This window comes from Furipterus horrens, unplaced genomic scaffold (genome assembly GCF_987537825.1).
Source record: "Furipterus horrens unplaced genomic scaffold, mFurHor1.1.pri manual_scaffold_12, whole genome shotgun sequence".
NCBI lineage: Eukaryota > Metazoa > Chordata > Mammalia > Chiroptera > Furipteridae > Furipterus > Furipterus horrens.
The window spans coordinates 14,284,308-14,428,486 of NW_028327182.1; positions in this window are offsets into that span (position 1 = coordinate 14,284,308).

Below are 144,179 nucleotides of genomic sequence, written 5' to 3' on the forward strand. Positions count from 1 at the left end.
CCAGAAGAAAAACAAAATGAAGATAGTATAAGGAGCCTCTGGGACAACCTTAATCATACCAACATTTGCACCACAGGGCTGCCAGATGAAGAAAAGAGAGAACAAGATATTAGAAACCTATTTGAAAAAATGACAAAAATCTCCCATAACTTGGTGAAGGAAATAGACACACAAGTCCAGAAAACACAGAGAGTCCCAAACAAGAAGAAAACAAAGAGAACCACACAAGAGACATCATAATTAAAATGCCAAAGCTTAACAACAAAGAGAGAATTTTAAAAGCAACAAGGAAGAAAAAGTTACCTACAAGGGAGCCCCCATAAGACTTTCAGCTGATTTCTCAAAATAAATGTTGCAACCAAGAAAGGATTGGTAAGAAATATTTAAAATGATGAAAAGTAAAGACCTACACAATCAAGATTACTCTATCCAGCAAAGCTATCATTTATAATTGAAGGATAGATAAAAAACTTCCTAGAAAAGAAAAAGCTAACTGAGTTCATCACTGCTAAACCAGTTTTGTATTAAATGTTAAAGGGTCTTCTTAAAGAAGATCACAGGTATAAAAAATAAAATGGCAATAAATACATATCTATCAACAACTTAATCTAAAAAACAAAGAACTAACCGAGCAGAACAGACACAGAATCAAGGATACAGAGAACATTCTGATGGCTGCCAGGTGGGAGGGATATTGGGGGGCAATTAAGAAATACAAATTGGTAGCTACAGAATAGTCATAGGGATGTAAAATACAGCAAAGGGGATAAGGTAGCCAAAGGACATACATGCATGATCCATGGACATGGTCAGCAATGGTGGGATTACCTGAGAGAGTAGGGGGGGGACTGGATGGAGGGGCACCAAGGGGGAAAAATTGGGACAACTGTAATAATGTAATCAATAAAATATAATTTAAAAACTTCAACAAACAATCAAAGCTGCCTGGTATCGAGTTTGTTGTGATGACTTATTTAAAGAATCTGATGTCGAAAAGCTTGAAAAGCAGAATCAGATCTTCTTAGTAAACCCCCACTTCTGGACTGGCTCATACCTACACCTCGTCTAAGTGGGTGCTGTTCCCAGGGAAGCTGCCCAGGTGGCTGACTTTTGTAAAAGTGTTATTTCCTGACCTCATTGCAGCTAGGCAAAAATTTTTTTTGCAGGTAAGAAATATATTTTCGAAGTCCTCTTTACTTATTTAAATGCCCAGGAGAGAACCAATATACTGTTACTATTTCTGGATATGTAACAGCAGACTTTTCTGTGTCCTTCTTATTGCTCTCACCACTGTCTTACTTTTTTGTGTTTCAGAATATTGCTAAGAGACACAGCCTTGCCACTGCAATTTCAAACTTTTTTTTTTTTTTCATGTTTCTTATCTATTGAATAGTTGCCTAGATTCCAAGGTTATCTCTTAGTTCTCTCTGTGGGCTCTGAAAAAAAGGTAAATTAAAAAAAATACATGTAAGATTCTAAATTCCTTTGGTGACAAGGCCAACAAATAGCTTACATAATATTTTAAACTGTTAATGTAAAGTAGGGAGGTACTTTGACCTGAATACAATGAGACATAAGAACGTAGCTGACCAAACAAAATAATAAAAGATCTAAAATACAGAAAGCAATATACAGATAATGTGTTATAAAATTATACAATTTAAACCTATATAATCTTATTAACCAATGTCACCCCAATAAATTCGATTAAAAGACAGAACTTATGAAATATTGGAATAACAGGTACTCTTATTAACTGAAGTAGTGCAATTGCAATTTTAGAGAATGCTAAATCCTTCAGATGATTGTACCTATGTAGCCATATTGGCCCTTGTATGCATTATAGGTATAGCATGCTCATGACCTGAAAAAAGGAAACAAATCTCATATTGTGTCATTCCTAGTGTTATTTTTGTCTTGAATAGGCTCTTGTTCATTGGATTTGTAAATTACGGTAACAGTAATAATAGTAATAGCACTGTTTTGTCTAACACAGAAGGTCATTTTTTGAAAATAATAATAAAAGATAATTAAAATAGAGATTTTGTTTGTAGTTCCAGTGTAGAAAACAAATAGCATGTTAGTGTTTTAAAGCCAAATCAGGCCAGTAAAATCAAGGTTCATCAGTTTAATATGAGTTAATTTTTATAGTATGAATCTGAAATATCTGCAAGTAATATAATATGATAGTTATCTAAAGATAGTAAGGTTTGAAACTCCAATGAAAAACAATTTATTACATACAGTATGTAATAAAAGAAAAAAATTATAATTTGGAACTATGTATAAGAAATAAGTCAATTGCTGGATATTGAATCATTTAAACATTATATGCTTTGTATTTATCAAAGTCATTACTTTTTAGATGTCGGTTTTATAAAGAAGTTTAATCATATTTATTGGGGAAACATTGGTTAATAAAAGGTATAGGTTTCTATAATGCATCATCTGTATATTTGCGTTGTGTGTTTACCATTTTAGAGTAGTAATAAGACATATTTAGATATGCTGAGTGATAAAGCAATTCAGATACCTTAGTAATTACAAAGCTTATACTTGAAAATGTTACATTTTAATGGTGCTTTTAAGCTGATTCCATGTATTTATAAGACTGGTCTGGTGGCTCAGTTGATTGGAGCGTGGTCCTGTACAGTAACAATAACAACAAAAGGGTTGCAGGTGGCGGGTTTGATTCCCAGTTAGGTCACGACCTAGGTTGTGGCTCAATCCCCAGTGAAGGCCTACGGGAGGCAAATGACTGATGTTTTGATGTTCCCCTCTCACATTAATCTTTCTCACTCTCTCTCTCTCTAAAAAATCAATGGGCATAACGTCATGTGAGGATTAAAAAAAAATTATACAACAGTAATGCCATGAAATAAATTTAAATACCTTAAAACACTTCCTAAAAGTCATAAGCAATAGAACATAGCACATTTGCCTATTAATATGATATATGCTGTTGAGCCTCCTACATATATAACATATATAACCTCTGATAGTGTTGCGATCTCTGAAACAGTCTAGGCAATAGTGCCCAGCTATTACATCAAAGACTAATCCAGGTACTACTATGCAGGTAGATGTGGTTCACAGCTGCACAATCAGTTAAAACTAAGTACAGGGGATTACTCTCAATAACATGGGTGGGCCTCAGTCAGTCACCTGAAAGACCTTAATAGCAACACCTAGGCGTTCCTGGGAAGAAGCAAAAATTCTGCCTCAGGACTGCAGTATCAGCTCCTGCTGGAGTTTCCAGCCTGGTGCACTGCCCTAGAAATTTCAGACTTGCTGGCCCCAGGGATCCTGTGAGCCAATTTCTAAAAATAAACCTCTTTACATATGAAAAGACAGATAATAGAAGGTATTTTTTTTGGTTTTGTTTCCCTAGAGAAATTTGATTGACACAACATCACATAAAATAAAATGTAAAACTTGGAGGCATTCAATAATACTGCAACAAAAGTTATTTTTGACATCTAAACATGGAGTTTACAAAAACTCTTCTTAAATTCAGATCTACATTTATTCTCTTGCTTTGAAACCACCAGACTCTGATATAGCACATATATCCCTAATCGAGGGCTTCCTCATAATCACTAGTTCCCATAAAAAGAAATTAAATAGGAAGAGCAATAGAAATAGAATTCAAGTTTTAATTCCTTTTCTGCCCAGTGCCTACATGTCCTGGGGCATTCTAACTACTTTTATCTGTGTGCTTCCTTATTTTCTGTATCTCTACTGGATTCTTGTTTGTGATTAATGCTAGTCTATGCAAGTATTTGAATCTATGTTTATTCTGTGGTTATTTTGATAAATTTATTTTACCATAAATAGTAGTAACCCTAAATAGTAATGAGTAATAGTAATAACCTGTGTTTCATACGAACAGAAAAAGAAATTCATGGTATGTAATATCCAATGATTAAATATTGTCACTTTATTATTATTTGAAATAATGAAATGCAAAGATTTTTTTAACTTTTTTTATATTTTAGTTTTAAATAGCCAAGCTCTTTATTTCTCTTTCACTCTTCCATCCCTCTTCTAAAATCAGGTGACAATGGAAAATGAGACCACGGTGTCAGTGTAAGATATCTGAAATAAATTAATTAGTTAATAGCAAAGAATTAAGTCAGTTGATACATACGGCTGTACTAATAAAGTATTTCTTTTGATGTTTTGTGGCTTTTGCCACATAATTAGGAACACACACGAACAGAGCTAAGTTTGTCAGTTTCAAGAACACTCCAGGGGTTATAGAAATGTTTTGAAAACAAGGAAGGATTGAGTCAAAATGTGTGTGACATGTATGAATCAATATTGAAATGTATGCAGTATACTTTACTCCTTACTATACATACAGAAACCGATTTTCAAGTCATATTATAGAATTAAGCTCCAGGAATTATTTTAGTGAAGGGTAATTTAGTTAGCTTAGAAACCCAAGTGAACAGCCAGTATGTCAGGCATAAGCCCATGAAATTAGCCAGTAGTTGAGATGAATTCTGGTATTAGATATATATAACAGATTATAGAAGTGCAAATTGCCAAAGTGTGAATACAGTGATGTTTTGAATAATTAAAGCAAACATAAAGAATCTAGCAATTAAGAGGTTTTTTTTTCTCTTTCTAGAAGTAAAAATTAATTACAGATAAAACTTGTATGTATTCAAATGTTTAAATATATACTTAAATTGTTTTCTTGAGAATAACTCCCACATACTGGCAGACACTTTGTCCATATTTACCTTATATTGTTCTGCTCAATAAGGAATGGCTCTCACAAGTATTGTATATTAGCAAATAGGCATTAAATAGTTATTTATATGCCAGTAAGAAGTGAATTACTTTAGAAAATTTAAAAGCATAAAGACAAAAACAACTAAAACTAATTTTTTCTGAAAAACCTCGAGTTAAAAAGGAAATTAAATTATTAATTACAATGTTATCCCCTAAGATTGTCTGATATTAATACATGTTTGTTCATTATGTCCTTAATATACATGTAGAAATGCAATAGTATTTACTATTTATTTAAATGTTGAGTGACCATAAACTATTGAGTGAAAAGTAGAAAGTGAAACATTTTATTGTTGCATAATTGTATGATGTTACTCTATTATTCACCCAGCCACTCCATTATATGTACTTGAAAAATAATTCAGATTAATGACTTTGAGGAATGTAAAAGTGCAACCCATTCCTCTGTGGGAATATTTGTTTATGGAAGATGTAAAAAAAAGTGTACTAAAATACACTTTTGTAACTGAACATTGAGATCGCACTAGAAGTACTTAGATTTAGCATTTATGGAAAAACTATAATGTATTTTATTTACTGTTTGTTTGAGAGCAATGTTCATAACGGTGATTGAAATAACTTCATGTTTCTAATTTCAGAATTGTGAAATGCTACATATACTTCTTTCTCATTTTTATGAGTGCCTGAAACATTTAGATGAAAACCCATAAGAATAATCACCTACATCAGGTTATGGTCAGATTAATTTGTCTTTGATGTGCATTCAATTCAAACAGTAACTGTTCATTACACAGCAGGCACTGTTTCAGTAGTATGGGTATTGGGAAGAACTGAGGCTGTAGCAAAGATAAGAGAAGCCATTGATTGGTACAGTGCATTTTGGACCCTATTACAGACTTCACTGTCCCTTGAGCTCACAATAAGGAGGTAAAAATGTTAGGTTGGCAGGACAGTTTTCTATCTGAAGTGGATTATCAAAAAAGGCAAAATGCTTCCACCATCAACTGCCTGACTGGGACACAGTCACAGCCACAGTTATAACAACACTATGAACACTGGCTGTGTCAGAGGACCCAAGACCATGAGATAGAAGAGCAGACATGCACGAGATACAGAGGTCTGAATGTTAAAAGTTGTGACCAAGTAGTATAAATCCCCAAATGATTATTTGGGAAGAGTTTCATAGAATGTTGAGCTCCACTGGTGTTGGTCCAAATATCTGACATCCACCTGAGAGTAAAGTTCCTTTTAAATTAAACTTGTAGATTATTATTTTCATTTTCTCTTTCCCTCCACTGTCTGATTCTTTCTGCGGTCCTCTCCACCTCTTATCTGTATTGACTACCTGACAACAGCCCTGTCTCCCCATAGAATAGCTTGCAAAGCAAAGAAATCCATGGTCCTATTATCGCTAAATTCTGCTAAGAGGTTGCTTAAATCTTATGCAAAGCAGGTATGATATAAAGATAACTCCAGTGCCTTCCTATGTTAACCATTCCAAATAGTATTTGCATAATAGTAGAAGCCTTGCATGCTTACTTTCATGAAACTATAAATGGTGAAACATTGTAAGACTGAATTTCAGAGATGAGGAAAAGTTTGGTTCGCTTTATGTTATCCATGGCTGTGTTTCTGTGATTGTATTAAGGTCTCTAAGTGATTCTAGCTTTGAGAATCATACAGCTCAGAATTGGCAAGTAAACAGCAGGAATGCTGCCTAATTGATAACCACATTTTTCTAGCTGGGTGGAGAATTAACTAAAGATTTCTTCTTGACATACTGTCTCAAGCAGTCACTTTCAATCCATCAGAATTTATACTTCAGAGGCAAGCTATTTGACACTTTGCTAGCATTTTCTTAGAAAACCCATACGGATTCCACATAATTGTCTTTGGCTCTAGTACCACAGGCAAATGTTCAAGGACAAGTCACATCTAAAAGGACAAGGATGATTTCATTTGATGACATTCCCAAGCACAGTGAGCCTTCTGAATGTCAGTCACTCCAAGGCAGAGCTCCACAGAGACTTCCAAAATCAGAGGTGAACCCACACTTTCTTGTTTTCCACAAAGGCTTCTGTTGTGCCTTTGTGAGTCTGCATTTCACATTGGAAAGGGTTCATTGATTCTGTTTTCCATCATGACCATATCTCACTTCCCCATATTTCATGTAAAACAAGCATACGTTTTATGTACCTTGCTAGACTATTTGTCTTAAGAAATAAGAACGCATTCTACAAGTATATATAAAATTTCCATTTCACTTATGTCCTGTTGTAGTATTCTCAAAATAAGTACCGTACATCTAGTCAGTGTTACCTTTATGTATTTATTCCACCATATAAAATTGAGAAATTTCTAATGCACAAAGGAGAAAATCAGCTTCATATATGAACTCTTGAAAATTCCCAATTTCTTCAAGACATTTTAAATTGAATTCAGATTATGCTGAATTTCGTAATATTAGAAGTATATTTTCAGATAAACATGGGTTTTATTTTATGGTAGTCATATTTCATCACCATCCATATAAATACGGTGATACATATTGTATATGGGTCTGTATGGGCTTTTTTACTTAGTGTATTAAAATATTTGGTTGTATTTCCATCAATACAACATTGCTTTACTTATCCTGTTTTCATTAAAGATGATATTATTTATATTAAAATTTCAATTCTTTATAAATCATTTGATTTTTAGAGAGGATATGTCTTTCTCTTTGTTTTATATTTTAAAAATTATATTTCCATTGTGTCACAGAGAATATTTTTATATTTATTGGGGTTAGTTTGTCAAGGGAGATATTATTAAACATTTCTTAACAATCCAAAGGTAGATGACTTAAAATATTTCCTCTTTTGTGGACTACATACACCCTTCTCTGTTTGCTTCATTAGAATTAAAAAACAAAAACAAAAACAAAAACAAACTTTGTGACTTTATGATTGAAGATACCACACAGAATGTGACATATTGGTTTGACATGTGCCCTATTTATGTGTCATATAACCAGTTAGGTATGACTGCAGTGCCTGCTTTATAATCTCTTTAATTATTGCCTTAAAACCGAGAGGCAAAAAATAACACATCCATTTTAGAGAACACTATATATGTTCTCTTCCTGATTCTCATGTGCATCTTAGGGGGTCACACTGATTAAGTTATGAACTTCCAAGTGTATGAAAATCACCTAACATATTGAAACAGTGATACCATTTTATTAAGCAAATTTTATATTGAAAAATAAGGCATACAAAATTAAATGATTCTTTTTATTTCACAGGAAAACCCCCATTTAAAAAAAAATAAACATTTCTGATATGATTTAGTTGGTCAGAAACATCTGCTTTGTCAGAAACATTGCTTCTATTAAAATAAGGTTTGACCACTAGCTTGATGTTATGATACTTGACATCATACATTCTTTGATCTTGAGAAGATTATTTAAATTCCTGGAGCCTCTCCTTTTTATTTATTTATTTATTTTAATGTGAAAATTAACAAAATTGTACTTCAGATTTGTAGTTTGGGTTATGGGACATAAACTGGGACCACTACATTGTAATCTGCTGTTATGGAAACTATGAGAAGTTATTACAACATACTTATGCCACATTACAGCTCCCAGTTTATTGCAAGACTGTCAGATTTTATATTTTATTTTCTCGTTTGTTTTCACTGCCATGTCATATAAACCATTGCATGGGTGGCAGAAGTTAGCAACAGATTTCAACAGTTTATTTCCAGTGAGTTTTTTCCCCAAGACCTATTAAAGAGGCAAAGTAACAAGCTCTTGAATCTGTTATTTTTAATCAAATGTGTTATAAAAGCTGAAACATTTAATGTAACATTTTTCTCTTTAGTGTTCTATCATGTAGTGAATTAGAACCTAGGGAGTATATTGCTATGTACACATGAAAATAGCATAAAAGAAGAAACTAGGCACTTAAGAACCCATATTACATTCTTATATTTAAAAGAAATTATATTTAATTATTTTTCTTTCTTTGTACATTTTGATTGAAATAAAACAAAAATTCTCTTCCATTGCCACTCTTATCAATCAATTCAAGTGTCTAAGAGAAAATAAACAATGTGATGTTTCCCTTTCCCCCTCTGCGTATTTGTCAGTTGAAGAATTATCTTTGTATTCCACTATTATTCTCACCATCTACCCTCTACCTACACCCTGAGAGTTTTGCCTAAAAACAGAGTAGGTGATCTTTAGCGCAACAAAACCTGGGCAGACATGCAGTAGGTTTTCCCTTTGCCCACCTGCAAACCAAGAATTTATCTCTGATCAAGCTGGGGTCTTTATTATAATGTTTTGATAGGATTTAACTTCTTCCACAATAATTGAGTATTGTCTATATTGGCTTGAAAACTCAATCATTTTCTTCTATTTCTGATGACCTATCATCATATGACATAAAGTATAACAACTTATTTAGTAAAGAATGCACTATTTCATTATGTTTATCTAAAAGCTTTTCCCAATGTAGCCTCATATCATTTTCTCAAAATAATAAAAAAAAAAAAATACAGAAAGTTTCACTTTAATCCATTTTGTATTTTCTCAACTGAAACATCATGTTATTAAGGACGCATGCTATTAGGCTTATTAAAAATTGCAATCATTTGCCTACCCCATTCCATGCAAAAGTTGACTACAGCAAGTGTATTATTTGTTTTATATTTCTATTTATTTCCATTTTATTCACAAAAACCTACCCTATTATTTGCTGGTTTTTCAATTTTTTGACATTATCATTGATATTTTTTGTCTGAGTTCATCTAGAAAAAAACACAAAAGAATTAAAATCTCAAAACAGAGACTGAGATCAGGTTAATTTCAATCTGGAAACGGAGGTGTTTCTTCCGAAATCCTTTTTTTCTGGTGCGTTCTGAATTCATTCAGGTCTTGTTGCTTAGCTCTCATTTTTAGAACTTTTTTTTTCTCATAATCTTGGAAATTTCCTTTACCTTTCTTCTCTAGTGAATTGTTTCTGCAACTCTGGTAATATGTCTTCTTGTTATATTCCTGCCTTGTTTTGTAAGATGACATTCACCAGTAGTGCCTGAAAATAATTTGTAAGAAAAATTTTTTTTAATTGCATCTTTGAAGAAAGTTTTATTCTATGTTTACAGTTAATTAAAATACATTTATATTGAAATTTTGAAGACAGCACTACTGTCTATTATTCTTCAGTGTTGCTTTTTTAAGTTTACTGCCAGATCTTTTATATCTGAACTATAACCTTTTAATTCATTTGTATATGCATAAAAGTAAGGCATTTAGGAACTTAAAATACATAGCATAAGTGGATTACTGGAATCAAAGAAAACTTTAAAACTAGTTTTAATTTAACCAAACAATGTGATGAATTTGTTTGGTTTCCTCTAATGCAGAAAATGTTGCAAATCAGCATTTGAAAATCAGCGATTTTTAAAATCAATTCTGCATATGTTCTTGTAAGGTTTTGTATCAAAGACTAGGGGAATAAAATGAAACTTGCAAATGTAGGTTTTCTGTTTAACTAGTTTAACTAGTCTAATCATTGTTTCAAAAGACATTATATCACAGATTTCTGAGTTAGAACCTAAATCCAGGCTTCTCTGATAGATTTTAAGCAGAATAAAATTATAGGCTATGACTGTCTTCCATTTGCATCTCTGGAAGTTAGCATAGCACATGCCATATAGGAAATATTCTGTTAAGTGTTAAATGAATTTTGTATATGTACATATATACTACTGTCTGTCCAGAAGGTAGCCAGCTATGTAGTATGAAAAACAGAGATATTTATGGAAGGAGATACAAGGTACAAGAAACATTGTACATAGGACAATGATGTCTCAGTCCTCTTCAAAATAGGCACTTTGGGACTTCACACAGTTCTCCAGTCACCATCAACTGCCCCATCATATTTCCCTGAATCTCATCAATGGTCTGAAATATCTTCCCTTTCAAAGGTGATTTTAGTTTTGGGAAAAGCCAGAAGTCACAGGGCACCAACTCTGGGCTGTAGGGGGGCTGAGTCACTTGGGTGATTTGACGTTTCACCAAAAAACTCTGAACAAAATGCGATGCACAAGCAGGCACATTGCGGTGATGAAGTTGCCAATCACCAGTTGTTCATAGCTGTGGTCTTCTGAGTCATCTGAATAGCTTCCATGGAGGAATGGTCAAGCTTAACGCAAAGTTGGATGTATATTTGTTTCTATACTCACTCAATCATTTTGAATGTGATGGCCACACAGTACACATGCTCACTCAACAGCGTCTACCACCCCTGGTGACTAGTAAAGGGAAGTCGTCATTGTCCATGTATGTGCATTCCAGTCCACTCTCCTTGACTTCCAGGTTACATCAATGTCACACAAACCATTCTCATTATATTAATAATCACTGGATGTTTTCCAGACAGAGCTTGTGTATAATGAATATATAAATTATATAATATATAATAAAAATGTGAATTGTGTAATACAATTGAATAACATGAATACAATATATATACATATATATGCACATCTTAGTAACATAATTAACTAAAAATCCCAGCATGCTTTTTATGTCAAGTGCCAAATATCTTTCAAATATCACAGTACTTTTTCTGACCGTGTTAGTAATTTGAAGGATGAAAATTCAGTTTGTTTGTTTGTTTGTTTATTTATCTCTTACTTTCCTTCCATTAAAATTGTAACTACACTATTGTGGAACTGCTCAAGCTTAAAAACAATATTATCTCTTTCTCTAGTCTGCCAAACTAAGCTTTTTGTTGCTGTTGTTAAATGTGAAGCCTGTCCTAGGGTGGTGTGGGGATATCAAAAATCTGTGTGCTAAATAAAAATTTAGTTTGTTCTGCAAATTAAAATAATACATAGTCTAATGAGAGACTTTCAGGGAGTTATTTTGGTACTGTCTTTAAATAATAATTACCAGGCCTTAGTATAAATATGAAACACCATGATTGATCTCTTTAGAATTCAGAGATTAAACCAGTCTAAAGCTGAAATAAGACCCTATGAATTTTGAATTTGTCTGTTTTTAATACTATTAAAGCAAACGTTCTCAAATTTAAAGAAATATAATTATCAGATTTAATTATAATATATAATTATTACACATAAGTAATTAGATATAATTAGATTATAAATATCAAAGACATTAGTTGATTGGCTACAGCTTAAGCTTATTTGGGAAAACACTTTGTAGGCTGTTTGTAAATGTTTGTAATTAAATTTCATTTTTTCGGACTTCAGTGCATTGACTCTGGCTGAGGCATTGTTTTGCTTACATAAAACTACCTCCTTGTTTAATTATTTTAACAGGTAATTTTTTGTTGTTGTTGAAGGAAAGAGGGAAAACAAATTAAACTACTACTATTTTTCAATAAGATAATATTTTGTCTTTAAAGAACCGTACAACTAACGTTATTGTCTACCAAACCTTTTAAAATATTTGCAAAAATTGATCACTTAGAAAATTAGTAAGACTGATTACTAAATGTAAAGAAAAAGCCATCCACTATTATGTGTAATCTGCTTTCCTTACCTTGATATTTTGAGAAGTACTAAGGCATGAAAATAATTAACTGAAAGAATAAGTTATAAATATTTCTTAGATGGCTAATTTTAATATTATTATTTGCAATGCCTAAAAGCTAAAGACAGGAAGAACATGACAACATCTTTGTGTTTTTATTTTTGAAGGTTAATTCATGGGGAACCTGTTTTAGTGTAATTAAACCACTTTTTCAAATAGCTCTGTTTTCCCATGTTTTAATGGGACCATTATTCTTACTTACTTTAGTTCATTAAGCGTGGTAGGCAACAAAAGTGATGACTAAAACTGATAGATCCCTGCATTGAAAGAATGTGTAGTCCATTGGAGAAGAAAGATGACTTAAGAATGGTCATTAACAACAACTTTAAATGAGTCATAAGGCCTGAGGGTTTTTGTCAGACAAGTGTGAAATGTGTTGAGAGCAGAGAGTTACATCAGACTAGCCACTCTTCAGATATATAACACGATTTAGTATACAGAGGGTAAGTGATTGAAATGTTTGCAATTAAAAAAACAAACAAACGTATTTTATAGTTTTGTGCCTGAGATTACTTAGATCAAAATTATGAAAGCTCAAAGAACTATACATTTGTTACTTTTATCCACATGTGTATATCAATGTCACCAGATGTTGTTTTAGCTAAAAGTTACAACACTGAGTAATAATTTATTCATTAATAAAAAAAATATATTCAAATCATATAAAATCATTTTACTACATTAGTTTAAATTACACTTGATTAGAAACAAAACATTTTTGTTATGGACTAAATTCTTGATATTTAATGTAATGCATGTGACATGGAAATAAATTAGATAAATTGACACCTGTGTGCAATTATTCATAAACATTAATGACACTATACATTATGTCAAACAAATAGTAAATCAAAGGCTTATTAGAGTAACTAAGTTTATAGTCAATAAATTTGCAGGTTGTTCTGTGCTTATCTGTTACCCATTGCTTTTGTATTTTGTGTAAAATTCTATCATCCATTTTTAGATAAATTATTTATGTAGCATATAAACAGTCAAGTCAACCTTAGTAAATTATAAGAAAATCACTTAACATTTTTTAAGTTGCTAATCCTACTTATTTATATTTGAGGTCAGTCCCCAATTGATACTTGGGTTAACTACATTTGATGTTTATTGAAAAGGATGTTTCCAAATCCCACTGCACTGTTCATTTTGACTCACTTTTATGCCCTGATTGTGTTTACCACAGGATCACATTAAAATAAGCAATGCTTACCTGACTCTTGTATTCTAGCCTTCTTCCAAAAACCAATATCACTTCAGGTGATTTTTTAAACATTGCTAACTTTTTCTGTGCTTATGAACCAGATTATTTGTCTGAATAAAGAAAAAAAAAACATGGATCCAAGATTATGCTAATTTAGGTACATATTTGTTAGCAGGTCCAGTCTCCATTGCTTGAAAAAAATATTAACATCTGTACAAAAGTTTAATGGAGGGTCTTAAGAGAATTTGTGTGTAGACAAGAAAGTGGACTGTTTGTTTGAGGCAGAAATAATGGAGCTTGAAAGCTGGTTGAGGGGAAATAAGGTGTTGAGTTTAATACATCTGTTACAGGGATAAAGGAAGGAGGAAAATTTATATCATTGCCACATCTGTTTCCAGGTTCTGCCAAAACATAATGAAAGCTTGATTATTGCTCAGAGTAAGGAGAGAATATAAGATAATAAAAGCAGGAAAAGGAAATCAAATAGATACTTGGAGGTTACAATGTTCAATTAATAATTTGAATATGAAAGTTGTTTTAAAGTTGATCTATTCAAGAAATAGTAATATTTTATACTTGAAATGAAGACAGCGATAACTAATGAATTAAGATTTTGTTTTTAAAGTCCATGTAGTTTGTTAATAAATTAGCTAAGTTTGTTATAATTTTCTTATAAAAATTCACTAAATTTTAGTCCTTAACTTTATCAAATATATGTTCTGAGGAAATGGAAAGTTCATGTTCTACAATGCTTAAAACCATACACATGTTCTCTCATAGTAATCTCATACAGATAATATAGTTTAAATAATTTCATAACTTACAGCAGATACTTGAATCACTAATTAAAAATAATTTAATTAGCAATACCATGTTCAAAATTTGTGTATGTAAATATATATATTTGAGATGTATTTATTTAAGATATATATATATATTTGAGATATGTGTGTGTATATGTATATATATATATATATATATATATATTACTTATTGTGAACCTTGATTTGCTTAACATTGTTTATTCAAGATACATTGAAGATTTGGTTTTGGCATTTTTGAGGCAGTTTAGCAAAATTAAAGCTAGGCTGGCAACAGAGAATTCTTGGAGGTGTGCGTAGGTTGTGGAGGTATGTGGGTGACGAGTATAGGGTTTAGTGGGTGGTTTGTGAATGCCATGTAGACATAGGAGATAATTATATTTAAAATATCCCATAGTGGCAGACGCGTTAGTCATTTTTGCTTTTTAAAGTGAGATGTAGGTTTAAACATCAGCAAAAAATAAAAAGTCCTAGTTCCTTGTTTCCACAGATTATTGTATGTGCATATTCCTAACTTTTTAAATTTTGAGTATTAAATTCAGATTAAGCATTACATCTAGCATAATTTGGATGATTTTCTATCATTGTATAATATAGTTCATTTGCCATGGGAAACCAAGTTCAAGATAAAACCATACTAAGTTTTGCAAAACTACTGTCATTTGTCATCATAGATATAGCTACGGGGCACTTTTGTAAACCATTTATAATGCGATGCTTAAGAAGTCAGAGTAAGAGATTTTGATTTCCAGCATATATAGAAGACAATATTCAATGATGGTAATATGTGAATAAAAATTTAAAAGAGCATAGAGTTAAAGCCCACATTGTAACTCAGTGATTTAAAGAATATAATTTCTATATATTTCTGCATGTTCTCAACAGCTTTAGAGAATACAAATTCTTACTATAGATTATAGATAAAAAAATTTCATCAGAAATCTTTGAGTTCCTCTCTTTACATCACAAAACTAATAGGAATAGATTTAAGCCACAGTAGATTTCTCTCATTCACTGATCATGTCATTACTATTATAATCACAAAATACCTTAACACCAGTTACATTGATATGATCTGCTACTAAATTAATTTCTTATCAGGCATAGCCTTTGGGGCCTAAATAAACATAAAAGCCTCCCTTCCTACATCAAAAACCAAGGTGAGCTTCAACCGTTATAGAATTTCATAGATATAATGTTATTACTACATGAATTTCAGTAAACAGAATTGAGTTTTAAAACCAGGTACTAGGAAAATGAATATTTTATGCCACCACTGATTAGATATTTCTAACCCAAAAATAAATGATCTCAGTCTTATTAAAACACAGTTATCCTGTGGGAATATACTGATTCTACATCATGTCCTAAAATTAGAACTTTTAGTTAAAACATGTTACCATTCTTCAAAGCTTTATAATAACATGGGGACGCAGCATGTAAAAGAGGAAGGAATGTAAGTATTTGAATAAGATAGACTGAGTTTTACAAATGAAATCAACAATAAATTACTACCATACTGTGTATATCATATATATCATTTATAATGTATTACAATTTATGTGTTATATATAATACACATATTTTACATATCACACATACCATGCTATAGGAATCGCCACAGTAACTGCTGCATAGTGCATATTCAATATATATTAAAAGGTGAATAATAGAATAGCTGAAGATTTATATAGTGATTTAAACAAGGTTGAGACAATAACTAAGAACATGTTTTAGGTACAAACAGTAACTTGAGACATATTGAATTAGAAATGTCTTTACTAGAGGATATTCAGTAATTATAGTCAACAGATAGATAGAAAATGGATTATACATGTAGCACAAATGTTAGAACATCATTAGCTTGTAAGGAATCAGCAATAAATGATGCATTTGAAACCATCAACATGGATGGCATGTACTGCTGAGTCTAGATAAGGAGGTCAAAAAAGAGTATTGAAAGATAACCATGAGATGACTAATATATGGAGAGTCAGAAGAAAAAGAAAAAAAAGAAATGTGAAAAGGAAACTGAGAAAGACAGTTCTGATATAAAGAAGAAATACTTATCCAGACAGGTAGGAGGGGCGAAGCTAGGGCAGAGAGGATGTGGTGTTGTGGTGGTGGTAGTGGCAGCAGTGGCGGCAGCAGCAGACCAGCAGAAAGAGCAGTCAGACATTAAAAAAGTCAAGGAACATCAGGGGAGCACTCCCAGAATGCACAGCTCAAGGTCCCAGAGCCAGGGAAAATAAAGCCCCATTGCTTCTGACTGTGCAATCCAGTGGGGCATGGGGCAGAGGAAGTAACTGCTGGTCTCTCAGCAGAGTCTGCTTGTTTAAAGGGCCCCCATGGTCCTAGAATTTCCGCAGACCCACCCACTCTGGGAATGACGGCCAGGGCAACAGCTAGATATGGAAGTGGGAGAATTCCCTGGAAAAGGGGCACGTGCTGAGCAAGTGGCATTGTTTCCTCTCAGACTCTTCCTCCACATACAGCGTCACAATGTGATGGAACATTTCACCCTGTACTGATGAATCCCTAAGGCTCCGCCCCTGACAACATAACAGGAGCAACAGCTCTGCCTGGGACATGGAGGCAAACAAACACAGGAGCCTGTCAAGAAGAGGAGACAGAGAAATATCGCCCAAAAGAGGGAACAGATCAAGGTTCTAGTGGAAGAACTAAGCGATGAGGAGATAGCCAACCTAACATGAAGTGATAGCCAACCTAACAGAGTTTAAAACACTGGTGATAAAGATGCTCACAGGCTTCACAGATATGCTTAAGTATGGAAAATGCATAAGGGAAGAAGTGAAGGCTATGCTAAGTGAACCTAAGGAAAATCCACACAAAACCAATGGTGAAGGAAGGAATCCGGGGTTCAGGTCAATGACTTAGAACATAAGGAAGAAAAATAAAAAAAGCAGTCAACCAGTACAGAATGAGGAAATAAGAATTGAAGGAAATGAGGAGAGGCTTAGGAACCTCTGGGACAACTTTAAATGTGCCAACATCTGAACCATAGGGGTGCCAGAAGGATAAGAGGAAGAGCAAGAAATCAAAAGCTTATGTGAAAAAATAATGAAGGAAAACTTTCCAAACTTGGTGAAGGAAATAGACATACAAGTCCAGGAAGCACAGAGTCCCAAAGAAGCTAGACCCAAAGAGGACCACAACAAGACACATCATCATTAAAATGCCAAAGGTTCAAGATAAAGAGAGAATCTTAAAATCAACAAAAGAAAAACAGAGAGTCACCTACAACGGGTTGCCTATAAGACTCTCTGCTGATTTCTCAAAATAAACTTTGCAGGCAAGAAGGGACTGGCAAGAAGTATTCAATGTGATGAAAAGCAAGGACCTACAACCAAGACTACTTTATCCAGCAAAGCTATCATTTAGAATGGAAGGGAAGAAAGTGCTTCCCAGACAAGGTAAAGCTAAAGGAGTTCATTATCACCAAGCCATTATTATATGAAATGTTAAAGGAACTTATTTAAGAAAAAGAAGATCAAAACTATAAACACTAAATGACAACAAACTCACAACTATCAACAACTGAATCTAAAAAATAAAAACAAAATCCAACCAAGCAAACCAGAATAGGAACAGAATCATAGGCATGGGGATCATCTGGAGGGTTATCAGCTGGGAGAGGGAAGGCAGAGAAATGGGGAAATGGTGCAGGGACTAAGAAGCATAATTGGTTGGTACAAAATAGACAGGGGGAAGTTAAGAATAATAAAGGAAAGGGCGAGGTGAAAGAACTTATATGCACAACCCATGGACATAAACTAAGGGGGCTGGGATTGCTGGAGGGAAGTGGGGAACTGGGCAGAGGGGAGCAAAGGGGAAAAATTGGAACTACTGTAACAGCATAATAAAATATACTTTAAAAAAAAAGATTAGGTGGAGAAGAGAAAAACCTACTATCTTATAATCAAATAGGTTGTCAGGTTCGCTACACTTTGCCTCTGTTGATGAATGCCTTACACAATTTCAAAGTCTTACAAATTTCAAAGTCTTCCATGTGGGATGCCATATTAACAGTACAGAATCAACAGGTCAGGCCATTCCCATGTTAACATATGAAAATGAGGCTCATAGGGACCAGATAACTTCCTTGTGCTCATTGTACTTTTAAGTGACAGTCTGATCTGACATTTGTGGACCCTGGAAAGAATGTAACTATAGACAAGAGCTCCTGGTGGCTTAACTAGGTACAATAAAAACAAACAAACAAACAAGCACATACACCAGCCCAGCAGCCATTGTACACAGGGCCCTTTCATGCAAACTGCACTCTGGGAAAAGCTGGCCCTGTCTGTGTGTTTCTGCCATCCGAGTCAGCCTTCAAAGGAGGGCCTGGGGTCCTATGTCAACCAGCAGGACTGAGGCTTTCCCCATCTATTCAGACCTACGCAGCTATTTCCCCATCACCTTCTTTATTGATCAATCATAGTGGCTCCATTATGATCAACCAAGACAGTGCCTTTAGGACCAATCCAACAACAAGGATTTGGAGTCCTCATTTGCATGAGGCTGGACCAGTCAGGGACCAGGGATGGGGATGTCTGTTTACATCAGTCAGTTCTGTTCTGCCTCTGAGAGCGCATTTTCCCTTTCCCCCAAGGCTGGAGATTGCATTTCCCCGGCTGAAGCAAAACACTGAAGATGTCTCACTGTAGCAAAACGGGGAACCCCAGTGCAGGGCAGGACAGAGTGGGCCAGACCATTAGGGATCACTGTGTGACTGGAGAAGTAATCTGGCCCCAGGGCACCTCATCCCAGGGCCTCCTGGCCCTAGGGCTGCCTAACAGCAGTGCAGTCTTCACAACCTGCTGTCACAGTTGAGGTGTGTCATAGCCGTGCTATGTCATGACTGAGCTAGTTTCACATAAAAAGTATCCTTATTGCACCCAAAATTGGAGATATATTTTGGTGTTCAGTTGACTCCAATGACCTTCTGTTTATAATTAAATGCATATCTAAAAAGAGGGAATCTGTTTTTAGAAAAGGGGGAACTAAACCGAATAGAACCTATCTGATATTTGGAAAGTAGATTTCAATCCAATTGCCCCCTAAAGGATAAAAATATATTAATGATAATCCATATGTTATTCATTGAATAGGGCTACAACCATAGCAGTTACTAAAATACTTCTAGAAAGTCTGAATTTTGCTACTTGGAAAATCCCCGCAGAGTCCCATAGGGGTTGGGGAACTCATTTTACTAGACAAATTCTACCCCAGTTGTGCAAAACTTGGTTGATATTGCAGCATTTTCTTTGTACTTATCATCCTCAGTCCTCTTTTTTTTATAGAAGAAACTGACCGGATAGGCAAAATTCAGTGGGTAAAATCTGTTGACTCTTTTAATCTACCTTGGCCTAAAGTCTTTCCCCTGCTATTGCTTAATTTAAGATCAATTCTTTTTTGGTGTATATCAATTGTCCCCTTCTAAAATTGTGACCGGAAGGCCTATCCTGTGAGGTTAGTTTGGGGAATGTGGGAACTTGCCTTAATAAGGAGACCTTCTAACTTCCTGGTAAGAACTTATAAAGGCCCTTGAAATTAGTGCAAGCTCACAGGGCAGTCTTTCCGCAGCCCACTTCTGGGAGATGGCACCGAGCATCGTGGCCCACAACCTGGGTACATGGTCCATCAGCAAAACATGTCCACAGGGACTCCCTCCAGCCTCTCTGGAGTGGGCTATACCACAAGGTTAAATGGTACTGATCCATGAATTTTTTTTTTTAATTTTAAAAATCCCCCTAACTTGTACCTCATTCATCACCCTCATTGAACACCCTAGTCTACAGGAGACCTCAAATTGGAGTTGTCCAGAGCTTGGCTTTTGTCTTGACAGTTTTACATGAAAAGTCTTATCTTTGGGTCTGTATTGACCTTGCTGAAAGAGATCAGAAAATGGTCTATTTTGCCCTGGCTGGTGTGGCTCAGTGGACGCAGCACCAGCCCTGGAACCAAATAATCACTGGTTCGATTCCAAGTCAGGGCACATGCCTGGATTGCAGGCCAGGTCCCCAGTTAGGGGCATGCAAGAGGAAAGTGGTGGATGGATCTCCTGCACATCTATGTTTCTCACCCTCTCTTTCTACCTCCATTTCTCTCTCTAAAAATAAATCAATAACATGTTTGTTTGTTTGTTTTTCTTAAGAAAATGTTCTTTTTTGTTGGTATTATTTCTCAAGTAACCATTAGTACCATTTTTATAGATGGATGTAATTAACTCAGAGACTGGCAGCTTTCTTTGAACTCTTTTTCTCCTTTCTAATCTCTGACTGTAACTTGTAAACATCTGTCTGTAATTGATAAATGACTGTCCTTTGGGTCCCAGTCAGCTCGGCAACAGAGATTGTCATGCTTAGGAGCCAAGTATCAGTGATATAAGGTAAAAAATAACAAACTGAAGTGCTGGGGAAGGAAAAGCTCACAGGCAAATTCCTCTAAAGAGTCCCTTTACCACAAAGCTGAGACTTTCACAGAGAAGTATTAAAGGAAACTGACTCCTAGACTAACTTATACATGTGATTAAAACACTCCTTGTACTGAAAGCAGGGAGATTTCTTTGAGGATTAGTCTGAATATAATGTAATATATAATATAACTTAGCTCCTGCGAAGTGTCCTCAAGCTTCCCTGCTCCCTCTGTGCCGCCATCAAAGGGTAGAATAGGACCCAACATGTCACCTCACCCTCGGTACCTCTGCAGAAGTCCTTCCAGCCAGAGGCTTCCAAGTGTTTTTACAAATGTAAATGTACCAGCCTCATCATCACCTCTTTCCAGAAGATGGTTCATTTAAGTAATGCAAAAATTTACCCCAAGGGCCTACTCAGGGTCACCTGAGAGTCCTTTGTGTGAGCTGAAAATGGCCGTTCAAAGTGTAAAGTTGCATCGCAGCCTCACTGCAGATCCAAACGCATTGCATCCTTAGCAGGTAGCACTGGAGGGAGGGATGGATCATCTTCCTGAATCTTTACCGCAGGGCTTCTTCCAGCTGGCCTTTCCTCAGGCTCCCCAAGCGCCCACATGCCCAGAAACGCAGGCTTCAGCTGTCCTCTTTCCTATCTTGTATGTTCCAAAAGCTGAGTGAAGACAGAACATGAATTTTTCAAGATTTTTTAAATGAATCACTTTGATTAAATAGGTAGTTAGCCATATAGTCTTTTGTTACCCCAAACTCTTCTACTTATTAAACACTTACCTTGTTGCCACTCACCGTGCTAGACACAGGGAAGAGTATAGTCATGCTCCTTCCTTCGCGGGAAGGTCAGACAGTGAACACGAACCAGGTGCCTGTGGTCAGTGCTGTGAAGATGACAAACGTCGTGGGCTGGGAGAGGCAGGTAGGAATGGGCGGGTCAGGGAAGTTTTTCTCTAAACAGGTGATATTTAAACTGTGACCTAGATCATGAGAATAAGTAAGACATTTCGTTTTATTTTATCGTATCGTTGCAACTTATAGAGTTTTACTTCCAATAAAGTAAATACCAATCTTTAATATCCCACATAAACACAAAGTTCATTGGGTAGCAGGAGGTCCTTTTTTTTCTTCCAGAGCAAAAGGGTAGTGAGACCGAAAAGAAAACCACTGTAGTTCACCCCCAGCCACGCTTGGTCCATGCCCTGCTCTGACGTCATAGGCACCACCATTGTGACACCTCTGCAAGCGCATCCTATATATACGGCCCCGGCGGGGCTGAGATTTTGTCCGTTAGAGGCCAGAGAGCCGATGGAGGTGACCTGTAGCGCTTGGATTTGCGACTTTGTCGTTGCCGTTACTTTGCAAGTTTGTTTTCTTTTTCTTGTTGCCTTTTTGCAAGCCACCATGGCCATAGCCAATGAGCTTGCAGCCACCCTTGGCGTCCAGGAGCGCTTCATGGCGGGTACGTGCTCCTGCGTACCCTCGGCAAGGACCGTTTGCCAAAGTGTGCTTGGCCCGGCACGAGCCAACGGAGACTGGCGTGGCTGTCAAAGTCATCAGGCGGTTCGCTTTCTCGACGTTTGAAGAAGTCCATTGGCATAAGGGCTTAAATCATCCAAATATCACACAGCTGTTTGAGGTGATTGCCACCGAGAAGAAATGTTATCTCTTTATGGAGCATGTCAGTGGAGGGGACTTGTGTGACCTGTTGGGAAACGGCGGCCCCAGGACCGAGGAGACAGCCCGGCCCACGTTCGGACAGCTCCTGTCGGCGCTGCAATGCTGCCACCAGAAGAAGATCGTCCACTGGGACCTGAAGCCGACGAACATACTGGTCAGTGGTGAGAGGAACCTCAAATTAGCAGCCTTTGACGTTGGTAGGCAAATTACCGGCTACAAACGGACCACGGTCTGTGGTACCGCCCCCTATATGGCCCCAGAGATCGCGCGGGTCACACCGACGACGGCCCGAAGGTCGATGTGTGGAGCGTGGGGATAGTTTTGTATCCATGGGCCAGCGAGAGAAACTGAGGCTGTACATCGAACCAGCCTGGGGTGACCTTGACCCCCAGGTGACAGGTATAATGAAAAGCATGGGCTTTACGAAGCAGGAGATTCACGAGTCATTGACACAGAAGTATGACAGGGTCATGGGGAAGTACTTGATCCTCAACCACTACTACGAAGATCAAGGGCCACACTGGGGAGCGCACAGAAGAGCCTGCCCTTCCCTCAAGTGGCCTGGGGGTGGGGACGACCGGCGTCCAGGACCAGCGCTTCCCTGCTTGGCCCCCAGGCCGGGTGGGCCACCCCCAGACCATCCCTCCGGTGTGATCCCAGCGGCTCCCCCACCACCCCAGCCACGGCAGCACCAGCAACACTGGAGGACCCCCAGAAGGAACCCCTGCTGACAACCGCGTCCAGACTGCACAGCCTGCTGGTGGGACCCCGGGCTCCCCCTCTGGCCCCAGCCAGGGTTGGCGGGGTGTGGCTCACAGAACCTTCAGGTTCCTCCTAAAATGTCTGTGCTGTGGGCTGTCCACTCACAAGCAGTGTCGCAAAAGGACAAGAGTGGCGCCCACATGACTTGTAAAGTTGTGACCGGCCTGCAGCACCAGAGGTGGACGCAGACAGCTGCCGGCGAGACGGGGCCAGAAGTTCACCCGTGTGCGCTGATGACAGGACGTGGTCCGGTGGGCGACAGAGGTGTGCGAGCTGCAACAGCGCTCTCCGCGTGGGAGTGACACTGGAGTGGATCCCGCATCTCTGTGCACGGTCTTTTCCTGGGGCCCGTCTCCCCTCCCCTGCTCTCCTTTGCTCCCACATTTGTGGGGTTCTTAATAAAGTAGTTGTTTCTCCAAATTTTGCAATAAACTTGATGATCTGATCCACAAGAATGTTTTGGACACTTTGTTTTTCGCCTCTGCACAGAATTGGGCCTGAGCATACAGTATTTTGAGAAGCGTGTATGGATGGAGTACATACTTGGGCTTTGCTACGGGAACCCCCAATAGTTATGAATGTGGTCTTACACGGATAAGGCCAGCACCCTGCATACTGGGCAGGTTCCAGTCACCAGAGCCCAGCAGGGGGTGAAGCAGGCAGCAGTCTGCTGTCAGGCAGCTGACAGCCGGTGCTCTATGACATCAGTAGGGACCACCTCTCCTGGCCTGTTAGCTTTGCTTGCTTCCCTCTGGGCTGTGTCATCTCAGGAGGGCTTTCCCTTTATACAGTCCAGGCTGAGGACACAGCCAAGCTCAAGGCAGCCCAGTCTCAGTGAGCTGCAGTGAGCAGAAGGAGATGTGGCTGCAGATGAGGAGCAGTGCTCCTGGGCCAGGGGAAGGAGCGCGGGTTTTACTCTGAGAACAGTGATCAGCCATGCAGGGTATTAAGCCTTGGGCACTGAGGAACCTACCGTGGTCCTCTGATTCCTCTGTCCCCCTTCCCTGAGATCCCAGCAGCATATGGCGTAGACCTGCATGTGACTCTCATCACTTTGTATTGTCACCCAGTGGTTCCCTTGCCCCCTTGCCCTCCTCTTCCATTTCTGAGTTCTTGGGGGCTGGGAAGTACATTGCTCACCCCTGTATTTCCCATCATTATCGGAAAGCCAGGTCCAGCGTAGGTGCTCAGAAAATGATGGACAGGTGAACTATCAACCCTGTGACCATACAGGGGATTGTCCCCAATCAGAACCCATTGAAGGGTAAAAGGGACTGCGATGAATGATTGTGCTGCAACCACAATGTAAAGCTGACCTGGGCTTCAACTGGGATGTACACACACCTAGGTGAACCTTGTGAAGCATTATGAACAAAATGGTGATGTTTCTAATGCTGGGATCTTTCAGGAGGCCCTCCATCTGCTTGAGCTACTTTAGCCCAATGATCCTCACCACATGGGAGACGTCATAATAGACACGATGTTTCTATTGTAGCAAGGGCATCAAGGTTAAGTAATATAGACTCACATTTTTACAATGTAATGTCTTTTTCAATTTGACTTTAGTATTTTTAATTACTGTATTTTAAAAAATCCCGCGATACAGCGAGGCTGCAATAAGTGAACCACGATATAGAGAGGGACTACTATAATAAATAAATACACATTCATAACTTACAGAATACAATTCCAAAATAAATACATCCTATTCCTAATTTTTATGTATAAGGCAAAAGTGGGTTATTCTGCTGCTTAGGAACAAATGGTAGAAATCTGGAAAAAATGTTGTGGTCATAGATGAAGAAAGGAATCATAGAAATATATTTCATAAAGATAAATGGTCTAGGAGTAAATGTCTTTTCATTTATATGGGAATACTTAATATTTGTTATAGAAAATAACTGCACTTTCAGAACAATTAAATAGGAACAGCAGAATTTAAAAGAGTTGTGTAATAGATGGGACATGGTGACAATTAATTCAGTTGAATTCAAGGAGTTTGTGCTGGGAGAAGATAGATGGGGTTATATAGCTGCAGGAGGACATGAGATCCCAGATGGTATGTTAATAAGAAAAATCAAGTATTTCCGAGCAGTTAATCAAATGATTCAAGAAAAAGACAAAGGAAGGTTAATTAGCAGAGAAAGAGGAGAAAAGAGTACAATTATTATTGCTATAAGGGGTAACCCCTTTTAATAAGTAGGAAAGAAGACAACTTGGAATACTGGTGGCAGAAAGTTGAGCCTTTCTGTTTGCTATGTGAATGTGAAGGAAAGATTTTCCATTGAGAATGTGGACAGTGGAAAATCATGTTTGAACTAATTTCTCTGGAGAATGGGAATTGTCAATAACTTGAAAGGACTGCTCAGCAATGAAGGATTACACAGATAATATTAGAAATGAAGGATACGTGCTGGCACAGATCTGTAAAGTTCAGTTATTTTTCTCTGGTAGTGAATGTGAAGTCAGTCTTTTTTTCTAATTCAGGTTTGGAGTTTGCTGGGGGTGGAGAGTGTGATATGACTAAAGAACAAGGCACAGAGGGACTATAGCTTAATGACAAGTCAGGGGTTGAAATAATGGAAATGGGTCCTAAACTGAATATGAAAGAGAGCTGATGATAGGAAAAATATATACACTCATCAAAGGAATAGATCTGTGATGATTTCTTTTAATTGGTGAAATTGAAACTCAAGTAAACGTTGTAGTCAAAAAGTAGGAAAAGTGTTCAAGGATTATTTTTTACAATAAAAATTTAAAAAGCATAAATTACAATAATATAGATCAGCCTGAAAGAACCAAAGTTTGCATGAAAACATAAAAGTGATAGTGTGGAAGTGACAAGGGGCAAGGAACAGCTGGGGAGCGTGAGTAAGAGGTCCCTTTACTTCACAGGGATACACAGGAGACAGGACTCTCAGGGGAGAGTCCATTTTCGGTGAAGGTAGAAGATTCAAGATCCCTCAGTGAAGAGATTTTGGACATAGATAAAGAAGTCTATACACAGAAGCATGGCTTTATAGTAAGTTGAGGAAAGATTTGGGTAAGGGCGGGTCAGCGGAAGTTGTGCTAGGAAAAGGTAGGTAATGAGTCACACAGGGTAGAGCATAGTAACAGATGACTCGTAGCCAAAAAGAAATGAGGCAGAGTGTGATAATTTTGGTGATGCCACTGATGTAATTATACTCATATGATTTTAAAATATGATTACTACATTTTTTTCTTGTAACTAAACTTAAGATGTAGTGTGATTGCCTAATCTTTTGTTATTGAGGTATACTTTGAATGCTATAAAGGTCACAAAGTGTAAGTACACTGTTCAATTATATTTAGTAAATATACAGAGTTTTGCAACCAACACTATGTGATTTTAGATAGTTTTTGTCACCCCAAAACTTCATGAACATTTGTAGTCAATTACTATTCTTACACCTAGCCCCAGTCAACCACTGATTTACTTAAAATCTTTATAGATCTGCCTTTTTCAAATTACCCTAGAGGCAGAATCTAGAGTCTTTTACACTTTGTTAACAGAGCATAATATTTATTTTCTCATTTATCATTTAATTTGTATAACTTTACATTTCCTTCAACAATCTATGAGGGTACCAATTTATTCATGTCCATGCAAATATGACTTGATATGTAACTCATTGATAATATTCTAATGGTGTTATTTTAATGTTATTTGTATTTCCTCAAAGATGTGCTTATTAACCACACATATACGTTTTCTGGTGAAATATCTACTAAGATCTTTTTTATTTTTTTTAATTTGTTTCCTTACTATTTATTGAGTTATAGGATTTTTTATGTATTCTGAATATAATTATTATAATCAGATATATAATTTGCAAATGTATTCTCTCAATATGTAACTTGGTTCTTTTTTAAATGCATAAGGCCTTTTGAATAGCAAAAGTTTTAATTTTTATGAAGTTCAGTTTATGTTTTATGTTTTTTTTTCTTGTATTAATTATGATTTTTGTTTTTATATCTAAGAACTCTCTTTGCTCAACCCAAAGTCAGATGGATTTCCTCCTATTTTCTTCTAAAAAAATTATAGATTTAAGACTTAATCTGCAATATCTAATCCATTTTGAGTTTTTATTGTTGTTATTATGACGTGAACTACTGATTTATTATATTTCCCTGCAAATGGTTACTCAGTTTTCCCAATACAATGAGTTCTGTTTGGAAAAAGTCCAGCCATTGTTAATATAATGAGAACAATTTGCAGGACATCATGTAACCCAGCAGCTAAGGAGGGTGGACTGAAATGTGCGTATACTTGTCAGTGGGGGCGGTAGACACCGCTGAGTTAGAATGTGTACTGTGTAGCCATCACATTCAAAAGACTAAGTGAGTAGAGCAATGACCCTGCACCAGATTTTGCGTTAAGCTTGAACATTCCTCCATGGCAACTATTCAGAAGGCTGCAGCTATGGGCAACTGGTCATTGGCAGCTTCATCATCACAGTGTGCCCGCTCATGCATCACATCGCCTCCAGAGTTTCTTAGCAAAACATCAAATTATCCAGGTGACTCAGCCCCACTACAGCCCAGAGTTGGTGGCCTGGGACTTCTGGCTTTTCCCAAAACTAAAAGCACCTTTGAAAGGAAAGATATTTCAGACCACTGATGAGATTCAGGAAAATACAACAGGGCAGCTCATGGTGATTGGGAGAACTGAGTGAGGTCCCAAGGTACCTACTTTGAAAAGAACTGAGGCGTCATTGCCCTATGTACAGTGTTTCTTATATCTTCTTCAATAAATATTACTATTTTTTATTACATGGATAGGTATCTTCTAGATAGACCTTGTATATATTGGTCTATTTTTAAACTTATAATTCATTTTCATTGATCTCAACATCTATCCTTCTGCCAATACCACCCTATCTTATTTAATGTAGATTTATGGTAAATCTGTTTTTATACTTCAAAAAGTTTATTAGTATATGAGGTTATTGTACTTTCATGTATATTTTAGGCTTTTCTTTTGAATTTTGCAATAGAAATAATATTGGGGTTTCTTTAGGGGTTTTGTTGAAACAATAGTTTTATTTAGGGAGAAGACAATTTTAGTCATTCAAACTAAGATAATGAAGTATTTCTCAATTTATTTTGATATTCTGTTTCTCTCAACAATGTTTTTCAGTTTTTAGTATACAATTTTTTTATTCTTAAATTTGTTTCATAGTATTTGTCTTTTTTATGTTAATGTAACTTTTTTCTTAATTTTATTTTTGAAATGTTTGTTACTAACATATACATTAATTTATTTCATTGACCCAGAATTCTGCTACTTCTCTAAATATAGTTATTAATTCTAATATCTCTTTGTAGGGTCCTTAAATTTTTCCAGAGTCAGAATTATGTTTCTGCAAATAAAGGAAGTTTTATTTTTCTTTAAACCTGGGTGTCTTTTATTTATTTTTAATTCTCCGGCTAACCACCCCCATTACAATTTGTGAATAGGTGTAACAAGAGCAAATATTCTTGCTTAGTTCTTGATTTGGGGAAAATGTCACCTTCCACTATTAAGTACAATATTAGATATAGGTTTTTCATAAATGATTTTATTAGATGAGTATGTTCTCCTTTGTCTTGTACTTGTGAGTTTTTATCATTAATGTCCTGGGCCTTTTTCAAACACGTTTTCTGTAACTATGATGCAATTATGTGTTTTTTACCCTTTACTCTTTTATTATGGTGTATTTCTTTAACTAATTTTCAGATGATGAACACACCTTTCATTCTCAAAAGAAATCAAATTGGTCTCGATGTGTAATACTTCTAATATTTTGTGGGGTTTAGTTTGCTCTTGCGTTGTCAGTAATCTTTGTATCTTGTTCATGTGGTTTCTACAGTTTTCTTGTGCTCATTCTGGGGAAATAGAGTTTTCATAGAAAGAGTTGGAAAGTGTTTCCACTTCCTTTATTTCCAAGATTTTTTATAAGTTTGGCATTATTTCACTCTTAAATATTTGATAAAACTTCCTAGAGAATTTATAAGGATGTAGGATTTTCTCCACAAGAGATTTATTTTTAAATTATATATTCTTTTTTTTTTTTTTTTTTAAATCCAGGACAAGGTTTATTTAGATTTTGTGTTTCTTTTTCAGTGTTTTTGGATTATTGTTGTCCTCTAATAATTGGCCAATTTCACTTAAGTTATTCGATTTGATTTGCTGGTATAAAATTGTTCATAATATTCCCTTACAATACTTTTACTTATTATTACACTATTAAGTAAGAGCATCAGTAATAGCATTTTCAAACTTCCTTTTTTTCTCTTTCTTTAGTCTTGGTTAGTCTAAAGTAATGGTTTGTTAATTTTTGTGATCCTTTCAAAATCATCTTTCAGTTTTGCTAATTTTATTTTTTGATTTTCTGAATTCTCCTCACATGTACATTATTTAATTCTTTCTGCTTGAAATTAGTTTTACCCTCTTCCTTTTTTGGCTATTAACTTGACATTGAAGTATATTTTATTGAATGAAGACCTTCCTTTTTCTCAAATAGAAACATCTGAAATTATACACATCTAAATAATATTGAGCAGGAGCCGATACATTTTGACATGTTTTGTTTTTGTTGTCATTTAGAATTTCCCATGCATTTTTTTCAACTGTAGGCTTATTTAAAACTGCAACAATTCTCAAATATGTAAAGATTTTTCAACTCTATTGCTTTTGATGTTTATAATTTAATTCTATTATATTTAAAAAACATACTCTCAATTAAAGTATGTATCATTTAAGACAAATATTTTGTTACATAACGTAAGTCTTATCCTGGAGAATATTTATGGGCACTTGAGAAGAATATGTACTGTTTTTATTTTGTTCTGTGTTCTAGAAATGACAGTTCAAGCTGGTTAACAGTCTTGTTCAAGTATTCTATATCTATGCTAGTATTTATACAGTTGTTTTGTTTTTTTTAATAATTATTGAGAATGTGGCATTGAAATATTTCAACCGCAATTTCTGAATTGCCTATATATCCTTTCATCTCTGTAAGTTTTTGCTTCATGTATTTTGAGACATTCTAAGATGCATATATGTTTATAATTATTATTTTATTTGGACATATGTACCATTTTATCATTATTAAAATTTCACTTTGTCTCTACTAATACTTCTTGTCTTAAATTCTGTTATGTTCTATATCAGCATTGCTGATCTCATTTAAAAAATATTTTATTTATTTTTAGAGAGGAGGGAAGGGAGGGAGAAAAAGAGGGAGAGAAATATCAATGAGTGAAACACCAATCGGCTGTTGCTCATACGCCCCATCTGGGGACCTGACCCACAACCCAAGCATGTGCTTTGACCAGGAATCAAACCAACAACCTTTTGGTTCATGGACAATAATTCCCAAGCTACTGAGCCATACCTGCCAGGACATTACTTCCATTTTTTATAATTATTCTATGGCTTATATATCTATATTCACCTTTTTTACTTTCAAACTATTTGTCTTTGATCTAAATGTGTTTCCTCTAGACAGAACACATTAAACCTTGCATCTTCATCATCTATCTTCCATTTTAATTGGATGGTTAGCCAGAGAACCATCAAAATAATTATGAAGATGCTTGCATTTCTGTCTTAAATGTTGTTATTTTTAAATTTGTATGTATTTTTGTTGATTCTATTCCTCTTACTCCTGGATTTTGTGTTAATTATATGTTAATGTTTATTTTCATACTGCTGGTGATTTTTTAACAATGTATTTAAATTTTGTTAGTGTTTTCTGTTAGGATTACTATATGAATTTTACCTTATAATAATCTACTTCAAGTTAATTTTAAAAACTAAGTTTAAAGATTTCACCCTACTTTCAATAACAAATAGCCTGCAACTGTCTCATGGATACTGACAGGAGATATATGACTTATGGATCAGAAGCAAAGAAATTTATTACTCACAGGAATATTAAAAGCCAGCAGATTATTATTTTTATGCCTTGGTTTTCTGAGGCCTAATTCCCACAGAGCAAACTAAAAATTGTCAAGTGGTACTTGCACACATAATGAGTTTCATTACAGAAAGGAAGCTCTGAGGTTAGCTTACCATTATCTTCTATATAAGAGAGAAGGCTTGTCTCTGCTTTGCTCCAGTGGGAAAACAATATCTCTGTCTCCCAAGGCTGTTCACTGTACAAATATCTTCAAAAGGGTAGTCTAGCACAATGGCAGAAATGTCTCCACTGACAAGGTATATAGAAATGAAGGAAGTTTGTGGGGAACTGTCTCCCAGTAGGTACTGGCTTAAATCCTATTAAATCCAGCAACTTCTCTCTAAGATAATCCCCTCTCTATCATGCAATTACTTTCATATATATTATATCTGTATGTTTGGTAATCTGAAAAACACAGCGTACTAATTATTGCCTTACAGAATCATGCATCTTTTAAAAAAATAAGAAAAAAAGCATATTTTAAAAACAATTTACATTTACCCACATATTTACCCACTTTCAGCCCTCTTGATTTCTTTCTGTGTATTTGTGTTAACATCTGTTGCAATTTCCTTTCATCCTGGCAATTTTCTTTACAACACCTTGAATGTCATTAACTTATCACAGTATTTGTTTACCTAGAATGCTTTTATTTTACCTTTTTTGAAGTTTAGAATACTGTACACCCCACACACACAGACAATATGTAACATACCACCCTATAAGTTTTAGCCTGCAGTAGCTTTTTATTTTTTAGTTGATTTTAGAAGGGAATGGGGAGAGACAGAGAGAGAGAGAGAGGAACCTTAATTTGCTGTTCCACTATTTATGTATTCATTGGTTGATTCTTATATATGCCCTGACCAAGAATCAAACCTGCAACCTTGGTGTACCAAGGATGATGCTCTATCCAACTGCCCTACCTGGCCAGGGCTAGCCTCCAGTGGTTGTGATAAGAACTCAGGTATTAATCTTATTGTTGCTACCTGTACACAGTGAGTTGTGTCTCTCTTGCTCCTTCCGAAACTTTTCTTTGGTTTTGACTTTCAACAGTTTGTTCTACATATCAATGTGGGTCATTTTGTTCTTTGGTGTCATTTTAAAAATCAAATTATGCGCCATTATTCATCAATTTTTCCCTGCCCCCCACCCCACCTCAGTGCCTCCCAACACACTTACATTGGCGTACCTGGTGTTGTCCTACAAGCCTCAGGTTCTGCTTATCTTTCTTTCATCTTTTTTCGTCCTTTCTGTTACTCATATTATGTGCTTTCTATTGATCTATATGCAGGCTGACTGATCTGTTTTTTCTATTATCTCAAACTTGCAGCTCTGCTTATCTAGAAAGTATTTCGTTTTAGATTATTTTTACATTTTTATGCTAGAATTTCCATTTGGTGTCTTTTAGAATTTCTATTGCTTACTAATATTATGTTTTTGCTGAAACATCTATGTTTTTCTGTAATTCTTTTAGTATTGTTTCCTTTGATCCTTTGAACCTAGATATTACAGCTGTTTTGAAATCATTCTCTATAAATCCAAAATTTGGGTCCATCAGAGACATCTTTTATTAACTAATAGTTTCGCTGAGTAATTTTTATACTCCTTTACTTTTTTTATACATCTCAATTTTTTTTGTTTGAAGCTATACCTTTATGCAACATATTGTAGCATTTCAAGATTATAGTTGTTTTTTTTTTTGTTTGTTTTGTTTTGTTTTCTTTCTTTTTTTTTTAACCAAGAAGTGTCGTTGCCTATGCTAAATTTTGTTGTTTAGCTTTGCTTTATGCTGTAACTTTCTTGGACTTAATCTGGGGACTCTGTTTCCTCTGCAGTTTGAGTACACTGATTCTTCAGTTCAGTTTTTTTTTTTTTTTTTCATTCTAGTTTTATTGTTTTAACCTCAGTTCTTAACTGGTATACCTGTGTCTGCAGAGCTTAGTAGACAACCAATGATTGGTGAAAGTAGGTTCTCAAACTTAAAGCCAGTAAGGCTTTTCCTCTCTTACAATGGACCTCTGTACCCGATTAGAGAGTACCTCCAAAGTTCGGGAAGTTTTTAAGTGTTTCCACTAGACCTGCTCCAGTCTTTCATATGCATGTACATAGCCTCCCATTCAGCCATAGTTACTTGTACATCTGGGACCCTTTTGGGTCTCCTCTCCATCAAGCTAGGAATATGGGAGAGCTTATTGAACTCCACTATGGCTCTCTTTTTTCCAGACTCACCCTGCTAAAACTTTTGATTGGCCAGTGGACTTCCACTCAATCACAATTGCTATCTTAAGCTGTATTTGTTTGCAATTAAGTTTGTCACTTCTATTAATCATAACATTGGGGTGGATTTCCCACTCTCTTAAAAAGACTAAGTCAGTGTCCTCTGCAAGAGAAGCTTCTAGTTTTCACAGTCAGCACTGGTAGAACTACCATGCTGACTGGGGTGAGTGTAGGGTATGGGGACAGCCCTAGAAATCACAGTACAGACTTCCACTGTTGGGAACGGAAGGCCATTGGTACTTCATGACTAAATGCTCCTGCTTTTTTCTATTTTGTTCATCTTTGGTCAATTCCCAGTATCTTAAAATGAATATCTGTGACAACTTTGTTCACATATACATTTGCTTTTGGGGAGACAATTTTCTGACCTCTTTATTCCTCCATCACTGGAAGTTCTTATTTTTTTCTGATTAAAAAATAATAATAAATTAAATTATTTCTGGTTACTGACTTTCATCATTTTTTTCAGTGTTTATTTAAATTGAACTATCATCCTTCTCCTATCCTGTCCACTCATCCCTTTGTGGAGTTTTTAAAATCCTCTAAAATTATCCACTGAGTTGCTCACCTGCACTCATCCAGTCCCAGCTTGGGCGGGTCCCACTCACACCTTCTGCTGTTACGTCTCTTCTGTCTGACAGCAACAACCCCCAGGAAGTGCTCTGGTTGTGTACCTCCCCACAGTTAACTTCTGTGCCAGGCTTGGGTGTGGACAATTGGGACCATACCCTCCCATTGTAATGCTTCCTTAGTGAGAAACTGCAGGAATTTTAGAAATTGTACGTTTGTCCTCTCATATTGAATATGCAATGCTACCCTGATGACCTACAAGGCGGCTCTAACTTGAAGTTGCAACACTAATCTCCTTTAAAATCATTTTGCCAAGCATCAAGAGAGTTACACATTCTGCAACACCTAACTCCAAAAGGCTAGATCTACAAACAAACAAACAAACAAAAACAGAGATATTTTAATCTAACTATCATATCTTTTCACAGTTCTGGAGAGTAGGGATTCAAATTCTTATAACTTTCTGCTTTACAGCTATCAGAAAAAAAAAAAAAACTTTCTTAATTTAAAAACTCAGCATTTACCAGTGGTTCTCTTCATAAACTCTTATCTGGACAATGTCACTTTCATATCTGATGGCCTAATTTGTCATGATTATCTGGTAACAAGTTAGAAAAACACCTCCGTATATACCTTTCTGCCCCACTTGAAGCAAGATTTTTAAAAGAGAAGAATTTCTTGCATTCACTAATGAATAAAAGACAACGAGGCCTGAATTGATCATAGTCCAGGGTGAATTCTTGAGCAGAGGTACAAACTGGCAATGTGAATACCACCAGGTACTGGAGAAGCAGCAGCCTCTGATATCTGGGTAACACTTGACTTACAAGACATAAAGGTGAAGAGGGAGACTATCCTAGTGGTCTCAATCCTTGAGAATCAAGGTCTCAATCCTTAGAATCAACTAGGGAGGCCTTAGACTATATCACTGTTTACGCTTCACCTAGAAATGATTATTTAATTATTCTGGGGTAAGCACATGCTTTAATTTTATGAGGGAGGCACTGCTTGGTTGAGCCATTCTGGGAGGAATTAGAAACATCTCATTTGGTTTTATAGATTTACTGCATGCACTCTCAGGAAGGCGTTGTGTGAGTAATGAAGAACTGCTGGGAATGTAGTCACAGTGCCTAGGGCCCTGGTGATTGTAAAGTCCCATCTCTCTACTTCGTTCAGTCGTATTCACCTCTCTATTTCCTACTGCTAGTCAATAATTATCATTATATCCCTTATTAAGGGCATGATCTCAGGCTAAATCATCCCTGAGCTCTGATAATATGAATGGTTTGGAACGTTAAAGCTGACAACTCAAACATAGTGACCTGCTTAAGTTTTACGCATTGAAGTTCTTCACTGTGAAACCACTTTTTCTTACATGACATGTCCTATGTGCCCATCTCTAAACTGGTACTTATGTCTGAAAAGCAAACTCTCTGAGGCTAAGGTGATAGATGATTTTGACAGGCATGCCGTTAATTAAATACCACAGACTGGACACCTTAGACACAAGTGTATTTTTTTCACAGTTCTGGAGGCTGGAAGTCCAAGAAGGTATCAGCAGAGCTCATTTCTTCTGAGGCCTCTCTCTTTGGCTTGCAGGAAGTCACGTCCTTGAGGGGAACTCTCATGGTCTTCCCTCTGTGTGCATGCACCCTGCTGTTTCTTTGTGTGTTCCCATCTCCTCTTTTTTACAAAGACACCAGTCACATTGGACCAGGAGCAACCCTATAGGCCTCCTTTTAGTTCATCTCTTTAAAAGCTATTCTTCAAATCGGATTACATTCTGAGGTATTGGAGGTTGGAATGTCAGCATGAATTTCGGTCAGGGAAGGGGCAAATTTCAGCCGATCACAGGTGCTGAAGCTGCCAAAAGAACACAGTGAATGAAGCTGAAATGAGGGCTCTTCTAATCTGTGATTTTGTGACAACTACAGAATTTGTTCTCCTTCTCTTTACCAATATTATGGAAGGGTGGTACCATCATAGTAGTTAAAATTATAAAATATGTATTAAAATGATGCTGCACACTGTTAGGATACAGTTCACTATGGACTCCTTGTGTTTCTCCGTGTTATCTTGACTTCTGAGCAAAGGCCGTGTTTGAATACCAACTGGAATTGGAAGTTAGTGTATCCCTCTGGAGGTATTTGCAGTCATCCTAGGATATTGAAGATAAAGCTTTCTCCTTCCTTTCACTTCAAGACTTTGCTTAAATTATTGTGAGATGGTATCTTGCTCTCCCATGGAGGGAATTTGCTTTGAATCTATAGTAACAACTAATCTCAATCTCCACAGAAGGGAGGTTGGGAAGGTCACAAATAGCTCTGATAAAGGTCAGAGTCTTCTAAAATCCAGTTCCCCTCCTGTGGTGATGGGTCCTTTTGTTGTCTCCCTGTGGGAACTGGGTTATAGTGATCCCCTCTGTGATATTTCTCTGGCTGTTCTTTATGCTGTAAATAAGAATAAAATTAATGTTTCTGACCCTTGTGTTCTTCTTTAAGTATAGGAATATAAAAGTGTGCCAAGCTAACTGGCTGCTTGCAAGGAGAGTAAAATTTCAGACTCTTCACAATATCGGACTTAACACAATAAATATTAAAATAAATATTAGCTCTCACAATTATTTAGTTAAGAATATAGTTTACCTTAAGATGGCAAGTTTACAATCAACAGGAAAACTAGGAATTGTTCCTTTAAAATTCTTTATCTGGATGCAATTTAAACCCTATATATTTATTATATGTAGAAATTAATTTTTGCTGTAATCACTTGTTTCATTTACAGTTTCAGGCAGAAATAAGTTAGAATCAAATACTTTGACTTAAATAAATGAGGAGGAAATACTCTGCTTGAAAATTTTTGAATGTGTTAATAATTAAAATATTTTTACCAACTTCTGATAAAGTGGATGAGTTCAAAATAACTGTAAACAATAATCATCCTTTTACACAGTTGGTACAAGTGAATCTTGTTCCATTATAAAAAACAGAATACCATAGCTGAGCTGTAATTAATGCATTTTTTAAAGGAAAGCGATTGAGACATAGAAAATATTTTTCTCCATCACTAAAATATGACTTGATTCATTGTCCTGAAAGCATAACATTATTAGAATCTATGGCAAAAATATAGCAGATTCACACTATGTAATACCAATAGTTACAATATTATTCATTAACTACTTAGCACAATAGTGCAGGCAATAGAAGAAAAAAGTGTGGATAAAATACTTAAAACAAATATATAGAATAACAAATACATGGGATGGTACACTTTAATTTTGAACTTTAACAACTCTATGACTAATGCTAAAAATTTTGCTAACACTCATTTCTAGACCTTTTTTGGGTTTTTATTCGATTCTTTCAGTATATTCCAATAACCAACATCAACAGCTCTCTCATATCTTTCAAAGTGTGATTTAAAAATATATTCAGAATACTTTTGATGTAATCTAATTTTTAACTTAGCACTAGCCATGAAGACAGATGCAAATTAACAACACTTACAGGTGATTCTTACGCATGCTAATTTTGAGTCTTTGGTCCTTGATCTTTATGTCTCTGAAATTTCCTCATTATTTTAAAATTCAGACCTAATATTTTAATAATGTCCTTAATTAACATCCACTAACTCCTCCTGGACTGTACTATAGTACTCATATTGACACTACACAAGCACTAAGTAGATATTATCTTGCTAATTATCACGCCAATCCTAGGTAAGATGAATTCCCATTTACCATATTAGAAAATGAAATGAATAGTTAGAAAACTTGATGATTCCCTTGCAGCTTGTAATTGGAAGAACTTGGGTTTGAGAATACCTAAAAGAGGCCATCACTCAAATCGTCAGAAACTAATTCTAGAGCCCTGCATTTCTCCTTGAAATTCTCTTAAGCCAGTCACTGCCAGGATGCTTCTATAATGCCTATTTCAAATTGTTTGCTGCTTTCTACCCCAAAGATTTGCTTTGCTGAGGAAAGTTTCTCAATGTTGCCATCATGTAAACAGACCAATCCCACCATTGAATTTTCTTTTTGCTTCTACCTGAATATTAACATGATTTCATCAAATCACTCATTGAAACCATTGTAAAATTCTTCACCGCCCCTACCAAAACTTTCTGGAAAGTTGAATGAAATTTTCATGATTTTGTTCTTAACATGGCCCTGAGGTCGGCATTTTATGATGTCCTTTCAGTAATGCAACAGAATGCTCTGTTGCACTTCTTTTGTTGTTTGGAATCAGCTAGCAGGATCCAAAACTGGGCACCAAGAAGCATCACGTAATTGGAGGCCAGACGCAGCTCCAGCACTTATTAAGAGAGGCTGAACTGTCCTGCTACTCCAATTCAAATCCTGTTTCTGAACCCTCCATTTTAAGCCAAGTAAGAATGTTTCCAACAAATTACTCATAGAGATTTAGGTTCACCTTCACTCCCTTAATGCAGTGTGCTCCTTCGGCAGCCTATCAGCCACATGTGCTTATTTAAGCAAGAGGGGAGAGATGTGACCATCCCAGGCAGGAGGGATGTGCCGAGTGAGGTGGCAAGGATACCCATCCCTTGTTGTGATTAGGGTGCATGAGGTTTCCATTGCATGTACAATACATGAACATCTAATTTGAGGGATGTGGGAAGGCTGGCTTACTGCCAAGTGAACAAATGACTGCAGGATGATGGCTGAAGGGTGGGAGGAAGCAAGGGGGGATCACACTCGTTGAGTATCTTCTGTCAGTAGGTTCACGCAGATCTTCAATGAAATAACCTTCAGACTTGTTACAAGGACATCAGGACTCACCTAGGTGAGGGAGAAAGAAAAATGCAACCAAAAGAGACACTTGTTTCTCTCTACTTCTTTTGCTCCTGCCCTGACCTCCTTAAGGAGAGAGGGACTCAAAAGAGAAAAGAGCCCTGGCTGGCGTGGCTCCGTGGATGGAGCGCTGGCCTTCCAACCAAGGGGTTGCCGGTTTGATTCTCACTCAGGGCATCACGTGCCTGGGTTGTGGGCCAGGCCCCTGGTTGGGGGAGTGGAGAGGCAACCACACATCGATGTTTCCCTCCCTCTTTTTCTCTCCATCTTCTCCTCTCTCTAAAAATAACTGAATAAAATCTTTACGAGAGAGAGAGAGAGAGAGAGAGAAAGAAAGACGAGAAGCAGTTTTAAAGCAGACCATACCACCTGTAGCATGCATGTTACTAGGGCCGTGAGTCAAGTCTGACATCGGCAGAGAGATTTAGAAGGTAAGCACTGAATTAGATAAGAGATTGCATCAATAAACTTGATTGAACTTGCCTGCCATCTTTCCATCTGACAAGGACCATAAAATTATAAGGATAAAAGCGCTGAATATTTGTATCTCATTTGATCCACATTGTTTAACAAGTAAATAGAAACTGATATCCAATTATATTCTTAAAAATAATGAAAGTTTAATTTCTCTTTGCATTTTACCAATTGTATATGTCAGTATCTCCTAGTTCTTTTTTAGTAAAGCAGTTTTCAAAATGCAGTATTTATACCAGCAACATTGACTTCACTTGGGATTTTATTTAAAAATGCAAATTTTGCCCTCACCAGTGTGGATCAGTTGGTTGGAGCATCATTCTGTAAACTGTAAGGTCACAGGTTTGATTCCCAGTCAGGGCACATGCTAGGTTATGGGTTTGGTCCCCAGTCAGGACACATATTAGAGATAACTGATCGATGTTTCCCTCTCTCTCTCTCTCTCTCTCTCTCAACTCAATAAGCATATCCTCAGGAAAGGATTTAAAAATGCAAATCCTCATGCCCCAACCCTAGACTCACTGATTCAAAAACTTGGAAGGTGAGGTGGCATAGTGATGTCTGTGTGTTAGTGTATGTATTTTTATTGAACTATATTTAACATATAACATTGTATAAATTCAAGGTGTGCGACACGTTAATATGCACTTATATAATGTAATATAATTGCAATTATAGTAGTATTTAGCACCTCTATCACTTTACATAATTATCTTTTCTTTTCAGTGGCTGGGGTCTCTTAGCAAATTTGATGATTAGAATATAATATTGTTCTCTATGTTCACTATACTGTGCACTATTAGATTTCTAAGATTTACTTGCTATTCATTGCAAGTTTAGACCCTTAAATGACACCTGTCTTATCCTTCCAGCTTTCATCCCCTGTAAATCATTGTCTTTAACTTTTTATGAGTTTGTCTTTTCTAGATTCCACATATAAGTGCTATCATATAGTACTTATTTCTTCCACTTATCTCGCTTAACATAATATGGTCAAGTTTCAGCCATGTTGTGGCAAATGGCAAGATATCTTTCTTTGTCATGACTGAGTATATATATGTATATATACACTGCATTGTAACAGACCTTCCAGATGATTCTACTCATACTGAAGATTAAGGTTCGTTTTGTAGTTTGTTTTCTATTTTGAATGCCTTGATGGAAAGATTCAATTATAATATTTTATTTAAAATTTTATAGTTTTCTATACCCATCACTTCACAATTTGTATAGTATTTTATTCATCTTAGAAAACTGGAATGTTTCATTACATTATTATATTAATTTTATAATTTAAAAGTTTTCAAAATAAAAATGTCTAATTTATATATTTAAATTTATATTATTACTTACTGATTATTTCATATATGCTATTAATGAGACATTATATTGAGGGGTTAATTTATTAAAATTAATTTGGGTATTATAATTCATGGCCTTTTAAAAATGTAAGCACTTCTGTAATTTTAGTATTATGCTTAATTCAAAATGATAAAGTAAAATGATCAACATATACCCAAAATTTATATCTGGCTCAATAGTTATTTGAGTTCATAATTAACCCATACTTAGCTGCTAAAGAGTTCTATTGTTTTTGAAATTCTATTGTAATTCATTTAAAATTATCTTCTTATAAAGGTTTTACATTTGGTTTAATCTCTAATATGTACTTCTGGTGTTAATTAATATCTGATTTTTATTTTTTACATTTCTTATTTGTTCTTCCGTTCAGGAATATTACCATTTTAAGTTAAAACCTGGTGAACTCACATTCACTTAAAAAATTAGTACATTACATTATGGTAAAACAATTAAATATTGTTTTCTTTCTTCATACCATAGCCTTCATATTTTTCTAAAAGTGCACACTCACATACACACATGCTCACACACACACATACACACACACGCACACACATAGATATTTCTAATTAACAAGCCTGGTTTTACATTATTCTGTAGCTAAATTAATGGTGCTTAAATATTTGTTGATATATATTTTTGAGTAAACTATTTTTCTTAATTTCTATTTTAGAAATACTTCTCAAATTTTACCACGTTATTAAATATGAAGCATCACCATATTATATTTTACAAAGCCATTATAGAGAAAAGAGACTAATGAAAAAATGTACATATCACAAACAAAAATGCATTTCTACAGAAAAGTTGATCAGTGCAAAAGATACCCCTTGTTTTCATGCTGGTATTTACAATAATTCACATGCCCTTACGTGTAATGGAATTTGACTTCAGTGGAGTGGATTAGTAACAAAAATAACAGCATCACTGTGTTTTTGCATGCTTGAAGGATGTTAGGAATCTTCCTAACTGCTAAAAATACAGTATAGTATACCAAACAAAGGGAGGCTAAGAACATGTGAGGTCTAAAATGTGTGGACTGGTGCCAGCTGAGCAGAGCAACAAGCAGTTCATTTTAGCGGCCGGCACAAACACCTCTTTCACAGAGGAACACTCTGTCCCTATCCTCATCTCCTCCTCGCTTCCCAGAGACCCCATAGCTGACTTTTGCATTGACTTCACCAACTTCAGATTGTACCATCATGAATACTAGCATGCACTTTGTATTCTTTCAGTCAATAACCAGGACGGGAGACTTATTAGCCTGCAACCAATGTTTTAAACCTAGAGTTGCCATAAAGATCAATGCTCTCTCACAAATAACTGAACTTCAACGGTCATTTTAATCAGAGAAGGGATATTTTTTTTCTTAACACAAACCAAACCTAAATAGTTACCTATGTTAAAAAATTTCCATTTTTTACTAAAATGTGAACTCTTAAAAACTGTTCCAGCTCTAGCTAATATGACTGCTATAGACTTTAAATTTTGTTATAAATGCAATAAAGTCATTAATTAAAGCATATTATAAAGTAATATGATGTGGTCAGAGTAATAGTGTTGGGAATACAGACCTGTGTACAACCATAAACATAAAAACATTTTTTAATACAGTGAAAATTTCAAAATATTATTTTATGGTTTTTTCTATCAAGAAAGCACAATATCTATCACAGAAGTTAAACCCCTCTCTCATCTTAAAAAAATAGATACATGACGTATTTTGTAGGAATTGGTCAAGGAAAAAGAAGATAAAACATCCATCTATCATCTGATTAGGGTGAAATTCTCCACTTGTAATTTTATAATAGTTGTGACTGAGAGAAACCTTTTATTTTCTTTTTTGGGGGTGTAGGTAAACAAGTGATTATTGCCACTCATATGTGAGTCAGAATGTGTTATAAAGAGGCCAAGAATGTCCATTTAGTAAAAATATCAAAGCACATTTATAATTGAAAACCAATGTTAATAATTGTTTTTGAGGAGTTACTTTGTGGTCTGACCTATGCTTTTAGAAAGATATGTGTGTATATTGCAAAGGATCACCACAAAGTTATGTCCATCATCATACATAGTTACAGATACCTTGGGATGAAAACTTATAAGATTTACACTCTAAGAAACTTTCAGATATGTAATACGGTATTATTAACTGCAGCCAATAAGCTTTACATTACACCTCATGTTTATTTTATAACTGGAAGTTTGTACATTTTAACCCCCTTTACCCTTTTTGCCTACACTATCTCCTGCCTCTGACACCCACCAGTCTTTTCTCTCTATCCATGAGTTCAGATTTTTACAAAAGATTCCACATATAAATGGGATTACATGGTATTTGTATTATTCTGTCTGACATTTCACTCAGCATAATAACCAAAATTTCATCCATGTTGTCACAAACAACCGGCTGTCTCTTTTCTTTATGTGTGAATAATATTCTAATGTGTGTATCTTTATCCATTCATCCATCAATGGATGCTTAGGTTACTTTCATGTCTTGACTATCATAAGTAATGCAGCAACTAACATGGAGATTCATATATCTTTCTGAGTTAGTGTTTTTATTTCCTTTGAATAAATACCCAGATATGGAACTGCTGGATTGGGAGTTATATTTTTAATTTTCATGAAATATCCATACTGTTTTCCAAAGTGGTTGTACCAATTTATATTCCCACCAACAGTGTAAAAATATGATGCCTTTTGCACTATTCAAGTTAAATACATGATCTCAGAATTTTTAGAATGGATCTTCAGGATTAAGAAAAAAAGTTGCTTTTTGTTTTTGTCTTCTTTGTTTTCAGAAACCATTGACAGTGTGGCTTTTAAAAGATTACCCAGTAAAGTCTTTATTCTTTATATTAAAGGTTTTAAAATTATAGCATGTCTTTTGTTATCTTCTTAATGTATTTTAAATTTATTTATTGATTTTAAGAGAGAAGACTATTCATTTGTTGCTCCACTTATTTATGCATTCATTGGTTGATTTTTGTACATGCCCTGACCAGGGACTGAATCCAGAAACTTGGCATATTGGGATGACGCTCTAACCAACTGAGCTATGCAGCCAGGGTCTAGCCTGTCTTTTTTAACACTAGAGTAACAAGGAGTATACCACTACTTGTTTTCTTATTATGGGTACCAAAAATTGAGTAAAAAAGTGCAGAACAGTATGAGATAACATTCAACTAAATTTTTGAAGTGATAACATCAAACTAACATAAGAGTGAATGAGTATAACAATTTAGAAATTATTAGGTCTTATCTCACTTTAGCTATACTGCTAAACAAATCAGAGTATCTGGAAGGGTTTTAATTATTTCGTTAAATGTAGGCTCAACGCTTCTTCTGCCTGTGTTGAAAATAGACTGCAGATGATTACATTTCCATAGACTTCACAACATAAGCTTCTTTTGGTTTGCAATAAGAATGTTAAGGTTGCCAAGTATAAAGTTTATAACTGCTGTTATTTTGGATTATATAGAGTTATGAAAATCCAAATGTTTTACGAAGTTAAAAAGTATTCATTTTTTGCTCACTTAAAACTCAAATATCACTAATGTCATTCACCCAAAACATGCCAAGAAGCCCAGCTTCTTGCCATATGCCTGCATAATCTCAACAGATTACTGCTTTCACCTGCACATTCTCACACACCTACAGAGAGGGGAGGCCGGAGATTAAAACTATATTATATGTAGTTTATGGGAGCTTGAATTGAGATTATGACCTCATTTTAATGAAGCATACAGCCTATTTCTACGCTCATTTTTAAACCAGCCTTAACAGAATTATGTATACGTATTATATTTAGTGCTTCCTGTATTACCCACTGTAATTTTAATATATCCTGATAATTATGAGTGATTGAAATAATCTAGTAAATACATAATTTCTTTTTTAAATTTTATTTAATATGTACAATTGTCTTTATCAGGTAATAATATGAAATGACTATAATGACGAATAGCATACAGGAAGTACCAAATATGTATTAGCTATAATGTAATAATAATAATAATATTTACCATTTAATAGTAATAACAATCATTAAAACACATATATAAATAGATTCTTAGACAAAGCCTATAAATTGATGTCTTAAAATAACTAAACTCTGAATAAAATGCTCATTGAATTGTTTTCCTTTGTGGAGTTTAGTAGTTCCAACAATCTGTTCTGAGGCCATGATTGTCCAAAGGTCTATGTTTTCTGTTTCTAGATACCCGCTACATATTTTCATATAATCTCCACCTCTAGTTCTAGGCCTTTTCAGTTGAGGAAACTAAGACTTGTATTCTCCCTTGAGACAAGGACTAGGAAGGACATTTCTAATTTAGATGTGCTGAACTATTTAAAGAATATCTAGTTAAAGTCAAAGGATAATTTTAAAGTGCTCCTATCTGTCTATCTGTTAAAAAGAAGAAGAGTGAGTGGCAAAAGGCAAGAGAAGTGAGATCCTCTTCCTACCTCAAATATCCCCACATTTTGGTTCAGGGTAAGATTCCAATGCATGAGGGTATAGGAGATTCTTTCCCAGCCGATCTCAGCACACGCTTCTATCCCAGCCTTTTGAGTGCCATGCGTAATTCAAAATTTGGATCAACATGAGAAAAAGTTATACCAATATATAACCCGAGGTACAGAAAAAGAGAACAAAACACAAAATATGAATTATCCCATTGTTATTTACATTTATAAGCCATTGAAAAGAAGAGTGACTGGGAGCAACGCTGACATTTTTGGGAAAATTTGTCATCGTTGCTCACAGTGACGTTGGCATTCAAAGGGCTAGTATTCTACCAGTATTCTAATCCAAACCATGACTTCAGGGTGGGTGCCCTTTCAGATTATAATTTGCATGATACACCTTCATCATCCCACTTTCAGCTCTCTGCCATTTATATTCACACTATCTTTTTTAGTGTTTTTTTTTTAATTATTATTACTTTTTCTATGAATTTTTATTGTATTTTTACATTACCATTAAGTCCTCTTACACGGACCTCTCCCTGCAATCACCACACTTTTGTTCATGTCCATTTCCCCCACTTTAGCGGTCATTCTGTTCTCTCTTGAATCTCTTTTTTGCTTGTTATAGTTAAATATTTGTCTTTATCTTATCCAGTAGAGACAGTGAGCTACTTTAGCTTTCCTTTCTTCCCCCTAGCCCTGGCAAAAGGACTCAGTTTATTTAATATATGAATAAATGAGTGAATTATTTTTTCTCTTCTGAAAAATACTGACAAGTATGTGTAATATTTCCAATAGGACTGATAGTGCCATGCATTGCCACTATAATGAATTCAGTGCTTTTCAATGGCTCTCAGCCTTAGATGCATGTATAATTATCTGGAAGCTTTGGAAAAAAATTGTGATGGAGGGCCCACTCAAACACTTATATCAAAATATCTGGAGGTAGAAGGCACTGGGCATTGCTTAGTTTAAACCACCCCCCAGGTGCTTTGAATGGGTAACCATGATTGAAAACCACAGGAATAGATGAGCTTACATCTACCTATCAGGTTAATTTTGCTTGTATTTATGAATTAGACCAAGGCATCAATGATCTGGGTGGTGGAAGCTAGTCCATAATGTGGCCAATATGGACCTATTTCCTGAGCACTCTTCCATTGCACAATGATGTTAGAAATTTCTCATGGAGTTTAGACCTACATTTTATAACCCATTTATTGTTACTAATTTTGGGCATGGTTCTGTGACTTAACTGTGTCATTTTAATCCTTTTTACAACACCTTTGGAAGAGTTTTATCTAGACTTCATTTAAACAAGTCACTTTCTGTTTCTCCTGTGACACAATCTATTTCTGCAAATTGATGGTTCTATTTCTAGTCAATTTTTTTCACTTGGATTGATTAAAAATCAACTCCCTATAATTTGTGCTTGCCTTTCACAAATAAGCTAAATCTGCCCTTTTCCACCTGTAAAGCCATCAAGTATTTGAAGATGGTTATTATATTTACTTTTCCAAACCTTAGTCTAGGCTCCTCTTATAGTACGTTAATTTGGGTTTTGCATTGCTCTGTAACAATTCTAATTAAAGTGAAGCTCTGTACATTCATTTACCATTGTAGACAGATAGTGAACTATCAAAAATTCAAGTAAATCATATATATTTGAGATGAACATTTCTCCTTGTTAATCCAAAGTGACCCCTTCCTTCCTTCTCTATTTTTATTTTTGGGTTTTAAGTCTGAACACAAAAATTTATTTTATCATGGCCACATTTTAGGTTATTTTATTCAATAATCCCTATGAGGGGTTTCTGGAATCTAATGTGCTAATGTAGTGGGGGAAAAGAAATTTCTTGAGGAAGCTGAAAACAAAGATAGTTTTTAGAGTCATTTTGGCACTATGGGCTCTCCCTCTAGATGAAGGTATGGTCTTGCTGATGCAGTTTTATTCAAGATATCTATACATTTTCTTAACAGAATTTAATAATCTAAGTTTCCCCAAAATCAATTAAAGTTCATTTATAAGTTGTCAATATCACATCACAAACTGACTTTTTGGAGCCTAACTCAATCCTACCCTGTTCAGACAGTGTGCCACAGGCAACTCCTTTCCCCCATTGGAGACTCTGGCTACATATATTTTGACACAAGGGAAAACTAATTTACATTCTTATTTACAACTTTGGACAACTAAGTTGAAAATGCAGTCTGTGCAGAGTGTGTTTATCTGTGTGTATATACATGGACATGTGCAACTGTATGCTTGTTTTTGTTTTATTTTAATAGATGGATATTATTTTCCTTTTTATTAAACTTATTTAAAAGGCAGCATGCAAGTCTGAATAATTTCTCCCTGCTCTGGCTGATCTGTGTCATTAACAACCATAATATATTTATCAAAGACATTAATAAAAATGTTGAGGAGAATAGGGCCAAAGACAGGACTTGGTAACATAACACTTAAAACAATTCCAAATACCTCCCACACACAGTTAGAATCAACATTCATAGAACATAATTTTTTCATATAGTTATAAAACAAAGCGACTGCATTCTAATTCACACAAATATCTGATTTTGACATAAAATATAATAAGAAAAAATTTTATATGCCTTGATGGGCTAAAAATATTTGTCTGGATACCCTGCTGATATAGTAAAGATATATAGGTTAGTCCATTGAAAAATATTATAAGATCATATTAATATGAATGTGCCTATTTTGTTAGAAACTATCATTATAAACTCTTAAATCTCCATGCAGCCTTTGATAATTTCAGTGTTTTAATGAACTCTGAAGTTATCATACAAGGAAATGATCACACTTAATTACTAAATGGCTATTTCTGCAAAACCAAGTGTAGTCCTCTAGTGGATGGAGTGGATCCCAGTGGAATACATTTTCTTAGAGAAGTTAAACATGTAATGTCTGCTACACTCAAAAACAAACAGTGTATCTTCACACCGAAGCAAGAGTATGACGATGCCGTCTAGCCTTAAATGCAAGCCATTAGGGAGAAATATTAAGATCTGAAGAGGAAGTCTCAAAAGGCTCCATAGAACCAGTTGAGAGTGTTAAGGCTATGTTAAATTGACAGTTATTAAGTGGAGTACAGCATGCCAGGTTGTGAGCTGTTGTTCAGCAATAGGCCACAGAGACAGTAGAATAGAGAAGTTTATTTCTCATGGGTCCGAGAGGAAGAACACGGCATGCTGTGACCGTCAACGAGGAGAAGCCAAGGCAGAGTGCAGCCATTGAGAGAGGCAGGGCCCAGGGCACATGCCTTGATTAGTATATATAGATGGGGTGCTTTGGGGTTCCAGATGTATGGCCAGATTGGTCAATTCAAACCAAAAGAGATCATTTTGGTAGGTCACAAGGCTCTTATCTAAGAGGTGCATAAAACATGAAGCAGAGAAGACTGGATCTCTAGGGCTGTAGGACAAGACTTATCAGCACATTGGTCATTTTGTGGGCTGCTATCTACGGCATTCTTACATGAGACAGCTTGGGTCAGTTTAAGATCCCTGCAGGCCACACAAAATAAAGCTGAGGCAACCAAGTCATGCAACAGCTGAACTAACTCCCATCACATAGAAAGTTCTGCTCTAACATCATAGTTCAGTAAATGTCCTTGACTTTGAACCAGCTATATGTGGACTTAGTAAACTACGGTTCAATGTGTGTTATTATGAATTGACAAGGTAAAACTTATTTAAAAGATCAAAAAGTAAAAGAAAAAAGAAAGAGTACCTGGTCTGGTGTGGCTCTGTGAATCTGTGAATTGAGTGATTGAGTGTCATCCTGCCAAAGGAAAGGTTGCTGGTTCGATTCCTGGCCGGGACACATGCCTGAGTTGCAGGCCAGGTAGCTGGTTGGGGATGTGCGAGAGGCACCCACACATTGATGTTTCTCTACTCTTTCCCCCCCCTCTACCCCTCTCTCTAAAAAGAAATAAAATTTTCAAAAAAAAAAATTTTAAGAGTAACATTTCATGCCATGTAAAAACCATGTGAAATTCAATTTATGTCCATAAAACTATTTATTGGAACACAGATGCCTTTCATCACTCACCTGTTATCTGCGACTGCATTTGCACTACAGTAGCAGAGTTCAGTATATGTACAGAGACTGTTTGGCCTGCAAACACTGGTTGATTTTTAGCCTTTTACAGAAAAAAGTTTTCCCAGCCTTCAGCTACAGCAGCACTGTTTTCGTGCTGATGGGTGAAAGTAATAGAAGGAAAGGGCAAGGCATTATAGGCAACTCCTAGAACTCAGCAAGCGTTGTTCTGCATGGACTGTGCAGTGATGATATAGCCAGGCCTAACATTTGGTTCTTATATTGAAAACTTAAAGTATATGTGAAGATAACCCAGGAATATTCAGAAAATAAGGTTAAGCCAAATGTAAAATTTATTGAATTCTAGAAATACTCGCCCTCTATGTATTCTGAAAAATTTAAAAAAACAATTCCATTTGCAATGGTTTGGAAGGTCTAGGCTTAAGCCAAAAATGTGCGTGCTTTTTATAAACACAGACCAAACAAGAGATAATTTGCTTCAGGAAGAGGATAAGGCATATAAAAAATAAGAGCAGAAAAAAAAAGGAAAACTTTCTGTAATATATTGACTGATATAGTCTATAAGAGGAATAAATTAAATTAACTCATAAATGATACCTATTTCAATGCTACCTTAAATATAACATTGTTTGTGATCTTTTTCTCATCAACTCACCTTATCTCATGCTTCCACCACCCCCATCCTAGAGCCAGAATAATTGCCTATTACCTCATTCCACAGCATTTTCCATGAGCCTATTTTATAACCCTTATCGATATGCCATCTTGACTTTTAAATTTTACATTCGCAATACTTAGTTTTTACTGTTCTTTTTATTCTGTTAAAAAATGATATTGCCCTTATACCATGTGAGGACAAGTTAAGAAGCACAGGAAGAAGACTCTCACCAGAAAGTGTGACCATGCTGGTCCCCAGATCATGGATTTACAGCTTCCAAAACTGTGAGGAATAAAGTTCTGTTGTTTAGAAGATTGAGAAAAAAAATCAATGATATCACCAAAAATTCCACTGGCTTCATAGAACAGGATTGTTTATTTCTCACTCATGTTTTATGTTCTCCACTGTGGCTATATTCTGTGTCTTCAACAAAAATGCCTAGAACATAAGATTTTCACACTTCTTTGTTTAATGAACAGAACTGATGTATGGAGGAATGTATACGTGGATGATTAATTTTGCAGTAGTAAGTACATCTGCCATTGAATACCAAGCTGAGACATTTAGCATTTAATGAGAGATCATTAAAACCCTTAGAACAAAAATATCATCTGTATAAAGGATTGCTAGGAAAGTCTAGTGAAACTATAGAGTAAAATTTGGCCAGAATCCCCTGGAGAGATTGTTAAATAAGTAGATACTTGTATTAGACCTTCTGGATCAGATTTTCCAGAAGGGCTTAGACAACTGCATATTTTTGATAGATCACTTTCATGATTCTCAAAGACCCTAAAGTTTTGGCACTTGTCATTGACACATATGAGAAAGACAAAAACTATTACCTAAACTTTCAGTTTAGAGGCTTTGAGGAGAGGCCATTTCTGGAGAAAAGGACAAAAAAAAAAAAATCATCAGAAAGTTAAAGCTATTGATGTAACAGGATTATCTGCCTTCTGTTGTTCCTTTTTTTCTCATTCTAAAAATACAAGACTAGATAAAGTGGGCAATTATCCAAAGAGCAGTATGCTCTGACTTCTATTTGCAAACTCAAGCCTATTGCTAAATTGTCCCCTAAAGGAAAGGGATAAAGGTGATGGTCACTTCAAGAGGCTGGTAGAAGAGATGGAATGGGATAAAACACATGAGAGCTACACCAGACACTGGAGAATGAAACATTAGAAACAATTGGCAGGGCATCAAAATTGAATCTCAAATTTATTTTTACATGTGCCGTAAAGCATTGCTCTCACTTTCTCAGAAATGCAGAAGCATTCAATATACATGAAGCAGTAAAAATGTATTACCTTTTTAAAGATATATTCTAGTTTAGTCTCCTTCTATAACTCAATTATTTTCACATAAATGCTCTTTTAGGTTTTTTTCTCTTTCATGTTTCTGTATGTATACACATGTATTACGTATAATTTGCATAAATATTTAATATAATGTATCCATATAAAATCTCAGTGAATAATTCATTGATTTTCAGTATCTTGCTTCACTTAATTTGAAAAATCTAGAACCATTCTTAATTTCATTTATGGGACCTCCCTTATGATTGTTGTTGATATATTATCTATATCATTTGATATTATGAATATTCAATGTTTTCCTACTTTTTAAAAACAATTTTATTATAACACATTGATTAAGAGGACAGATATCAAATTACTCATGTTCAAATTCTAGTTCTCCTAATAAGACATAACAGCTCTGCCAATAGGAAGCATTGTTGGTGGATCAGAGATGGGAGGAAGAGGAACTCTCTGATTCTGTCATAGCAGTTATTGGCAGCTGTTAGCATTACTTAGAGTTGGGGTAGCAGTGAGGTACTATTGGACTTGAGCACACGTGTGGTTATGTCAATGCTGATGACCTTGGTGTGTCCAGAACTACTGCTATAACCTATTCTGTGAAAGAGCTGATGCAGGATAGTGGCTTCCACCCCAGAGGCATTAGAAAATTAGATTCCTTGGCATTATCTCTCATTTCTTTTGATTTCTTCAATGCCTGAGATCTTTCTTTTGATCACTCAGCATTCTGCCACTGTGAAACCATTCAGCCCCTTTGAACAACATGGATTGATTTCTATTTCTTTGACTGGACTGTGGTAAACATAGTGACAATGTACTTGATACAATGAGGAGAGAGTCAGTAAATTGTCTAAAACTCATTTTGCCATACAAATGAGTGAATGTGATACAATGAATTACAAATGAACATATTTTTATATTTTATATGCACAGGTTCCTTTAGTAATCTGTGCTATCTTGGACAAACATTGAAAATTAAAATAAGAAGTCATTCAGGTGTCTAGGTAACTTAAAATAGTTGTCTAAAGTTTAATGCCTTAAAATCCATACTCTGTAATCTGTTGGATATATCTTGGCATTTTACTTTACATGCACTTCTAACAAGCTCTTTTATCTCTTTAGTCAGCCCAAAGGAAACTACTCTAGAACAATAATTCTCTATGGGGGTGTTAAAAATGATTCTAAAAACACAATGACCAAAACTAAGATTAATAATTGACAGCTTAACCATAAAAGAGAAAGAAATACTCAAAAAGAGAAACGTAGGAACTATTCAAGTATAATCATACAGAATAAAATGTACAGAGACACATTCATTTATAGGTTTCAAAATGTCCCCAAATATTTAAAATAATCAATTTTCTTATGACATTTAGTAATTAATAAAATTATTTTATTTTAGCTTTTGAATTTTAAAACACCAGGAGTATATAGTTGATAGAAAAAATTACATAACAAATATGATGTGTTTTACATAAATGACTCTGATACCTAAGTGAGATTCCCTTTATTCATAATGTCCATAAACAGTTTTCAATTTATATTAATTTTCTCAACACATTTTTTAGTGGTGTCTTCCTTCATACTTACAAGTGTTTTGGGTTGTACATTACATAGGTTATCCCACCTATTCGTAATATAGTTGTCATCATATTATTGTAAATTATGTACAGATTATGGATTTTATCAATATCCAGTAGCTAGCACAATTTCTTATACATAGCACTAATGGCAGAGATTGTTAATTGTCCTCAATGTCTAGACTTTCATTTTTCCAAAAGTATGCATGCCAATTCAGAATGCACATGCTTTCTAAAAACCCAGGTGTGTCTGTGTGGATACATTTGGGTCAGGTAGAATATGGACAGAAATATTGTATGAAAGCTTTGAGACACATTTTTACCTTTTCATCTCCTTCTTGTCACTTCTTGGGATGTGTATACTCTGTTTTGAGACATGAGGTAGGGAGGCAAAGCCTTTCAGTACATGGCAAGCTCTAAACAGGAAAGTCCTTGGTTCTCTGAGGAGTTCATGGAACTGAGCAATAACCAGCCCTGGACCACTCACTCTAGAGTATGTTTGTACAAGAAAAATAAAAGCATATATCTTACTTAAGACACTTTTGTTTGAAGCCCCGATAGTCTTTAACAAGATAGTAGGTATTTAATCAATGTCCATAGGGTGAATCCATTATTGATTCAAGATCAAGCTAACATTCAAGCAAAACTAGAAACAATGATTTATTTCAAATGCTTTCAGCTGCAAGGTGCAGAAAATCCAATACAAATTATTTTGAACAATATTAACATATATTTAATCACATAACAGGAAGGCTACTACAAACATAGAATTTGATGTTTGATCATTTAATGGCACAGGAATATCACAATTTATGCATATTTTTTCATAGTTTCCCTTGGTTACCCTTTCATAGTTGTGGTAGATTTGCAATGACTGATGGAAACAGTAGCAGTCTTATTCAACAGGAAAGGGGTGACTGTGTCCTAGACTTTAAAAGTGGAATACTTTTTTAAAGAAGTCAATGGTAAACTCCTATTGGTTTTTATTGTACTAATATTTTGCACTGTGAGAATACTATGATTGACTGATTTATGCTGGGGTGTCTGGAACAAAAATGTCAAGGAAGATGAGTTATTTATTAGCATCTTAAACCACCATAGCCCACCCAAAATCTACGTTCAATTGGGGGTGGTGTAGGTGGGTGATTGGAAAATAAATGAATATCTCTGGAGTTCACTACCTTCTATCATGAATCACTTTGGCCACCTGCTCTCTCTATGTTCTTCTTTTTCATACATACATTCAAAACTACTCTCTCCAATCTCCCAGGAGACAACTGAGTCTCATGTTGCATAATCAGACACAAATACCCTTTTTTTCATGGCCTGGTAAATACATAGAGTGTATCCATCCCCAGTAAATGCATGTAAATATGGAGCATTTTAAATAAACCACAGTAAAGAATCTGCTTTGTAAAACTGAATACAAAAAATTATCCACTTTCACCCTTACTAGTGTGGCTCAGTTGGCAGGGCATCGTCCTATGAAACAAAAGGTCACCCATTTGATTCCCTGTCTGGGCATGTGCCTGAAGGTTCAGTCACTGGATGGGATGGGTCCAAGAGGCAATTGACCAATGTTTCCCTCTCACATCAAAGTTTAAGTTTCTATTCCCCCCCTCCCCTCCCCTCCCCTCCCCTCTCTCCAAACCTAAATAAAATATTTATAAAAATATATCCACTTTCATTTGTTCATTTGTTACATTGTTCTGGAAGAGTTGTAGTATTCTCTTTAGGAAGATTCCTTGTGTCCATTGTTCCTTGCGGCTTCATCTAAGATTAATGCATATTTCAATGTTATACTAAATTTTAAGTTGTAAATTATAAGTTATACTAAAAATTATTATCTTCAGACGAACCAAAAATAGAGTACAGGTGAAAATGACTAAGTATTATGTAACTAAATTACTTCAGTATTAATAATTAGTAGTACCATGGTACTAATGACAACAACTGAAAAAAGTTTGAATGAATTATCTAAAACAGGAAGCTAAAAGAACATTTTTTTAATCTATGGAAATCATTTATTATCTTTAACAGTTAGAAGACTATCTCCTTTTATTATAGAAATTACAAGGGACTTGTGTTTAATGAATGTGAATATTGAAAACAGTGTACCATTGGGAAAGTTTCCTTATATATTATTTTTTGCTTAAAATGTTTTATCTGCAATCTTCTATGCACTGTCTACATTATTAGAAATTGAAGTTCAGCAGCTCATCACCATATATTTAATGTGATGTTTAAAAAAAAAAGTGTTCAAGGAAATAAAAGTGTATTTTTCTTTAAAGGTTTCTTTATACATTCATCTTCAAGGCTACTTTTCTCTAAATATTCCTAGGGCTACAATGATCACTAATACAGAGATTTCAAATCATTTGATCTCCAATGTTATACCTGGCAGGTCTGTCATTTTTGCTCTTTTATTTCTTTTGAGCATTTGGCAGGACTAATCATGTTGATTGATATGTGGTAAGAAAGACTGCTGTGAAAACTGCTTTTGAGCAACACGTTGCTGATGAAAATGGTACAATTTTAGATTTTTAAATAAAGATAGAATAATGTTAGTATTAGGAGGACATGGGTTTCAGTCTGAATCAGAATAAGACTCCTACCTGGGCTGATAACAGTTAAGTTAAAATAAATTACAAATGCCACTAGCATTTGCTGTCAAAAGATAAAATGAGGCTTAAAAGTATCTAGAAAAGTTTTCCTTATGGTTCATTGTTACACTATAAATCAATGGTTACAAGGTTAATTGTGCATTTTCCTTACTTTCATGCATTTACTTTCACTCTTTTGTTTAGTTTTCCACTTTTTTGTTTAGTTTTCTTGGTTAAATATGTCTGTTCTTCTTATTAAGAACAGATAATAAGAAGACATTTTTCAATCTCACCTTTTCTGTTACTTTTAAAATTGATTATTCCTATTTATTGTAAAAATATAGCGAAAAGTGTGTATAACGTAAGAATTTTGGAACAAGGAGATGAGAAGACTCTGCAAGAACTTTGGAGAGTTTGCTTTCTTGGCGGGGAAAACTATGAACTCCTCAGGGAATTTACAACAAATTCTGCGAGGCAAGAAGCACATCTGTTCTATTCATCTCTGGACCACCAGTAGCTTGCATTGTGCCTGGAACAAAATTGATGTTCAATACATATGATGATTACACAAAGAAATAAAATGTCACAGATCTCATCTTCTCTAAAAATGGGTTATCAGTAGACAAATGTCAGATGGATCCTGAGATTAATTTGACTTAAGTTTTAGTCACCTCTAAGACTGTACTCAGCAGTACCATGAAAGGAGTAAAGGAACATAAAGACTTTTGTTATGTAGGGAAACTGATCCTTTCCCACTTGAAAAGCATATGTATTTTTATAAACTTACTGAATTTGTTACATAATTATTTTATATTTGTATATAAATTGTTAAGTAAGGAGTTATGCGCCTCTGTGCTAAAATATCTATCAGCGGAGACTTCAAGTAAGGAACCCTCCCTCACCTGTGAAATCAGCACCCCATTGTCAAATAGTATCATTAGATGTGGAGTACAGCATAGCGAAAATAGTCAATAATATTATATAGTAACTATGGGCAGTGCCAGGCCAGTACTGGAAATATCATGGGGACCCTAAAGTATACAATTATCTAACTACTATACTATACATTTAAAACTAATACAAAATAGTGTTGAATGTAAACTGTATTGGAAAAATAAATTTAAATAAAAAAATATAGAGTAAGACCATACATTAAAATTTAACACTTTAAATTTATGACTATTCTGTGATGCTGTCTTGTGTTCTTTATATCTATAACCAGATAAAATTCTTGTATACATCTAACAAATACTGCCATACTCAAAACAACAGTGAGAAATAACACCGTACTCAAAATTTGGAAAAATATAGCAAAATTTAGTGTTGCGCAAACTGGGAAATCAAAAGAAAAAAAAAAAAAAGGCTTTTGTGTGGAGGACATTTGCTACCTTAAGTAATATTTTTAAGGTTTCAGAAATTCTCTATATACGATAATAGAAAACATACCAATAAATGAGACTGGAAAAAGTGATAATGAAGATACTCATGTTGATTTTATTTGGTTCTATTTTTAATGTACAATTGTTATAAGTCTATGCATTCTATGATAGAAATTAAGGAATACATATATAAACATATATTAAAACATATAAATATATATTTATATATAAATATGTGTGTGTGTATAAGTATGGATATATACTATTATATATAGGGAATAATACATGATAAACATCATTAATAACATAATCTATTTACTTTGAGTCCCAAATAAATTCATGAAACACTCAGAAATATATGAAGAAACTAATCTTATAAACCTTTTTCACTGAGTTTAAATATAATTTTAAAATTATTTTGTTATAGTAAAAATTTATGTATTTCAGATTTATTTTCCTAAAAAAATGATATAATAAAATGATTAAACTTTTACATATTATTTTCATTTAAAAATTGTATTTTTATTAAATTTATTGGTATAACATTGGTTAATAAGATTGCATAGGTTTCAAGTGTACATTTCTATGATACATGATCTGTATATTGAATTATGTGCCCATCACCCAAAGTCAAATCATCTTTTGTTAGCATATATTTGGCCCTCTTTACACATTATTACTCCCAACTCCACCTTACCTCTGGTAACAACCATGCTGTTCTCTGTGTCTATGAGTTTCAGTTTTAAACATCTATAACAATAAAGTAACAATGTAAGATCCAAAATCTTTGACTTAGTATCAAATACCTTATGAAATATATGAGTAAAGTGCTAAAACTTTAGAAAAATTAAATTATATACATTCTCCATGAACTGAAAAATATAATTGAATTATATGTCTTTATAAAAATATACACAAATACAATTTTCAAGTGGTGTTTCATATTTTCTATAATATGCAATGACTCTAATACCATAAAGCTCTTATTGTTAACTAAATTTCAGGCTGGAAATGTCATCTTGAGTCGGTCTCTTCCCCTTTCTTTAAAACAATGTTACCTCTTAAATTTAAGCTTTGTTTCAAGTGTAATTGTGAGTGAAGAAATTCATCATGTGCTGTGTTATAAAAAGAGAGAGGGCAATAGGCCTCAAGGGAGAGGTGAATGCAAATGAACTGAAGAATTTAATACTTAACTTCAGTTCAATATTATGATTTCTCCTTGAGCGGACGAGAAGTAGCAGGACTGGGCACTGCGCAAATCATCAGGACTATCAGTTCTTCCCTGTTCCCAAACTAAAATGCCATTGACAGTCTGGATACCAGAATGTAATTCCAGAGGCCAAAAGTCTTAATGTTGCACACTCATCTGTGTTCCTGTTCTATGTGTTGTGTACCAAATGTAATTACTTAATTATTTAGTACTTATATTAATTTGTAAATTTCTGCTTGTGATTGAATTTATACCTTATAAACACCTGCTTCTATCATGCATTTTGTAGACACAGTCTCAAAAGAGGGAAATTATATATAATTTTCCTTAGATTTTTCCATTCTATTGTATCTAGCTATTTTGGTGGTGTTACATATAAAATGTATGTAATGAGTTTAATATATTTTTATTGCCTAAAGTAAGTCACAGAAGAACTTAGAATGCAGTTGCATTTTATTATGTTGCCATTTCCAGAGAGACAGCAATGGGATGGAATCTTCTTTTACCTATGTCTATCATGTCAGAAAGATTCCACACTGGTTCAATGTATAATAGAATTTTGTAACTAGCTAGTGATGTCTGAGAACCATTTGGAACATCGTCATCGTCGTCGTCGTTGGCAGCCGTCCGTCTCGAGAGACGATGGTGTAGCTTCTTAAGAGTTTATCTGCACCGCCGAGAATGGCTGTGCAGTCCGACTCGGGAGTGACACGGTATCTGTCTCCTCCCGTGTTGAATCAACATCTTGCGATGACGCTGGAGTGTCCTCTCCAGTGAAGCTGAAGCTACAGAGCCTGGGCAGGGTGATATGGAGGGTCTGCTGTTGCCCATGCAGCAGACCCCCCCTCTCTTCGCAGCTGAAGGGTCCAAGGGAAAGACGGAGACAATACAGCTTGGCTTCAGGTGCGCCGCAGGAGTTGCCGGTGTTGACTACAACGTCAAACCGCCTTAGGGACTCCGGCTCCGGATTTTCTGTCGGGGTTTACTCCCTTAGCCTTTCCCCTGAAGAGGTATGCCGCAAGGCAGCGGAGGTTTTTTGGAGTCAGAGTTTTCCTTCTCTGATGTACCCTGACTGGAAGATCAAACCAGCGACACTTAGCTCGCAGGCCGACGCTCAATCCACTGAGCCAAGCCAGCCAGGGTTATTTGGAACATATAACATCTTTAATACTGGGTTTTTAGTATTACAGGTAATTCGGTCAGAGCCAGTAGGTTCAAAAGTGCCATTGATTTTCTGCAGTGTTAATCTGGGTGCTGGTATGTTAATTTGGATGTTGGTAAATTATTGTTTTTTGTTTTTGAGTGTTCTATAGAATATGCACCCCAGAGAAGTTCAATTCCCACATAAGACAGTGGGGAAAATTACTACAACACACAGCTTTTTCATAAATATAAGTTGCAAGGCGATACTGGACTTAACCAGGCATGTAGATAAACTTAATTTTTGCTGGTATCATAAAAATCAGTCCCAAGGCCCTTGAAGATTTGGACAACAGAGACCTCATTATTTGACTGTAGGCTAAGTAACTTGAGCATGCTATTTTTCCTGGAAGGTTATCTCTCAAGTTCCTGGTAGGAAGTCGTTGAAACTTCTCCTGAATCAAAAATTATTGTGGAATTTCTTTTTTTGATTTATGTTGCTGTGAAACATAGAGCAGATATCCTGTGGCACCAAATAGACCTTTGCCTCCAGCTTATTTCCAATAATCATAAGGTGAGTGAGTGAGTAAGTTTGGAAAAGTAGTTCAAATCCTAAAGGTCAGTTGCTTCTGTATGACTTAAAATGATAACAGTTTTTTCAGATTTAAATAATGGATATAAATTGCACATTTGGCATTAACATGCATATCAGATACTCCAAGAATATTATGCCATTCCTATTTTTACTATTAATTCTTTAATCTTTGAAAACATTATTGCAAATCATTAAATTTAATTATAGACAATGATGTCTGCAAAAGGACCACAGTGTTTGCTATTGTATTCTGACCTTGAATCCAGTGATCTTATTTTATTAATTAATAACTAATAACAACAATAATTAACATTAGTAATGCTCTGGTGATGTATTCTTCTAACTTTAATATTTAGTTTCTTAACAAATAGTATGAATAACTGATTATAAGCATAAAAATCTGGCTTAAAAATCTCTTGTATAGAACAATTTAACATTAATTGAGCACTGTTTTATGATATATCATTATTTTACAAACAGGTGTCATTTTTATTTATCAGTCACTGAAACCTAAGAGTTTAAAATAATTTGCCCACATGTATAAAGCTAAAATTTAGGCACAGGTTTCTTTGGCTCCCAATCCATCTGTCATGCAATACAGAATGTCTACAGTTGTGTAGGTGAAAGATAATGAGCTAGTATACCCTATAGCTCTCTTCACTGTTCTGTTTATGTTATTCTGATCAAAAGTTATTTCTAAATACAATGAAAACAATTTTAATACGTATGATATTAATCAATCACCCTAAGAAAGGCATTTTCAGTTCTCTCAAAATTATTTTCTATGGACTGCTTCGATAAGTAGAAAGAAAATATCAAACTGAAGACAGCTCTAGATCAAGGTTAGCCCTAGTTTTACAAAGGATAGAGAGAAAATATATTGTAAGTAGGCTTAGAGGAGAGAAAGAGAGCAGAAGCAAGCAGAAAAACAAAGGTGTTCTCCTAGATCTGGTTTAGAGCCTAAAGTTGCAATTACAGATTATAATATGTAAAAAGAGGGACGCATGTACAACTCTTCCCTGCATATTAGAGTTATTCAGTTACACACATCCCATTATTGTCAGATTCCAGATTATTTAGAGCTAACTCTATCATATTTGTCTCTACAACACCCTTCTTCCTAAGGGCTGCATGATTAATTTTCTTTCTCTTTAAGCTCTTTCTCATCTTCACTTCTCTCCCACCAGACCTCTCAACTTTTTCTATTCTCTTATCTCTGATCAATGTTTTTAAATAAATGTACTGTGTTGCATGTTCAAAATCCATTTTAACTTTAGGGCTATCTTCTTACCTTACTTGTTCTTACCGTTCTTCTCACTTCTTCCAGCTTCTCATGAGTGTAAATACCCTTGTCCGGTGCACCTCCACCCATGGTCTAGCATCTTTCCTAAGCCACCACTTTGGGAACGGTAATGATAATCACTCTTTCCCCTGTATCTTCAGCCTTTTCCTTATACCTTTCTCTAAGGTGTCTTTGTCCTACATAATTCTTTTTTAGTCTAAAATAAACGTTTATTCAAACTGTACTATTTTCCTTTTCACCCTATGTAACTCTTCCTTTATGGCAATATTTTCTGAAATAATACTTAAACTTGTTTTTAATTATTTAATTTCCCATTTCTCCTCAATTTACTCACACTGAGCAATAGAAATGACTGTTGCTAAGGTTACTGATGTCAGCCATGTCAATTAAGCCAACAGATACTTTTAAGTATTATCTCTCAAAAATAATTTATCCAGCCACATTCCCTTCTTTCTTGACATAATCTTTGATGCCATGATCATTACTGTCTGTAGGGGTTATTTGGCCTCGATATCTTCGCTAATTCCTTCCCTTAAGTAGTAGATGTCTTCAGGGCCTTAATAGGGTGACTTTCTATTTTCCTCTATTTTTTCTAATTAGATTTTATTTACTACAATGGCTTCTATTACTATCAACTTTTAAATGCAAAAGACCAGACCGAAGCCTCTTTTCTCAAAAAGCAGAGTGGTTATACAACTTTAAAACTGACATCTCTGCGTATTCTCTCATTGCAAGCATCTCAAATTCAGTACATTTCTAACTGGATTATTCTGTACTTCGCACCAAATCTGCTTCTCCATCAGAGTTCCTATTGCAACTATTATAACATCTATCTACCTTTCTCAAGTCACATACCAGAGAAGCATTCTTGACTACTCTGTCTTCCTAACACACTAACGCCTAATGTAATAAGTTCATCAAGATCTTTCCATGTCACAATTTAACAGGTCTTTCCTGAACTTGTCCACTGAGCTCGATCCCTAATGCCCCATCATACCAAACCTAAATCACTGTCTTGTTAATTCCTTAATCCACTGGTGACTTAGTTCAATTTATTCTATCCGCTACATCTTAAATTATCATTATTTTTATAGTGTGTATATGGTGATTAGTATATTTTATTGCTTTTCCATAGACTTTTGGGTTAAGGTCTCCATGACCACATTAATTATCTTAGCTTTCTTCCTTAGCACTTTTAATGTTATATCCCCTCCACTCTCACTCTTGCTTTTCTCCTCTCTTCTTGTAGGTCATTTTCTCTGCTTTTGAACATGTGCTTCTCTTTGAATGAAATCTCTCCTTCATAAATACCTCATTTACTTACCTTACAGACTTATTTCTAAATCTTCTCTTCAGTGCAACTTGTTCTGGGAGAATACACCTTCTTTTGTCTGGGTGAGAGTTGTAGTCCTTTTTACTTCCACATTAATAATATTTATTCATTTAAAATTATTTGTCAATTGTCTGTCTTTCCCAAGAAGGCAATATCTTTGTCATTGAACACCAAGTTTCTAGAACCTAGCATGACACCTGTTATATAGTTAATACCCGGTTCAACTGAACTTAGTTTCTTTTTCTGTTATGAAAATTTTATATATATTTATGTGAACACCGAAGTTATTTTTTTAAGAATCAAGCATATAATATATGTAAGGTAATATGTGAATAGTAGCATGAATAATATATGTTCCATGTTGTCAGTTTACATTATAACCTGGAACATATTCTACTTCTACATCATTGAAACAAATTAAATTTATCTTTGTTGGGTTTTGAGTGGTGGTAATAGAGGGAGTAGTCCATGTCACTTACTGTCACACGTCAGGGAAACTGCCGGGCTTTGAGTAACTTGTTTTTGTAGCTGTTAAAGGAAAATTCAGATGCAGGTAGTTAACAGAGAGAGGAGTTATAAGGTTGCTCATGTACAAATTTTAAGATAAATACATGTTATGAAAAATGGCAAGATAATGAATTTCAGTCTGCAAAAAAACAAAATAAAATGATCCCTTTTTATTGTGGGCTCTAGTGAACCAGTGCGTATAATTAACACAGAAGTTTCTGTCTATTATATCCTTTTTAGATTTGCTTGATTATGTTCTGCTTTTAAGCAATCTGCAACCTATTCAGAATCTTTGTAGAGATCTTGGATATGATTGTTTTAATTATAACTCTGAGCTTCGTGTAAAAGCTCAGTTCCCTTTTCTGTAATTGTGGGGAACCTAATGGTACACACACAAAATTCATCAGAGGTTATGTCTGTCAAGCAAAGATTTGTCTTTCCTTCCACTTTTTGTAAAAAAAAAAAAAAAAAAAAAAAATACATAAGAAAATCCGATTCAAAGTCGAAATTTCTGGTTCTGATTATTTTTAGCCATGTTATTTTAAGCAATTTATTTCACTTTAAGACTCGGTCTGCTACCTGGTCCATAAAAAGTACATGTGACACTTCTGGATCACTTGCTTGAAGTTGAAAATAAAATTGGATTATTATTGTAAAAAGACTTAAACAATATGAAAAGCATTATGTACATTTAAAATAATATTTTAATTTAGTTTTTTCTCTTTGTTCTAAAATAGCTTATTCATAGCAGTATTACAGACTTTTATAAACAGAGGAGGGTCCTGAAAGAATCTGTTCTTATTTATATTTATATCTAGATATGAACTTTATAGTCAGAATTTTTACAATGAACTTAACGACTTCCAGCCAATTACTTATTTTTAGTTACTGGTGGGGTAAGTTTACATCCAATATCCCCATTAATTTAATTGAGTCACTCGTTTGTGGTCAAGTCTACACTAGCAGTTCTCAACATTTACCAAGGACTAAACTCACCTCCAGAGCTTGCAAACACACTGGTTTCTGGGTCCCAACTCCAGAATTTCTGATAGGGAAAGTGAACTCTTTATTTTGTATTTCTTACAAGTTCCTAGGTGCCATCTCTGCAGATTCTGCAGTGGCATCATGTTGAAAACCGTAACTCTAGCAGGGCTTCTTAAATTTTAACATGCATAGCAACTGCCTGACTTCATCCTCAAAGACAATTACTTCATTGCCCTGAGGTATACCTCAACATTTTCATTTTTTAAAAAGAAAGAAGAGCAGAGATTTACTGCTCTAGAAGAACTTCTTTTCAAATCCTCTTGAAAAATCCATACCCAGTGGAATCAAAAGGCTAGAGGATTGGGATTATACATGTTTTATCCATGGCCTCCCTGTGCTCTGTCATCCAACCAAATATTCAACCCAGATACTTTCATCATTCAATAGAAACAAATTGATTTGCATAACTAATGAGTACTGCTTCTCTGGGTCATCCTAACCTCACTATGAGCTGTTACCAACAGAAGTCTGTGGGTTGAAGCGCAGTAATCAAACTATGCCCTCTTCCCCTGCACTTTATTCAAACATAGGATTTCAGTGATGCCAAAACATTTCCGTTTAATGAGTACTCTGATGCATAAGCTATAGCTGGTTCACGAGGACTCCAGACATTTGTGCCGTCTACCTGGCCCGTGCATGATTCTACTTGTTATATCAAAGGAAATATAGAAAACAGAATTAGGAACAATCTCATGTATGAGAACAGAGAAACCAGTTCAAGGGCACTGTTAGCTAATTAAGCACAAGAAATAACTCTCCAAGGCTCCATTTTATTTATTTTTTATGACAGAGATAAATGCATGACTGTGATAGTTTCTAAAAAAGCAGTAACTCCAAGTCGCTTGGAAGCTATTGCATTAAATAAGACACAGGACCCTTTAATCTCTACCCTTTTCATGCTTTAGACTTGGAATGCCTTCACATTTCTATCCATATGTACTCTGAAAACAAATCTTAATTATGTGACTTCATTATGGAAAAATGAATACATATTCTAACAGGAGCTATTACAGACCATCACCATATGATAGAATTTCACGAACACTTCTCAATAAAGAATACACAGTATGCATTTAAAGTGATCACTTAATGTAAGGCATCATTTTAGGGTACATAACAGCAATACAAATTTTGATCAATTACAACGATTAAGATCATTTTATGATATTATATTATTATAAATTCTTTGTAAAATATACAAGGTCTGTCCAGAAAAAGTACAGCCATTGTTAACATAACTAAAATGGCTTTTGTGATGGTGATGTGACCTGGCAACCAAGGAGAGTGAACTGGAATGCGCATGCATGAACAATGACGACTTCACTGTACTAGTCAGTGGGGGTGGTAGCCTCCATTGAGTGAGCACATGTACTGTGAGGCCGTCACATTCAAATGGCTCAGAAAAAAGAGCAACGAGTCTGCATCGCATTTTGTGTTCAGCTTGAACATTCCTCCATGGAAACTATTCAGATGATTCAGAAGGCTGCAGCTGTGGGCAACTGGTGATGCATCTCATGCAGATGTCATGCATTTTTTTTTTTTTTTTTTGGTGAAGCATCAAATTACTCGGGTGACTCAGCTCCCCTAGAGCCCAGATTTGGCACCCTGTGGCTTCTGGATTTTCCCCCAAAATAACATCACCTTTTACAGGGAAGATATTTCAGATCTTCTATGAGATCCAAGAAAATACATTGGGACAGCAGATGGCGATTGGGAGAACTGTGTGAGTTTCCATGGTGCCTACTTTGAAAGGGACTGAGGCATCATTGCCCTAGGTACAATGTTTCTTGTATTGTGTATCTTCTTCCATAAATGTGTCTGTTATTCATATTACATGGCTGAATGTCTTCTGGTCAGACCTCATATAATAATTACTGTAAGTGTATTTTTCTTTGTCCTCACCTGAGGATGCACTCATCAATCTTTAGAGAGAAAAAGGGAGGGAGAAAGGGAGGGAGAGAAACATCTATGTGAAAGAGAAACATTGATTGGTTGCCTCTTGCACTTTCCTAAAAAGGAATTGTACCCAGAACCCAGGTATGTGCCCTGACCAGGAATCAAACCCGTGACACTTCGGTTTATGGGATGAGACCATGCTGGCCAGGGCATGGTGTATGTTTAAATGCATATCACATATTCCTTAGTTCATCAAATTCTTTTATTATAAGTAATACCATGGTAAAAATTTTTTTCCTATATGCTAGTTATTTTATACATAATAAAACCCAATCTTAGAATAATTGAGTAAATGGAAATGAGCATTTAAATGTATTGCATTTTTTCCATTACCATGTAGCCCCTCTATACTGTCTCCCCACAATTGCCACACTCTTGACCATGGCCATGAGTCCTTTTTCCTTCATGCTCAATCCCTCTACCCACCCCCCACCCCTGAGAGCTGTCATCCTGCTCTCTAGCTATGAGTTTGTCTCTATTTTGCTTGTTCAATTTTTTTGTTAGATTGCACATCTGAGTGAAATCATATGTATTTGTCTTTATCTAACTGGCTTGTTTCACTTAGTATATTGTTCTCCAGGTCCATGCAGGCTGTTGCAAAGGGTACATTTTTCTTCTTTTTTACAGCTGAGTAGTATTAGATTGGGTAAATACCTAATAGTTGTTTTATCCACTCATGTACTGATGGACACTTGGGCTGTTTCCATGTCTTGGTGACTGTAAATAATTCTGTGTGAACATAGGAGTGCTTATGTTCTTTTAAATTAGCAGGAAATGAGTATTTTTATGATGTGGTTTTTAGGTTCTAATATACCATGTTAATTTTAGAAAATTTAAAGATAAAAAAGCATAAAATAGAAAAGAAAAGTCTGCCATCTTAATCCAATACAATACAGTAACTTTCAACAATTGATTGTATTTATTTATTTTATTTTATTGTATGTTACTGAATGTTTATTATTTTTATTTTACTTAAACTTTTAAACATAAAACTTTTACAGTTCTTCATAAATATAATTTTAATAATAGTAACTGAAGGTAAGGTAGAACTTAGGTCTGCTTATTATATCTAATGTTTTGTGGAAGAAAATCCATATCATTTTTCTTTGATAAAGTGTTTTAACAATATAAAAAAAGTATATATTTTAAAATTTTATTCATTGATGGAGAGAGAAAGAGAGAGAAAATGACAGGAGAGGAGAGGAGGGGGTGATAGAGAGAGACAGAGAGACACAGAGAGAAAGAAACAATTATTTGTTGTTCCACTTATGCATTCATTGATTCATTCTTGTATGTCCCCTGACTGGGAATTGAACCCACCACCTTGGCATATGGGAATGACATGCTAAGCAACTAAGTTAGCTGGCCAAGGCTTAAGAAGCTGATATGTTTTTACATCTTTTACAAAGAAGTTAAAGAAATCATTGTGCCTGTTTTTGGAAGATATAGCACTCTTCTTTCAATATTTTTTTATTTAATATTTTAAATTAAGTTTAATATATATAAATGCATATATCATTGATGCTTTTCATATATGTATAGCAATCACATTGTTCAAAAATAAAACATTACCAGTACCACTTCATACAGAGTTAGACATTAGCATAACTTCCAGGGTTATAGATTAGTTTCACTTCTTTTTAAATTTTATCTCTGTGGAATTATATAGCATGTTCTCTTTTGTGTGTGGCTTAATTAGCTACAGATGTCTTTTGTGTGAGATTTATACATCTTTTTATATAAAGCATTAATTTATTCTTTTTTAATGGTTTGCTACACATAGAAATATATATACATCAAAGCATCAGTTTTAACTACATCCTGCAGTAACTAATGGTCCATAATTAGTACATGTGTAAAAATATGACTAAATTATCAAACAATTAGAAACTAAATAAAATAATAAATAACCAAAATAGAGATAGAACAGCTATATAATTAGGTATTTATTATGCTCATATAGCCTCCACAAGCCATTAAAATTCTCAGTAAAAATATACCCAAAACTTCATAAATAATGTATTTTATATTACTAAAATTATGTTGAAATATATAAATATAAACAAGTATCTGTCTCACCTTTAATGTCATAAGCCTCACCTCCCAGTCTTAATACCAATGATGAGACATGTTTGTTGTATGATCTCTTTTAAGATCTATCATTTCATTTATTTATACATTTAGTTAGGGGAAAAAGATATTAACTTAGTGCTATGAATTGTCTTAGGCTGTCAATGAGCTTGAATCCAATGAAATGAGCACTAAATAGTTAACCAAACATAGGTAGCTAATAACAATTAACTGAGTTAATGGATAAGTTATTGAAATTTATATAGGACAGTACTATTTTTACTTGCTTTAATTATACCAAAGAAGAAATGAAATAATAGTTATGCCAACACAGATCAATTAATAGCTTTGTGCTCGATGTCTATAGGTAGGAAGCTTCCTGTAACAGTGACTGCTGTCTGTCCAGTCTGCATTTCACTCTCTCCCTCTTGTGAAGCAATCCTCTGATCGCTCATGATGCCATGCAGCTTGAGGGATGCATGATGCTCCTCACATATTATAAATAGCAAACAACACATTGTGCTTATTATTATAGAATGTGAAATCATATTATACAAAGAATTCTTATCACACTCTATCCTTGTTTCCATTAACAACTGAACTGGCTCTAAGTGATGTGGAACTTTCTTTCCTTTCTTCCTTCCTTCCTTCCTTTCTTCCTTCCTTCCTTCCTTCCCTTCTTCCTTCCTTCCTTCCTTCCCTTCTTTCTTTCTTTCTTTCTTTCTTTCTTTCTTTCTTTCTTTCTTTCTTTCTTTCTTTCTTTCTTTCTTTCTTTCTTTCTTTCTTCTCTCTCTCTCTCTCTCTCTCTCTCTCTCTCTCTCTCTCTCTCTCTCTCTCTCTCTCTCTCTCTCTCTCTCTTTCTTTCTTTCTTTCTCTCTTTCTTTCCCTCTTTCTACTTAATTTGTCATCTTAACACTATTACAGAATGTCCCCATTTCCCCCCCTGGTGCACCGCGACCCAGTCCTTGTCCCCGTCCCCTGGCCATCACCTCACTGGTGCCTGTGTCAATGGGTTATACATATACATTCTTTGACTAATCCCTTCATCATCCTACATCCAATCACCCTCTCTGACCTCCCCCCTGACAGCTGTTAGTCTGTTTCATGTATCCATCCATGCCTGTGTTTCTATTTAGTTTGTCAAAAGAAAGAACTCTTATCTTTCAAAACAGTGTGACTGGACCTGGAGATTATTAAGCTAAGTGAAATAAACCAGTCAGAGAAAGACAAATATCATATGATGTGACAGTTTCTTGAAACCAGCCTATAAAGAGTGTGAGCAGTCAGGAACATTGTGTTCAAAGCTGAAGATCAAGTTCATGTGTATTGAATGAGGATTTCTTAGAAAGTACGTGGAAAAGGAATTATCAAATATAAAATACAATAGTACCGAGTTACAAAATAAAATTCCTATTTTAGGTAAATTTATGGTTCTATAACAATATATAACACTATTTAACTGAGTGGAATATACAAAAAGCAAAAATAATATTTAATTGAAACTATAAAATGTTAATATGTTATGTGCAAAATGGAAATTGAAAGATTACATTTGAATATTATCTAATAAAAAAGTATATATGAGGGGAGACCCCAAAAGTGGAATTTATATATAAAAATTGGGTGTTTATTCTTACATGTTTAAATTTCAGTCACCTTTAAAGTGCTCTGCATTTGATGCAATACACCTATCAAGACATTTTTTTTCCACTCCTCACAACTATTTTTGAACTCCTGGATTTTTATGCTTTTTAGTGCTTTCTCATTTTTTGTTTCACCTCTTCCACATAAACAAAACTTTTCCCTTTGGGGACTTTTTTCATCAGGGGAAACAAAAAATGTCTCTTGAGGCAAGATAGGGTGAACAGTGAGGGTGGAGCATGGGGCCATGCTGTTTTTTATCAAAAATTGCTGAACACTCAGGGCAGTGTGGGTAGGTGCGCTAGAAAATCACCCATCATGAAATAAGCAAACATGTTGAAAGAGTCTTCCAAAAAAATTCAATGAAGCCAAATACAGCCTCTTACAACACCAGCGGGTACACTAACTAACACATTGGGGTTCCTAGAAAATTCACTTAGCCTAGAAAGCCGGTACTGCAAGGGGCCCACCATCCAGAAGATAACTCCAGTGTTTTATTGGTCTTCCCTTGTATGAACTTGGAATTCTCATAATAGTTAAGTAAATATTAACATTTATGTTTATACGTTACAGTATTTTTACAAAACTATGTTTAAGTGAGTAGCTGAGAGAATAGTACAAATATATTTGACTATAGTATACTTTACTATAGAAAATATTTAAAAATTAATTAAATGTTAATTTTACTCTACTAAAATTACTTTGGTGAGAAACTCCAGGATTTATTTTATATGAACTATAAAAATTTTGTACAGATTACAAAGATGTAATGTGATGTTTGACATCCTAGGAAATATTTTATTTATAGAATGTGGAATACTATATTTTATATTTAAATGATGTTAAGATAGCATATACATAGATATCTAGAATATACAGAAATAACCAATGCATGCTTCCAAAAAGGAATATATTTGCAAAATAATATATTTCCTTTTGGAAAAGATGCCATTTTCCCTTAAAATTTGATGAATTCATTCTATATAACACTTCCATCATTGTCATCAATGAAAGGCTTGTGCAAAATTATTGTCCCTTCCCCAGAAAATTATGGAAATAACCTGGCCTATAATACTACCTCCTCTGAAATAAATGGCTTTAATGTCACACCGCTGTATGAATATATTCCACCCATGGTGTTTCAGTTAGAGTAGTTCTTACTGGGCATTTCAACAATTTTGTAGGTAACACATGACTTGAAAATATTTATTTTTAACCATCAGGTAATTTAAATAATTTAAATATATGTCAGTTAAGGGAGTGATTACAAAATGGTTCTGTAATTTTTAAATAGCAAATTCTACAGTGTATGCTTTAATACTATTTGCCCAATTTAGATGGTAAAAAGCCTTTTAGTAGTTTTTGTTTTATGTTTCTTATTTTTTCATGTTTGTGTTATAATCAGTTGATGGAATGGTGGAATTTATTTAAAATGACATACGTTCTTATCTCATTAAATATGACTATTCACACACATTAGCAATAATTCATTATTAACTTATTAAATTTGTGACTTTGACAAAGTTTAATTTTTTTATAGTTCAGGTTTTTGTTGATATTTTTTGATGATGAATTGTAGATGTGATGAAAAAATACATTGATATTGTCAATAAGCAGACACTGGTTTCGAATATATGCTCAGTAAATGGTTCCTAAAGCCATTGTCATATTTTCAAGGCCAAAAAAAAAAAAAAAAAACCTTATTCTTTTTATTACTCTCTTTTGGCATTTTTCTCCTTTATTATTTCACTGTTAGTTTTAAAATATTAACTGCAATAGCCATGGTTGGTGTGGCTCAGTGGATTGAGTGCCAGCCTGCAAACCAAAAGGTCACTGGTTCAATTCCCAGTCAGGGCACAAGCTGGGGTTGAGGGTCAGGTCCCTAGTCTGGGCATGTGAGAGGCAACCGATGTACCTCTCTCTCACACATAGGTGCTTCTCTCTCTCTTTCTCTTTCCTTTCTTCTCTCTTTAAAAATAAATAAATAAAATATTTTTAAAAAATAAAGTATTAACTGCATGAAAATGAGTCACATTTGCACTTCAAGTTGTTACAGATGGTTTAGCATATACAAATAAGTAATTGCAAATCAAAATGAAAACTTTTTATTTTCACACACAATTCAACTGTGTGTATAATGCAGGTGCAGAAAATAAGATGCTTTGTTTGAATTTTTTGCTGAGAAATATATAATGCAGCAATTTGTATGAGTAATATACATTTCTGGTTATAGTTTCTACATTGCCATAATTTTATTGTGCTTTCAGCTGCATTTGAATGTGCATGAGAAAAAAAAATTAAGTTTTGAGTAAGCTATAAACACAATTGCTTTTCAATAAGCATTATATTTAACCACAGCACATCTACATTGTTATGACATTGGCATATAAACTTAATGGTTTTATTTTGCAAAAAGCAATTTTAATGTACCATTTCATTAAAGCAAAGCTTCTTAGGCTATAGAAGCAAGTAAACTAGACTCTTTTATTCATAGAATTTTCCACTTCAGAATTAATATTAACACACTGATGTATATATCCATATTAGAACATGAAATTAGAATACATAACAGAAATAGTAACATATTGAACCTGGTCCACTTTGCTTTGTGACGCTTTTGTCTCTTAATGGTTATTTTATGTTTGTTTCCTGAAGGTGAATTCTTCAGTAGGTTCTGTTTGAAAAGCTAAAATACTCCATATTTCAAATATCATACTCACTACAAAAAAACATATTTGAAAATTCTAGGACTCCATTCCTTGCTTAGTATCTGATATGTTACTTTGTATTCTATTTTAAGAGTATTGTAAATGTCTGAATATAATTAACTTCAGAATATATGCTTTTATTAAACTTAAATTACCTGGTATTTGCTCAAATATATATGTTCTTTTATCGACATTTCTGAGTTTCTAACATCTTAATGTATCTAAGACAATTTTTAAAACATAATTCACATACAATGTTTAGTCTTCTAATTTTTAAAAATATTTTTATTTATTTTTAGGGAGCGGGAGAAAGAGACAGAGAGTAGCTTGATGTGAGAAAGAAATATCAATCTTGCACACACCCCAAATGGGGACACGGACCACAACCCAGTCCTGTACCCTGACCTGGAATCGAACTACCGATCTTTTGCTTTGCAGTACGACATTCAACCAACTAAGCCACATCGATTAGGGAAATATTCAGTCTCTTAAAGTGTCTAACTTATGTTGTTTTACTAACTTTTTACAACTGCTACCATTATTTAATTCTAAAATATTTCCATGACCCCAAAAAGAAACCTACACTCATTGACAACCCCTTTCTAACACTTTCTCCCCAATTCTGGGCAATGACTACTCTACTTTCTGTCTTTACTGATTTGCCTATGCTGGATATTTTTTATAAAGGGAATTGTGCTATGTGGTCTTTTATCTGACTTCTCATTTAGCTATATGTTTTTAAGATTTATATAGTAAGAATTTACATTTGGTGACACAATTCCTACTGTTGGACCATTTCGCTTTTTGGAAAGGTTGTTTATTTTGCTTTTTTTTTGCAATTTTTTTCAAAGGCAGAGAGACAAATGTAAGCCACATGCCTTCTAAATGAAGTGACTTGGAGTTCTCATTGATCACTGCCTCTTTCCTTGATTCACTCGGTATTTGTGTGATCTGTGAAATAAAGGTGATGTCTGGCCCTTGTCTGCTACAGTTGCCTGCCAGCATCCATTACGGGTTGCATAAAAACTACATAGGATCCTTTTATCATGCACTGGGAAGTTGGCAGTGCAAGTAAAATCTTTTTCTGTTGGTAATTCATTGTTCTCACCTTGGAACGCAATTTTAAAAAGCCCAAGAGAAATGGAAAATGATCTTGATGTAGATCTAACATCTTTAAGCAGAAGAAAAGTAGTGAGCTTCTTTCAACTCCTTCAGAAATTTAGTAGATAAATTAAATTTTAAATGTTATATAAATTATGAAACACATCAAAGATAAATCAATGAGCAATATAAGTGCTTGAACATATCTACGTTACAAGTAGCCATATTTTAGAATGCCCAACTTAGTTTTAAGACTCTAATTTATGATAAATGTTTTTAAATCATGCAAGCCTATACTAATGACAATCAAGAACAGATACCCGGAAAAGAAGAGCATGTGCTGAAATAATTGCATTTGTATTGGTAGCCTAATTCATGCTGCTATTTAAAAATTGATTACTATTGGTTGAGAAGATAAAACTATGAAGACCTTCAAATGAAAATTTCTTGAAGGCTTAAAAGAAAGTTAATAATGTAGGAATTGTACCATTCAATTAACTTTTTTTTATTGTGGTAAAATACACAATACATAAAGTTTAAGACCGTAACCATTTTTAAGTGCACAGCTCAGCGGTAGTAAGTACATTCAGACTGTTGTGCAATCATCAATGGCATTCACCTCCAGAAGTCTTTTCATCCTGAAAAATAGAAACTCTGTATGTATTAAACAATAACTTCATACATTCCCAGCTCCTGCCAAGTACCATTCTGCTTTCTGCCTCTTTAAGTATGATTACTCTAGGTAGTTAATGTAACTGGAATAATACGCTATTTGGCTTATTACTCTGAACATGACAAGTTTCCTTCTTCTTTTTCCTTCTCCTCCTTGTGCTCCTCCTCCTCCTCTTCTTCTTCCTCCTTTCTTCTTCTTTTTCTCCCTTCTCCTCCTTTTCCTTCTCCTTCTCCTCCTCTTCCCTCTTCTTTGTTCTTCTTTTCTTCTTCTACCCATTCAGCTACCTTGTATGTTTTGATAGGAGTGTTTAATCCATTTACATTTAACTTAATTTTTATAGGTGGTAGTTATTACCATGTCATTGTTTTTTGATTGTTTTTATAGTTATTCTCTGTTTTTTTTTCTCATCCCTTGCTCTTTTATTTTATGTTCATGACTTCCTATAGTGTTATGCTTAGGTTTTTTCTTTATTTCTTAAATATCTCTTCTAAATTTTGGTTATTGTTTACCATGTGCTTTATATAGACCAAGCTATGTTTATAGTAGCTTATTTTAAATTGATACTTGCTTCCGTTCAAACTTATTCTAAAATCACTACAATTTTACTCACTCTCAATGCGCTTATGTTTTTCTCAATACTATTTGTTGTGTGTGTTTGTTACTTAATTTATTGTTATAATTCCACATGATCTTCCTACTTTTGTCTTTTAGGCTCTGTGCCAGCTTTATAGCTGGTTGGCCCACTGCTTTTACTGTCTGCCTTTGTCTGTGAGATTTTTTTCTTTTCTATATTTTTTATTCATATTTTTATCATATGTTCTCTTCTGACAGAAGTCTTTTTAACCTTTTTTGTAACACTGACCTAGGGGTGATGGACTCTTTTATCTTTTGCTTGTTGGGAAACTCTTTTTTATCTCTCCTGTTCTGAATGGCAGTCTTGCTGGGTATAGCAGTCTTGGTTTAGGTTTTGGTATTCTCTGTGGTATCCTCTGTGCTTCCTGGACTTCTATGCCTTTCCTTTGCCAGGTTAGGTAACTTTTCTCTAACTATTTCTTCAAATAGATTTTCAATCCCTTGCACTCTGATGCAAATGCTGGTGTGCTTGATGTTGTCCCACAGGTCCCTGAAACTATCCTCATTTATATCACATTATGTTTTCATTTTGTTGTTAGGATTGTTTTCTGCTACATTGTCCTCCAGGTTGCTGGTTTTATAATCTGCATCATCAAATGTGTTGATCCTTTCTAATGAATTATTGTAATTATTGTTTAATTCATTTCTGACTGGTTCATTTTTATATCTTTGTTTCCTTTATTATCAACAATGTAAGACACAAAAAACACAGGACAATGATACCTCAGTCCCATTCAAAGTAGACACCTTAGGGCCTCACACAGTTGTTCTAGTTACTATCAGCTTCCCATTGTATTTTCCTAAATCTCATCTACATTCTGAAATCTCTTCCAGTTCAAAAGTGATTTTATTTTCAGGAAAAGCCAGAAGTCAGAGGGTGCCAAATCTGGGCTGTAGAGAAGCTGAGTCATCTGGGTGATTTGATTTTTCACCAAAAGACTCTGCCCGAGATGTGATGCATGAGCAGATGCGTTATCATTATGAAGCTGCCAATCACCAGTTGCCCATAGCTGTGGCCTTCTGAATCATCTGAATAGTTTCTGTGGAGGAATGCTCAAGCTTAATGCAAAATTTGATGCAAATTCATTCATCTACTCTCTCAGTCATTTTGAATGTGACAGCCACACAGTACACATGCTCACTCAATGGCATCTACCTCTCCTACTGACTAGTACAGTGAAGTTGCCATTATTCACACATGTACATTCTGGTCCACTCTCCTTGGCTGCCAAGTTACACCTATGTCACATAAACTGTTCTTATTATATTAACAATGCTTGGACTTTTTCAAGACAGACCTCCTATAGTAGAGCCATAAAAATCAAGTCTTTATTTTTTAAACATTGCATAACCTGAAATGACTATTTTATGTTAGGAATTGGTAAATAGCTCAATGAATCCATCAAGTTATCCTTCATGAGTTTACAAATTAGTTTTGACTAATCAGTTTCTTATGCATCGTTTTTTAATTCTCATCTTGTCAAGGGTTTGGCCATTTCATATTTTACTGGTATATATGTCATAAACAAAATATTTTATTAATATTGTTTTGTTAAAATTTTTGTATGAGGAGATTGAAGAAATTAAGTATAGTTGAAGTAGGAGATTCTCTATGTGTTGTTCTTATTCTCATGAATAATTATCCAAGCATAGGAAGTGTTGTCTACCTGTTTGCATCTAATATTTATAATAAGTATTTTCATAATTTTGAAATATTTGTAGGTACTCACAACAAATAAAATACATAACTTATTATTTTCTGTTATAAACATAACTACTGAATATATACTAGGATAAAATATTGCCAAACAAACTTATTAAGTTATTTAATATTTCCTCTGAGAATTAATAATTTTTATGAGGTAATGTGACAATTATATTGAAGAGATTTAACAGTGAAAGTGGTATCTGTGCATATATAAATCTCCTTCAAGTATAATCATTCTTTATTGTGCTTAGATCTCTACTATGTCAAAATTTATAGTTTTTTACTTTCTTAAAAACACTCACATGAAATCAAATACCTTCAAAAGCTTCTGTCAGTATATTTTTGGGACATCTACATTTTTGCAGAACTCACATTATTTTTGTTTTTGTAAGTTAGTTATTCATTTTGAGTTTTCATATACTCTCAGTCTAAGAGTAGGAATCTCAGTCACCTCTTTCTTTTATCTCTCAACTTAAAAGAGTATAGAGTATTCTAAGTTATTTTATAATATTTCTTTATTCCCACCCCACTACATTGTACATTCAAGATTTATAACCCCCTGCCTAGTAGTTGTTTAAGTGTTCACCCAAAATCCAGTCTCTTACTTTATTTAGGTACTGTTACTATGGCGGCTAATGGTTATCCTAATATAGAGTTTATATTAGATCACCCTTTTCACAGCTATTTAGTGAGTATTAAAAAAGAAACTTCTTAATTTATATGCAAGGCATTCTGAAATATGTCACTGCAGCTTTCCATCTTTCTTTCTTATTTATATCCACAAACTTGTCTTATATTAACCAAATAGCAATGTGCCAATCTCTAATGGACACATGGCACTCCCCAAAATTTGTACCTTTTTCTAAAACTTTTATTTTTCTCTTCTCTCTACCTATTCAAAACCTATTATGTTCTCAGGTTAAAGCCAAATCTTTTAATCAAGATTTCTTCTACTTTGTTACCTAAAGGAATACTTTCATCTTCTTACTATTAAATTATTTGTACATGTAATGCAATAATTTAGTCTGATTTCTGTCAAATCACTTACTAGCTTCTCCATTTAATTGATGGTACCTAGAATGTAAAGATTATGTCTAACTTGTGTTTTTCCCTTCTATGTATCCATTCATGATCAGAAATATATTTTTACCCTTATGTAATTAGAATGTCAAACAGATTTATCATATTTTCTTATAATTTCACTTACTTTTTTGCTATTTTATACAACAGAAATGTATTGACAGTTATTAGATATGTAATTTACTGAATTCTGAAACCTTTGTAATAGAATAAATGATGCAATACTAGGAAAATATCTGTGGATTCTCAGAATCCTGCTGATACTGACTATATTTTATATCTTGGTCAGGAACAGTATAAATTAGGACCACGAAGAACTTAAAGAATACCAAATATCTTTAGCCAATAATTTTTCTTTAATTAAAACTGTTAACTAAGTGTTAGAAGAAATAAAACTGTTTATTTGTATTTTTAGAAATAACATTAAAAAGTGCATGTCATTGTTTCTATGTTTAGTGATTTATATATTAATATATATTTACATAATGTATATTTTTATTTATGAAAGAACAAAAGTACCACTTTTTCACATTCTCTGTGAATAGTATGAATTGATTACAATGCTGATGTAGTCAAATGTGTACCATTAATAAAGAATGTTTTGTAAACAACACACAAACATGTAGTGTGTGGTAAAAACACAGTGATGGGCAAAAGTAAGTTTATAGTTTGCATGTAAAAACAGTGCATTTTTTATATTATTATTTCTTAAATATTGTATTATACTTATTTGTATTATGACTGTAAATTTACATTTGCACACCCCTGTTTCAAGGCCTTGCACATTTTTTTTATAAATAACTTAAAAAAAAAAACACAGGAAAACTCTAATGTCATAAGCATCTATTATTTTCATTTTTATGTTGTTTCATAGGAAGATATATATAACTGAATTGTTACATTATTTTTAACTTTTTATATAATTAACCTCTAAATTTCATAAATATAATGCACTTCTCATATTATGATATTTTGAAAGGTGCATGGTACTTAGAATATAATATAAACAAACAACTAACTAAAAAAACAAAGAAAAAATTAGGTGATTGTAAAAATCACTGTAAAACAGATAGGCTGCTCTTAGAATTAAAATAACAAATAGCAATAATTCCTTGGTAGGTAATTCAACAAAATAGTTTGACCATGAAATTTTTATTAATTTAATTATTTATTTTTATAACTGACATAGGAAATATTTCAGTTCAGTAAAATCGTATTAATTTTGATATATTAAAATGTTATTTTGTGTTTAAATCCTTTCTTCTTTTTTATTGAATTTATTACTGTGACATTGATTAATAAAATCACATAGGTCTCAGTTATACAGGTGTATAATTCCGTAATACATCATCTGTATATTGTGTTATGTATTCACTGCCCCAAAGTCAAGTTTCTCTCTTCCGTCGCTATTTATACTGCACTATCTTGTATGTTCACCACTGTTCTCCTTTTGGTTGTCTGTGTCCTGTGTCTATGAGGTTTTTAAATTTATTTTTATTTTTTCACTTAATTCTTTCACATTTATATAATATGTATAATACACAATGATTAATCATAATATAAGATTAATTGATGTCAAAAAGCTTTTATACCACACAGCCAGCACTATTGTTGAGTGCCTCTGATATGCCATATATCACACTATCTGGAATTTTAACAACACTGCTGCTAATTAGTTCTAATCAAAAAACATTATAAGGTTCTGAAAAACTGTCCTCAACTAAATAGCTATTGCATGACTGAACTAGGATACTTACCTAGTCTAGCTGATTCCAAAGCTGGACGAATACTGGAAGTTGGAAAAGAATTCATTATACAGTAGCTCAGTGGCTTCCAAAGTTCATTGCCGTAGAGTCAGAAAGAAGACTTAAAGAAATATAGCTTCCTGGACTTACCATCAACCTAATGAATTAAATTTTCAATGACCCAGTACTGTATTATGGATTTTTAAAGTACTTTCAAGAGACTTTGATGAGCAGGATATGAAAACCTAGGTAAAGATGGCAGTCAAGTACAATACTAAAGACCAGTGTATCAGAGGGAAATCCTATATTTTTTTCTGTTATGCCATTTCACGCTTTAAGATAAGTAACATACTATTTAATTTATTGCTTTGTGCTGCCTATTTTTCTTCATCTCTATTTGTTTTCTGGCATAACTCCAGCAATTTAGTGGTGATAGTGTTATGAGAGAAATTTGATTCTTCTTGCCTACACAATGAAGAGTTGCAGATCAGCAAATATATTAGTGTGTAAGCAGGGTTTATTGGTAATCTATTCTCATGGAAGAGAATGGGCCTAGCTAAGGTGGGGATGAAAGGCATAGGCAAAACTGGGTAAGGGTGATGAAAGTAAGAATGGCCAAAAGCCAGGGTGGCAAGTGTGTGCCAGGTCCTTAGTTCTGAGGACTTAATATAGTTGGCGGGGATAAGGGTTAAGAAGTTACATATTGAATGAGAGGTAAAAGTGGTGTCAACTTTCCCAGGGTGATGTGACTACCCAAACTTAGTAATGTTTGCAGGGGGGTCTGTTAGCCCAAATTTTAATCTTACTCCAGACTCCATTTGTTCACCTTGTTGTAAAACAGATATGTGACAGGAGGCAGTTAATTAAAGTTGGGGAAGTTACCCAAAGTTATGTATGGGCTCTTTCTGTAAGCAGTAGGGACTCCTTCATAAAACAGATAGTGACCAGAGGTAAGCAATTAGCCAAGATTATTTTATAGGCTTCTTCCTTTGGGCACTGTGGATCCTTTCCGCTGTTTCAGGCCTTGCAATGAAAGCACAGTTTCAAAGGCCTTCTTTCCCGGAGAGTGGAGACAATACATAGAATTCCCATGTAAGCATGGTGTTTCCTGTGATGTTGGAAAACCTGACAACATTATTGGACCAGGCTCAGGACTGCTGAGTTAGAGGGTGAGACATGTCTCTCTCCTACTCCCTGCCTTGGTTTGCTAACTATCCTGCCGAACAAGATGATGCTGCAAGTACTAGCCAAAATGCGAGCCAATCGCTCCAAAACCACTAACGGCACTGAACCACTGCAACACCACTTTTCTCAGTTACCTCTTGAACTAGCACCTCAAAAACACATAGCCTCCGCGAACCACAAGTGCTGGGAGGATGCGGAGAAATGGGACCCCTGGTGCACTGCTGGTGGGAATGCAGTCTGGTGCAGCCACTGTGGAAAACAGTTTGGAATTTCCTCAAAAAACTAAAAATGGAACTGCCTTTTGAACCAGCAATTCCATTGCTAGGATTATATCTGAAAAATCCTGAAACACCAATTAAAAAAAACAAAACAAAACACATAGCCTTGCCAGCTGTTTGTCATTCAGGGTGTGTCTAAAGTGCTCTTATCTGTGTCATCTTTGCCAACAGTAATCCTCATCATGCTCCCTTAAACAACAGGCTTATTTTGCCTTTTTCTTCTAAATCTCAAATATAGATTTATTTTGCATTTATTTTTTATTCTTCAAAAATTTTTAATCCACTTTCCATTCCCCCTTCCTCCAGTAGTTACCACACTGTTTTAGTGATATATTTTTTTCCATAAGGCACAGGTATCAGTCCCTGGACGCTCAGTCAATGACCAAGTCCTTTGGTACTCAGACTGTTTCCTGACCTTAAAGAGTTTTACCAGCTCATACTGTAACTACCTTCCCATGAGAGTTAATTATTTCCCAGAGGTTGACTTGATATGCCCTGTAACTAGATGCACCAAAACAACTTCTCAACTAGTCTTGAAAGAATGTCCGAGAATGACACAATATTATGGAGATCACAACAGAAAGTAAATTATAGACTGTATCTGCATATATGCATATGCATAAAGCTTATAACTTACCCTATATTGTACTTTTTATATACACATACACATTTTCTACATATCTGAATATTTAATTTCTGGCTAGTTCAGTTTTTCTCATTTACTTTCCATCTAAATAAGTGTGAAGTGATTACAAATTATCAAAACTTTATGGATGAAGACATTAAGACACAGAAATTACGTAATTTGCTCAAGATAAAAAAGCTAATATGTAAAAGAGCTGAGTTAAGAATCTAGGCATTTTTACTTCAGTGCTAATACATTTTATGATGGAAATACTCATATTGTTTCTCTCTGTCTTTGCCTTTTGTCTCTCTCCATATTAAATTAATATAGTCACATATATACACATCTATTTAACTTAAATATAAATCAATAAGCCTAAAATCTCAAAGGAAGATTCATTATTATTCAAGTTGCTTAAACATATTACCACAAGGCTGTCTTTTCACTTTGAAGGGTTTCTTAGAAAAGGTCACATTGAATAGAAAGTTTAGTCATTTCTTTAAATCAGTTAGTCATGTATGTGTAGTGCATCTGCTCAATGTTTGGAACTATGTTTGTTCAATTGTTTGTGAAAATAGAGAGAACAGAAAAAGAAAACATTATGGTGACTCTAAAGAGGTTTTGTTTTGTTTTTTTAATATAACTGGATGAACACAATTTACATATTATTAATTAGATGGAAATAAAGTACTGAGTTGTGATGTGCTGTGCTACATATTAAAGAAAAGGAAAATTAATTTTGAGCCAGTGCCATCAATAAACAGATGTGACTTGAGCTCAAAATTGTAAGGAGAGTTGGGTCTTTAAAAACAGACAAATGTGATGAAATATTCTAGAAGAGAAGAAAAAATAAATAACTATGAATATAAAAAATTTTAAATATAGAGTGACATATGGGGAAACAGATACATGGATCTGCTGTTAATTTCCACTCAATGTTCAGTAATATCGAATAATTTTTATTCCAGACATATGATTATTTATTCAGAAATATTATTGAGTGATACCATTTGTGATGGGTTCTGAGCAGGAATTTTTTTTTCTGCTGTAGCTGAAAGGTTTGAACTTTGCTTCCTTTTCTAATGATACTGTGAAACTCCTTTTAAACAAAAATTACACATTATTTTAACTATCCATAATAGAGCTTGCAAATGGACAAGGTAACTTCGATGGAAGGGAGAATCTCAATTATAAACAAATTCAACCAATGTCTACATAATTGCAAAGAAATTGCTTAGGAGAAAATGAGTGGTATATAGAGATATAAATGTATCGTTTCCCATCCTCTATACAAGATTTGAAACGTTTTTGGTGACAAAGTTATATTCCAGTAATGGACATTTTTTTCCTATCAGATCTTGGTTATTATTTTCAACTGTCTTATAGTGGGAGTCCAAAGGGCTACATAATTTCAGCTGCAATTGTAAGGAAAAAAATAGAAGCAAATTTCCAGCTTCAGTTTTCTAACTATACATAGATCGTTCATTTAGAGTAACAAGTTTTCACTCATCATCTAAATAAATGACATTATAGACACTCAGTCTTACAGTTTGTTGGATCAAAACTTGTCTGTTTCACATACACTGCAGAGCAGAGAAAAAAAGTAATCAAATCAGTATATAAAGATACACTCTAATAGAATAATTAAGGATTTCAATACTCAACATTTGATCATCTTGAGTGATAAAGGTGACATTTGTAATAACCACAGCTTAATCTTCAAATAAGATTACTGTAGTGTTCTATCATTTACATAAAGATCTAACCTTATGTTAATAATAAATTTTGTCAAGATTGATATATATGTTTATTATTCAGGCCTCAGATGTCAAAATTAAAATGTAATTTAAAATATTTTTATGAAAATGTATAAAGACATTTCAAATTGACAGAGGAAAAGACACACTTGTATTGTTTACTCATGCATAAAGCAATGGGAGTATGAACTGTTTTAAATATGAATAAAATTTAGAGCAAAATAACAAAAAACAAACACAATACTCCTCACACTCCTCATATAACAGACACCTTTTTATTTACTTAAAGTTAATTAATTTATAGAAATAACTAACATCCATAAATAAATTACGCATAATATAGTAAACCTAGATCTAGAAAAACAACACAAGTACATTATGAAAGACATATATAAACGACTTCACTTCTATCAACTAATTCTCACAACAAATATTCCACACACTTCATTGCAACCCTTGAGCTCAGTTCAGAGAATAGAAAAACAAAGATGAAAGCATTCTCATGAGACTAGCAGCCTGTTGTGGGAAACAATTACATAACCATTATGAACTGATGCTCAAGTACGATAATAGAGATACACATAAGGTTTGATGAAAATACTAAAAGAAGGTAGGTAACTTACACCAACATTTTTGGCAATGTGTGAGATTTTGTGGTGGGACAGAGTCGGTAGATGGCAGTTGGGAAGGCACCCTGGAGAAGTGGTTAATAAGCCAAGGATAACAATCAATCAATCATAAGTAGATGACATTTATGTGCTATAAGAAGGTCATTCTAAGCAAAGAGGGTGCCATGAACATTTACATGTATATAAGCATTGTATGTTTAAGGAAATATAATTGTTTAGGTGTTTTTGAATTAGAGAGTAGGGTCAGATATTGGAGTAATAAAAAGCAACAAAAATATGAAAGTATATCAAAAATATACTTTATGTCACAAGAAATGTAAACTTTATTTAAAATGCAATGATTTGGTTTGACACTAGCCACTTGGAATTACCAGAAACTCTACACTTTAAAGGCAAAGTCATCCACAAGACTGCTCCCACTACAAGTTTTGGTGTTGGAGTGGTGCTTCAAGGTTTTCTTACTTCTAATCAACTGGCTACAAATTTGAGGGTTTTCATGATCAGTCCCGCCTGGTTTGCTATTGCAATTTGCTAGAATAATTTACAGAGCACAAGAAAGTGTTATAATTATAGGTATATTACAAAAACCACACATATGGTGTATCCTGGGAGGGACACAAAGCCTCAATGGCCTCCCTTCATGAAATGTCACTTTCCTGGAACAGTAGTGTGTTCACTGATGATAAAGGTCTACAAGGTTTAGATGTACAGAGTATTGGGATTTCATTACATTGACACAGTTGGTTAAATTACTGGCCATGTATTTGAACTGAAGCTTCCAACCACCTCTCCATCTCTGGAATCTGGGCTAGCTCAAAGTTTCAACCCACTAATCATTTATCTCTTCTTTTTGGTGATCAGTCCCCAATCAACAGGCCTTCCCTTAATGACCTCGTGAAGAACTTTCAACATTTATCAAACCTTGGCTAATGCTGTTTTATCTATAATCTTTTCTTCTTCCCTCAGATTATTTGAAGCAAATCCTAGACATCATTACATTTTATTTATAAATATTTTGAAGGGTTTTCAATTTTAATCTGGCTTTATTCCTAGTCACAGACATCATTCTTAAAAACTGAAGAATAGATACTATGATTGAAATACAACTACAAAATAGGAGAAAAGATCATATTAACTCTACAAGCTACTTTCAAATTAAGACAAAAGTGAACAGAAGCTATGATCATTATATCAGGGTGAAAAAGCTTAGATATTATCATGAAATGTGAATTCAGTTTATAGTCATCAGTGAGACTATTGCATATATTTTTGCATCTTGTAATTATAAAATCAGATAAAATATTTAATAAGTAATGGATTTAACCAGCTCAGCATACAAGATAGATATAGTTTATATCAAAGTACTACATAGAGGTCTGTGCAAACCCTGTAAAAATAGTAATTTGGCTGTTTGCTAATTAAAAAATAAAAACAAAACCAGAATTCTTTCTATTTATAATTGATACTATTTAAATTACCACAAAAAAACGAAGAACTGAAAAAAATGTATACTTATATGTTATTAGATGAAGATTTAAAAGAATATAAATGAAGGTCTTTAGCAGAAATGATTTAGAAAAAATATAAAAATAAAATTTCTAATTGATCATAAAAGCAAGTTTTTCAAATTTTTGTTATCTTAAACTGTTGGTAAATTTCAATCTATACATTAACATATATTCATCAGTAATCCTACCATGATATGACATGTTAAAACTTGTGGGTAAACTTTTTATATAATTAATATAGAATAAATTAAACATCATAATTTTCTGCTAAATCAAGAACATACTCATTACTCTAAAATAAAAATCTAAAATAAAATATTTATTATTCTGAAATAAAATATTTGTTATTCTAAAATCTATACTTTGCTAAAATATTTCCTTAGTATGTAATATGTTAAGTTGACTAAATAGTACTGAAGATTTCTGGAGAAATTATTTAAATTACATATTCAAACCAAAGAGATTCCCTGTAAACAAGAAGTTGGACATACCCTGCTCAGTTTGTAAGTATTTGTATAACTCAGAGATCAATTACAGATGAGTCATAGTAATGATATGTAACAAATTACTATACGGATTTGTTTATGCAGTTGTGGGAATTTCTGTTTCTGATGCTGGATCTGAAGTGAGAGGGCAGAGAGTGCATAAAGAGATATAAAAATAGTGAAAGAGAGAAAAAGCAAGGGCAAACTAACTTCTGAGACTGAAATGGTACCTACAAACTTGAACTGGAAAACTTATTAGTCTCTCAATGCCTCCACCTGTCCAACTTCAATGATATGGAAGATTTACAGAAGAGACTAGTGATACATGTTAAGGTCATAAACAAACACCGGACCCAGAAGTCAGAAGAACTGCAGAAGGAGATACAGCGGATGGCAGAGGAAGTAGAGGCCCAGTGACTGCTTCCTACCAACAAGGTGAGCCGGCAGATTGAAGGCACAATACCTGAACTGTAACTTTATCTGATTTCACATTGCCTCACTAGCTGTTGTTCACATTCTAAATCTTACATATAGTTCTCTTTTATGGCCAACATTAGCCCAGGACACCCAGGGAAAAGATTTCTGGGAAACATTGCTCCAGCTTGGCTAAATTGACACAGTAGGAGGCTATCAAGACTCATCTCTTGCCATCTTAAAATCCATATGCATCTTTATTAACTGCACATGAGTTTCAAATCATGCTTCCTCCTAATATGATTCAACTGTCCTTATACAACTGAAAACACACTAATCATGTCCCTAAACATACAGGGTGGGACAAAAGTAGGTTTGTAGTTTTGAGTACACAATGCACAGAGTTTAGTCTTGTCTTATTTTTACTAATTATTGTATTATTTCCATACAACAAATTTAAACCTCCTTTGTTCCATCCTGTATTTAGAAAGGCCTTACATTTGTTTTTGTTTGATACTTATTCTTGTTGGGGATGAGTCACACTTTCTCTTGAATATTCTGTAACCTAAGTCTTGAGATATAAGCTTAGCTACTATCAACCCATTTTATGTTTGTTGATCAAAGAATACTAGAGGGGAGGAAAAAGTGCTTAAATTACACATGAGTGCACCCCTTATTGCTGTAAGTGTCAAATGCTCTACTGTAGACTCACTTCAGTAATTAACGAGAGCCTAAGTGGTATTTTCTACTACCATTCCCACAACGATTTTGTGTGCTCCCTTTGCTCTCAGCAGTGGCCTCCTGGTTCTGTTTTTTTTTTGCCTGATTGAAAGAACAAAACCTTTATTCCTAAAATATCCTGACTATATTGGACTTCTGTGATTTCTTGTGAACATTCATCACAGGACATTGGAGCAGCCATAAGAGCCCCAGAAAGCCAAACGTTCTTCTCCTTACATCTCACTGTCCAGTAGCATCACAACTTCTTTTATACTCACAGTCAATCACCCCAGCGAGTACAGGGATTCTATTTCCTTTGTGGTTTTAAATTTTATTTACACTGTTTGGAAACATAAAATGTATAAAAATATTTAGAGAGCAACCTAACATACATGTACATATCTTTAACAGGAACATCAACAAAAAACAGTATATTTGCTTTTTTTTTTAAACTGAAAATCCACTAAATATGAGTAAGAAAATATAACTGATACAATTAACAGTCCAGGGTTATTCCTTCGCTTCCCACTTATTATGGTCTGGATCTTTGTGTCCTCAAAAAGTCATGTGTTGACATCCTACACCCAATGTAATAGTATTAGGAAATTGGCCTTTGGGAGGTGATGAAGTTATGAAAGTGGGACTTTTGTGAGTGAAGTTAATATGCTTATAAAAGAGGCCTGAGAGAGTTCCTTTGCTCCTTCTATTATGTGAGGATTCAAGAAATCTGGAGACACACCCCAGACCATGCTGGCACCCTGATCTTGGACTTGCAGCCTCCAGAATTAAGAGAAATAAATTATTCTTATTTATAAACCACCCAGTCTATGGTTATTTTCTTATGGCATCCAGAAATGACTAAGATACCACTACAAAATCAAACATGAATGCATTGAATCTATTTAAATTAACCATGTAAATCTTTTAGCTTTCATTATTCATTTATTTCATAAATATTTCTCTATTGCTTAATATTGGATTGACAATGGTCTAAGCACTGGGAATCCAGGAATGTAGAAAACACAGTTTGTTTGTTTGTTTTTCTTAGCACTTAAATATTGCCTTTTACTTTCCTGATATGCTCATGTGTCAAATGATCTTGCATTCCGGTCTACTTCAGGCATTCAATCACAGGTTAGGTCTCTAGATCTTATCATGATCATTAACAGTCAGCTATTCCTGAACTAATTGCAATTTTAAGTATGTCACTATCTGATTAACATCTTCTATTTTTCAGCTCACTGACTGTATTGTTTCAATTACAACAGTCCTTCTAACCCATCATAATCTACAATCAATTAATACTTTTATGATCTCATAATAACCTTATACCCATTTTCCCCATAACCTTATTAAATTTCATGATCAATTATTATGGTCATTCAGTTGCAAATACCCTCATTTCCCTTTCAAACCTCTTAATTTTTTCACACTTATTTGGCTTAATGACAATTCTGGTCCAGAATCTAACTTGCTGGATATGGCTAAAAACATACTCTTACTGAATCTTCCAATTTAAATTTAAAAATAATGATTTAAATTGAACACTCATGGCTATTCCACAATCATATTGTTTTGCTTGAATCCATGTAATCTCCCAGTCTAAAAGATGACTATTTTATATATATTTTTGGTTTCAAATATTCAACATTTCCAGTGAATACACCTGATTTATATTTCGCTGACAGAACAGACAGAAGAACAAGCTATACTCACAAGCTCCTATAATATCCCCTAATTGTGTACATGCATTACACTCAATGTTCTTTCATTAATAAACCACCAGGCTTATTTCTAGACTCAACATTTTCAGTAACACATTTAATCCCCTCTCCTCAGTGCTGCTTCATGTCACTGCTCCAGCGTTTCTCCTTTTCTCTCTTATTTCCCCCGTGCTACTACATTTATACTTATAATATAAAACCACTTTCTTATTCTCCTCCTATTAAACAAGATAAGACCATAAGGCTTATTTCAATCTCATTAATCCATTCATGTGTCTCTACTTCTCTCCCTTCCATTGAAACAAAACTTCAAAATAATTTAAAATTCATTTTTATTCCCTTTTACCTTACATCCCTTCCTCCCTTTTTCTTTAAATCCTGCCCAGTCAGGTTTTTGCCACCATCATGACCATCATCATGCCATCATCAAAATATGTTAGTAAAGATCTCAAAACAACCAGTAATTTCTAAGTTACCAAATATAGTAGTCAATTCTCTATTGTCATCCTGAAACATAGCATCTGAAACAATTGATCACCCTCTCTCTAGAAGCATTTCCTTCTTTTGGCTTCCAAATATCTTTCTTGATTTGATGACTTCGGTAGTTTACCAACTGCTGCTTCTGAATTTCCTTTGTCTCTTTCTCCCATATCCTCTTATGTGGATCTTGGAGGACTCAAGTTGTCTACCTTTGAAATAGTATTGTTGGCTTATTCCCAGGAATTTCATTAAGTCTCATGCTCTAAGTATATTCCCATACCCAGAAGAGTTCCTAATTTATATCTCACAGCCAGAACCTCTTCCTCAAACTTGACCAACTCATCCAAAATGAACTATTTGACACCATCACTTGAATGTCTAATAGGTATTTCTAAATTAAAATATCAAAGACTGAGCTATTAATATGATCTCCTTCCCTTGAAAATTTTCTTTCTGTTATAGTGTATTTGGTTTACAAACTCCTTAATTTTAGTTTGGTCAGTTCAGATTTTTGAATGTTCTCTTTGACTGTTTGTTGTTGTTTGTTGTTGTTTTCCCCTCTCGTTTCCACAAGTGTATGTAGTAATACTGTTTTCTTTACAATCAAAATGAACCTTAATCCAAACATCTCTCAGTACCTCCCCTGTTACCATTCTTGTCTAAGTCAACGAAATAGGTCAAAGGGAATATAGTATAACTATTCTTTCAGCTCCCACACTTGACTTTCTATTATAGTCCATTCTGTTTAAAAAAAAAAAAATTGTGAGATCACAGCACTTCAGCTCAAAATCCCCCAGTGGCTTCTCACCTTGCTTAGAGTAAAAAGCATGTCTTTACAACATTAGCAAAATGTTATGCAACTTTTTGCCATGTAGGTGTATTCTGGGTATTTTGCTCAGATGCACTGAAACTTGTCTTTGATTCTGCACCCTTCCACTCTCTACTTCTAACAGAACAGAATTGACTCTTCTAAGAACTGCCTTGAGCAGCTGTGGTTGGATTGCCTGCAGAGATCAGAGAGATGCTGGGAACTTTACATGCCCATATGCAGCCTCTAAATTGAGGACCCAGGTGTCTTGCCTGCAGTTGAGATCAAATCTGAGAGGTAATTTGTACTCCAGGCCTCCTCTGCAGGATCAGACTGAGTCTAGGACGCAGGTTCTAATTGTGGTCTTGGTTTGATTTTTCCCTTTCCTTCTTGATGACATTTTTGTTTTATGGTGCATTTTTGGGAATATTTTCATAATAAATCATTGTGGGCATGTGTACTCTCAGGGTTTGCATCTGGAGATCCAAGCCCAAGACACTCTTCCATTCCAGTTACCTCTTTGTCCATATTGCCTACTAATTTTCTCAGCTCCAGCTTTTCTTTTTCTTTTTTTTTTCCCTTTTGCTTTTCCTTCACAACAGAAGATATGTGCCCTCCTCGGGTCCATTGCATTCACTCCCTTTGACAGGATACTCTTCATATATCTTCAGGGCTCAGTGTTTCACCCCCTTGCATCATTGTCCACTTATACCTTACCAGAGAGACTCCCTTTTAAAAGATGTGGTGGTATTCCCCACTCCCAACACTCAGTGTCCCTCTCTATTCCAATCTGTGTTTTGTTTTTCTTTTTTTCCCCCACTGAAGTTAACAATCTAAAGTGAACATTTTATGAATAACACTTAACTTGTTTACTGTTTCCTACCACTAGCCTACACTGAACAGGCAGGAACTTTCTCTGGATCTCCAGATTCTTAAACAGTTTCCGATCCTCTAATATTGCAAAACAACTAGTTTTTAGATGAATCAAATAAACATGCATTCAATAACAATATATAAATAGTCATCGGCAGCCGTCCGTCATGAGAGACGATGGTGTAGCTTCTTAAGAGTCTATCTGCACCGCCGAGAATGGCTGTGCAGTCCGACTCGGGAGTGACACGGCACCTGTCCCCTCCCGTGTTAAATCGACATCTTGCGATGACGCTGGAGTGTCCTCTCCAGTGAAGCTGAAGCCACAGAGCCTGGGCAGGATGATATGGAGGGTCCGCCGCTGCCCATGCCCGTCCGTCTCGAGAGACGATGCTGTAGCTTCTTAAGAGTCTATCTGCACCGCCGAGAATGGCTGTGCAGTCCGACTCGGGAGTGACACGGTATCTGTCTCCTCCCGTGTTGAATCGACATCTTGCGATGACGCTGGAGTGTCCTCTCCAGTGAAGCTGAAGCTACAGAGCCTGGGCAGGGTGATATGGAGGGTCTGCTGTTGCCCATGCAGCAGACCCCCCCTCTCTTCGCAGCTGAAGGATCCAAGGGAAAGACGGAGTCAATACAGCTTGGCTTCAGGTGCGCTGCAGGAGTTGCTGGTGTTGACTACAACGTCAAACCTCCTTAGGGACTCCGGCTCCGGATTTTCTGTCGGGGTTTACTCCCTTAGCCTTTCCCCTGAAGAGGTATGCCGCAAGGCAGCGGAGGATTTTTTGGAGTCAGAGTTTTCCTTCTCTGATGTGTCCTGACTGGAAGATCGAACCAGCGACACTTAGCTCGCAGGCCGACGCTCAATCCACTGAGCTAAACCAGCCAGAGACATATAAATAGTAAGTCTTTGGTTAACTCTGTGGATAAGTTCTTGGAAACTGATTTTTAATGAAACAATGTATAATGAAACCAATTTTATCATTGATTAATTGAAACAAACAAGAGTTAAATCCCTACAGCTTATTTCTGGTCAGAAAAACATCATTAAACTTCTAAATAAAGGCCCAAAACACTTTTAATATTACACATTGACATAAATAAGTTGTATGTACATTAAAAAAATATAAATGAAAATAAGAAAAATAATGGTTTTCCAGCCTGTCTATTCCAGTTCAGTATCATCAGTGGCAGGAGCTTATCCAGCCAGATTAAGATGTAAGGTGGGCGTCAACCTTGCCCAAGATGCCCTTCCATAGCAGGGTGCAAACTCACACCCACACATACACTCACTCAGATCGGGATAACTTATACATGAAACATAACAGTGTCCCTCCCACTCTGCCCAGGAATCAATTTTTCTCTCACCAATATAATTACAAAGCAATGTTATTCAAAACTTGCTCTATTGTACTCCATATGATTGTGAAGCATGTTTTTATCGTTCACATTGTGTTTCTGAGATTAATTCATGGTTATATATACAGAAGTTTCATTTTTTAATGACATTTTGTGAACTCAAAGTTGCTTGAAAAAGTAGTAGAGAAAAAATTTTAGTCAAAATTATATTAGGTGCTACAATTTTCTGATTTTTTTAACATATAGAACAGAAAATATGTATGGTTAAATAATTTTCCTAACAGTTACAAAAATTAACAATATAAAAACTAACTTGATAAGAGAATACCATCTTAATCACTAAGCATTTTTGTTCTTTTCAGTCTTCTACCTCTAAATTATATTATAATTTTTTTCCAACAAATGCCCCATTATGTTATACCCTATAACATACAGAGAAAGTCTTATAGGCAGCTGGATACAAAAAAAAAAAAAAAATCACAGTATAGTAATTCATTCTTTAACACTATGCAAGGTAGTCTAATTTCAGATGCCAGCATTCTAGCTTCATTTTTAGTTTGGAAACAGTTGATAAAACACTTTATGAGATAAAGAAATACAATCGAAATCAGTAACAACATAAAGGTCTCAACTAAAAGCAATGACTCGGTCTTAGAAACATATTTATGAAATATAATTCATAAAAGATTTGTCTTGAAAGCTCGAAGTTAAATGTGAGGATATTACATTTAAAAATATTGTATGAGAATCTTATTTTAAAAATGCTGCTATGTAATGGATCTAAAATGCACACATAAAGTATCAAGAAATACACTGCCTTTAAACAGTTGCTTAACTTCCAAACAAAGAGCTGTCTGTGGGAAAGGGTCAAATTTTTTTCAAACACATAAAATGTGATTTGGAAAATTATCAATCCGTAGAAAAAAATTCTTCTTTTTGTTAAAATAGCATACTGAAATAAAATGTTTCTCGTTGTTCTGACATATTCTTTGAGATGAGAAAGGTTTCTTTTCTTCTTTCTTTCTTTCTTTCTTTCTATTTTTCTTTCTTTCTTTCTTTCTTTCTTTCTTTCTTTCTTTCTTTCTTTTTTTCTTTCTTTCTTTCTTTGCATATGAGTAGAAGGAACAGTACTCCATGAATTAAGAGACCTGATTCTGGGCCTCCTCTATCCACTATTTTTTAAAAGATGTCTAAAATCTGGAGATTTATTTAGATATAACTAGTATTCCTACATTGGGGATAATATATAGCTTTTAGAACTGTAAATCCAACACACTCTTTTCACCAGTATGTGAGTTATAACAATCATAGCAGTTTTATAATGTTTATCATATAGTTTAGAATGAAAAATCAGATAGTAAAATAACATCATGTTATATTCTAGAGAAACGTTACCATCATTAGTATGGACCAATAGCTTTAGAATAGTTTCTAAAATGAAGCCATCCCATGGTAAATTGCCAATGTTTTCAATTACAACCTATCTTTGTGCTTAAATTTGAGATGCAATATAGACACCATTTTTATCTGACAAGTAAAAATTTTCACATAATTGCATTGATATCCCCAATGTGTGGCTGGTGACATGTGGCCACATGGTATCTGCATTATAAGTTTGGGTGTATGAAGTGGTGTGTTGAAACTTACTTGTACTAACTAATAAAATAGATTTTTCTTATCTCTTTTCAACTTGGTTAAGTGATGTGATGTTTATAGCTTTAATTCTGCCACAGCAAGAATATTTACATCAAAGAAATTGGTAAATGCTATAGATCAGAGCTTAATTTTTTTGGAAGGAGTTTACCAGGACAGCACTGAGTAGCCTCTCCTTTTTGATCAAATTTGGCTCTGAGACTACTTTGACCAATAGTTTTGGCAGAAGTAATGCTATGCCAGTTTCCTGACCTCATTCTTCAGGTTGGACTCTAATTTTTGCTTCTTAAAATATTTTTTCTTGAGCACTGGCTGCTGTGGCTCAAATGGTTGAGCGTTGGCCTGCGAGCCAAGTGTCACTAGTTCGATTCCCAGTCAGGGCACATGACTAGGTTGCACGCCAGGTCCCCAGTTGGGGGCACAAGTGAGAGGCAACCACACAGTGATGGTTCTCTCCCTCTCTTTCTCCTTTCCCTTCTCTCTAAAAATAAATAAACAAATAAATAAATAAATTATTTAAAAAATATATTTTCTCTTGGAAAAATGCCTAAGCAATCCATGAAGAGGCCCACATGAACAAGAACTGAGACTCTCCACTATCAGCTGGCATTAACGTGCCAGCCACTTTTGGATGGATTATTGCAAACACCCTCAAAGTGGCCTCCATAGGCCATGCCTCTTGAGGAGGGTCATGTTCTAGTTTTTGTTAGAAGTCAAAGTGCACCTCTGGCTGGAAGAAGTAGGTCACCTGGCTGAGTCTAGACCTGGAAGCTGCAAGAAACAAAGAGAGAGCTACAAGAGCTGTTGCTCAAACCCACCTTTTATTAAATGCAGGTTCATACGAAACAGAATATCAACATTACTTTAACATCTTATCTTCTATAATATCATGCAGAGTTAACACACAATAATCAATGGTGGATTAATGAACCCTAGTCCCAGAGTCGTAGTCCCAGGTTCATCCAGGATACAGCCTTAGCAAGAGTGGTTGTCTCAGGTGGCATGGAAGTTCCAAAGATCAGTTGGGCAGTGTCTCCAGGAGCATGTGGCCCAGAGCAGTGTGGAGCAGGGTCTCATGGTGGGAGATTTGCTGCCTTGGTGGTAACTTTGAAGTCTACCTCAATTATACCCAAATTCTTGGCACCTGATGGAGCTGGGAAATTCTGAGGCTCAGGGCCAAGATCCCTCAGTGCTCTATCCATGGCTGTGCCCTCTCTGCAGACTTGTCTGTGTGCCACCTTAGCAGGTATTTGGCAGGGCACCAACGAATATCATTGGTACATGAGTAAGAAACACATGAATGACACTCTAGCATCTAGTCTACATATCCTAACTAATACACCTACGTCCTGGTCTCTGAACATTCTGAGTACAGAAATTGTGAACTGACTGCCCTTGTCCCTACATCTCTTATACCCAGCACAGGACCTTGTAAATACTAGGTGTTCAAAATAGCTTTGTCAGATTACATTGCACTAAACTGGAAAATAATGCTCTTTGGAAAAAAAAATTAACACAAGCTTTTGTTCATTAAGTTGATTTTATCTTATCAATATTAGCTTATCTTGCCATTCATTAACACAATTAAATCATTTCTTGTCATACTAAAACCATTAATATTTTCATTGCTTATAATAAAAGTCACTATATTCCAGAATAGAGTACATATGTGGAAAGAAAATACTGGTTAAGAGGATAAAAATGCAGGGAAAAACGACCTCATGAAGTATGTAGGCTTAATTTATAGTAATGCTATGTGCATAAAAGAACCGCTTCAAAATTATCCATAAAGCAAATGGTATTTCAATAGTAAATATCACAAAGGCCAAAAGAAATTTAAATCTAATTCAGAATTATTTCATAAAGGTCAGTGAGAAGTGGATAGGGGAAAAAAAGGACATCAGATGATAAATATTTTCAATAATGTCCTCATCAGAAAGGTCAATCAAAGTTATTTCCCTACTGTTTTCAAAACACATAAAACTTTTCTATTAAGAATTGCTGGAGAGAACACTTTGCCCTCAGCAACTTTTTTTTCTGAAAACCCCCAAATAATTTTTATCTCAATTCATCACTGCATACAAGAACCAGGACTTAAACAAACACATAAAAGCTAGAAGTTTTCTATAAGCCCTCCGGACTAGGTAATATGTCTCTTATCGCAAGGCTTATGTCATCTTATAACTAGAAAGGTAGAGGTTCTGCTGAAGGCTGAGTATGTGCAGTTTCATTATTAAACATAATTCTGAATTACAGAGTTCTCACGAATTCTGTAGAACCAGGGGAAATATGCAATTCAAACAAAATTGTCCATATAAATTCATTTGGACCGTGGACATCATGGACTTATGTATAAACCCTAATAAATGTTTTTGTTTGTTTGTTTTTTTACAAAGGAATGAAAGAATTCTTTCTTATTTTTGGTTCATTTAGGTAACTGGCCCATGGTGTGTAATAGGAGCCACAGTTGCCTGGAGGGGGGTGGAGGAGAGTTATTTGCACAACAGGGGGTGAATATTGACAGATGTGGGAATTTAGATGGTTTCAACATTTCTGAGTGGCATGACAAAAAGGTTGCTAGGTGTCACTTTGCATGAGTGAACAAGTAAAATACTCGTTATTAGAAATAGTAGAGCCAGAACAAAAGAAACTATTTGAGACAAATATCTCAGAGGTGGACAGAATGACAATAGTGTATAATGAAATATAATTTAGCTTATAAGGAAGTAGTATGGCTTTCTTCATACTTTTGTGGAACATAACATGATGTTTTTAAATGTGCCACGAAATACAGATTTAGTGGGTGTCAGCATCTTCAAGATGAGCAGTCAATAAAAGCAGTCCTTTGGCACATGATAGCAGTGATGTCATTTGAACATCAGAAATTTTAATTTTAAATTTCAATAATAAAGTACCTTTGGGACCAGATTAGGGAAAATGGAATTTGCTAAGCAGTAAAAACTAACAATGTTATGGCAGTTCATTTGACACATCCAATGGGACCTTTTAAGTATCACACAAATATATGTGGAAAAAGAGAACCAAGTCTGATTATTTAAAAATTCATGAAATGAATACATGAGATAATTTATTGTCATTAAAAATGCTAAAACAATCATTAAATAGGAGAGAGGGGCATTCCTATATACTGTGGAAATAAATGTAAAATTTTACAAGTTTATAGAAAATAATTAATCATGGTAATAATGAACTTAGAAATATTTTGTTATCATAAAAGCAAGTCTTGGACCAGAATTATTCTTAAACAAGACACCATGACATTATTGACATACTTTCTGGAAAAGTTGTGTGTACACATGTGTGTGTGTGTGACTGTATAGTTAAATATTATTTCATTGATAACAAAGAATTTTTCTGGTATCAAATTATTATGATTTAGAATAACACTGGGAAGAGCAAATTTCTTTTTGGTAAAAGACATAATGTTAAAGCTCTTTCAGCAATATTTAATGGTCATAACAACATGTAAGGGAGAACATCATATAAATCTCACCTTTTTGCAATAATAATGTTATGTGGTAGTAAAAGCAGTCACAGAAGAGCAGAATGGAGCCTGGCTTATGGATGATCAGATCTTCAAGTTTACCAGCTGGACCCAATAAAACCACTGACTCCTTGAACTCAGTAAGTACAAGGCTTTTGATTTTGCATTTTTTTAACTTGCCAATGGAGTAAACCCTGTACAAAAAGAATATGTTCCACAATAGGGAAAACAGAAGAATAAAAATATGACCCTGAAACATTATATTTTTAGGCAGGCTATAAACACACAAAATGACACAATCATATGTGCATTACAGTTCTTTATTATGTTGACTCTCTAGAGAATGGGTATAGTGGGATAAGTCCAAAATCAGGAGAACCACTTAGAATATTTCTACAATAATTACACCTAATTATAGAGAAGAAAATCATGGCCTTGAGCAGCTAAAATAGAAATGGAAGTTAAGGAAACTACAGAATAGATAATTAATTAAATATAAGTGAAAGATGATTCAAGATTTCAATGAATTTCTTAGGTTTGGAAGATAAATAGACATTAGTGGTACAAATAGACAGTAGTGGTCCAAACTCAGAAAATATGGAATTTAAGCATAGACACAATTGATTCAGTTTTGGAGTTTGTTCAATTTGATATCCCTATAGAATATCTAAGTGGAGAGGTAGGGTAAAAAGCAAGCTTGTGAATATAATATGTAGATATTTCAACCTCAAATGTTGTCCTCAAAGTCTGATCTTAAAATAACAGGTTGGGGAATCAATATATTCAAGGTCACAGAAATAAGTGAGTTTGTGATGTGAGAAGAGCAGTGGGTCTACGGAATTCTGCAAAACAGAAATACAGAGAATGTGGAAAGAGATAAATGTGCTCATAACATATAGTAAAAACAAGAATGAAAAAAACAGAAGAATAAATGGAAGCATTTCAATAATATCAAAGGAAGTAAAGTTCATTAAATTTGGAAATCAGAAGCTCCTTGGTGACCTTCACAGCAATAGCATTTTTAGCTGAGCGTTGAGAACAAAAGCTTCACTTCAGTGGTTTGAATAGTGTATGGGAGGGTGTAGAAGTGGACAAAGAGATTCAAGGCTATTCTTCTGAGAATTCTGGAGAAATGAAAGGCAGCAACTTTGAAGCAGCTGAAAGAAAGAAGGTCTGTACTACAATATAAAGGCCATTTTTTATCCTTTGCCTGAAGACCCCCTTTTAAAATACGTTTAATAGTTTGGATGTTGGCAAAGTTGAAATGTGGTAAGGGTTATTCTTTGTGTTTGAAAAATCAAGGCCTTTGATAATACACTTTTCATCCTGTGATTCCACTTATGGTTATAAATGTAGTTATATTCCATATAGCCAATAAAATCAGATATATAGCATCTTAAAAGATTAAGGAGGGTGTATGGGAATCAACTGGGTTCCTCGATATCCTCATAATTCTTTAAATGTCTACGTTCTCAGTACCAAGAAACTATATCACCATATTTGACTCCACGGCTGCATAAGCATTGATTATCAGAAATAAGCATCAACCAGGGAGACTGGGGAAGAGACCAATTCTGATTGGACAAGAGCCAAAAACAGCCAGTTCAGTCAATGGTGTTTAAAAAGAGAACGCAATAAGGGTGGTTGGGTAGGTAATTACATTCTCTATAAAGAATTTATAAACAATAATGAAATAGAATAAAAGTGGTATATGTTTATCATCACCATACAATGTGTGTCATAATGTATTCCTTCTTCCTTGCTGGGATGCTTCAAATTCCATGTTTAGCCACTGTCCAAAAATGTATCAATAATTATTAGCCCTGTTCAAACTAATAAATGTGAAATATTTCTAAGCATTCACTTCGTTTTTAGCATCTCTCTAGCTGAATACAGGCACACACAAACATATATTAAAAATACATTAATTATGACATTGGCCCATTTCAGGTTTCCTGAAATTTAAGAGGAAGGGTAATAATTCTGTGACTGATTAACACTCCAGAAACTTTACATATTTCAGCCTTGCAAACTTTACCCCATCTAAATAAATTAAATATTGTAATAACGCTTATTTTATATAGTGAGTAAACTGAAATACAAAAGGTTAAGTGATCTGCCTGAGGACATACAACCACTAATGGGTAGAATTAAGGTATGGCTTCAAAGTCTATCTTCTTTCTCCCCTAGTTCTTAAAATTTTATGACAAAGTTGTCCTTAACGGCGAGACTTTTCAAGCTGTTCCCCGACACATAGGTATAACACCAATTGCCTTTCCTCTCCCTCGCAGAGCAAATATTGAGAGAAATAGATTATTAGATGTAGTAAGATTAAATAACAAACTGTGCTGCATGGAACAAGTTCACATAAATGCACTTGAAATTTCAGTGAGCACTTCCAGTTGGTGGTAGAAACTATTCAAAGTGAAAGAACGGAGGTTGTGCGAAATGGGTTTCCTCGTGCCAGCCAACTCTCTCTCGGTCCAATGTCTCAGTTCTTTCCAGAGTGTCAGGTCATTCTCTACGTGACAGAGGAAGATTTTTCAATACCAGAAAACGTGAGGGCAAAAGTGTGTATAGTACTGATGTCAAGGAGAAATAGCAAATGCATTAAATGTGTCATACAATTTGTTCTAAGTAGCAGTGCACTTCAAAAATGACATTCACAATGATGCCCTAAAAGCCATAGAGCCTGCAAAAGTCTCCACAATGCACACCATTAGAGTACAATATTTATGCCAATTATTTCATTAACTGCATTGCTATTATATGTAGGGCAGATTTTTTGTGTGTGTGATGAATAGATATGCAGATCAGTTTTGGTAATAACAGAAGCAGGGTATGAATAAAAGCTTTCTGTACCTGCAGCAGACTAAAAGGCAAATTGGGCACCGAGGTGATGTGAGCTCACAGTGTGACTTAAAGAGAAGGCGTCTAAAAGCTTTTATTTTCACCGTATTACTTGTCAAGGCCAAATGGGAAGCTAAGATTCAGTTTGCTTTTTGATAAACTGTAAAATATTAAATATTCTGACCTTCCAGTTTTCCTGTGGAGGATACAGAGTTTAATTGTAAAGCATAATTTGCATGGTCTTGTTCATTTATACTTGATATTTATATACAAAATAATTTTAAATGCACAGAGCATACAGAAAAAGTTCATAAGCAATGATCAACTTTTATGTTAAAGCGTAAGTACTTTTTCTTCATATTTATGTTCTTTCTAAGCAGAGATCATTTCTTGCAATATATCTATACTTAAATTTGGCATATAAAGGGAAATTAGATCAATATTAACTTTTTTTAAAAAATTGAGCAGCTATTATCTAAAGTATTATTCTTTTTTTTTTCTTTTGAGTGACTGCATTTTTTTATTATTTTATTTTTTGGTTTTTCAATTACAGTTGTCCCATTTTTCCCCCATTGCTCCCCCCACTCAGCCCATCCCTTCTCCCATAAGTAAGGGAAGGGTCTAGTCAAGGAACGTGTATAAATGACTCATGGATATGGACAATGGGGAGGGATAAAGTATTATTCTGATCAAGCCAATGACCAACTGTGCTCAGAAGAGAAACCCACATATTATTTAAAAAACAATTATTAGTAATACTTAGAAAATGGTCTCTATGAAAAGCTGATAAATTATTATAATAATAGGTGAAATGAATAACCGGTTTACTAAGGAACAAGGAAATAAATAATTACTAGTAGAGAATTGATTTCCTAATTTTAATAATAGACCTAATGTCTTTCACTTTAATAAAACTCAAGTAATGAAAATTCTAATTTAAGAACTGTTTTCTTTATAGAAGAATTCAAAATAAGCATCTTTAAATGAAAATTTCTTTTATTACATTTTGAATGCAATTCAATGATATAATAATAAAGAAAATCAGATAACACATATTCGATTAGATAAATAGAGTTTATGTTACCCACTCACAGATGCAAAGAGGCACATTCATACCTGTACACATAAACACATCACACTATGCAGAATACAGATTTTGAGGTAATACACTAAAGTAGGATTATTATAATATAGGTGACGTGATCTCGCTGTATTTTCATAATTTTTCTATAAAAAGTACATAACAAATTAATTGTTTGGTGTTATTTATAAATTACTCAATCAGAAAGGTTTCCATATCAGAGCCAAAAATATATATTTGTGGTGGAACTGACTTGGAAGTTCAACATTCAGGGAAGGAAATCTCAGCTCCTTAACTTCCTGCAGCTATGTGATAATGGGCGAAATTTTTAATAATATGTTCTCTGTGTATTTTTCTGGAGTAGATAAGTAATATCTGAAGCATTCTAATAAATATTACATGTATTTTATGTAAAATTCACAAGAAATTCTAACATATTATGACAATATAAGTGATATATAAATAACTTTTATCACTGTTCTTATTTTAGAATTTATATTTGATATTTATTTTAAATTATGCTTTTGTCTCTTAATAGATTTTTCTTAATATAACCAGCTATTGTTTCAACAAACACTTGGCTTTAAATAAAGATATTGGAAAAACTGTCTTCCATTCTTTCATATGATTTTTTTTAATACAGTTCATAGTGAGTATGTAGAATCTAAATCTTTGAGAAGAAATCTTTAGAAAATACTTTCCAAAGTAGGTTAAAATCTCCAAGAAAAATCACAGAAGAAAACAAGCCCAAGTCATATACTCTCAAAATCTCCTTATTATAATAGACATTTTGACAAAACATGTACACACTGTCTTATCTTTAAAATTTTGTTAAAGATAATGTTCTTATCTACCATTTTTTAACCAAAATCAACTGTAACATGTCTTGTGGTTTCAAATAAAAATAATAAGATTTGTAACTCTTTGTCACAACTGAGTGTTCAATATACTTAACTTGGATACACTCTCAAATATTCTAAAATTTACTTAATTACCTTTCTGAAAATAAATTGAAATAAAATATTCTCAATTTATCTTGTAATATTGTAGGTAATAATGGTAAATTTATGTGGATTGAGGACAAAAATAAGAATCCAACATATTAGTAGAAACAAATCTTATTAGAAAAACATGCAAGAAATGACAATATTGCACCATAATATAATTTTTTAAAACACCTAATTGTATAATCCTACTACTCTTTGTATGTACATATGAATTCACACTGCAAGCAGATGACTAAAAAGCTCAGAGACTATCACAAATACCTTTCCATTCTCTAAGTACTGAAATTACTTGTAATGAACATACTGAAAAAGACTCATTAACTTCTGTAAGCAACCCAGAGATTCTCTGGCACAGAGGATATATTTTATCAGCCACACTATCAACTTTTATACATCCTCGAGCCATGTCCTAGGATTAGGCCAATAGCCTTTCTGAGATAACCCTTCTGAACTGCCTGATCATGACATTAAAAGGCAGCAACTGCTAGCCCGAAAGTTCTAGCTGCAGTCCCTGTCCTTCTATTAATGTAAAGTGATGAAGTCTGCTAGAGGAAAGGATGCATCATTTTCATTTGCTCATTGACTAAAATTATTTTTTTCTAAAAATGATCCATACAGATCACCAAAAGTCCAAATTTTGCTATTTAAGAAGACCCTAAAACCAGGTGGAATAAATAAGAATTGTTCTCTCTAAAATATAGAATAAATATCTTGCCTTTAAAGCAATATCTTTAGAGAGAAAATTATAAAGACAGAAGCAGGAAGAGAATAAACACATTGGGTCTCCGTGACAGGTAAGTATATTTTATGAAAACCCACCTGAATATAAGGACGGACACGTTTCATTGTTTTTTTGCCTTCCAACACATTTCTGTTTATCAATGTCCCCCAGTCATCTTTTCCATCTATATATTTTAAAAATAACAGTAAAATAATATGAAAAATAGAGAAAATTTCTATACTCATTTTAGAGAAGATGAGTCAATCAGTATTATTTACATGTATTTACATTTTTACATTTAGCAAATAAAGCCACTATCTCATTTGCTTTGCTGGAAATATAAATTCCACCCAAAATAGAAATGTATATTTCTTGTTAGTATTAGGATAAAGTATTTTGCATTTTCATAACCAGGTTAAAGTAAATTCATATATATTTGCAAACACTACTTTAGATTCATTATAATCATTTTACATTATGGATGAGGCTAATAATGTGGTAGCAATTGCTACATTATTCATAATATTTTATACTTATGTTCATGAATAAGAGTTATAACAGAAAATAATAAGATTTTTATTTTCTAGACTATATATCTATCTGCATTGCAAATTTCATGATAAACGCCACATAACATTAGTTTTAGTCAAATATTTGGCAATAAGCAGATTTTAAAGATGAAAGCAAGGATATAATTGTTTAAGAATTTCTGATTTAGGTATTCAATTGTAGGGCACAGATCCATTCATTTGTGTTGAACAAACATTTCTTGAGCACTCAGGCTCTTTATGTTGTGCTAGGAATACGAAATTGGGAAAAGAGTTCCCTAACTTTAAGAAATGGACTTCCTATTAAGAATCTTTTATAAGGGCACCGGTTCCATTTATGAGGGCTCCTGCTTCATAACCTAATAACCTTGGGCAAGAGATTTCAACTTATGAAGTTTGACAAGACATAAACATTCAGTTCATTATAGTACTCTCTTACATTTTTCTTATCAGCTTTCTTGAAAAGCATTCGCATCTTTTTCAAATTATATCCAGTCTGAGCAATTGACATCATCTCATCAGCTTTTGCTAAAAATATACATAAAACAAAATTGTTTTTCCAGTTCTGGCACTCATTATTTAAACCTGCTTCTGCAGCACTTGCCAGTTTTCATTTGTGTCCCTCTTCCTATCAAGGCAGTCTTTCATGCTGGGCCCTGAACTGATCCTCTACCCCTACCTTTTAATTTCTATTTTCCCTGGTCTATTGATTATCCTGTTTCTATGTCATTATCTCTCCCTCTGAATTTTCTTCTTCTTTTCTTCATTTATATATAATCCAATGATGTCTACCTTAAAGTTAAAAATTCTTCTAAAATTGGGACTTTCAACAATGGATCTAATTTCTCCTCTTGATAGCCAAATGTGATATGTGCCAACTACTCCCTATTTTGACCTCCTCATCTCTCAGGAACTCCTAAAGTACTCCAGTCCAGCAAGTACCCACAGCCCTGCCAAGTATTCGCAGATCAGTTTAACAGGAATATCTACTCTATGAGAACATTTTATTTTTCAAGGTATTTACTATATCATATCCAAGATGGTCAAGAGTTCAGCAGAGTAAACTTTTGTTAGTCTTCCTTATTTTTATAAATGAAGTCAGATGGGATACCAAGAACACCAACAAAAAGTTATTCAGTGTTTTCAATTATTTGTTTATGTCTTCAGACCCCAAAGTAGCAGAAAACAACATAATTCTCCTCAGCTCTAAATGACAGGAATTGAATTTTAAAAAGAGATTGATTAGATCAGAAAATTTAATATAATATATGGTGACTATATTAGTAACAGTATTGTTTTGAATAATTTGAAAAAATTAAGACAATAGGACTTAAAAGTTCTTACCAAAAAAATATATATATATATAATAAATATCTGAGGTGATAAATGTGTTAACCTGATGGGGGAAATCATTTCATTGTGTGTATATATATATATATATATATATATATATAAAATAATTGCTTTGTACACTTTTAATATCTTACATTTTTATTTGCCAGTTATACCTCAATAAAGCTGAAAAATAATGAAGGGGTAAGGAATGTTAATTGAAAAAGTGTCTCTGAAGTTTGGATATAGCATGCATTTTCTCTAAGGGGAATTACTAATTTTTAGGGTCAGGCTTCTGAGTAGAAATTGAAAAAGAAATAACAGGCCATAGCTTCTTTACAGTATGGAGAATAAGTTAGAGAGTTTTGCTGGGTTTTACTCACAGACTGGAGCCAGTCTTTTATTTAAAAACGAAAGGAAAGGGCAGAGGACAGCTCACAGGAGGTCATGTGTTTTGAGGGAGGGAGCGAGGCTGCAGGACAGAAAGAGGAGAAGGAGAAGGTCTACAGAGAACAGATGTGCAGCCGGTAGATGCTTTTTAATAATATTATTTCTATATCTCTGCCCCTTTTCCCCAGTCTCCTTCTTTGATTTGTATTTAGAAGGGGAGACTCAAAACATGGAACTAACTTGTAAAAACATGCGTATTTATTCTTACATATTTAAACTTCAGACACCTTTAAAGTACTCTCATTTCATGTGATACACCTATTGAGACTTTTTTCCTCCCGCTGTTCAGGACAGTTTTGGAACTCACCAATTTTGATGCCTTTTAGTGCTTCTGCCATTTTTTGTTTCACCTCTTCCACACCGGCAAAACATTTCCTTTGAGGACTTTTTTTTTTTTTTTCCATCCAGAGAAACAAAAAAATGTTCCAAAAGTCACTCAGAGCAAGGTTGGGTGCATAGGGAAGGGGGGCATGGGGACCATGCTGCTCTTGGTCAAAAACCGCTGAACACTCAGTGCAGTGTGGACAGGTGGCCTCATAAATCACTCATCATGAAATGGGCAAAAGTGTTGGGTCTTCAGAAAAATTCACTGAAGCCCAAGGCAACCTGTCACAACAACACCAGCTGGTACACTGATACAGATGCGTTCCTAGAACACTTACCTATTGCGGGAAGCCTGTACTACAAGGGACCTGCCCACCAGAAGATAATTCCAATTTATTTTGTGTCCCCTCCTCCTATAAACCAAAACTTATAATGTTAAAAATTCTCAGTCTTGATCTGAATTCCTTTGTTTTCATATCAGTCATTCACCAAGTCTAGTGGATTCTATCTCAAAAATATTTCTTCAAAACAAAACTTCTTTATCTTCATGTCAGCACTCAGTCTAAGACACTATGATTTTTTCCTTTGTATCCTATCAATATAAAAGCTTTCTAGCTGATGTGTAACACACTAACCTACACCTGCTTCCAGCAATTCTTCACTAGCATCCACCCTTTCTAAATGTCAGTTTCATCTGTGTTTTCCATGCATGAAGTATTTCTGTGGCCTTCCCTGTTTTTAGGTTAAATATCCTGCATTCTTACCAGGATGTATACAGTCATGCCTAAATATCTGGCCTCTTCTTAGAGCATTGCACTCTCCCACACTCCTATGTGCCAATCACAGTCACAGTGTTTGATTTTCTCTTACTTTCGAAGCTTGCTAAGAGACCTCGGTTTACCGCCACATTTCTGTTTATATCTCTGTCGCATAAGGAGATTCCTTCAGCATTTCATAATCAGTTACTTCCATTCTCCTTGGATAATTTCTATATATCTTTTATAAATTATCTTAAACATCAAATCTTTGCAGAGGACTTTTCTGAGCGCTAAGTCTAAGTTATGTTTCCTTGATATCTGTAAATGTGTGTGTGGAAGTGTGCATATGTTTTTATGTGCGTACTCCCAGTACCTTAGTTTTCATGGCACTTATCTATGTTAAGGAAGTATGTGTGTAATTACCTTTATGTCTACTTAACTCTACTATGTCGACTTTTTTATTTTGGGAAGAGACTATATCCACCTTAATTTAATTATGTGCTTTCAAGAGCCTGTATCATTGCATCCTCTTTTCCCTTTTTCTTTTTTTCTTTCTCTTATTTTTCCCTACATCCTCTCCTCCTTAACAATATTCTTTGGAACTAAAGAGATATATGTTACAAAATGAAAGTTGAGGTCCGTAATGAATCAGAGTTTGAGAATAAGTCTAATATAATCAAAAATCGAAACAGGGACAACTGACAAGTGAGCCAAAAGACAAACCTATGTGAATAAAGCAGAAGAGAAGAGGAGACACAGAAAAGAGAGAGCTGGAAAACTAGCCATCCCTCAAAACACCAGTCTCCAACAATTACAATTTTTAAAACATGGGTTAAATTTTCTTTTATTTATTGCAGAAAAGACACTTTTTGAAATATTACCAACTATTGCATTACACAATAATTCTTTTCAGGTTTTCACAGTCACTTATATTCATTCTCACAGGCATATGGCCTTTTTAAACATTATAACTGATGTGAATGTATATTTTGTCTACTGAGTTATTCACTCCACTTACCATAAATAATTTTTTACAGAGTGTTCTAATAATTATTCAGGTAAAAGCATATAGTATATTGAATTAATGTACTACAATTTACCATTTCCTGATTTCTAGTTATTTTTGTTCAAATTTTCCCTGTTAAAAATGAGCCTACAGTAATAGCTAGCTTAGTGGGTATATATACATGTATGTTTAAGGTCTTTAATATTTCTTTAGGTTCATCTTCCAAGAGAGATATTAATAAGTCCAAAGAGACAGAAATTATCATGGATCTAAAAATAAACTTCAAAATCTTTCCATGAATCTTTTAAAAGCCATTGCTTAAATTAGGCATAAACATGGAAAATAGGTGACACAGGAGTTTATCAAAGTTGATGAAACATAAAAGTAGAGAACTATGAATTAAAATAGAACCCAATACTTGGGCTAAATAGCTAGACTTTGTAGATGACCTAACTTCCTTCCTTTATTTTCTCTCTCTCCCTCCCTTCCCCCACAGCTCTCACTACTTCTTTCTTTCTTTTGTTATCTGCTCTCATTGTTGACAGACTGCAAAGGCATCTTAGTGCATTTGAAATTAGCCTCCCAAAGACAAAATTGCTGTTTGAGAAGATAACATTCAAAAGATTCTTGTGAATCAGATAGTCTATTATGACACAGACTGAATTATGCGTTGACTTGCCGAAGACTGAATATTACTATTTTAAGGACTTTTTTTTTATTTCTCCAGTACTTTTTCAAAGAAGCATCACTAATATGTGGAATTTAAGGTTTCCATTATTATTTTTTAAGTTTTACCCCTTCCTTCCTGCTAAGTTTTAATTTGCCTCATTCTTTTTCCCAATCATCTTCTTAAAGATACATAGTTAAAATAAATATAATATATTCTAATTGCTTTCTTGATGTTTAATTATAAAGAAAAAGCTTCATCATTATAGCGAACTCATTTTGTATTTCAGAACACATTAACTCCAGCAGAAATATTCCTGCCGAAGACCTTGTTTTGATAGTGCTTTAATTTTCTTTAAGTCTAATTTTCTTTCTCTGTTTGTTATGTAATGGAGCTTCCCAAAACATTGGCAATCTCTGCTCATTTTGCCTTGAGCTAGCAGGAGCATTTTTATTTTTTTTTTAAGGAGTGTGATTGCTGAGAAAAGTTAATGGATAATTCAGCAGCAATCTTGCTCCAGCAAGAGTAAAGGAAAATGAAATAATGAAGAGTAAAAAGCTTAGAAAATAATGGGTGAATGGTTATAATATGTATTTGGATGTTTGAAGTGAAAAAACACAAACATGGAGATTTAAAAGGACATATATTCCTAATTTATTTTTAATTAACCTAATTCCCAAAGCATGTCCCTAGGTGTTTATAGAGACTGTAACTTCATTATAACTGATCACTTGAAAAGAACTAAAAATTCTGAGATTATGAATTTTTAACTTTGAGCATTATCCTCACTCTGCAAATTAAACAACAAGGTACAATTTGGGAATCATGTAAAAATGGATAAATACATGCAAATACAGTAAAGGGATCAGGTCTTCTATGCAGAATTTTCTATATGATATAAAGTATCACAGATGTTGATTGCAGATTCAGCACAGTTATCATAATAGAAACCTACAGATAACTCATTAAGTTCATCTTTTTTTAATTTTACTACATTCTAACACATCACCCACCTTCTATACCCCAACTCACTAACATCTCAAATTGTTCCCTTCTCCTTTCTATGCCAATATTCCCACTGCAGCAGCTATTATGTAAAACATAACTGTGTCCTTTTTTGGTCACAGTATAACCAGACAAACAGGCCAGTAAGAAATATAAATAAATCCCTTATATCTTAAGAATTTATAAATATATTTTAAGGGACTTATGGGGGCTGGCATGGAAAAGTCTCCAGATCATAGGCCATGCCATGGAAAGGGCAGATTTACACTCTCAGGCCCAATATGAAGATTCTGTCCACAGCTGGAATTTCTTCATCAAGAAAACCTCAGTTCTGTTCTTAAGGTTTTTCCCAAGGACTGAACCAGCCCCAACCTGGGTAAATTAGATTAAATCTCACTTACTTAAAATCAGTTGACTGTGGAATTTAATTAAACTTACAGAATACTTTACTACAGCACCTAACATTGGACTGAACAACGGAGGGCAAGTTAGTGCAAAGAATAACCACAGTCTACCCCTGGTCATCTTAGGACACATACAATAGCTCCGATTTATAACTACTTTCTTCCTTACCAATTCCACTTGCCCTTTGTATTCAAGAAGAGTCTTAGCTGCTCATGGTTCTTTGCCTGGTAGAGCACCCAAAATCTCATTCCTCAAGAGTCTGGGCCATTAGCAGCCCTGTCTGAGTTGAGTGGTTGTAATTTTCTACTGAATTTAATCATAAGACATGACAATACTGTGACGCCCTCAGAAATTTTCTGTAGAGCAGTTTCTAAAGTATCTTTATTTTATTCTAACTTCATTTTGTTATAACATTGATAAGGTGCCTTAGAAATTCAATTCTTGTTTATATTAATTAGCTTTTGTTAAAATTGGTTTGTTGAAAGTCATAAAATTTATCGATGATGTTACATGAGGACTTACCATATTCCAGACATACTCTTCCTCACTCCAATTGTGTAATTACAATCAAATTCCCTGTTGGTAATAAGGATCAATCAACCCAGACAGTATTGAAACTCTCATATTTGCCTGTTAATTCAGAGGCATGCCAAGTTCAATGTGGCCAGGTCATGGGGATGGGGCACAAAAATCTTGCTAGGTGAGTAGTTGGTGTAATAGTGAATAGGATCACTCCTATTTCTAATCATATACAGCCTCCTGAGTGACATTGTCTAGGTATCATAAGCTATTGCAGTCTATCTGGCACTATAAAGCTATTTCACTATTCATTTCAGATGATGCAAACATAGTAAGACCAGTGCATTTCAAGAGCATGGGCCCATAGTTACACTTTATTTTCTGTTAGATGAATTCCTTGGTCAGAAGTTAATAGTACATGGAATGCCATGATGATGGATAAGACATTCTTTAAGTCCAAGGGTGGTAGTTTCAACAGAAGTATCAAATGCAGGAAAGGTAAATTCATACCCAGTGTAAGTGTCTATTATAGTAAGAATAACACGTTGCTGTTCCTTGATGTAACATTTCCAAGTAGCTAGTTCATCAACTTGGGGATCCAGTTTTATTTTAGAAGATCTAGTTTTATTCTTTGCTCCTGGCAGAGAGTCCACTAAAAGTAGCTGTAGAGAGGATGACATTGATAAGTAGAAGATTATGTTGCTAAGCTTATGTATAATCTCCATTCCAGTCACCATGTTCAGTCTGTTCGTGAGCCCATTAGGCAATATCAGAAATGGCTAGAGAAAGAGGTCAACTGGTATGGAATAAATGGATACACCTATTAACTTGATTTTAATATCTTCTGCTGCTTAGGTCACCATTTTATGAGCATCCACATGGGATGCAAGTATCTTTCTATTTTTTTCCCATTCATAAAGATCTATTTATATGCCTCTTCCCCAGGACTTGTTACCAATTTTGCCAATCAGGGCCATCTAACCAAATCACTAGACCACATCCAGGGAACTGCTATAGACCAGTGCTTCTGGTAATTTCTTCTGCTAGGCAAAATAAACAATGGACTGCACTGACAAAAATTCTGCCAGAAGGAAGGATTTCCCCTCACCACTGTACCCCTGGGATGTCCCAGAAAGGGACGGTAGTGTTATAGCTGTCCACTTTGGGTGCATAGATATCATGCAGAACCATCTATAATGGATCCATTTCTCTTCTTCAGTTAACTGTCCATAGAGGACTCCCCATGAGATTGTGGGTATGGGCTTCAAAAGTGAAGGTTATGTAGCACAAATGAAGCCCAGAGCATTTGAGTCACTTCTTTATGCAGCTTACACTTTCAGTGCCTGCTCAAGCTTGATCACATATATACCACTTCCATGATGTAGTACTGGTACTTAGACACCCAAGTGTATGGCTTGAGAGTCAGGCAAAATAATTCATGATTGTTACAGCCATGCAAACTCTTTACATAGGTGACCATAGTCACTCTGTTCATGAACCTACTGGGGACTAAGAAAGCTGGCTGTAGAGGAAGGCTAACTGGTATACACACAATGGGTCATCCTATACATATGACTAGTAAAATCTTCTGCTGCATTCACCATTTTGTGAGCATTGTTATAGGGCACTTGGTAACTTAGTGAACCAAAGATAAGCATCCAGTGTCTACTAAGGCCCATTAGTAAACCAAAAGCCATTTCTCAAATTGAGAGTAGTTACCTATAGAAAATAACAGGGCTCTGTTCCAAAAACCTATGATTCAAGCTGTGTGTGGTTACCCAGAGAAGCCTGTTGACACATCAAACTTCCAGCATCGTTGGCTTTGTTGGGTCATACGGTCTGTGTGGTAGAGTGGCTTGCATGGCCATCTAGACCTGTTGCAGAGCCTTCTCTTATTCTGGGCTGCAGTCAAAGCAAACAGCTTTTTTGGTCACTTGGTAAATGAGTAACAGTAGCCTAAACAAATTAAGAATATGTTTCTTCATATCCCATGGAGACCCATTGCACTTTTTTTTTTTTGGTTTTAGTAAAGATCAGATGCAGCTTATTATCATTTACATTGAAAGAGATATTTTAATATGTCTCATCTAATGGACTCATAGAAATATAGCTAAGATGACGGGTCCCTAAATTTTTGTTGGACTTATTTCCCACTGTCTGACACACAGATGTTTCACTAATGTATCAAATATAGTTTCTACTTTCTGTTCACCAGATCCAATCAGCATATTCCTATAATGGACTAGTGTGACATCATGTAGAAGAGAAAGGCAATCAAAGTTCCTGGGGAGTAAATTATGATTCAGGGTTGGTAGGTTGATATACCTGTCAGTTGGGACAGGGAACATAATAACATTGTTGATCTTGTCAGCTGAAAGGGGTACTATTGGTGGTCCTTACTAACAGGTTTCAGAAAAGAATTGCCAGATTAATAGCTGCATATCAATTTTAAGAATTTGCTGATTTTCTCAAGCAAAAAAAGAATGCACATGTGGAAATACAGCTGCAACTGAAGTCACCACCTGTTTCAGTTTATGATGATTTACTGTTATTCTCCAATATCTGTGTTCTGCGCAGGCCAAACAGGCAAGTAGAATGGAGATGGTTGGAATCACAACATTGCCTATTCCAAGTCCTTAGTGATGGCAATCTCTGCAATCCCTCCAGGAATGTGGTGTTGCTTTTGGTTAAAATGTTTCCTAGTTAAAGGCAATTCTAGTGGCTTCTACTTGGAGTTTACCAACATAATAGCCCTCACTCCATAGTTTGGAGAACTTAGGAGGAAATCTTGCCTGTTCCTAAATATGTCTATTGCAATTATGTCTTCTAAAACTGGGTAAGTGGGTAAGTAATCCCAGAATATGTTTAATAAACAACTGGACCAACGATGAGATGGATCTGAGCTAAACCTTTATTGATTATTTGACTATTATAAGTTCCTAATCTGAATGGTAGACAAAGTGATGATTTTGTGCCTCCACAAATTAATTTTAATTCAAAGACAGTGTCTGGAAATCCCTCACAAGTATTATTTTCCATTTCTCAGGGCTGTCCCTCCTGATAAATACAATAAGTCTTTGGGGGAAGGCTAAGGGAAAGACTAACAGTGTACATCTTTGGCAGTATAGCAGGGTCCTTCCTCAAGGGGAAATCTAAGCCTGTAAACTGTTGAGAGTTTGGGAGTTGACTGAGGGGCTATGACTCAGGTTTCAGTGACTCAAGTTACACATCTGCATACTTACCCTAGAACTGTTCTGCTTATGTAGATTAAATAAAAATTTAGTAGCCTCTCTTTTACTTCTTTTCTAAGGACACCATATTCCACTAACCATCATCATAGCTCTCTGAGTCAGATTAGTCAGCTTTGATTTGATTGTCTATTAAGTTAAGTACATTCACTTTGTTTTTGCCAATTAAATGTCCCCACACGACCTGTGCTATTCTGAGATCTCATTGTCCCACTGTGATTGATGACCTACAGAAAAGACCAACAGGGATTTTTAAGAATTTTGAGGTTCTCCTCACAAAATATTTCTCAGTATTTTTAGTGAATGTTGTGTCCTCTAGACAATCTGGAGTGGGTGAGCAGTTACGATTTTTTTCTTAACATTTTAACATGATAAGTTTATTTTAATATTCCAATCTCCCTAAGCTTTTAGATACTTTCCTCTATAGTATGGCAAGGCATCTCTGGTATAGAATACCTTAGAGTTTCATCCTTAAAATGAACAAACTTTAAAATCCATTTCTAATCCCTATAGCTAAAACACTGAATTCAGAAACTCTGCTTAGTGAGCCCAAATTACAAAAAAGAAATCAACGTGATTCAACTTGATGCTCCTTCCACAAGGATATCATACCCTTAAGAGCCATTCCCACACATATATTTCAGATTTCTGTCAGTATATGGAACAATTATGTAATTCCTTAAGTGTGTAGTATGCAAGCTTATGGGCTATAACTTGTACCTCAGGCACACTCAACTTAACTAGTATAATCTCCCTTTCTTAAAGTCAATTGATTACGAACTGTAATTACATCCACACAATATCTTTGCAGGAACACTCAGTGTTTAATCGAATAACTGGGATCACAATCTAGGCAAATGGACATGTAAAGCAGATCATCACTCTTCTTTTGTATATAATGACCAGAGTTTACCACTTTATCCATTCCCAGCTACTCAGAGTTCTTCTCTGAGAATTTTAGGAGTATAACCATGACAATGTTTCTTTCTAATTGTTGAGGAGACATTTATACTTTGGGTCCTGAAAGTATGATGTCCCCTGGTTGGGACACAGGGAAGCATAAAAGGACAGAATGCAAAGTGGAGAGGATTATCTAAATGCAAAGACACAGGGACAGATATATAATTCAAAAAGTGCTGACTTGGCTGGAATAGTTTCTAGTTGTTCCTGAGATCAAGTCGTATGTATAGCTTTGGATTCCTTGACAAAATCCAGTATTCCTATAATGCATTTATCTGTTGTTTAACCTTATTTGAGTTGGTTTTCTCAAAAACATTCTAATCCCATGGACTTATTAAACAAACTGTGGGAGAAAAAAAAGGTATTATGGAAAAATGTAATGCAATGGATAAATAAAAAGCAAAGTAAGATATATTTAGCCAAAAAAAAAATTGGTAATGAAAATGAATTCAGATATAACTACTTCAAACCATGCCGGCAGTGTGACCTTCTACTCATTAATCAAACATTTTTATTTGGTACCTCTCATGCATCAAATACTCTTCTTGATGTCATGTGTATTAGGTGTACACCGTCCTTACTCACATGGAGCTCAAAGGCTGATGACCGTCCCATATTAACTATCCCCAGGATTCAGCATGCAGACTGAGGCTCAACTTTAAGTGTCTTAACCAAAGTCACAGCTAATAAGCAGTTATGCCATCTTCACAGAGTAAGGCCATAAAATAAGATATTGAATATAAAGCCCTTATCACATTGTTACATAAATTAGTACTTACCAAACGTTAACAAGTAAGTTGACTCACTTCTAATGTTAGGAAATTTGTTTCACTTATCTCCAAGGTCCTCTTCAATTTAGACAATCATGATCCCCGATTAAGGGTAAAAGGTTACATGATTATGTCAAAGACTACTATCCACCAACCATATTCTCATTCTCCTTTTTCTTCTTAATAAAAAATTCCTACTTTTATTCAGGAACATAATATGTCAATTAAAATATTATATTTTCTAAGTTTCTATTGCAGATTGGTATGGCTACATATTTAATCCTGGAAACTGAGACAGATGTAAGATTGGAGTGGTTCTGTTGATAAAATCCCTAAATAAAATGTGAGACAGGCTCTTTCCAACAGGCTTTCTTTTGATTTTCTCCTCTTTCTCTTTCCTCCTTTCTGAAAACTCTATATTACAGATGAAGCTGTAGCAGCCATTTTAAACTTGCAGGGGGAAATAATTCATGATGGGTGACAAAGGACAAAGATAGAAGCAGCCTTGGTGTTAGTTGATGGCATGGAGCTACAAAGTCAGCTGCCAACTTCTCACCTCTGGGGTACTTTTATGTGAATGAATAAACCACACTGTATTTAATCATTGTAGCAAAATGTACTTTGTGAGTTATCTGAAATTTTTAGAAAATAATAAATTAAGTTTAGTATAAACAGATAAAAATTTCAAATGTCAGCGGGAATAAGAACTAGTAATTTCAGTTATAAACAGCTATTGGTATGACTGCTCTTCTCCATGATTCTCTTTCTATAAGTCTAGCTTCAAGAGGAAAAAGGAATTTCTGTTATAGAAGAAAGCATGTACTAAGATAATATCATATATATTTTTAGAACCAAATATAAAGTGCTTGCTAAAAAATGGGTTGAAACCAACAAGACTAAAAAGAACACATGTCAACCAGAGATAAGCAGTCACTTCCTTCTAAAGGTTAAAAAGCATTTAAGCCCTAAGATCTGGAAATATCCTTACATGACTGGTATACTTCTTTGGCATTTATCTTGGCATTTAAAATCTTCACAGCATGCAACATATTGGGTTTATTCTTCTTGCTCTATAGGACATTAGAAGACAGTGAGGAGACTAGAGAGAAAGAAAAGGGACATAGGTAGCAAGCCCTCCCTGGTGTGATGTACAATGAGCAAAGAATTGGAGCACAGGTGTAGAAATAATTATATACACACACGCACACATATATGTATATATAGTATGTATACATTATACATAAGATAATGATGCATCAGCACCTTAGTTCTCTTCAAAGTAGGTACCTCATGACCTCACACAGTTCTCCCAATCACCATCAGCTGCCCCTTCATATGAGGTTTGTCCAGAAAAAGTCCAGCCATTATTAAAATAATGAGAATGGTTTGTGCAACATTGATAAAACCTGGCAGGCAAGAGGAATAGACTGAAATGTGCATGCGTGAACAATGATGACCTTACTGTACTAGTCAGTGGGGGCAGTAGATGCCGTTGAGTGAGCGTGGGTACTCTGCGGCTGTCACATTCAAAATGGCTGAGTGAGTAGAACAACGAATCTGCATCAAATTTTGCATTAAGCTTCAACATTCCTCCGCAGAAACTATTGGGATGATTCAGAAGACTGCAGTTCTGGGCAACTGGTGACTGGCAGCTTCATCAGGACAATATGCCTTCTCATGCATCATGTCTTTTGCATAGTGTTTTGGTGAAACATCTAATCGTCCAGGTGACTTAACCCTCATATGGCCCAGATTTGAAGGCCTGCAGCTTTTGACTTTTCCAAAAAGTAAAATCACCTTTGAAAGGGAAGAGATTTCAGACCATTGGTGATTCAGGAAAATATGCAGGGCAGCTAATGACTATTGGAAGAACTGTGTGAGGTCCCAAGGTGCCTACTTTGAAGGGGACTAGGACATCATTGTCCTATGTACAATGTTTCTTATATCTTCTTCAATAAATGTCTCTATTTTTCATATTACATGACTGGATACCTTCTGGACAGACCTTGTACATAAAGAACACACACCGCAAACTTAAATTATTTTAAGTCTATAATTGTCAGTTTATATTCTTTTTCACATGCTTCACATTTTTTTATCATTTCAACATTGCCAGTGCTAATATCCCTGGGATGGATTTCTTTCTCTTTATATATTGCTTCATAGGCCCACCTCTTCTATGAACTTTCCCCTGAGGACCCATGGATAAGATGGCTTTCCTTTTGGAAAGGCTGATCACCACTAACTCTGAGACAATTATTACTCCATGGTTAATAAGCCAAATCAGACTGTCTGGGATTTATCAGTCTTGGGATCTTCATCAAATTGTATAAACTCTCCAAGATTCATCCCCCCCCTTTTTTTTTCATAATGGAGATATAACGACATTACTATCTTCCTATGTCTGTCGCAAGGATTACCAAAGAAAACATATGAACAACACATAGCACAGTGCCTGGCACACAGCAAACATCCAGTAAATGCCAATTCTTATTTCAATCATGTTAATAGTCATGTGCTTAATCTCTTAAATCAAATAAGACTGAAAACTCCTTAAAGACAGGAAGCATGGCTTCCCTCAGTATACATCAGCCTTAAGACTTAGCATGAGCTCTTTGAACATGATTGTGGAAATACATGGTTAATATTCGTTTTTTTTAATCAAAATATTTTTCAACATCTATAGTGTAATAGTCATTAAACTGAGAAGAGAAAACATGGCAGCATATAAAACAGCCAGTGGAGAAGCCCTTTAAATTATGCAAAAAATTAAAACAAAAAATTCTGTTTCTTTGTATTCAGATTTATCATGCCTACTTTAATGACACTTCTCTCCAAAAATTACTGCTTGAAATGTTCTGCAGTATCACAAAATGGATAACCTTTCTTGTTAGAACTGCAACTAAGCTCCAGATGAAAGAAACTATGCCTATCTTTCTTGACAACGAAGTCCCCAGATATCAGTTTCTGTTTAACAGTGGTGTATTCAGGGTTCTTAAAGACTGCGATATAAGGGTAATAATCTTGAAGCTTTGTTCACATGATATGCAGCAATATAATGAAAGAAGTGTTCTTGAGAGCAATTGACCTGTTATCGTATGCCATGAAAACTAACTTAGCCACATGGACAGAGATACGTGACTATTTACCACACATACAAGTGGTTAGCATGATTGCTTTAAACATATGCCAAGTTTGAGCACTTCTCTGCTCAAAAGCCTTTCATGTCTTTCCATCACAGCTCTAATTAAACCCAGATCTTTACCATAGCTATTCACTATTTCTTTAGTTTCATTTCCTGCAAGTCCTCTTTCCTTTCAAATATCACGTTAATATTTTTTGTTTTCTTTTTTAAAGATTTTATTTATTACCTTTTAGAGAGAGGGGAAGGGAGTGAGAAAGAGAAATACTTGAACCAACAACCCTTCTGTTCACAGTCTAGCACTCAATCTACTGAGCCACACCAACAAGGGCAGGAAAATGGCACTATGTTGTTTACTGTTCCATTCCCAGTTGCTGACACAATGCTTAGCAAAATACATCTAAAAGTTGTTCAGTCAAATGTTTTAAAATTTTATTTATTTACGTTCAGAGATTGTGGAAGGGAGGAAAAAAGAGAGGAAGAGAAACATTGCTGTGCAAGAGATATATCGATTGGTTGCCTCTTGCTCTTCTGCAGCTGGGGACCTGGTCCACAATCCAGGCATGTGACATGAGCAGGAACCAAACCAGCCTCCTTTGGAATCACAGGCCAGCAGAAAATCTACTGAGCCACACTAGCCAGGGTTCAATAGAAGTTTTATAGCAATACATGGTTGAATGGTTGAAAGAACTATGAGTACATTTCTATAAAGTGAGGGAGAATTCTTAGGGTAGCCATACATATGTTGATTGACAGTAATTAGCTTCATAGTTACAAGAACACTATGCACATTGAATTTAATAGCAGTGAACTTCAAAAAGAGGTGCATTTACCAGAGGAGGTCGTCGTCGGCAGCCGTCCGTCTCGAGAGACGATGGTGTAGCTTCTTAAGAGTCTATCTGCACCGCCGAGAATGGCTGTGCAGTCCGACTCGGGAGTGACACGGCGTCTGTCTCCTCCCGTGTTAAATCGACATCTTGCGATGACGCTGGAGTGTCCTCTCCAATGAAGCTGAAGCTACAGAGCCTGGGCAGGGTGATATGGAGGGTCTGCTGTTGCCCATGCAGCAGACCCCCCCTCTCTTCGCAGCTGAAGGGTCCAAGGGAAAGACGGAGTCAATACAGCTTGGCTTCAGGTGCGCCGCAGGAGTTGCCGGTGTTGACTACAATGTCAAACCACCTTAGGGACTCCGGCTCCGGATTTTCTGTCGGGGTTTACTCCCTTAGCCTTTCCCCTGAAGAGGTATGCCGCAAGGCAGCAGAGGTTTTTTGGACCAGAGGAGGTACATACAACAAATCATTACAGAGTTCTAAACATACTCCATTGGTGTAAATACCCTGTCTTCCATTAAAGATGATAACCAGAAATAGAGCTTTGTGGAGCTTAGACCTAACTCCAATATTTCAGGAACTAGAGTCTGGCAGATGAGCTCTGTAAATGCATAATGGTTGGCTTCTGGAAAGTCCTATAGCCTAATTATGGTAATGTTTCAGGGTATAAGCCTATTGAGTATGCATTTACATTGATCACAAAGAGGTAGATTCTATTCCTTGCTGTATAAGGTACAACACATAAGATAATCTGTGTTTTGTGCATCTTAAGCTGTGATGCAGTAAACATAGTGCTTTAGTGTCCAGATTCTGGATTACAAATACCTGGTTTTAATAAACATGGTACCACTAACTTACTGTTTGATCTCACATGATCCATCTATAAAATAGGAGCAGTATGTAACTGATATTCGTTTTGCTGTTGTTTTGTTCATTTTGAAGGAAAGTAAACATAACCTAATTATTGAGTTTGGCAACAGGCCTGGCACATAAAAACCTCTCAATCGATGTTAATTAGTATATTTGTTTCTTCATATTCTCTTTCATATTCCTTGGAAAAATCTAGATCATTTTTATTTATGACTTTTACTATTCTATATAACTAATATCATAGAGCTCATTTTCCTATTGCCTCTTTTCTTTTTTCTTTTCTTTTTTTAATAAAATAAGCTTTAAAAAAAGAGGTAGCGATTCTTTTTGTTTTCTTGTTTAAGACATTTTTATTTTTAAATGGAAATCATGGTAGGTCTTTTATGAAAATGAAGTGGGTAACAAGAACTTTTGGAAAGTGGGGGAATTGTCTTTGCTTTACCCATTTGGGCTTATGAAAGGTTTTATAGGAAAGCTCTACACTCAGCAATCAATAGGTGTTACTTTGCAAGGGCTGTAACATGTCCTATATTATACACATATAATAAAAGTTGTATTTTAAATGTTTATACTACTACAAATTACACATGTTTAACATAATCATCCATTACATTTATCTGTAAGTGAGAAACCTGCATACGACAAACCCTCAGGTAAATGTCCTCCCTGATTTTATAGGGGGTCAGAATTTATATTCCTTAGAGTGCAGATCACAGCTCGGGGGCTCTCAACTGTATGTACTACTATCTCTTCAGGGTCAGACCAAAAGGACCGGAACAATTTTAAATGCAATGTGAAAGGAAACTATCTCTTAGTAACATTACAAAATTGGCACATTTCTGCATAACTATGCCTTGCCAAGGAAAGGTAGAGACAGAAAATTAGAACATACACACATGCAAAAGGAAAGTAGGTCCCTTGTTCTGAAAATATGTAATCCACTCTTTCTGTATGAAAAAGACTGAAGGAATTTACCCAGCTAAAACATGAGAGGGACACCACGACCACAAGAACAAAATCTTAGAAGCAGAAACCTAATTCAGGGACTTACCAGTAGTATTGAGTTATGAGCTTCTGGCATCTGTAAGCTACTTCACTTTGGAAAATTAATTTCATGCTTGCCTACTCCTGCAAAACTCCTGACTAAAGGGTCTCATCGGAGTTTGGAATGGTCAAGGGGATGTCAAAGCTGTGATTGAAGAAAGTCAAGGAAAAAGCTGTTCACCAGGGAAAACAACTGTCAGTTTCACAGCAATGATCTTTTTTCTTCTTTCAGATTAACTTTTATATGCTAATATAGAGATATATTCTAAATTAGGGAGATAAAACTAGGGGTGTTAGATGTAAACTTTGGTTTGTTAAGAGATGAAAGATACTTTTCCCCCCCAGGGAATCAAGCTTTTATTTTGAGTAATAGGCACTTAGATATTATTTAGAGAAATCATTTCTTGAAATATGAAACATAACTCGTAGGACTGCTTAAAGGCAGATTTCAAATCTTTAGCACTTTTAAACATTTTGGGGACTAGGATTATCTATCATATTTCCATAATTATAGGGCGTTTTCTGGGTAGTAAATTCTGTTATTCTTCTATTCTATGTAGTAAATTTTGTTATTTTTTGAAATATATTCAGACAAAACAAGAATGCCATGAAGATTATTACTGTTCCTAATCGTATTTGGAAAGTATGATTAAAGACTCATATACCTACGAAAAATAAATAAGTGAAAAACTTCAGAAATAATGAAGAATGGTGCACATGGAGATGTGATAGTCAGATCACCCATCAAGGGAAGACCTGATGCCCAGATGCAAAAGGGCAATCCACAGAAAGCCTCCATTATTCAGCTCCTTCAGGTCTAGATCACCTGCAGAGAACCTCCTTGGCTAAGGCCTTGCCCTTGTGTGCAGGAACAATGGTGGAGGAGGGCAGCTTACAGCCACTGACTGAGCAAGGTGGGCCATTTCAGGCCCAACTTGGAGCAAGTCGTTGGGCAGGGCTCCCTACTGGCAGTGTAAGGCTTCGTCAGAACTAGATCACCATTTGACCTCTTCCTTTGCTCAATCCTTCTCCTACCTCCTTTCTTTCACAGGTGCCATTCCAGAATAAATATTTTATACCCCAAATCCATTTCAGTATCTGCTTCTAGAAAATCCAAACTACAATGCAAATATTCCTACATGACTAATTTTAAAGGTTTCCCTAGACCCACATTAGGCTATAACTGAATATTTTCCCCGGGCTAAACTCCTAATCTGATGGTCCATGAAAACAGGACAGAAAAGTGCACATTATTACAAACACTGAAAAGTTAAAACAAGGAGATTTCTTCAAGGATGTGTGTTTGTACACAACAATCACTTTCAAGTGATGCGTCATCCAATTTCTCTTTCCAAATTTCCACATCTGCTCTCAATCAGCTATTCTGCATCAAGAAATTCTGGGGCTAGTTTGGGATAATATGTTTGTTTTTTTGCTAAATAGATTTCTACATTTTCTTCTGGGCACCACAAGCTCCTCACATAATATTACTACTTAAGTGATTCTACCTGAGGCAAATCCTTCCAACATTCTTTCCCTCCTCACTGCCATCCTTTCAATGGCATGTTCTTTTCCTAGTCAGGGGGAATTCAAGTTCACTTTAGGTGAATTCACCAGAGGTGAATTTTATAACTCTTTCCCTGTCTTGGGCAGAGAGGATTAAAAAATAAAATAAAATACAAAACTCCAAAGGGTTTATTTTAGCAAATTTCATCTCACAAGGTAATTTCTTAGGCTGTACTTAAGTGGGCACTCCTCACCTGGAAATCATGGTGTTTATTATTTGCCAATGACAAAGCTCTCTGCATGTCTCCCCTGAACATCAGACTTTTCTGCCCATTTTCATAACAGCTCATTCTGTATGATGCATCCAAAGCCTCTGGTGCTAAGATTTCTACCCACAGCTTACCATTGTTGAATTTTAATCTCTGATCTTCCTGTAGTTCAGGAAATTTGTGTCACCGTCTGGAGTTTCTGTGGGTTTGTATATAAAAGTTACCATCATGTGCACATCACCTGCTAACCACTTGGTTAAACGCTCCATCTATGGTATTACAATTAATTCATTACGATGTATATGCACACAATAAAAAGTCAAGATAAAACTGTCTCTCAGTCTGTGAGTTTGCTGGCCTGGGTAACTGCTGATTGTCCATTTTTACCTGTCTGCTCATATTGCAAGAAAACATTTATGTTTAACTTAAACAAATGCTATTATCCATTCCCAGTCTCCCATATAACAAAACTTATTTAACTCTAAAGGTTAAATATTTCTCTCAAGGTCACTTATCTATGAGATGAAGAAATCAGAATTTGAACCAGGTGCTTTGGAGTCAAAAAAAAACAAAACAAAAACAAAACAAAAAACTCATAACCACTCTGCTGTATATTCTGCCTGAAGATATTTGAATTAATCCAGTCCCCAGATGCCTTGTTACAACAGTGAGGGCCAAGGCTAACTCATATGGTTATTCATTTACATTCTCAAAACATTTCTCTTCCTTAAGATTATTTCTCTTTATCAACACATTGTAAGAATGTATTAATTTTGTTGCAACAAAACACTTTCCTGTCATCTTGTCAAAAAATATTTCAGTAAAAATATCCAAATCAATGAGGTTTATGTTATGAATAGCTTTTTCTCCGGTGCTACACTGTGCATAACAGGCCCAACCTTACATAGCAGCCTTAATAATACAGTTCTGTTTTTTGTTTTTTAATTTAAACCTATAGCATTCAATCAAAAAGTTTGATAGTTTTCCAAAGAAGGGTCACATTCAACATGATCTCAGCAAAAGGATGGAATTCATTTTCAACAGTTACTGTTCCTTATAAAAAGAGAATAGTTTTCAAAGTTATTTCTAGAACCAAAATCCATGTAGGACATGGAGCCAGTGGCAGAGAAAATTCATAGAAATAACGGAAGCTTCAGGACTACGTAATGAAGGAATCCTTCTCTACTGATGTATCACTAGAGGCAGGGATGTGGCAGCGCATATTGGAGAGAAGCTTAAACCCCTAAGAGAGTAATTTCTGAAAATGTACAACTCAAAGAGAACTTTAACCAACTGTAGAGGTAGATATTGAGAATTCTAATAAATGAGTAACAGGAATACTCATATAGGGAAAAGATGTTTCAGATCCCATTAGTGTTGTACAAGAACACAAAATCGATAAAACTGAAACAAAGCAAGATTAATGTAAATGGACCAAAACAACAATGGAAATAAAGACATCCCTCAGCTTAATACTTTCCATGAGTGTTGGTAAAGTATAATTAAACGTTAATGTGAAATTCCACTAAATCTTTAGTGTTAATGCTCAGAGAACCTTTCAGACAAATACATATACATTATTCATTTTGTTATGGGGCTATGTATTTAAAACCAATATACTTACTTTGTCCACAAAATATGAAGTTAAATAAATGTCTGAGTTACCATTACAGGAGAGAAATATAAGCTGATGGATTCCAACTGACTATTTCACCTGCCTTGATTTGGGAACCCAAAGTGGACATTTCAGGTAAGATAAACATTATCCCATCATTAAGTCTCCTTTATTACAAAACGTACTCTACTTTGAATAGGTACATTCTATTTCAAAAGCACAAGATAATTTTCTTGTTTTGTAGCAGGAGGACTCATTTCAGAGCAGAGGGTGGTTAACAACTTCCAAATGACATGGCAATGAAGACACATGGAGAGAAAATAATACCTACAACGTTTAAAAAGTAGAACTATGAAACCAGAATGGAAAGCAATAGTACATCCATGTTAAGAACCTCTGAATAGAAGGAGAAAACCCTTGTTCAGAGCCTGTTATCTCTATCAGGATTAATAATGGTGAATAGAGAGTATTGTACTCTCATTCCCTGACTACAGATAAGTTCAAGATATCTTTCTCTGATAATAAATTGCATATTTATTGTAGAAAATATAGAAAACAGAATAAACATCAATAAAAATGGAACTTTCTTCATACTCTACTGGCTAGAAAAACAACACATATTACATTTAGTCTAAGAGTTCACAGCTTGTTTTAATTGAACTTGAGTCCTTTAGAATTAAAATATTATTAGACAGGCTTTAATGTTTTACTATCATGAAAACATCTCATCACCACTTTGCTTTTCAAAATGCTCTGTTTACTGTCCTCATCTTAGTTCTTTACACATTAAAATTATAAATGCTATATGCAATGTGCTATCAATGTCCCTCCCTCATCGCAGATCCTCATACTTTGAATTTTTATACAATTGTAACTTTGGAGTATATAAAGGCCCATGTATGTAGTATTCAAGTGTGTTGTCAGTTCTTGGCTATGTTTATAATATGGCACAGGAGAGAGAGGTGAGTGGGATCAGGTATCCACATTCTAGAAGACTTATTTTAGGAAAACAGACAAATTTCTCATGGGGATGGGCACTCTTGCAAAATTGTTGAGGGACCGTTTATTTTCAAGCAAGAAAAAAATCTAGATAATAACTACTTTGACAAGTGATACAGGCACATGTTAATATTTAAATAATATCAGAGCAAAGATTAAACCTCCTTGTTCACTTAGACTCCCAGTTCCCATGACCCCTTTCCCAGAAACATTCAATTTGACCAGGTTTTACTATGAAATTAGAAAAATTCTATGCATTGCGGCATATGGTGTATGTCCTTTAAAATATATGACCATAACATAGCACTCTGCAGCAGCTTATTTCACTTGAAAATGCACCTTGGGGACTGTTTTATGGTGAAGCATCCTGCAACCTGTGCCAACGTGTGTGTGTGTGTGTGTGTGTGTGCACTTGAGTGGTAGGAAGCAAGGTGGTCCACAAAATGTGCCAAGCAATTCTCCAACAAACATATTGGCTGGGTAATCTATAATTCAGGTCAAAGCTGACACTATCTATCAGGAAATAAATCAGATTTCACAAATCTAAGGGCTCGGTTTCACAGAGCTGCCATTCACCCACCCACCCACCCCTTAACACTTCAGATGCCAGTCACAAACCCCGATTATCACCTGTGCTTCTGACCAACCACCAATATATCAAAGGTTCCAACAGTAGCCTTTTGGGGTTTTATTAATTTCCTAGAATGGCTCACAGAACTCACAGAAAACATTTCACTTACTGGATTACTGATTTATTATGAAAAGACGTAACCCAGTAGCAGCCAGATGAAAGAGGTATGCAGAGCTCTGCAAGAGGAAAGGATGCATAAATTCCATGCTCTCTCACCAATTTCCACCCAGAAGACTCAGCAAACCCTGTCCTTTTGGATTTTTTGAAGGCTTTATTACTTAGGTGTGACTAATTATATGGCTGCCCATTGATTTAATCTCTAGCTCTTCTCCCTTCCCCTGAAACCAGAGAGTGGAATGGAAAGTTCAACCCCTTATTCCTGGTGTGATGCCTGGATAATCAGACCTCAGGCTTAGGAGCTTTTCAAACATAACCTTATTAACATAAACTCAGGTGTGGCAGAAAGGGATTGTTATAAATAATGAGACACCCATATTACTTTTATGGTTCTGAAGGGATTTCTGGAATTGGAGACAAGTCCAAACGTAACAAAAGATGCTATGCTCACATTGCTTTTATGCTTCAGAAATATCCAAGGGCTTGTGGAGCTGTGAACCAGGAACCATAGACAAAGACCAAACAAATATGTATGTGGAACATATTTTGGTCATCTAAATATGTATTTCTTACAAATCATAATATTGCACATCAAACAAATACAGATCCACTTCATCTTGAAAATGTTTGCATTGTGTTTCATTGCACAGATGTACCTTAAGTTGAACAGAAATAAATTAGTCTCTACTATGCTTTTTAAAAGATGTTATTGTTTATGCTATTACAGTTGTCCCACTTTTTCTCCTTCACCCCCACCCCCACCCAACCCGTCCCCTACTTCTATGATCAGTTCCCTCACCGTTGTCCATGTCCATGGATCCTTCATATATGTTCTTGGACTAATCCCTTCACCTGATTTTAATCAGTTTCCACCTTTTTCCTCCCCTTACAGCTGTCAGTCTGTTCCATGATTTTATTTATGACTCTGGTTCTATTTTGCTCATTAGTTTATTGTGTTTATTAAATTCTTGTTATAGGTGAGATCATATGATATTTGTCCTCTACTGACTGGCTTATTTCACTCCATATAATACTAACCATGCTGTCACAAAAGGTAGAAAATCCCTGTTTCTTTCTGCTAAGTAGTATCCCATTGTGTAGATGTACCACAGTAATTTATCCACTCATTTATTGATGAGCACTTAGGCTGTTTCCAAATCTTGACTATTAAAAATAGCACTGCTATGAACATGAGGATCATAAATTCTTTTGAATTGATGTTTAGGGATTCTTTGGGTATATTCCTTGCAGGGGAATCGCTGGCTCAAAATACAGTTTCATTTTTAGTTTTTTGAGGAAATTCCATACTGTTTTCCACAGTGTCTGCACAAGTCTGCATTCCCACCAACAGTGCAGTAGGGTTCCCTTTTCTCCACAACCTCTCAGCATTTGTTTGTTGATTTATTAATGATAGCTATTTTGCCAGGTGTGAGGTGATAGCTCATTGTGGTTTTTATTTGCAACTCTCTGATGGCTAGTGATATTGAGCATCCTTTCATATGCCTAGAGGTCCTCTGTATGTCCTCCTTGGAAAAATGAATATTCTGATCATTTTCCCATTTCTTTTTCAATTTGATTATTTGTCTTTCTGGTGTTGAGTTGTAAAAGTTCTTTGTATCTTTTGGAGATTAAACTCTTGTCCAATGTATCATTGGCAATTATGATCTCCTATACAGTCAGTTCCCTTGTTATTTTGATAATGGTTTCTTTAGCTGTGCAGAAGCTTTTTAATTTGGTGTAGTTCTATTTGTTTGTTTTCTTTTATTTCCCTTGCCTTATTAGATACATTGGCAAACATATTGCTACATAAGATATCTGAGATTTTACTACCTATGGTTTTTGCTAGGTTTTTTCTAAGTTATCATAACTTATATTTAAGTATTTTATCCATTTTGAATTTATTCTGGTGTGTGATGTAAGATAGTGGTCTAGTTTTACTTTTTTTGCATGAACCAGTCTAGTTCTCCCAATACCAAATTATTGAAGAGACTGTCTACTCCACTGTATGCTCTTGTCTCCTTTGTCAAATATTAATTGACCATAAAGACATGGGTTTATTTCTGGGCTCTCTATTCTGTTCCATTGATCTATGTGTCTGTTCTTAGGCCAGTACCGGACTGTTTTGGTTACAGTCTTGTAGTGTAGTTTGATGTCAGGTATTGTGATACATCCAACTTTGTTATTCTTTCTCAAGATTGATGAGGCTATTTGGAGTCTTTTTTACTTCCATGTAAATTTTTGGAGTATTTATTCTAGATCTGTGAGATATGCCATTGGTGTCTTAATAGGGATTACATTGAATCTATAGATTGATTTGGGTAGTATGGTCATTTTAATGATGTTAATTCTTCCTATTCATGAACATGGTATATGCTTCCACTTATTTGTATCTTCCTCAATTTCTTTCTTCAGTGTCCTATAGTTTTTTGAGTACAGGCCTTTTACTTCCTTGGTTAAATTTATTCCTAGGTACTTTAATTTTATTTGTTGCTATAGCAAATGGGATTCTTTTCTTAGTTTCTCTTTCTGATAGTTCATTATTGGTATATAAAAATGCCAGAGGACAACAGGAAAAAGGGATAAAAAAAAGAAAAAAAGAAAAGCCCTTTTTCCAAATAACACAATATAGTTACACATAAGAATTAAGGAATACTGTAGACATCATTTGGAAGAGGCATTATATGTATATAACAAAAAATAATTTACGTTCACCTATTTTTCTAGTCTCATATTTCTCATATGTCAGGAAGGATATGACATTTTGTTTATCTTCAATGGGGAATAATTACTACCATAAATTACACAGTGGGAATTACTCTTTGAAGAGTAAAATCAGCATAAATGTATTTACAGATGTGTGTACAGATAGGGAGAAATACTAACTTAAAATAAAAATTTAAAACATATTTCAATGACAAACTCAAGAGACAAAATTTTGAACTCAAGAAATGGGGAATTTTCAATGGGTAACATATAACATATGTGTGTGTGATTTTCTGCTATTTATAATTACAAATAATCTCAGTGATATTAAATGTGTTATTTCATTAATAAACCAATGACATAATGTCCATGTTAATAAAATGTGTGCAAAGATAAGATCCTGATAGCATAAAGTATGAGGATACTGTTCTAAAGTATTTTACACATCATGGTAGGCACCATAGTCCCCCACCCCCAACCTGCCCAAAGTTGTCTGGGCCCTAATCACCAGAACCTGTAAATACTATCCGTTACATGGCAAAAGAGAATTAATGTTGCAGATGGCACTAAGGTTGCTAAGAAGCTGAACCTAACATAGAAAGATTATCCTGAATTACATGGAGCTGGCCTCAGTGTATACACAGGCATTCTGAAAAATAAAAGAGGGAAGCGGAAATGTAGGTCAGGGCAATGGGTTATGAGAAGGACATTACCCACTGCTGCTGGATTTGAAGATGGAGGAGCTTCTAGACAAAAGCATAGACCTGCCAAGGCCCTCACTGTATCTTAGTAACTCCAGTATTGGACTTCTGACTCTCACAAATATAAAACAATAAGTAGTATTCTTTTAAGCCCTAAAATGTGTGGAAATTTATTACAGCAACAACAGAAACTAATACAGGCATCAATTAAAGTATATTTAGAAAGGTTTTTAACGATGTGAAAAAATATTTCTTTTATGCTAGGCTAAATTTGCAGAATTCAAGTTCATGAAATTAAATACAACTTAAGAAGAGAAACATTAGCTTCCAAATTGCAGTAATAAGCTCTTATAATATGAAAATATTCATATTTCACGGTAGAACATGGTATTACAGTTAGACTTTTATTTAAACTCTATTTCTATTATTTATTAGCTCTGTGTAGTGATTGGAAAACTATATAAACATGCTGATCCTTGGTTTATTCATCCGCAATATGGGTACAATTATTTCCACTCCATGTGCTTTCAGTGGGTTTTCAGTGACATGATATATATAGCCCATCACATGGCATGTTATACACACCTGGCGAAAGTTAGCTGGTGGTAAAACCACTATTCTTACTCTTTTTGGCACTCACTTTTTCAGGTCAAGTAAAGAGTTATTTTAAACATTTTTCCCACATTAGTGTTACACAAATTTTAAGATATATTGGAGTGAAAGTTTGGTAACTAAGGGGTATAGCTAATTGCCATCATGTCATGTAGATGACCAGAGAAGAGGGGAAATTTTCAGACAGTATAAGGTAGGTATCATGTAGATACACTATCATGTGGGGGTGGGGTGGGAACTAAGGATAGAATGTTTTGGCTCCTCGGGAACCACTTACTTAAGTTTAATTATGTAATCACTACTTCTTTATTTTCATCAACTCCTTCCCCCCAATTCTGTAATATTATATAATTCCATGTTTCTTCCAGTGTCTTTAATGGCAAAGCTCATAGAGTTTTAATGGTAAAAAGAAAACAGGGTTGTGTTTTTGAGAAGGAGGGATGAAACAGCCCCAGAATAATCACGTGGAAACTAATAACTGCCCGTACATACTGTCATGTCATACGAAAAGAGACTACGGGAGTTGGATACAACATTATACATCAGCTAGCCTAACTTCTTTATTTTATATATAAAGATAATGAGTATCGTACTATAAATACGTTGCCGAAGGTTACAATGTCCCTTCTCCTACTAACACACACTTTACATTTCAATGTTTATCTTATGACAAAACCCTGACTTATGTTTGTGCTCCCATGTTGAGCTTTTCATTGAAATCAAAAACTGCACAGTATTCTTTTTAAAGTAGAGCTGTTTGCTGTTATTTTGCCTGTAAGGAAGAATCCTGACCCTTGGGGAAGCCAGAGGCATGTTGCTGCTGTCAACAGAAAGGGCACCGGGCAGCAGGTGCGAAGGCTCAGCAACATATAAAAATCCTTTACAGCAAAGTTCACCCAGGTGTTTCTCACAGATTCTAACCCACTCCCTCCCACACCTCCTTAAGAACAGGTGTGACCCCTGGACATCAGTGACTCAACAGGGGTAAGTGAAAGGTTATACAGAGTTGAAAAGCAGCAGAAAACTGGAGAATAAGCAAATTTAATAAATGGTATCTGTTCTCAATGTGGGTTTCTAATATTTAAACACTCTGTCTTTTGTTCTGAAAGAAACGATTGACTAATCTTATCTAGAAATTAGTAAAATAAGACATAGATTATGACAGATAGTAATTTCAGTGGTTATAGACATTATTATAAATGAGTTATTTTAAAATGTATATGTTATTTTATAAAACCAAGAAGAAATTGGGGTAAAATATATTGCTCTGTCACTTAGACCAGTAACATTTATTCTAATTATTTTGTTCTCAGTTTCAGGGGTTTTCTCATTAGGAATTATCATTAAAAGTTCATAAGCTAGTCTTGACAGTGAATAATGAGTAAATTGTCAGATTTAGCCATGCCGACATTTCTGTTCTCTCTGTGATGTTTGTTGACCTCATTAGGTGCTCTTATAAAACAGGGTTTAAAATCTAAAAAGGGCTGAAGACCTGAAAATAAACTATGACATAACCTGTTTTTATTCCACCCTTAAGAAAGTTGATTTTGATGTATTAACTTTCCCTAGGATATTCAAGAAGAAGATTAAATTAATTGGTGAGCAGAAATGTTAATATAAACACAGACTCTATAAAGCATTGACTATTAACTTTAAACAGGTCATTTACAGTACAGTTGGAAAAAATATAACATAGCTGCATGTCATATGGTGTTCAAAATATAAGCAAGGGATGAGAGTCCATTTATTTTAAAGGAGAGAATATCACACATCTCTGAAACATTTTATCACTGGCTGGTTTCTAACTACATTCAAGTGATTTCAGTACTTTTTTTTTTTCCATTTAAAAATATCAGGCAGAACTTTTCTTTGGTATTAAAATAAGATAACTGGAACTCTTCATTTGAAAAAAATCTATAATTTTAAAAGGTGTCTTTTTCTCACATATCAAAATCAATGACTGTTTCACATCAAAGCCATCCTTTTTCTTGGTTATTCTGAATACAATTAACATAAATTTATATCAAGATCTTTTTTATCAGGTTATTTTCTAAAAAGGTAACCTACTGCCTAGATTTACCTAAGGGTAATCTATAGTGGTCAAGTTTTATGATTTCCTCATTCCTTGAGTTGTGTAGCTTCATAGTACTTGATAATTATATTTACTTATCAAAATATGACTTTGAGGGAGTATAAAGTTAATAACTGGAGGCATATAACTTAAAACAGAATTGGTAGTGTAAGAATATTGTAAATAAGAGGTATTAATTATGCAAACTTAAAAGATACTCTTAGATGTATAATAACAATATAATACTTCTAAAATTTCTATTTTTACATCTACAAAATAGGAAAAAGGGCTGGAAAATATAAGTATGTGTTACACAAGTATATGTAATCAAACAAATGTATAGCTTAGACTATGTCCATAAGGTAAGCAATGTTGAATAAGTTCAGATTTTTATTTGCAACAAATGAGCATGCACACAGTTGTCAGATAAAGAGAATTTGGAAGTTTTATGTCTAAATATCAGTAATGGAATCACATAATGTGTTATAGGTTAAATTCTGTCCCCTAAAAATCTATACAGTAAAGGTTGAACCCTCAGTAGCTCAGAATGTAAATTTATTTTAAAATAAGATTCTGTCAACGTAATCATTTAAGGTGGTCATACTGGAGAAGGATGGGCCTTTAATCCAATATGACTGGTGTCCTTATAAATATAGGAAATGTGAAGAGATAGTCATGCACAGAAGGGGAATTTCATGTGAACATTAAGGTGGAGATTGGGATGATGCATTTATAAGCCCAGTGATGCCAATTTTCCCAGCAAACCATCAAGAGTTAGGGGAGAGACATGGAATGGATTCTCCACTACCTCCCACAAAATGAATCAATTGTGATAACCCCTTGATCTTGGTGGACTTAGAGCCTCCACAATGGTGAGACAGTAAATGTATGTTGTTTAAGCTACACTGTTTATGGTTCTTTTCACAGCAGCCCTAGCAAACTAATACATCTTCATCCTTTCCCTTATATTAGCATGACATCTGAAAAGATGATATATTTACATATATATATGAAGAGATGAAGACCACCCTGGGACAACCTTGCACATAATAATGCAAATTAGATATATGTATTTCATCTTATTGATCAGAAATAGGCAAGAGAAAGAAAGCCATAGAAGCACACTAAAAGACAATACATGAGTCTAATGAAAGACTTGGATCTCTATAACAACAATAGAACACATTAATTTCAGGACCACAAACACCTGCCCTCCAATTATATATTCATATTTGACCATTATTTGGTACACAGTATATAATTAAACACCAAGTTATTAAAGTCAGAAGATCGGTAGAAAGTGGTAGCCATTGGCTGAGTTTTTGTGAAAGTAATGGAAACTGTCAAAAGAATACAGATAATGTTGGAGTAAAAGTCTATTATCTACATTATCCATCAAAGAAGCTTATTGTTTTTATACATAACTTTCATTCTTCCAGATAAAAATTCACAATTCTTCTCTATTACTCACAAATCAGTTTGAGTTCTAGGTCATTAGGAAGTGGGAACGTTAATTAACAGGTCAGCAGTACTGAAATAGTGGTTGTAGGATAGGGAGAGGGGAGAACCAAATAGCAGTTCAGGCTTATATGAAAATGCTAAATAGAGTTTAACATTTTCCTGGATGAAATCTAAGAGAAACTGACAAAAGTCACTCATTCATTCAACAACTATTTGGCATGCACTTACTATGTGCCTGGCATTTAAACTAACACTGGAGATATAAGGTTATAAAACAAAAAGTGTCATTATTTTAATAGTGGAAAAAGGAGAAAACAAATTAGCAGTCAAATTCATATGATGTCTTCATGGTTTTACAACCACTTAAAAGAAAACAAGGGGTTATAGCTACTCTAGAATGGTGTGTGTGGAATATCTCACTGAAGATATTTTTAACATGAAGTGTAAAGAAAGGTAAGAAGTGATTCAAAAACAAGGGAACAGCATTTGCAATTGAGGAAAAAAACAATAATAATAACAAAACATCATGCTCTTGTTGCTGGTGAAAATCAGGCTCTTCCACGGAACCACAAGAAAAGCGTTTCATGGACCCGCATTTGGGAGATTGTGGAGTGACAAGGTTTATCTGGGTGGGAATCAGCCCCTGGGTTTCCAATCTCCCATCTCCATCATCCCGCCATGGAAAAAGTCCAACCATGTCCTCAGCAATACCAAAACAAGGGCCAGTGTCCAGAGTTTCTTCTTCATATTAAAGCTTAGTCCTTTTTATTAAAAAAAAGTGAATTATGAATGTCAAAGAATAATACATTACATCTTAACCTGCCCAGATGGATTACATCAACTCCTCAAGTAACTATCACCAGAATGTAGTAGCCACAGGTAGTAGCACAAAGAAGCTGACTCCGTGAAGACAGAGGGATCCAATTCCTCTTAAAGTTTGCATTTTACTGAATAGGGTTAGCCTCTCATCTGAAAATCCAGTATTAACCTCACCTAAAGCTTTTGCTTTGTGATGGATGGCAATTATCAGTATTTCTATCAGTAGTTATCTAGCTAGGAAAAAAAGAAAACACTTTCAAAAATTATAATAGAAGTAATTACTTCAGTAAATAGGCAGTGGAGATTGTGAAGGCTACAAAGAGATGAGACAATCCAGAAATAAAACAGCAAGAAGCTTCTGCCTTTGACTCCTCCAAAGACGTGAACAGATGTAATGGTGTTCCTGCATCCCTGGAGCCTTGGTCAGAGGAAAGAAGCAAACACCCAGCAGCTCTGTCTGCTGGTGAGAGTGGGGATTGAAGGCATAAAGAAAAAAAAAAAAAAAAAAAAAAAAAGCTGCTGTTAAAGAAGTTACCTGATGTAGAGAAGAGGGGAGATAACTTTGAATTTCAATATCTTGCTGATACTTCCCATAAGAATCTGGTTGATACTGGAGTCTGGGAGATAAAACATGCAATTATTATCCCCTCACATCCCCTTTGCCCAGAGATACAAAGTAGATCATGGAAGAGGGGAGAAAAATTTAACAATAGAAGAGTCCTCCTCTGTTACTTTTTGGCATCCATTCTCACCATTTGACCCATAATTAACAACATTATGCCTTGACCTGACATGAGTCAACTACCTCTCACATACAGGAAGATGCCCTTCTTCCCTACCTCTCTTCCTCCCTGTTTCCCCTCTCCCTTCTCTCTCTTGGTAACAGCCACAAAGCTCCACTAGTCACTGGAACAACCTCAAGTTCAAAATCTCCATGTGGCAGTCTTCTCCATGAAGTTTAAATGTGGTCCCTTTGATTTTCATGATCTCTGACTTATAAACTAATTAATTACTTCTAACACTCCTCGTCCAGAATAACAGAAGAGAAAAAGGAAAAAAAAAAAAAAAACTAAAACTTGATTAATATATGTAGCTACATAACAGTTATTCATAGAAGACAGTCTTATTCTTCTATCTAGTCATGAAGCCATTTTAGATGGTTATCATTGGTAATAGAGACCAATCACCAAAACCAGCAAAGAAATGCCCTTCTCTGAGTATATATATTTTTTCCAGTGACACGTAAGTGCCTCACGTATATGGGAGGTCTTTCCAACTTCAAATTTAATAGGGCCATTGTGGAATAGAATTCTTCCTTGGAAACCAATATAGGAGTGGGCAAAAGTAGATCTACAATTGTTTGTATGGAAAAACATGTAATACAAGAATAAACTCTGTGTTTCACATATTCACACCTGTAAACCTACCTTTGCTCACCCCTGCATATCTTGAACAGCACAATACAAAATCCAGATGGTTATTAGTTACAATGGTGAGAGAGTGACAGGGGCCACTGTCATTTCTATCTTCAGTCCCTTGACTTGTGTACTCTGCCTTTATGAGAACATACTGGACAGTGGTGCATTTATATATGATGGCTCAAAGCCATAGGATATTTTCTCCTTTATGGAACTGTAATGAGTGTTTTGTTGGCCATTGCACTATCATTTCAGGCCATCTGCTTGTCAAAAGAAGAGTGGCTATCAGCAGAAAAAGGGATGGCTTTGCTTAGATATGTGTGCTGTATTTTCCTTGTGGTTCTCCTTTGGGACTGTCCGAAGATGACCTACAGCATTTTCCCACTCTGAACAATGTTGAATTTGCAATGTCGTAAGGACACAATGTTACTTTTTTTTTTTTTTGTACCACAGATCATTACTGGAACTGTCACTACTGCAGAGCCTCCTCTTGTACAAGGTCTCAGAAAATCTGTTTGCCTATCAATTTCTTAAGAGTCCTAATTAAAAGTTATACAGTAAATGGTCAAAGTAGCAGCTCTAACTATAGCAAGAGTTGCTTCCAAAATCCAAAAACAAGTACTGTTCCTCTCTCTTATTATGCAGCATAAAGTAAAAGTTCTTTGCTTTCCTATTCAGAAAGAATGTTCAGTATTCTCCACCATTAAAATCATAGAAAATTGACTGTAGTGACAGGTTCCTGCAGATTTGTCATGATTTTCTCCTTCTTACTTCCTGCTCACCAGATCCAATGTCACATCATTAATATAGCAGGGCGGTGTCATTTAATATGGAATGTCTAAATAACCAAGGTCCTTGAAGACTATATCATGACACACAAAAGCAAAGTTAAACTACTCCTGGGGAATGAGAATTAAGTTAGATTTCTGTCCCTGCCTCGCTTGTGATATCCTTTCAAACTGACACAAATAGGATGAATTTGCCAGATCCCCATAGCTACCAGGTGACAGGGACTATGTTGATTTACTTTACCAAAGATCTTTCATCTCTGGACTCAACTACAATTACAGGCACTACCTGGCTGCAAGATCCATTTGGTTTTTCAACAAACAGATGACAGGGATGGGCTGTTGAATAAGAACGTCATTTCTGCATCTCTCAAGTTTTTGGAGACATTGCGGGTGTCTGAAAAGTTCCAAGAATGTGGAATTGCTTTGGTTTGCTCTTTTGATATGGATGGACAAGCCTAAGTGTTTAAACTTGGCTCTTCCAGCAATAATTGCCCTCACTTCATGAGTCAGGAAGCCAAGATTATGTCATTTAAGGAGGGTGTCTGTTTTAACTTTTCCTTCAAGAAGAACTCAAGAAGTAACTTCAGGAAAAGTTGCTGGACTTACCTGGACTTCTATGAAATAAACATGAACCAAACTGATATTTTAGCTATCCAATGAATAGGGACTATTTAGCACAATTATTAAAAAATATATCCAAAAATGTGTGTGTGTATGTATATATATTTTTAGTACACAGTAACCCTAGTAAAGGGCACAGTTGTCTTTTGAGCATGTTGAGTAGATCATGTAAGTTTTGTAAGGTTCTTCCTTAAAAATGGTGGTCCTCAAACTGTATCATGAGTCAGGACCATCTGGAAGGCTTTCTAAAGGACAGATTTCTGAGCCCCCAAACTGAGTTTTTGATCTAGTAGGTTTCTGATATGCTCTAATGAATTTGCATTTATAATAAGTTCCCAGGTGATGCTGATGCTTCTGGACAAGGGAATATACTTTGATAACTACTGCTCAATATATTCAGATTTGCTTTTAGTCAACAGGTTTCTGTATATATGTATTTCCTTAAATCTGAAAACTGAGGGAAAGCTGCTGACTTTTGATTTGAAATTTCTAGAGAATAACTTAAATGTGTCTTCTGGTTTTCAGGGTTTTGTTTTTTTCTGCTACATAGATAAAGTATACTTTAGTACACTGTCCATCTATTTTATTGCTAAGGAGCTAGTATTCAGTTAGCATCCACAATCCCTGTAATTTAAAATGTACTGCTCACTATTTTATAAATAGTGTACCACTTGAGGTGTCTGTGGAAGAGATACTTTATTTGATTCTAAGCAAATTTCCCCTATGTGCCCATGAAATAACACTAAACAAAAGAATGTCTCTGTAGTGAAGGTCCTTAGTTATATCTAATATATGTTCTTTTACAATTTTAATGAAGCAAAGAAAGCCCTCATAATTTTCTTTGTTTGTTCTTACTACAGAGGTATCAACTTAGCTCTTAAACTCTGAGGAAGGCTTGGGGATGTAAATGTAAAACTTACATTGTCCTTTAAAAGACTCCAAAATAGAGTTAGGGTCTTTATATTATGAATATATTAGGTTAGTGTTGATTATTAGAAAAGATGCTAATTTTTTAAAGCTGACATTATTTTATTTTTTTAATTATGAATTTCATTATTAATTTCACAACATAATAGAACACCAGACACTATGTAAAACTACTACTTCATGGATTTAGAAGGGTTAATATAAAATTATAAATCAAACTTAAAAATTAAATATATTATTATAACAGCAAATTATGTATTTATTTCTGAAAATGAACAGCATGAGTATATACTTCTTGGTCATAAAAACTTATTTTTGCGAAAGACACGTTTCTTTCTCAAAAATAACTCTATGTACAATACTTCTAAAATTTCTGAAGAGAGCTATTTTACATCTGGAATAGCAAACATTATCAGAATTTTAAAGAAGGAACTGCAGTGTATCATAATTTTAGAAAGGTATTAAAATAATTATTTTATAGAAAGACATATAAATACTCATTGAAATAAATTGGATTTATATAGTTCTCTTTGTAGTTCCAAGTTGCATAAGGTAAGAATAAATTACCAATAAACTTTGAAAAAGAAACCTTAAAATTCCACTAAAGAAAATTGTCTTTCTGTGCCTATTTTTAAGATAAACCTCCATGCACTGAAAAGATATAACACCCTGGGGTTATTTGATAGGTAAGTAGACGGTTACTTAAATTGGGGAAATCTTACTTCAAAAGAAAATCTCAAAAAACAAAACTTTTAAATGTACAAGTATACTCTTCTTAGAAGACCCCAATCATAGAAACAGTCCACACAATAAGAAATAAAGATAAAACTAAAGGTAAGCAACTATAAATCTAATGAAATTCATTTTGGTGAAGAAATAGAATGAAGCACATTAGCATCTTCAAATTACATTTGCTTCCTTGCAATCATCCCGGTATCAGATAGCACTAAATCTAGGTAACCTAATGTTTCTGAAAAAGTAGGTACTCATTACACGTGGCACTTTAAAAGACAAAACCCATAATAGCCTAAAGCTCAAAATGTTAAAACCTGACTTTTCAATTACCTCTATTTCCTCCAACACTTAAATCAATTTTTGAAGGCGATTAGAGTGTCTGGAACTAACATATATATTTCTTTTCTATTTCTAGAATTTTATATATTTGCTTGTTTTTTCCTATCATCACTTCAATGACAGTATTAATCTGATTTTCATTCTGTAAATAGAGGACTCATGAAACCTTGTGTTATAAATTCTGTTTTTACCTGTAATCACCATTTCGCCTGGTTATTATAAACCCCAACCTTCTTTGAGGGATTACCTCACTCTATCCTTGTTCCTCAACTGGAGCCCTTGGAAAATAATCCTCTCCTTACCTGACCACTTAGTTGACCATGTGGGCCAATTGGGCTACCTTCTGGGATTTTAACAAATTTTCAGTTATAAATTCCATTTGGAGATGTAGCTGGAATGTGTTGTGCCTGTCATTTGCCTGCTGCTTATGACCAAATCTCCAGGTGCAGAAAGGCAAGAGACCAGAGATAATGAAGACAACACACCTAGGAGTAGAGACTAGAGACTAGAGAGGAAGAGAAAAAACACATTGGTGTTGCTTGAATCCATGATTCCAGTCATCCCTGAGCCCCCAAATATATCCTTTGTGAGGTTCCACCTAAGCTAATTTGAATTTTATTTTACTTTCAGCCAAAAGATAACCAGAAAGAAACAAGGGGCTGAGATATTTTCTTTAACACTGCATTAGTTTCCTATTAGTCCTGGTAGAAATAAACACAAACTTAGTATTCTAAATCAACACATATCAATTACCTCACAAGTCTTGAAGTCAAAAGTCACAACTTTGTTCATCATGGCTACAAACAAGGTGTCAGCGGTACTGCATTTCTTTCTGGAGACTCTAAAGGAGATGCGTTTTCTTGCCTTTCTGGCTCCTAGAAGCTGCCTACCTTCCTTGGCTTGTTGCCCTGCTTCATCTCTTAAAGCCAGCACCAGCTGATGGAGTCTCTCACATGCACCAGTCTGACTCTTCCGTCTTCCTCCACATTTAAGGGCCCTTATGATTATACTGGTCTTTCTGAGATAATCCAGGTTAATCTCCCCCTCTCAAGGTCACCTGATTATCAACTTTAATTTTATTTGTTACTTACTCATTTGCATGTAATAAGACATATTGACATATTCCAGGAATTAAGACATGGACATCTTTAGGAGGCTATTATTCTGCTTACCACAGGGACCAAATTTCAAAACAACAAATAGAAAGTAATATAAAATATTTATATAAATTTATAATTTTCCTCATTATTATTTTAAGAGAAATCAGAAAAAAATATATAATGCATTATTATAAAAATTGTGAAAATTCACATTAACCACTAATTGTATAAAATAAAAGCCTTACATATTTTTTCCTGTATTCATATGCATTTTTGCTAGTGTTTTTTTTCTCATACAATGTAGAAAGTATATAGCATACAATGCTGATACATGTCGGGCATAGACAAAATTCTTGATATTTTCCATTCCTGCCACTCATGTAATGCTTGAATTCCTTCTAAGACATCCATCCATATTATTCTATTTTTACATACTTCCAGTGATGGAGAACTCATCATCAGTGACTTTGATGGCTATCCAAGTCTAGGAATTCAAGTTTGCCCTCATTCCTCTATTCCTATGGCTCTTCATGGTTTTAATCTTTGCTGACAGAAGGAGAAAGGAATTTCTGCATTTGATTCTTATATCCAATGCCTCACAAACACAGCAGACTGGAGCTCCTGGGAGCCAGTGAGAAACATGGGCAAGGAAGAGGCCGTGGGATCCCCAGCAGTGCTCACATAGGTCCTCGCTCTGTTTCAGGAGGAGAATAAAGGAGAGTTCGGGGTAGGCATTCTTTCACAGCAGTGCAAGCAGCTTGGATGAGTAAGACTGTATCTCACTGTAAAGTGTAGGCACTCTCTTACCCTGTTGCACTGTTGAAACAACATACTTTACAAATCCGTATTTTAAAAGAAGTTCAAGGTTATATTTCTTCTAGTGATTCATTCTGCTTCTGTTTCACAATGTGCACATCAATAAAAGCTACATTCTTAGTGATTATCATCGCAAATACAGTCAATATGTAAGGTCTAAAGTTAGCACAACATAATTTATTATATTATATAAGGGGGAAAGAAAAAATAAGAGGTTTTTTTTAAGCTTAAAATGATACATTGGAGTCTTTTACTGTAAAACTCCAACACTGGCTAGATTTTAGAATATTCATAGATGCATTTCTAACACATCGGAAATCCCAAAGTCTATAAAAATATATACAGTAAAATTGAAACAACTGATTTTGAAGTACTGTACAACATAACATTAAAAAATATCACCATCATCATTTCAAGCAATATCTTTAAAAGTTGAATGTGTCTACCATAACTCCAATAAAATAAAAACAGCTAATTTTAATACCGATGTTTTAGAAATGATCCCAGGGAATATGCTTTGATTTAGAGTCATGAAACTCTGGATCTTAGTCCTGATTTGTCACTGAAGTCCAGTAAATTTTATAATGCAAGTAATAAGTTTTGTAGTGCAACTATGCATGGTGATTATCAAGGCTCCTCTTTTTCTCCTTCTTCCCATCACCTGCTTTTAGAATATTTACCTATTTGTTGAGTGCCTTTATTCTTGTACAAAACACACATACACACCACGAGAACATTAATTTTTGAAAATAAAGTAGGCACTAGTGATATTTGGGGCCAAATAATTCTTTGATCGGTGTAGTGAGGGGTAGTGAGGGGGCTGCCCTGTGCACTGTAGCATGTTTTACAGCATTTCTGGCCTCTACCTACTGGATGCAAGTAGCAATCTCTGGCCACTTGTGACAACCAACAATGTCTTTAGATATTGCCAAATGTCACCGGGGGAGCAAAATCAATCATTGATTTCAGAGTAGCATCTGTAAAAGATTTTGGAATAAGAAAAATGAGAAATATTCTGATGTAAATTAAAAAACATTACAAGTCTCATAACTCCTTGTACTTTAATTATATAAAGTACAGTAACTTACTGTCTTTTTTTTATTTCTGGGTACGCATTTTCTCTTTACTGAACTAAGTAATATAACCAAATCATAGATTGTTTTATAATTTTTAAACACCTAGTTATCAATTATTCAACCATTTCTGATACCCAACTCTATCCTCCTTGTTTATGTATAGTTTGGAAGAAAAAATGTTTATATTTTTTATGTTTTATTATTTCAAATATATAACATTGACTGCGTAGTTATGGACCAGGACTGTAGAGCTTTTATGTTAAGTGGTTTACATGTATTGTTACATTTAAGCTTCTACATGTTCCTATTTGCTAGATATTCTGATTTTCTCTACTTTGGGATGCAGCTGATGTCCTGACATAAATATTCTTTGACAAGGTTTCACAGCTTCTTAATGCCAGGACACAGATTTGTACCAAGGCGAATGCTATGTCAGAGCGGGCTCCACTTCTACTTGAATTTTAATGATTTCATACACGTATTCCTCCCCAAGACAGTGAACTCCATGAGCAGAGGGATGAGGAATCTTCTTACTCAGCTCTCTTCTTTCTCCTTCACTTGGCAACCCCAGCAACTTGCATACAGGCCTATATGAACCCAGCCGAGGTCCCGTAGCCAGAAATTACTTTGCCTCTTTTGGTCTTCAGACCCTAGTAATGATATTTTTCACCGTAGCTTCCTCACATTGCCACACTGGGGTGAAAAGACAAAACTCACTGAATTTTGACAGCACAGCTTGGTGAAGTTGTAATTTTAATTTTAGGGTACTCCCTACTGTCAGCTTTTCTCTTCCACAAGACAGTTAATGCTGGTTTTAAGAAACTCACCTCGGTCTGCCACTCATTTGAATTGGTATATATGGAAAACATCAGTTTTTTTTCTTTATTTAATTTATTTTTTTGTAAAAATCTAGTTGTCTTAAAGAAAATTTAAGCTTTGTTAAAAGCGGTCAGGTGGCAGTGTCTGAAGCCCTTGAGGGAAATGTGTTGTACAGCATGATAATGCTACAGGGTTAAACTAGAGACAAAGGAACTCCCATGGTAAGGAGTAATCCAAGAAGAACCCTGAGCTTCAAAATTCTGAAGAGGGATTAAGTAAAAATGATCTTGCCATGAAGGGAAAAGTGCCAGCACAATGGAATGATATTTGGCTGAAAGTGACCTAAACAATGAAAACTTATGTGATGTCTCAAGATAGAAACAGGACTTCTTCACAGTCCGAACGATGTCCCCAAGGACCATGGTTCTTTGCATATTTTTTCCTTGTGCCTTCGTTGATTTGGCCACTTCCTCTCCTACTTTTAAGGTGGTGACAGTTATTCCAAACATCACAAACTCCAAGCATTATAAAATTCATAAAACCGTATCTAAAAGGAGTGAAGGAGACCCTCAGAGACCTCAGCTTTTATTTATACATATTTACTTTTGTCACTATCTTAAATAATATAGTTTTACAAGAATTTTAATAGTCACTAGAGTAAGACCTCCTATTCTCTTAAATTAAAAAGTTAAATTTGTTGAGGGGAGATTGGTTAATACGATCATGTAGATTTAAATTATATATTTCTATACTACATCACCTGTGTACTGCATTTGTGCCCACCACCCAAAGTCAAATCTTCTTCCATCACCATATATTTGACCCCCTTTACTCTTTATTACCCCTTCTCTCTGGTAACTATCATACTGTTGTCTGTATCTCTGAGTTTTTGTTTATTTGTCAATTTGTTGCTTTTAGTTTTATATTCCAAGTAGTTTCTAACTTTTTCTGACATTTCACTTAGCATGATATCCTCAATGTCCAGATGTTTTGTCCCAAATGACAGTACTTCATATCTTTTTAACGGTTGAGTAATATTCCATTGTGTATATGCACCATATCTTCTTTATCCAATCACCTATCTAAAGACATTTCAGTTGTTTCCATGTCTTGGCCACCATGAAAAATGCTGCAATAAACATAGTGGTATATACATCTTTGAGAATAAGTGTTTTCAATTTTGGGGGGGTAGATAAACT